At 41.9% G+C, this 144,179-nt stretch overlaps 1 protein-coding gene across 1 annotated transcript; it reads right to left on the minus strand.

The window, feature by feature from the left end:
* Window positions 1-894: 894 nt before the first annotated feature.
* On the minus strand, window positions 895-98,743 carry FAM53B (family with sequence similarity 53 member B). Its single transcript, XM_056849822.1, has 4 exons — window positions 98,534-98,743; window positions 96,891-96,945; window positions 79,492-80,270; window positions 895-1,704 (listed from the first exon to the last, which is right to left on the minus strand). The coding sequence occupies exons 1-4, from the start codon at window positions 98,618-98,620 to the stop codon at window positions 1,336-1,338; spliced, it is 1,290 nt and encodes a 429-aa protein (XP_056705800.1). The 5' UTR covers window positions 98,621-98,743; the 3' UTR covers window positions 895-1,335.
* Window positions 98,744-144,179: the final 45,436 nt, after the last annotated feature.

Consider the following 144,179-nt stretch of genomic DNA (forward strand, 5'->3'; position numbering starts at 1 on the left):
GAGATGGGAATGATATCAACAATATGTCGTGCATGCAAAATAAGGAGTCACCCTTAGTCCTTCCTGGTGATGAATGTGGTTTGCTAGATGTCTGCTGCCAGATGGGAGTGACGGGCTGTACAAAATGCAGCGAGGAGACCATATGCTCTCTTCTCCAGAGAGAAACAATGTATTTAGGATCCTTTTCAGATTTCAAGCACTAATCTTAAGAACCTCCATTACTGACTAACCCCTTTGTTATTCCAATGCATTTCTGTCTCACACTATGTAACCCAAACATGTTTAGCCTTATGGATATAGCACTGCCATTTATTTTTAATTTTTAGATGCACTAATGTATTGGATCCCCCATCCCCCAACTGGGTCAATGGCCTTGATCCTGCTCTAGTTGCATACAATTATTTGCACAATAAAGAGGCCTCGAATTGTGTGTGTGTGTGTGTGTGTGTGTGCACATATCCATCTGCATTGGCATGTTCAACCAGTTCAGTGCATCCTGGAACAGCGATGATGCAAATGCACATCTAGTTATGCGCCTATATCCACATTAGCTATAAGCGCGCAAGCCTCCTTATGCTTATAGCTCTTATACTTGGCCACAGCAAATGCACTGTGCTTTCTTTTCATGTCACTACGGATGGTTGCAGAACTAGCAGGCTATTATGACTGAGAATTTTGACTTTACAGTCTAGGACTGCAAAGCCTGGTTTGTGAGACCTGGATGCAATCTGAAAAAACAATCAAATAGAAAATTAATTCAGATAAAATTGATCATCTGCACCTTTCTTCCCTTGGCTAAGGATACCTGAGATGCAGTTTTAGAACTGAAATCAGCCCCCTCCCATTCCAGAAGGAAAGAAAAATCTTGACTTTCCAAGTCAAAAGCCAAAGGGGATCAGGATTCTAATGAGACAGAGGGTGGCCCAGCTGCCTCTCCTAGAAGATTTGTTACCTAATTTTGTGAATGATAACCAGCATTTAATGATCTGGCCATTCCTTTTTCCTTAAGACCTGTTCCAAACACAAATCCTGTTGCTCTCATTCCAACGTCCCACAATTTCAAGTTTTGATACATCTGCAAAGCTTCTTTTTTTTAAAAATGTGCTGATGTAATTTGGATGCATTCTCTAAAGCTTGTTTACAAAACCTCCTGGGCTACAGTAGTTCTAAAAAGTTTCAAGGTTTAACGCGATACCTGACAAATGTTTGGCAAAGGTCCTCTCCTACCTGCCAAGGAGATGGAGAATGTGGATTTTCTTCTCTGCCTACATTAACGTCTGTGAAATTTTCCCACTCCTAAAACTCTGATGCAGACAGATAATCCATTTTGCGTTCTCAGTTGTTTTCTATTTGCTCAATGTCTAATTCACCATCCAAAGGAAAGACATTATCCCCTCCTGTCCCACTGTTCCTCCATGAGGAGTTTTCATCTTCTTTCCTACTGCTCTCATCTTCTGTGGCACAATATTCAGACTCCTCATAGGAGAAATCGTCTTCTTTGCTAGCTTTACATTCTTCTGCATTTGAGTGAGGCTCTGGCACGGGGGTACAGGCTGGTGTCCTGCCTGGCATGACATCCAAGGTGCAAAGAGATGTTGTCTTCCATGATTTGGTGCTGCTGATGCCAGGAGAGAACTGATTTTGCTGAGAGCAGTCATCCACTGTGGTGCTAAGGCAGCTAAGGCTGTTAAAAGTTTGACAATTCTGTAAAAAAAGAAAGAAAACCATTGCAATTAGGATACAAATATTGTGGTTCACGTCAACTACCAATCACAGTTCCATGGACTCAAGGGGAGGGGTGATTTTTGCCTATCTCCCCCCACCCCCCGGCTGCAGCAGCCCTCTGCTCCTCCTTGCAGTTCTCCTGTTCCCCAAGAGCAGCATTTTGAGAGAAGCATTTCAGGCTGCAACAGGAGTGGGGAAGAAGAAGAAGAGTTGGTTTTTATATGATGACTTTCTCTACCACTTAAGGAAGAATCAAACCAGCTTACAATCACCTTTCCCTCCACACAACAGACACCCTGTGAGGTAGGTGGGGCTGAGAGAGCTGTGACTAGCCCAAGGTCACCCAGCTGGCTTCATGTGTAGGAGTGGAGAAACCAACCCAGTTCTCCAGATCAGACTCCACCGCTCCAAACCACCGCTCTTAACCACTACACCACACAAGCAGGGAAGTTGTGCTTCCACGCATGGAGCTTATACAAAATCCAACCCATTATTTCTTTCTTAACACTTTGCTACAATGAAAGTGTGCTCCATCGTGTTGATTTCAACTGAAATAAGACAATATGGGACTCAATAAGCAAAGCCAATCTTTAGAACACCCACATGACTTGGAAAACGCAACTCGTTATTTTCCCTTAAAATACAACACATCCTTAGGAAAACCCCATTTTGAAAAGGAAATGTCAGGACAATGATTCAATGGTAAAACTGCCTCAGCCAAAAACTCCAGGGGATTGCACGCCTGTCTTTTTTTTCCCTCCTCCCAAATGTACTCGTGCTAATTAGTTGTCCGTAGCAAAGCAGTTACAGAACCTAAAAAAAACGGCAAGGAATAAAAAGCTGTTGTTGCTTTCCTTTTCATTGGTTCCTGCATTTCTTGTAACCACTGGTAGCTCCACAAGGGGTGCTGCTTGAGGGGTGCTGCTCCCCGCCATCCCTCCTGGGTGCCTTCATCCTCCCCACCCAGGAACCAGAGAAGATAATGCGCCTTCCCTATTTTCCCCCTGAGTATCATTAAGCATAGCATTGCCAACGGGACTTTCCTAACTCTTATGCCTGGAAGAGTTTGGGAAGCTCTACTGGGAAAGGACCTCTTGGGGCACTCTGCTTAAAAATGCCCAAAGAAAGAGGAGGAAGCAATGTTAGGTGCTCTGGCTGCTGGGTGGGAGGGTGATGGTGGTGGTGCCAATGTGGTGCCAAGGACAAAAGCAAAGTCTGCCACCAATATGCCAAATCTACCACCCAAGGTTACCACAATAACTTATCTCAGCTACAACGGGCCATGCTTCAAATATCCTTCGGGTGAGGCTGTACCTATTTTCTTCTGGATATATTTCCAAATTCTGCCACACGATCAATGCATATAGGACTTAACTATTAATTGCAACACTTAACCCAAGGGTTAATTAATTCCAACACTCAACTGTTTTAGCATCTAATACTATGAAGTGGAGGCAGCAGTAACTACAGTTCAGAACTCAAAACTCTAGACCTTCTTCCCCCTGACATTAGTTAATAGATAAGCCATTAGAGGACCATTGAAAAAGTTACACTACATTAAACCAGCATCCTACCAGCTTACTGCAAGTCTAAGCTCACCATTTGGACCTGCATTAATTAGATCAGCTAAAACATTTCTTTATGTTGTTACACAGAAACAAACATTTGCCCAGGAATTGTGCATTTGCTTGGGACATTGAATAATAAAGTGATCAAATGGTCCAATTCTCGTCCTTTATATTATGCACCTTAATAGCCAAGGTTTTCAAAGGCTTTTCACAAACTATAATTAATGTCCTCCAAAGCAGTGTAGATAGGTATGAATAGAAGGTGATCAGTGGGATCAAGTAAACTTCTGCAGATAGCGAAGACATTTCATAGAAGACATTGTTACCATTCTAATCAGCTTTGAAATTTGCAACGCAAATCAGAACAAAAATCTTGTTTAAGCAGATTATCAAAGATTGTGCACCTTATTTTGAAACTGTAAAATAAACTAATATTTTCCATGAAGTAGGATTTAATTATTAAATTAAATAGTTAATACTTCAGTATAAATCCACCTTCCTACAAATATTTTAAATACTAATAGCTAAAGGGGGGAAGGATACATTTAATAATTTCTTTCCACATAGAATAACATGTTAAGCATGTTTTCTTATAATTATTTTTTTCAATAACCATAAACCTTTAGCCATTCAAATCTAACCCTTTACGTTTCTATGAATATACAGTTTTCCTCACAGTATTCAAACAATATGGCAGCAAACTGAAATATTTTCATTTGCTGATAATTGACATTGTGGGTAAAATGCAATGACCCACTCATTTTACAAGATGGAATGATTTCACAAAATTGGCACATGGTCATAAACAGAGTTGTCAACTGCTAGGTGGTGGCTGGAGATCTCCCTCTATTACAACTCATCTCCAGGTGACAGAGATCAGTTCCCCTAAAGAAAATGGCCCCTTTGGCAATTGGACTCGATGCCATTGAAGTCCCTCCCCTCTCTAAACCCCGCCTTCCTCAGGCCCCACCCCAAAATCTCCAAGTAATTCCCAACCTAGAGCTGACAATCCTACTCATAAAATATCCATCAAGACCAGGTTGGAGCTGAACTGGTATCTAGACTTGGAGAGTGCATTTTCCAGTTCACCTCTGAATGTCTCTTGCCTTGAAAACCCTACAGGGTCACCATAAGTCAGCTGTGACTTGATGGGGGGGGAGAGATTAAATGTACAGGGCATTTTTCTCCAGGCCTGTTGGCAACCCTAGAAATTCACCAGATAGGAGGCAGTACTCTGTTGATCAGACAAGGCCAAAAGACCAGTTACATGGTATTCATGAGTCATCCGGCCAATCCCAATGCTTCTTCTGTCCTACTAATCAAACCTATTCCCTGTTGCGCTTAATAAAAAGCTCTAAGGACTTAGTACACATAATCACTGAGATTTCTGGTTCAAGCCCTTTGAGTTCTGGACAGTTATGGACAGGAGTTTCATGTGCACATTCTCTGGAGTCCCAGGCTGAGGTCGCAATATATACATCTTAATGAAAGTATCTATACACATTCTTCTTCAATGAGCCATGAGAAATGCAGAGATGACACATGTAGAGATGAGTCAGGCAAAAGTTGTGACTTGTAGTGCCAAAAGGCAATGCAATCAGAGCAAACTTGTCTAGATGCCTAGCAAAAAGGGATGTGTTCCCCTCCCATTCATAGAGAAGTTAATGGGAGTATTTTATTTGCACTCAGAGATGTCATCAAGCAGTCAAACTTGATTGGCTATATAGCACTGTGACAGTATGTTCATTATGTGATCCCCAATTGGCTAAGACCACATAATATAAATGTTTTTTAAAAGCTATTTAAAAAAAAAATTAGCAGCAGGATTTTTTTGTGAACCTTTTTCGCTTTCCTTTCCAAACAGCCTTCACATTAAAAACTGAAGCCCATGAAAATTCAGGAGAGAATTCGTTCTCTTCTTACACACACTACTCAATAACAGTGGTAATTCACTTGGGTACAAGTCAGTGAGTGATGCTTTGCCAAGCAACAGGTATGTGCATAGGTGAATCAAAAAACATACCTGTATTTGTTGGAAGTATCTACAATGTGGTATGGGGAGCTACAGACTCACAATGCTGCCCTAATGAGGGCAGAACAGCAGGGTATAAATTGTGTAAATAAATTAATGCTGTTTTCTTCTACTGACAGTCTATACACAGCTCCCTAAATGGCAAGTGGCAAATTTTATACTAGATTTATTTATAAGATGTCAACCACACTGAGGACATCCGAGACACCCTCTCCCCCGTTTGCCAAAACACTGTTCCCAGGAAACGGGGGACCGTATCCAACTACCCTTGCCTTCTGTTCAGGCAGCTGCCGTTTCTATGGATCTGGGGCCCCCTGTCAGATGAACACATGAAGCTGCCTTATACTGAATCAGACACTTGGTCCATCAAAGTCAGTACTGTCTACTCAGACCGGCAGCGGCTCTCCAGGGTCTCAGGCAGAGGTCTTTCACATCATCTACTTGCCTAGTCCCTTTAACTGGAGATGCCGGGGATTGAACCTGGGACCTTCTGCATGCCCCTCCCCTGGCTGATGAAACGAAGCATGTCCGCTTTCAACTTTTTAAGTGACAGGACATCCGTAAGCTTCCTTTCCCAATTTCAGATTCTGAAAGCAAATGTTCACATGCACCAAGTTTCCACAAGATCTCCCAAACCTTCACTGCAAAGTTCCACAGCGCTGGAGAAAATATGGCCCTTTGACAATTCATGTGTTAGGCAAGTGTCATGATGTTGCTGTACATGTCAGCTTTAAGAGGAACAGGAATCTTTGCTAATCCTGATGCTGGAGTTTGGCAGGGTTCTCTGGTCTTTAGTTTCCCGGTAACCAATGAGGAGCATTCAGTTTGCAAACAGTGTTGTGTATGAAGTGGCCAAGTTCTCTGAATTCCACCTTTCAGCCTTCCATGCTTGGAGGCAACTGTGTCAATACTGCTGTTCTCTGTGCTCTGGGATTAAAGGTGTATACCACCGGGTGTTCAAAAGGATCTTTCAACTTTTCACAATCTCTAGAACAAATGAGCTGTTTGTCTAGCCCTGCATTGTAGAACCACTCCAAATGCAACCTTCGTTTCTCTCCTCTTAACGTGAATAGAAATCTTCTTATTGCAAAAGTACACGCACCGTTCCAAAACATACATCTTGCCTGAAGCCAAGCCAAAACTAATATCTGAATCAGATTACAATATTCTTCCCAATATACACTGCTGCAGCTAGGGGACTGAGAGCAGACACTGAACAGGGCTTCATTCTGGTTCCTCCAGAGACATGCCATGGAGTTGCCTTGGTTACTGCAGATGGAACCAGCTTGAACCAGTGCGCCACTGCACTGAGGGCTTTGGGGAATGCTCAAAAGCTTAGAATGGCAAAAAGGAGACTCTTCCACAGAGCCATGCAGAACTCAAAGTGGCAAGAAATTGACTTCTGTACAGGTGTGGCCCTGGGATGCGAAACTCAGAGCTAAACCTCAGGCACAAGTGAGAACTCTTCATGGTTTTTACTTTCATGATCCACAGCGAGTCGAAGTGGCACAAGCCAAGTTTATTTTGAGATGGCACAAGTGGGCTACAAACCAAAGGACATTGACAAGTGAGACTGCAGAAGCCAAATCAAGCGCAGTACTAGCGACAAATGGGCAAGCCCCACTCGAACCCGAAGAGAGCTGAAGAAAGCTATGGGGATGGCTGCAGCAATAACTGTCTCACTCAGGCCCCCGTTGAAAGACTACCACGCTGCTGGTTGAGAACATCTGCAGTAGTGCTTCGAAGCTTGGTGGGTGGGTCCCCTTCTTGGCACTTCTCCTCATCTATTGCTGCAAGCTTAAAAGATGAGCAGATGGCGGAAATCCAACACCAGCACCTCACCTCAGCCTGGGCCACCATTTTTCCCAGAGCTGGTGGGAAACAGGTAGATCCAAGAGGAGCAGGAGAGGGAATCGAGAAGATCCTATAGTAAAGTGAAGGAATGGATAGCTTTCAAAAAGTTCCCCCAGACAGCACAGGGCGGAGAATTGTACAAACTGTGAAGAGGCATCCAGCGTGGAGGCTGAAGGAGCCATGAAGGCATGATACAAGCAGAGATAGAGTAAAGGTTGGAAATGGAAATGACAGAAGCACTAAAGGGACTGGAAAAATACAGATCAAATGAGAGACAGACAGGCAGGCAAGGAGATTTTAGGCTTAGCACGAAAACTCTAACTTGAAGGACTCTGTGCCTATTCCATGGCAGCAAGAAATAGGAGACCCGTGTTTGAGAAAGAACAGGGTGGCACTGGGCTGAGCCAATTCTACGTTACCCAAGCTTACAACAGCTATAAAATCTGTTCAGGGATCACTAGCCTAACTCCTTCCTATTCACAGCCAGTTTGGTACAGTGGTTAAGAGAAATGGACTGGGGGAAAGAAGGGTTCAAATCTCCATGAAGTTTCCTGCATGACCCTTGAACTTGGCTGATCTTACAGGCTACTGTGAGAATAAAAAGAAAATTAAAAAACAACAGCCATCTTTCAGAAAAGACAGACAGAATACAATCAAGGCACAATGATAAGGTCATAATAATACTGCAGGGACTCCAGCTTTCCCTGCAAGCAGTTGTGGAATTAACTTGGAGCTATTTCCAGAAAAACTGTACTGCAGGTGATATGAAAAGCCACTACTTGAGACAATATGGTCTGACTCAGTGTAAAGCACTTCATTTATTGAAAGACTACTGGAAGAGAAATTGGAGGCTGGCACCCAACCATTTAGCCATTCCCATACAATTTGTCACATTTCTTGACAACTTCCACCACTTAGTCTTAATGTTTTTCTTTGTTACACATAGAGAGCAATCTTCTCCCTCCCAATTTAGGAAAAGGAAGAAGAAGAGGAGGAGGAGGAGGAAGAGGAGGAGGAGGAAGAAGAAGAAGAGTTGGCTTTTATATGCCAAATTTCTCTACCACTTAAGGAAGAATCAAACTGGCTTACAATTACCTTCCCTTCCCCTCCCCACAACACACACGCTGTGAGGTAGGTGGGGCTGAGAGAGTGTGACTAGTCCAAGGTCACCCAGCTGGCTTCATGTGTAGGAGCAGGAAAACAAATCCAGTTCACCAGATTAGCCTCCGTAGCTTATGTGTAGGAGTGGGGAATCAAACCCAGTTCTCCAGATCAGACTCCACCGCTCCAAATCACCACTCTTAACCACTACACCATGCTGGCTCTCTTCAGATGTCTTAAAACCCAGGCTTTCATTTTTGCCATATTGAGGAAAGCTCAATATGGCAACATTTTCTTTTGCACATGGCTTTGTATTACACAAATGGAAGATGTTGCTGTAGAGCTCATAGGTTATGCCTTACAGTTTTCCTAGCAGCTGCACTGACTTGCATGAAAGTGGACATTTGGGCTGTGATCTGAAATGCTATTTTAGGTAAGTCAAAGGACTTGCTCAAAGCCAGTGAGAATTTGGTCTGAATAGCAGCCTGTCATGCCACATCACAAGCTGCTCTTAAAACTCCCCTCAGCTCTACAGAAACCAGAGTCCCCCACCTCCAGATGTCTTAAAACCCAGGCTTTCATTAAAGAAAAAAGAATTTCAAGCTCTCACAATTTCACAGAAAAAGTGAAAAGATCTAGTTAATGCTTCAAAAGGTGAAGCAGAGTTCTTTTTTTAATTTTTTTATTGATTTTATAAGACATACAAAAAATAAATTAATAATAATAATAAAATCATAATCCAATACATCAACAACAAAAAAGAAACATAAAATACACAAAAACATATACAGAGCACTAATACGCTACTAATACATTATTTACTAACTTTTCTTTTTATAAAAGCCTATAGTGCCCTAAACCTTAAACCCTACCACCCACCACAGTGCCCTTCACCATTGGACTTCCGGCGAGGTGTTATGACAGTATATAAAAACCTATTATTATAATAATTAATTAAAAATCACATTGAACTATAATTCATTAACTATACCTTTAAAATCCGTTTTTGCCAATTTATCCCAATATGCGGCGGCCTTTGACCATGTATGTTTAAATTCATCCATATCTTTACCATGTAAAAAATCTGTAATTTTGGCCATCCGCATATATATCCAAAGTTTTTCTCTCCACTCTATAATTGAAGGTTTATTTATTTGCTTCCATTTTTTGGCAATTATAATTCTTGCTGCAGCAAAGCTGTATTGACATATGACTTAGTTACCTTTATCTAAATCTTTTTTAGGAATACCCAATAAACAAAAAGCGGGATCTTTTTTATTTTTGATTTAATCAAATTATTAGTTTCATTCAAAACTAATCTCCAGAACCTCCTATTTTTTTTACAAAACCACCATGCATAAATGTACCTATATCTGTACCGCATTTCCAACAAAGAGCCTTGTCATCTTTTTTCATTTTACTTAATAGTACTGGGGTTATGTGCCATCTATAAAACATTTTATATAAATTTTCTCTTATTTCATTGGTAATAGTAAATTTAAACTCCTTTTCCCACAAATTTTCCCATATCTCCAAATCTATATTGTAACCTAGATCCCTCATCCATTTCACCATCACTGGTTTAATCCTTTCCTGTTCTAAATTCATTTCTATAAATGCTTTATAAATCCTTCCTATCAATCCTTTATTACCCTTAGATAATATAATCTCAAAGTTAGATTTGGTTTGATTAAAACCCAACCTATTATCTTTACTAAATACATCCCTTAATTTATAGTACATAAACCAATCTTTAATTTGAAGTTCTTCTCGAGATTTCAGCACCCATATCCCGTCTTTATATTCTATCATTTCTCTGTAATTATCACAATCCAAATTTAAATGTACACCTCTTCTCATAAATGCTTCTATGGGGTTAATCCAACCAGGAGTTTTGCTTTCAAAAAAACCTTTATATTTATTCCACGTTTGTAATAAATTTTTCCTAACAATATGGGAATAAGCAGAGTTCTATAGGTGTCTCTACACATGATGTGCTCCAGTCCTTTCCCATGGCCCACAGTCCTTCTGCCTCGTTTAACCTATTAGCCCTACTCTAGCGCATCCAGAGACAGACATCTTCCCTAGCTGTAGCAAAATACTGCATCCAAATTCTGTAGAAAATTCTACCAGGCACTGTATACTTAGCCAGATCCGGCACTTGTGGGTCTAAGGATTGTTAGGACAGCAAGTATAATAACAGTTAAGCATGATGCAGTTTTAAATGACGTGAGGAGGAGAAGGAGAAGAAGTAGAAGTAGTAGTAATAGTAGTTCATTTGGGTTGGTTGTTTCCTCTGGATTAATCTCAAAAGAACCAGATAACCTCTATTTATAGTTAATGAGTGGAAAAGCATCAGATAGTTAAGAAGAACAGTTGGATTTTATATGCCGACTTTCTTTACCTTTTAAGGAGAATCAAACTGGCTTACAATCTCATAAGAACATAAGAAAGGCCCTGCTGGATCAGACCAAGGCCTGTCAAGTCCAGCAGTCTGTTCACACAGTGGCCAACCAGGTGCCTCTAGGAAGCCACAAACAAGACGACTGCAAGGCACCAACATCTCCTTCCCTTCCTCTCCCCACCACAGACACCATGTGAGGTAGGTGGGGTTGAGAGAGTTCTAAGAGAACTATGACTAGCCAAAGGTCACCCACCAGGCTTCATGTGCAAGAGTGGGGAAACCCACCTGATTCACCAGCTTACCGCCCACCGCTCATGTGGAGGAGTGGGGAATCAAACCTGGTTCTCCAGATTAGAGTCCACCGCTCTTAACCACTACACCACGCTGGCTCTTGACTTGCACTAATTTACAAAAATCCAAATCTAAGCCAAAATGAGCCATTAAAACAAAAGCATTTAAATTAAGCAAATATTTCTAACTGTATTGGACTGTAAGTCTTTAATAAAAATGCCATAGTCTGAGAATGAGACCTTACTTGCTGAGTTACCTGGGACTCTGGGTATTGTCTTTAGATGTGAAGAAAATAGCACTGCTTACCTACGGAGGGGCCATGGCTCAGTGGTACAGTATCTGCTTGGCATGCAGAAAGTCCAAGGTTCCATCTCAGAGAACCAGGTGCACTCTTTCAGCAAATGATACATTATTTTCATTGGGCTTACTTCCCGTTAATTAGCATGAAGATGGCAGCTTTTATGCAAAGCTGCTGGAAGGGTCCCTCTTATCAAATAGATCCCATGTGAGAAAACACAATGGAGAGTTGGAACAGGTGGACGATCAAAGCTGGAAATGTTAGAGCACAAGGGCAGAGAGCAACATGGCACAGATAAAAGGAGAGGGCTGGGAACAAAGGAGGATGACAGGTTGGTGGTGCTTAATGTGCTGCAATGCAAAAAGAAGAGCAAGACATATATAAGTCCAGAATTTCACCTGAGGGTCATGCATGCTGTTTATTAGACAGCACTCGGTCTGTTCATGTGTTTGTATTGGCATTGGTCCATAGCCATATCTGCCTTCTGCTGTTCTTTTTAACTGTTACAAGACTGTTTATACTAGACGTCACAATGAAGTAATTTTTTTTATCTAATGTCATAAAAAACCCATACAGATGTTTTCCCTGTATCAGTACAGAAACTCCCTGGAAATAAATGAATGGTGTTCAAAACCATACTGCCTCTTGCAAGCAAATTGCTTGTTTTGCTAGTTCACTGCTGGACACTGAGTCAGGTCCTGGTTTAATGCCACACAAGTGCACCTGTTATTGTCATATTTCCAACATTTTAGGACATTTTTTGTCTAACTGAGTGTCCAATCTCAGTTAGGGACTACGCTTAGGGACTACGGCTTAGTTTTCTATGTTCTGGTTGGCTCTGAAATTTGAATATCCTCCCCTCTTTTCTCGCCAATGCCAGTAGTGTGGGAAGCAATGGAAACGCTTCTCTTTACACTTGATATACTACTGTAGCACTTTTGGGGAAGCATCTATAGAGGGCTGATTGCATCATTTGGAATTGTCAGAGATGGTATGACTTTGGTACAGCAGAGGCACTTCAAAAAGTAGTGGTAGCAACAGCTAGCGGTACAGTTAGCTTATTATATGCCCTTTCCCCCTTCACCACAAGATCTTACTAATTTGAAAGCTCAGGATAAAGTTTGTACTTCTTTGGTTTGGTGTAAGTTTCCCAGCTGCCAAATTTCTCTCTGGCATGAATACAAAATCCAAACCAGAAAAGAATTCTCCCTTCTACACCCATCTTCTACTGTTGATGAGGGAAAAAGTGAGAGACAGCCAAGAAGAGAGAACATTCTTGCAAGTGGGGGCATCCTTGCATCTTTCTTACTCATTTCCTCTCTCTTCCCCCACATCATTCTGGGAGTTGTAGTTCACAGAATGCCTGACATTTAACTACCTGGTGTTCTGGGAATGACATTCTCAGATAGCCCCTCTTCTTTCCCAAGTGCATTCTGGGAATTGTAGTTAATGCCAAACATTCTAGGAACTGCGAGTTCTGAAGGAAGTGGGGGAATAAATGAAGATGGTGGTGGGAGCCAGCTTGCACATCTCTATCTACAGGGAAAAGTTTGGGAGGGGGTGCTGCTAAGCCTTGGTGGCTGGGGCCCTGAACTTTCACCCCAAAGTCTGGTCCTAATGCTGCCTCTAAATACAGCTTGAACCCCTCCACTTTAAAGAACAAGGCAGTTTTGACAGTAACTAAATCTTTTTCACCAGAGCCTATAAATTGAAAACAGTGGTCTCTCCTCATTGGATGAGCATGTGTTTTGCACATGTAACATCCAAACTTCAGTCCTCAAGGTCTCATGATAAAAGAACTCTGGTTAAAGGAACTAGGGTTCCTAAAATGGGACTTGAGAGAAAAGGGAACCCACCCCAACAGCCATGGCTAGTGAAGGTAAGATAGATCATTGATGGTCAAATGGATTGACTTTGTCTAGAGAGCCAGCATGGAGTAGTGGTTAAAAGCAGTGGTTTGGAGAGGTGAACTCTAATCTGGAGAACTGGGTTTGATTCCCCACTCCACATGAGCAGCGGACGCTAATCTGGTGAACTGGGTTGGTTTCCCCACTCCTACACATGAAGCCAGCTGGGTGACCTTGGGCTAGTCACAACTCTCTTAGAGCTCTCTCAGCCCCACCTACATCACAAGGTGTCTGTTGTGGGGAGAGGAAGGGAAGGAGATTGTAAGCCGGTTTGATTCTCCCTTAAGTGGTAGAGAAAGTCAGCGTATAAAAACCAACTCTTCTTCTTGTTCTACTTCTACACACCACTAGCTGCACCTAACAAAGAAAAGACCCTGAGACCCTGGAGAGCCGCTACCGGTTTGAGTAGACAATACTGACTTTGATGGACCAAGGGTCTGATTCAGTATAAGGCAGCTTCATGTGTTCATGGCATGCCAACATCCTGTCACTACCAGTTCTGATGACAGAAAGAAGAATGTGGTATGGGGATGTCATTTTTCTGCCACGATGTGTCATTTAGCTCTTCAGTTTAGAGCCATGAGAAGAAAACCCTTTGGAAGGGAAGGGGGTGGGTGGGGAAAATGAGGTGTTTAAACATCATCTATCATAATTAATCTCTGTAGATAGATCTGAATTTCATGGGATTGTTTGCATTGCGAGGCATTCCTTGCATTCCCCAGCTGCTTTCTTTCTCAGCTGACCACTTGCCAATAGGCACTGACAAACATCACAAACAAGCTTGGTGTTCTGCAAACATGCCTAGACATGCCCATTCTAGCCTTATCTTAGCACCTCCCTGGTGTCCTTAGTTTGAACAAGGCTGGGAATGTTATTTTAACAGAACATTTTCTGTTTATGTACAGTAGCTTTGTTACAGTATCTACTCTTCCCCCCCCCCCATGTCCTGCCATCGGGGATTTGAATGGTACTTAATAACTGGGAAGGCTGTCACTTTGGGAGAATGATACTTTGTCCTCCAGCCAAATTCTCATTTGTTTGCCCACATTAATACCAATAATATCAAAGTGAACCACAACCAAAATGGACGTCTCCTTTCAGTTTGTTTCAGCATAATAACGCCTTCCAGTATGCACAACTGTAGAACTTTCTTGGATATGGAATGGTACAGTATAGCCCGATCTCGTCAGATCTTGGAAGCTAAGCAGGATTAGTATTTGGATGGGAGACCACCAAGGAAGACTCTGCAGAGGGAGGCAATGGCAAACCACCTCTGCTTCTCGCTTGCCTTGAAAGCCCCTCCCTGGGGTCCCCATAAGTCAGCTGCGACTTGACCCAAGTCAAGTCTTGGTAGAAGAGGGTCTCAATTCAACAACAACAACAACAAATGCAGTGTTGCCTGTAGTTTTGTTTTGCTCAACCTTAACTGACTCATCCTAAACCCACTTTATTTATTTCTTCACATGAACATACATGAAGCTGACTTATATTGAGTCACACTGCTGGTCTACCAAGTTGAGTATTGTTTAACTGGCAGTGGCTCTCCATGCAAAACAGATGCTCCGCTACTGAGCCACAGGTGCTCCTTCAATATGTCTGATGACCCACCCCATTATCTCCGTCAACTACTTCTCCTGCATCAAGTTCATCCCTGGCCTGATTTACATATAACTTGTGCAGTAAGAGTCATATGTTAGTGGTCATTTCCAAATGAGCAGCAAAGATAAATTGCCAAACATGGAATTTAAAATCTTAGTGCAGAAATACAGTACTGTTATTTTTAATCTCCAGAAGCTAGCTAATTTCCAAAGGTTTGGGTTGTTCAAATGATATGAGAGGCAACTTGATAGCATACCACTGATCAGAAGAGTTTTAAAACTACTGAAGTTATCAATTCCTACCTCTGCTTGCATTAGCAAACTGTCAGTTTTACTTAGGAAAACAGGAGAAAACTCTTCAAATAACAAGCCACATTATCTCTCTAACTAAATGGTCCTGGGCTGAAAATCATATCCAGGATTATGTGCATTCCTGTTTAAAATGGGGACTTCTGCAACAAGGCAATCTAGATCCTGAGTTCTGTAACCTGCACAAATTATAAATTAGTTTGCATACTTTTTTAAAAAATTGCATCATATATTCTGGGTTTAGTAATCACAAGGATGAGCAAGGAGCTATGCAAGATGCTGAAGTCTCACCCCTAACCACAGGAAATTTTGTTTCTGCCGTCTTAAGATTTCAGCAGGCATTGCTCATACTTGCAAAAGCCTGTTTTAATAATCACAAGGGCTAATAAAAGTGTCATGGGTACAGTACAAAATAGACACACCTGTGCTTAAACTAAAAATTACAAGAGCTAGGGAAAATTCAGAAAGTGTAATTAAGCACACTCTACCTATGCTCTTCTTGATTTGTAGCCTAGCTCCTCCAGCATTACTTCAGATCACTGTAGCAAACTGACCAAAAGTGAAAGCAGCCTGTTGACTCTCAGTGTTTCAATTGCTGCAAAACTGCCATAAAGTAAACTGCAGAAATGCAACTGAAAGTTGGGGAAACTGAGATTCTTGGAAAACTGAAATCTGGATGGATCATAACATTTGGGTGGTTTTCTGCACTCCTGTGGAACTGCAACATAATGCAGCCCTGACGGTATCTCCATTTCAGGAAAGAACAGAAAGCAGTATTAATAGGGTTGCCAATCTCCAGGTACTAGCTGGGGATCTCCTGCTATTGCATAAAGTTCACTAGTACACTACACACAAAACCGGCTCTATTTGCAAAGCAGAGAAAAAAGAACAAGCCAGCATTATGAGACAGAACCAACCCCTGGAGGTACCCTGTTTCAACTGTTGTTACTGAAACCACACAAACCAAAGCATGTTCACTTCAGAGTGGACGGGTACAAAACATGTACAGTAATGGCAGGGCCTTGCCGCTTTATTATGCTTCTCTTTAAATTTGCAAGCCAGATGCCTATCTGCTGCGAAGATGGGGCAGAGTGCAGTCACAATTCGAGGAGATATGAAAAGAGACGCCAGGGATTTCAGAACCCTTCCAACTTCCATTTTGTGTGGCTGGCCTGTATCTAAACAGCTAGAACAGCATTACCCAACCCGTGGGTCTGGGCCCCAAAGTGGGTTGCAAATAGGGTTGGCCAACCTCCAGGTGGTGGCTGGAGATCTCCAGGCGACAAAGATCAGTTCCCCTGGAGACAATGGCCGCTTTGGCAATGGAACTTTATGGCATTGAAGTCCCTCCCCTCCCCAAACCCCGCCCTCCTCAGGCTCTGCCCCAAAAACATCCCGCCAGTGGTGAAGAGGCACCTGGCAACCCTAAGAATTAACTTTGTATATGCTGATAGATAGGGAAACTTCATTCCTTCCAAAATTATATATACATTTGAAAACACAGTGTTCTTATCTAGGAGCTTTCATTTCCTAGCCTTGCATTTCAAGGCCACCAGCCAGATAACTAAATGTTGCTCTTATCTGTTGTGTGTCCATCCCAAGATCCAGCCTTGATTGTACATACGTTGTGCTGAGCAGCAGGGACACGTTAGAAATCCTGCTGGTTTACTCTCCACCTAATGGAGGTGGTCTTGGAACTGTTGCTGAGGATGACAGCCATGCCTCCTCCAATGAAGGGTTGATGAAGGACCACATACCCAGGTGGAGTTAATTGGGACAAGCCTACCACATCATTTTATTTAAACCAGGGTTCAGTTATTCAAGCCAGGCCAATGTCATCTTCCTCCAACAGTGTAGAAAGGAGTTCCGTTTTGCCCTTTACAGGTCTGGTATTGTTCAATGTTAAAAAGAAGGTGGAAGGAACAGAGTCTCTTGCATCAGGATCACTTGGGATGCTACAGAGGTTTAATAAGCAGTGCCTAGTGGTGGCCGTCTCTGAAAATTCCCACCCCACCCCCATATCTAACAGCTCCCATCTGCACTGAAATAGCACGTTCATCAACCATATTGCCCCAGGCACAAATTGGCATCAGAACCACTATGAACTCCCCCCCCCCCCAGGCCACCATTTGGTATGCATCCTTCCAGACACCAAAAAGCTAATTTCTAGATACATTATAGATATGAATATTTTAGTTGTCCAAGAGGTGTTGTTTTGTCCACTATCAGCACTGGTCCCAGTTATAAAACTGGCCTCCCTCTCTCCTGTTGCTGGTGGAATTTCTTTCAATATTATTTGGCTTTCCATAACAAATCCTAAAAGTTCAGATAACAGAAATCTAGCTTGATCTCGTCAGATCTCAGAAGCTAAGCAGGGTCAGCCCTGGTTAGTATTTGGATGGGAGACCACCAAGGAATACCAGGGTTGCTGTGCAGAGGAAGGCACTGGCAAACCACCTCTGTTAGTCTCTTGCCATTAAAAACCCCAACAAAGGGGTCGCCATAAGTCGGCTGCGACTTGATGGCACTTTACTCATACACACACACAGAATTCCTAGCTTCCATATTACATTCAGCAGTTACCTGCATTTACAAAATCTATGCAAGCTTTAAAACATTACCTCTCACACGAAAAGTAAACTATCCCTTTTTAGGCCACTGAAATTCCAAAAATGTCTCGGTCTGAAGAAAGGAATCCCCAAGCAACTATGCTAAAACTAATACTAACAAAGTTTCAGTGCCCAAAATGAAACACCAAATGGGCTCAGCACAAACGCTCCCCCCCCCCCCGCTCTGATATTGCGGCAATTTTCTTGTTGAAGGTGTTGTGGTACAAGCTGTCAACCATGCCGGTTTTACCTCCTAAACTATCATCGCCTGCCATTTAGCACACTGTGCTACAATTGTTTATCCACAGAGCAGAAAATAAGTGTCTGTGAAATGAAAACTGTGAAGTGAGTTTTAACTGAGGAGAAATAAAGTGGTCCACCGTCCCTTAAAGAGCAGGTTCTTTGTTCCACAGCAGACATTTAAAAAAATATTCAAGTGGGGTTCATTCCCAACTTTTGCTAAGTTATAAACTTTGCTGCTGATTTTAGTATTTTAACTTATTTACTGCTGCCTTTCATTCTTGTTGGTTTTTACCAAATAATTATTGAATTTCTCTCATGTGGTACACACAGCATGTATCTTTCAGTAAAATGCCTCTGGAACTTCGGAAGAGGAGTGATCTAGAAATACTTGACACAAACTAATATGCCTCTGTTTGAACAGTGCAATGAGAGAGCTGTGATCTCACAGATGACATTCATAGCAATCTCCATGATCTATGGCACTAAACAAGTACATCCAAGAACGTAGAAGGTCTTACTGAGAACTTCACCATCTGTTCCCGTAAAATACTGGCCAGGACAATGAAAGCTATTCTGAGGAGTAAATAATCTCTTTGAGATTTCTATGGGAGCATCATAAGCCACAGGAGGGCTGAGATCTCTAACAATTCAGATAATTAATTTGCTTTATTCCATTGCTAAATCACAGATATTTTAGCCATGGGTCTCCCACCCCTAAACTGGAAATTCTACAATGAATGAACAGAGAAAACATCTCTAAGTGTTTACATTAAAACTGGTTTCCTCTGGCAGCAACAATTAGTGAAAAAATAAGGAACTGATTTGTGTGATTAACTGCTTACTTCAATAATCACAGATTATTGATAATTTGTATTAAGTCACAACTGTCTGCCACAAAAGGATACATTATATTGATATGCACAGATGGCTCACAACCATGCCATCTGTTTATTCGATACAATGTAACTAATAAACATTTTTGTCTCTTTCCACTGTTGTTTTTATTAACTATCTTCAAGGTTTGAGATGTAATGATACAAGTACTTCATTAATTCAGTTAAAATCTGGTTAATTGATTAGAGCAAATTAAAGCATTTTGTTGAGAACAATAACGTATCCTCAGAGCTCATGATAGCTCCGTGGCAACGCAAAAAACAAACAACAAAAACTTTAGGAGGTTGGTCCATGTCAATTTTCATCTTTTAGCCCACAGCAATAAAGAAATTTTCAAGTAAAACGGTATGTAATGTTTAACCTTAATGGCATTTCAGGAAAACCAAGCTCTGAAATGAAATACACTAGTGCATTGACTCTCCATGTGAAAATCAACGTAGAAACCTAATCATTCTAAATCCTGGTGGATTTTTAATGTGCGCCCTGACTGTGAGCTTTGGAGCCCAGCTCCCAAGGATGCTGAAAGATGTGGCTGTCTTGCTTCTCTCAGCAGCGATTAGCCAGCTTTGCCAGTATATATACTAGAGAAGTGAGGGAAAGACCAAGGAATTCCAAGATCAACAGTCATCCTGGAGAAAAGGAGGCACATATTATACTGATATCCCACCCCACCGGCTTGAACTTTAAAGTGATAAATGAAGTGTCAGTAAAATATATGACAGAAATGCTCAGGGGGGAAAAATATACAGAGGGTAGTTATAAAATACATGAAATACAAACAGAATACTATATGTCTGGCAGGAGTCTGAGCTGGGTTATACGTTAAGGAAACAAGATCCCGCAGATACTGCCAACGAGTTCTAACACATACAGGTTGTTTCATGTATAATAATAGCCTGTTCTTCTTTAGGAGGCTGTTCTTCTTTAGGAGGGCATCTTGACCATCATCTGGGCATGGAGTAGGGGTTACTGGGGATGTGGGGGGAGGTAGTTGTGAATTTTCTGCATTGTGCAGGGGGTTGGACTAGATGACCCTGGTGGTCCCTTCCAACTCTATGATTCTATTATTTACTTCTTGTTGCTGCAAAGGACTGCAGCTTACACTTCCTTTCATGGGTCAGAATAACTGTGGTCTATAAACTTGGGTGAGGTATTTTATGAAGTCTTTTCAATCTGCAATGCAAGATACATGTCACCCAGCTAGTGTGGTGCAGTGGTAAGACTGCTGGACAGGAGTCGCCAATGTTGCTGATCATCTGGGCACGCTTGGAATTTTGAAAACAGGTAGTGGGCACCATCACAAAATGGCTGCTATAATGGATGGGACCAATCACACAATTCAATGCCAAGTGTCCTACGATCTAGGCAGCTTTTTCCAAATGGAGCTCTGGGCAGACATAAAAGTTATGCCTCCTGGGCTGCTCTGAAGCACTTTCTTCTCCAACGAGGTAGAGGAAAGCCAGATTTGCTCTTTGCTTTGTAGAACAGATGTTCTGAGGAAGAAGGAAGTTAGCATCAGGAACCACATTGGAGGGCACCATGGTGCCTTCAGGTACCATGTTGAGGCTCTCTGGACCTTGAAAACCCAGGTTCAAGTCTCCATTCAGCCAGTCAGTGGGTGACCTTGGGCCAGTCACTCTATCTCAACCTAGCCTACTTTGTACTGTTGTCTGAGATACAAATGACTGAGTGGAAAGAACCATGTGTTGTATCATGAGATATTTGGAAGAAGAGGGAAGTAAAAATATACTAAACAAATAACATGACAGGAATGTTACTACAGCAGCTACTTGGCTGTATACAGACACATGACCACATATTTCCTTCCCTCGTTTAAGTGTGAGCCACCAAGATTAAGTCCAAGCATCACAGCTTAAAACTACACAACAACTTATATTCAGAGGATGGATTTAACAATAACTAGTATTGCATCCCTCATGAACTCAAGCAGTATACCTCTGAACACTGGATTCCTGGGACAAACAAGGTGAACATCACCTCCTTGCCCTGCTTGTAAATGCCCATGAAAGGATACTCAATTAGACAGAAATTGGCCAGTCGCAGAAAATCAATGAGAGGCAATACCATTTCTGAAAACTAATTTAACTTCTCGCTAGGGCAAACTAACATTTTACATTTACCTTCCCAGTATAACTACTATTTACATTTTATTTATTTATTTATATTCACATTTATAGCCCGCCCTCTTTTCCAGTCAGATAGGGTTGCCAGGTGCCCACTGGTGGCGGGCAAACCCCCGGTAAAGTGACCCTCTGCCTGTCGACCAGCTGAGGGTCAGTGGGCAATCGTGCACATGCAGGCCAACGCACGCCAGCGGGAACCCTGTTTTAAACTGCTGCAGCCTCCCGCGCCAGCGGAACCCTCCCCTCGCCCTCCCCGGGGCGAGCAGGCCGCCTGCAGCAGCCGCACATGGCAGGCGACCCTTCTGGTTTACATGCGTGAGCGCACCCCCACACACACACAACAGAAACCTCCCACCAAAGATAAGTGGGAACCTGGCAACCCTACTGTTAGACCAGGCTCAGGGTGGATTAAAGGTAAAGGGCCCCTGTAGCAAGCACCGGGTCATTTCTGACATGAACACATGAAGCTGCCTTATACTGAATCAGACTCTCAGTCCATCAAAGTCAGTATTGTCTGCTCAGACTGGCAGCGGCTCTCCAGGGTCTCAGGCTGAGGTCTTTCACATCACCTACCTGCCTAGTCCCTTTAACTGGAGATGCCAGGGATTGAACCCGGGACCTTCTGCGTGCCAAGCAGATGCTCTACCACTGAGCCACAGCCCCTCCCCATCCCGACGTTTTCTAGGCAGACTTTGTTTACGGCGTGGTTTGCCAGTGCCTTCCCCATCAGGGCGGGTTACAACCTCTAAAATCAACACAAACCATAAAACATTAACAGATCAATAATTAAAACACAACAATTTAAAACAGTTTAAAACAAGTCGGCACTGAGGTAGTAGAAATTGCTGTGGACCAGACAGCAGGATAACCCCCACACATGACAGGTGGAGGGAAAAGGGATGGGGAGGCCAGAACAACAGATAGCTTAGGGTAGCTAGTAGCCACCCTCATAGGCCTGGCGGAACAGCGCCACTTTGCAGGCCCTGCAGAACTCTTTCAGGTCCCATAGGGTCCTGATGTTCCTAGGGAGACTATTCCACCAGGCTGGGGCCAGGGCTGAAAAAGCGCTGACCCTCTTTGAGGACAGCCGCACATGCTTTGGGCCAGGGATCACCGTTTTGTGAATTATTGAATGTTTGTTGCAATGAGCAATCACATCCATATCATTTTTTCTATTAAATATAAAGGTTTCTTTCTTTTAACAAAAGCTCATTACACAGTCTATCTCATCTGTTCGTCAAAAGTAATCGTTTGGCCACATTTTATACTAGCAATACTCATTGCTATTTGCAATGCATTGCTAACAATTGGAAGGTGCTACTGACTCCATTTCCTCTTAACAGACCTTGTTGCCATCATTATGCATGCAGCCTATCAGTATTTTGGTAATTCTACACTAAAGAACTTGCTTCGGCGCTGAAAATTATTCAGAAAACCAGACCTACAGTCTAGATTCCTAATAGTTTGTAAATAATGTGGTATTTGGAAACTGCCTACCCTCCCTTCTCTATACTCCCAGCTTCTAATTCCCCCACCCTTCTCCCTCTGCTTCTCCCCAGAAGTGGCCTCTACATCAGAGACAACTCCTTGGGATGGATTTTTCTCAACCAGGGTGGATAAAAATCAACGATTAAAAAAATTATTTTTTAAAATTTAAATTGGATTTTTAGATTTTTAAAAAATAAAATATTTTTGAAGAAAAATCTATCTAAAGATAGTTTTCTATTTAAGATACATTATAATCCAAAGGTTATTCATCGTGAAATAAGGATTAGTTTTTAATTATGTAGCATATTCGTGCAATGTTTAACTTTTTTGGTAAAGGAACTCCATTAATCCATTCACAATGTCATGCTCTTCCAGAGGTTTGTGTAAGATTATTTTGGGCCATTTTTCTATCTAGAAGACATTATTACAGATGCTTGATTTTGCAGTTCTCAAAACTGTGAATTTGTCTCTGCAGAGATAATGTGCCTCTTCTTCACAGAAAACATGTTATAAAATGAACAACCAGAGTTGAGAAAAAGACCTTAATCCTCTGCAAATCTATGTACACAGAATCAACCCCTTAAGTGCTAAGTTTCAAGAAGATTGTTTGGAGTGGGATAGATCTGCACAAGGTGCGAGGAGAGAGGGGCAAGCAGTAAAAATGTTAGTGAAACCTTTTGAGCAGAATTCTCTACAAGTCTTGGGATCTTTGTGTATATAGCCTATTTATCATATTACTCTCTCCCTGGAGGAGAAACCCTATAATGGCATTAAGCCGTAAAAAAGATGCAGTTTGGGAATATTTCAATGAAGTTACTCTGCCTATGGGTAAGGGAGGCATATGTGCAAAATGCAAACAATGCAACAAAGAAATGCAAGGCCTGGTGAACCAAATGAAACAAGTACAAGTTGCCAGCTCCAGGTTGAGAAATACCTGGAGATTTTGGGGATGGACCCTGAGAAGGACAGGGTTTGGAGAGGGGAGGGACTTCAATGCACATACACCAATTTCATGTTGTACCATACCTAGTGGTGTGTGAAAGTACTACCTCTGATACTGCTATTCATTGAGACATCACTAGTTCCTACTCTGACGTCACTGGATCCCACTGATGACTTAATCAGGCCCCATCTAGTGAGATTCAGGGTTTGGCACCTGGCAACACATCCCCCTACCCTCAGTATTGCCTTATACCCCATCACCATAACATTTCTGGCTACAAGCATGCTCTTCATTTGGTATTGTCTCCTGTACTTTTTGGACTACAGCACTGAATCAGACAATGAGCATGCAAAGCGGCCATTTTCTCCAAGGGGAACTGATTCTGTCACCTGGAGATCAGCTGTAATAGTGGGAGATCTCCAGCCACCACCTGGAGGTTGGCAACCCTAATGAGAAGTGATTTAAATCCTGATTTAAATTGACTTGATTTAAATCAAATCCACCCTGTTCTCAACCACAGCTGTCACAGGCATAAAAGAGCATGGCAGGTCACCCATGCCCCCCAGGGCCTTCCCTGGCCCAGTGAGACATCCAGGGTCTCACTGCTTAGCAGTGGTACCTCGTTTGACTGGCAGATCTTGTCACGATCCCTGCCCCAGGTGCCAGCCCACATTTAGTTCAGGCTGACATCCAGGCAATGGCAGCACCTTACCTGAATCAGCTCCGTGGCATCTTGGACCCCTGAAGTGAGGGGCCTCTTTCCTATTCCTCTGTGCCCCCCACAGATCCGCCTCACAACCACTTTTATTCTTAGAAACATTCAAAAGAAAGGTCACCTTGTAGAATAAAGCAAAAGATAACTCTCCTGTACAAGTACATACTTTTCCAGACAAAGCTCCTCTGTAATTCTAGATATACGAGCTCTGATGCTGTTTGTCTAATGCCATGCAAGAGGGATAAGGAACTAGATATAGAACATAAGAAGAGCCATGCTGGACCAGACCAAGGCCCATCAAGCCCAGTAGTCCGTCCACGCAGTGGCCAACCAGGTGCCTCTACAAAGCCCACAAACAAGACGACTGCAGCAGCATTATCCTGCCTGGGTTCCAAAGCACCTAATATAATAGGCATGCTCCTCTGTTCCTGGAGAGAATAGGTGTGCATCATGACTAATATTCATTTTGACTATGTGCACTCCCCTGTTAAAGCCTTCCAAGTTGGCAGCCATCACCACATCGTGGGGCAGGGAGTTCTACAAAGTAACTATGTGCTGTGTGAAGAAATACTTCCTTTTATCTGTTGTGAATCTCTCACCCTCCAGCTTCAGCAGATGGAGATTTCCTATGCAACAGTTGCCATATTGCATGGACCGGATTCTGCGCTAAAGAAATCAATATTCTACATCCAGGCAATCCAAATGCTGCACCAAGAAAAGCTGAATTTGGTGACCTGCATGAATGATGTAAATTGAACAAGCTTGCACGATTACTCTTATTTTGCACCAGTTGTCCTGGCTTTGCTAATTATAGGGAGAGGTAAGGAGCTAAAAGGGCCCTGTGGCGCAGAGTGGTAAGCTGCAGTACTGCAGTCCTAAGCTCTGGTCACGACCTGAGTTCGATCCCAACGGAAGTCAGTTTCAGGTAGCCGGCTCAAGGTTGACTCAGCCTTCCAACCTTCTGAGGTTGGTGAAATGAGTACCCAGCTTGCTAGGGGTAAAGGGAAGATGACTGGGGAAAGCACTGGCAAACCACCCTGTAAACAAAGTCTGCCTAGTAAACATCGGGATTTGACGTCACCCCATGGGTCAGGAATGACCCGGTGTTTGTACAGGGGACCTTTACCTTTTTAAGGAGCTATGCAGGACATTCCTATCCTGCTTCCAATCACTAGAAATCTTAGCTTTTGCAGTTCCAGCAGGCATCGCCCAAACTTTCAAACATGTCTTTGCAGCCCTAAGAGCTGAAAGGAAGCTTGCTTTACTTAAAACAGAAAAAAGCTGAAATTCGCAGGAAACTGAATATGACATACTGAACTTTTTTTTCTGTGCTTCCAGTGAATCACACACAGCCCTGTACTATGGGTCAAGTCATCTGAAAGAGTACACAGGCTTAGTAATCTGCTGCTGGGCCTAACCAGTAGTCGATTGTTATCCCCCGAGAGCAAAAGGCAAACAAGGAAACAACTATATCGCTCAGATATGAGTAGGGCCAACCTAATTAGTTGGCAAAAGCTCATTTCGTTTCAATAGCTGCCAATAAATAATCGCTGTCCTGCATAAAGTTCACTAGTACACTACACACAAAACCAGCTCTATTTGCAAAGCAGAGAAAAAAGAACAAGCCAGCATTATGAGACGGAACCAACCCCTGGAGGTACCATGTTTCAGCTGTCGTTACTGAAACCACACAAACCAAAGCATGTTCACTTCAAAGCGGATGGGTACAAAACATGTACAGTAACTGCAGGGCCTTGCCGCTTTATTATGCTTCTCTTTAAATTTGCAAGCCAGATTCCTATCTGCTGCAAAGATGGGGAGGCTCTGCCAAAGAGCAACGCACAACGATTACTTAACACCTCTGCTGCAGAGTGCAGTCACAATTCGAGGAGATATGAAAAGAGACGCCAGGGATTTCAGAACCCTTCCAACTTCCATTTTCTGTGGCTGGCCTGTATCTAAATGGCTGGAACAGCATTACCCAACCTGTGGGTCTGGGCCCCAAAGTGGGTTGCAAATAGGGTTGCCAACCTCCAGGTGGTGGCTGGAGATCTCCAGGCGACAGAGATCAGTTCCCCTGGAGAAAATGGCCGCTTTGGCAATGGGACTCTATGGCATTGAAGTCCTTCCCCTCCCCAGGCTCCACCCCTAAAATCTCCAGGTATTTCCCAACCCAGAGCCGGCAACCCTAATTGCAAAGCATGTGGAAGTGGGCCCCAGGCTTCTGCAGCTTAATTGATTTGTGCATGCTGCTTTTTTTTTTTAAGTGGGTCACCAAACCAAGTGGATTGGACATGTGGGTCACATACCAAAAAACGTTATAAGCTACTGGACTAGAATACTTTTCCACAAGGACAAAAAAAAAAGGCCACATTTACTAAGAAACCGTATAGACAGCTTAAGTTCCTTTCTTCTTCTAAACAAAGCTACATCAAGCTATCCTAGGGATAGCAGAGGCAATTAGCAAGTCAACAATGCATACAACATTTTGTGGTCTTTGGCTCTGAACCCACAAAGCAGCAAAACCAGTTTCCTCTGCAGGTTTCCCAGCAACTATGGGCAGGCCTTTGAATCAAACACATCTGTGTACTTGATGCAAAATGTGGGATCAGAAAAGTAGCAAAAGAATTTGCTGCCTTCATTTTATTTGTTAAATTTAAACCCTACCTTCTAGCCCTCATGGTGACTTCCAAATAAAGCAGTTAGCGTACAAAACAAATCAAAATTCATACTCAATACAATAAGATAAAACAATGCATTATGCCACTGGTCTATCAAGGTCAGTATTTGTTTACTTTGGCCGTTCCTGCACCATCTGTTTGTAACGTTTCAAGAAACGTTTGAATCATTTGTGTCCACTCTGTTTGGGGTTGGAAACGTTTTGCAATTGTTTAATCTGCGTGTTCTTAACAAACGCTTATACGTTGATGTTTCTCTTTACTCCGTTGCAAGGACAACTTCCCCTGAGGTGCAGACATGTTTGAATCATTATTCATTTCTCTGCTCCTCCGTTGTCAACACCCACTGTGTAGGACATGCCCCATCCCCTCTCCTCCCGGCAGCCATTTTCTGTGCTCTTAAATTATTATTTTTAATACACTAGGACTACCAAAGGATTGTTGGAGCATTGAATAAAACTTCTCCCCTTCCCTTTCCTCTTTCTTCAGGGTGGCTTACAATCAGCCACAGGGGTCTTACTTGGGTTGGGCAGCAAGGATAGGTAGATCTCTCGCTGAGATCCAAGACTGCAGGGCTTTCCCCTGCATTTTGAAGAAGGTATAGCAAAGGCACATAACCAGGTGTGGAAAGCGGGAAGCAGACGGGTTGCTGCAGCAAATCCGTGGATTGTGTGGGGTGCTGTGCTGGTTTAATTTTGTTGTACTGTGTTTTTTGTTAAACTTGTTCTGGAAATCGCCCCTTCTCAGCCAGACCCTCCCCTGGGAAGCACCCTGGACCTGTCAAATGCACCCCAATGTTGCTGATTTAATTAGCATTTCTGAAAGGGGCACTGAAGGCAGGAAGCAGGCAGGCAAAGAGCAATGGAGGAGTCGATACTGCAGGGCTGAAGGAAGTTGCAGAGAACGGCAGCCAATCAAAGTGCACCATTGCACCAACGCTGGTGCGCATGCGTAAAAACAAAAAAGGAGGAAAAGACGGGGGAACATCTTGACATCACGAATGACGCGACACTCCCCCAGGGGAACATGGCATGTTTTTGTGAAGGAGCGGACAGGATGAAACAGAAGGACTACAACGGCGAAAGAGGCTGCATGAGGACAAAAACTTTGCATTCGATGCCAAATCTTAAAGCTCAAACACAAGGATACTCTGTAGTAAGTTAATGGTGCGGTAACGGCCTCTGACTGGCAGCAGCTCTCCAAGGTCCCAGGATGAGGTTGCTCACATCACCAACTTCCTGATTCTGGGGATTGAACCTGGGACTTTCTGCAAGCAAAGCAGAGGCTCTACTACTGAGCCATGGCCCCCTCCCCAAATAAAGAACAAATAAAACAGCTAAAGGCAGCAAAATGCAATTCATAACACAGCAGTATGCTGCAACCATCTCTCGCCTACCTTTCCATAGGCTTTAAGACATAGCCAAAGTCTAAACTGACCCTCTAAAAGCTATGGATCTGGAAGACATTCTAAAACAAGAGCATCACCATCAAGAAGGCATCTCTCCTTATTGCCACATGCAGCAAGTCCAAACTCAGATGCCCTCACAGGAAAGCCCAAGAAACTCAAAAGGTGTCTCCCATCACTGCAGTACCATGTTGGAAAATGATGTAGCTGATAGAGTTACGCTATTGTACTACTGTACTAAATCAGGCAACCTTAATGACAGGCACTGCTCAAAACCTCATGATAACTTGTTAGTTAGCGTCTATGATTGTTACAGTACCCATAATGGTGGCTTTTGTTTTATTGTAATGTGACTCCAATGGACTTGTGTGGCTTGTAGAGTTTTGTCTCCTGTACAGTCCCATACTTTTCCAGACAAAGCCTCTCTGTAATTCTAGATATATGAGCTCTGATGCTGTTTGTCTAATGCCATGAAAGAGGAATAAGGAACCAGATATAGAACATAAGAAAAGCCATGCTGGATCAGACCAAGGCCCATCAAGTCCAGCAGTCTGTTCACACAGTGGCCAACCAGGTGCCTCTACAAAGCCCACTGCAAGACAACAAGACAACTGAAGCAGCATTGTCCTGCCTGTGTTCCATAGCACCTAATATAATGGGCATGCTCCTCTGATCATGGAGAGAATAGGGATGCATCATGACTAGTATTCATTCTGACTAACAGCCATGGATAGCCCTAGCCTCCATGAACATGTCCACTTAAAGCCTTCCAATGTTTCTGCCTTTGGGGAGTGGTATTTCGGTCCTTTCCAACTGTCTGGTTCTGTGAAAGAGGTGGAGAGGTACTGGCAGGTATAGCGGATGGGAAAGCTCATCTATAGTGCCTGTAGGATAAGGTTAAAGATGTAGGTCTATGCTGGAAATACAGACAAGTAAAAGGCCTAGGTTAGCATAAAGTGGGATTTTAAAATGAAGTTTTGGGGCTGAGGCCAGTCTTCACCTGTGCAGTTGCATTTTTTTAAATCACCTTGGGGATTTGTTTATTTATTATGGAGAACTTATGTGGGTAAAATCCCACAATGGCTTATATTCTCTGAAAAACCACAGACTTTACTTGGGTTTGCACAGTATGTTCAATCTTCCTAGTGTTTGGGCAATTCCACAGAGCTGGGATTTAGCATCACCACACACTGGGAAAGTTAGTCTAATCTGTAGAAAAGCAGTGCCAAGTTTGCTGAACGTGCTCCAGAATAAGCAGATTCCAGTGGGTCTTGAAAGCAACACAGTGTGAGTAGGAAGACCTTCAGTCAGCTCTAAGGAAGAGAAGCAGATGTGCAATTATCTACAAAAACAGGCAAGAGAGAAGGTTACCCAGGCATGTTGTTTGATAAAAAGCAAGGCAAGTGAAGTCTGGTTCGCAAGAGCAAGCCGTCCATTCGACAATCCCTCCTATACACTTCCAAGGGTATATTTGTATGAAAGAATATACTGTGCATACTTTCAATGAATCATATGCTCTGTGACATTTCCTTAATAATGGCAGAATTTTGAGGAGGCACCTCAAATACAGAATTTGAAGCACAGTGCATACATGTGTCAGCATGTTCCCACATGATCATACATCTGCAGATTATTAGAAGCAATGGAGAATTAAAAAAACACTTGGCTTGAATGTATGAACTTGCCCCTTGATAATGTGTTTCACTTTTTTCCTATTCAGGTCATACATAAAAGAAAGCTGTGGAAACAGCACTTCAGAAAACACCCTGAAAACCCAGAGTTACCATGCTGCCTCAATTAAAGCACATTTAGAATCAGAACAACTATAAAGTGTGCCGTCAGTTTGGTACCTGGCAGGGATTACATAGCCTCACCTGCTATTCTTAGAAAAATTCCCCTCATATTCTAGTCTCTAGAGGCCTGATTACTCTATTTATTCTGCAACGATTTCCAGTGATAAAATACAAGTAACTTTAAAATGGTATAGGACCATAAGGAAAAGCCAAAGCCATCTGCAGAATAAATTGTTCTGGAAATACTTGGCTAAACACTACCAACTAGACCTGTTCAGCCACGGTCATAAGAAAACAAGGTTAAGTGTGAGAAGAGCAAAATCACAGTCTGAAATAAGGAACACTTGGGTTGAGAGTGTTAACTCAGTTTGGTTAGGAGCTATCATAAGTACCCTTATCACAATCATGTTCATGTATCTGTATTCATTCTGTGTTACACAGGGTTACCATGCATGGCCTGGCAACCAGGGGGAGTCCAGGGATGCAGGGACATGGGGGGGGGGATTGGTGATGGCATGACATCACACCTCTTTAGGAATCAGTGGAAACTCTATGGTAAATCCAAGCAGCAGCAGTAGGAAGAGAGGATTGCTGGTGGAAGGTCTCCCACCATAGTGGGAGCCCCAGCAATCCTATTGTTACAACATAATAGGAACAGTGATATGCAACAGATGGAACACCGGTTAGCATTTGAGAGGCCTATGTCAAATCTCTGCTTCATCAGAAAATCCCATGGGATGCTCTGGTCAAGCCGCTCTCACCCTACTGCCTCTCACTATCTCAAGCTGTACTCCTGACGAGTTGGCATAAAAATCTCCTAAATAAATTCTCCTTCTAAAAGGATTGGGGTGAGGATGCATATGAAATAAGAAATGAACATTGCAAGAGAAACACTTTGTAAACACATACACACACAAAAATGCTTCAACACTAAATAATAGTGTGGAAACTCTTCTGGGAACCCTAAGAACTCTGGGAAAGATACAGGAAGAAGGACTACCTAACACATGAACACATGAAGTTGCCTTACACTGAATCAGACCCTTGGCCCATCAAAGTCAGTACTGTCTACTCAGACCAGCAGCGGCTCTCTAGGGTCTCAGGTTGATGTCTTTCCCATCACCTACTTGCTTAGTCCCTTTAATGGGAGATGCTGGGGATTGAACCTGGGACCTTCTGCATGCCAAGCAGATGCTCTACCACTGAGCCATAGCCCCTCCCCCCACCTACTCCTATACAAAACTTCAACTGCTAAGGCCCTTCTTTGGGTGCCCCTGAAGGTTTCGGCAGAGATTAGGCAGGTGACAACCCAAGAGAGGCCCCTCTCAGCTGTGCACCAAAAATATGGAAGCCACTCTAGGGATACTGGTCTGTTCCCTTCTGCCACTGTCTTCCACCAGCAGGTGAAGACTTTATGGTTTCATCTGATGTTCTCTCAATTATCCCTCCTTCTTGCGCAATGTTTTAATTACTTTTAATTAGTTTAATTCAGTATTAATTTAAAACAATTAATTATAATTATTTTAATTAATTATAATTATTAATCAATTAGTATTAATTAGTTTTGATTAATTGTGTATTTTAGTCCACGCTTTACATTTTCCTAATTGGCTCTTTACAAGCCACAAGCCTTTCCTTTTAGTGGAATTGTCTGCCATTCTTTGGACCACTTCACCACAGGAGTGGACATCCTATGACAAGAGTCACCTTTTATCTATATAAGGAAGACTCAGGTCTCCTGGCAAGTGCAATTTTCTCTCTGTCTAGTGAAGCTCTCTTCCTTAAGTTTCAGTGAAGTGCAGGACTTTTCATGTCAGGCTGCAGGTGAAGTTTGTGTGTGAACCCTCTAACCCAGGGGTGTCAAACTTAACACCCGAGGACTGGATCCGCCCCCTTGAGAGCTCTTATCTGGCCTGCAAGCCAGACCCCCCCCCCCACTCTTGAACTGGGCTGGCAAGGCAGGGCCCCACCCGACCAAGTGACATTTATGTCATATCCGGCCCTTGTAACAATTGAGTTCGACACCCCTGCTCTAACCCATGCAAAAAGCTGCTTTTGCAAACAGGGAAAAGGGTTAAGAGTAGCCTTTTCCCTTCAGTGCGAGTGTTCTATACACAAGTTGTTTTTAAACACGGGAAAAGACTTAAACTTGTGACCTGCAATCTGGAGTGATATAATGCAGAATGAAATCATGTGCTTATTTTTTCTTTTGCATTTTTCAAGTCAGCGTACAGTAAAAGGTTCCAGAAACTCAGCATTTAGGATAGGAGAAAAGTAAGATAAACGATAGAGATAATCACGTTCCCAAAATGCAGAATCATTCTGTGCAGCTACAAAGAGGAAAAACAAGAAGCAGATTTGAAAGACAGCAGCAGATTTAGGCTGAATATTAAGAAAAAATCTATAGATACAGAAATGTTTGGACAATAGCACAAGTTTGACAGTCAGGAAAAATCCATTGCTGGAAGTTCCTATGAGGAGACTGGTGAAGAATCTGTCAGAAATACTTTTAAGACTTCCTGCCTCAGGACTCTCAGATGGACTAAACAATCTGTACTGTTCTTTCCAACTCTGTGATTTTAAGCGGCAGGTTCTCCCTTTTTTAAGGTTAATCTTTGTCATATGGACAAGTATGGAAAACAGTAAACTAAGACTGAATCAGACCATGATGAGGGTGTGTGAAACAGGACAGCGATTTAACAGGAAGTGCCCAAAGGTCAGGAGCAGTCAGTGGTAGATCCTGATAGACTGGTGAGGAAGTGGCTGGTATTCAGGACAGCCACTGAGGTGCCTGGAAGCCTGAGTGGTGGGGAGGGGCCTACATGTACATGGACCATAGGGAACCTGTGTCAGTATGCACCAATAAATCCGGTGTGGTTTGAGCAACTAGTGGCTTTGGGCAAAAATGGAATTAGATCTTTAAGTGAGGGTGTGTGAAGCAATAATGATTGTTTCTGCCCCAACCACAACATTCTTGAGTTTCCTTGATGAGTTCATAGAATCATAGAGTTGGAAGGGACCACCAGTCCAACCCCCTGCACAATGCAGGAAATTCACAACCACCTCCCACAAACACCCCCAGTGACATCTACTCCATGCCCAGAAGGTGGCCAAGATGCCCTCTCTCTCACATGAACTGCCTAAAGTCATAGAATCAGCACTGCTGACAGATGGCCATCTATCCTCTGCTTAAAAACCTCCAGGGAAGGAGCACTTACCACCTCTCAAGGAAGTCTGTAATAGAATCATAGAGTTGCAAGCGGCCATACAGGCCATCTAGTCCAACTCCTTGCACAATGCAGCATCAGCCTAAAGCATCCCTGACAAGTGTTCATCCAGCCGCTGACTGAAGACTGCCAGTGAGGGGTAGCTCACCACCTCCCTAGGCCGCTGACTCCTACTGAACTACTCTTACTGTAAAAAACATTTCCCCTAATATCCAGCCGGTACCTTTGCACCCATAATTTATACCCATTAATGTGAGTCTTATCCTCTGCTGCCAACAGGAACAGCTCCCTACTCTCCTCTAAGTGACAGCCTTTCAAATACCTAAAGAGAGTAATCATGTCTTCCCTCAACTTCCTCTTTTCCAGACTGAACATTCTCAATTCCCTCAGCCTTTCCTCATAGGGCTTGGTCTCCAGGCCCCTAATGATCCTGAACGCTCTGCATCTGCTCCATTTTGTCCACATCCTTTTTGAAGTAGGTCTCTGATCTGCACAAAGTACTTCAGTTGTGACCTGACCAATGTGGTGCAAAGCAGGACTATGACATCTTGCAATTTGGATTTTATGCCTGTGTTGTTACACCCCAAGACCGCATTAGCCTTTTTTGCCACTGCATCACACTGACTAGCCATACTTAGTATACAGTCCACCCATACCCTAAGATCTTGTTCACACATACTGCTACCCAGAAGTGTAGCCACCATCCAGTATGCGTCCTTCTCATTTTTGTTAGCCAGATGTAGAATTTAATGCAAATTTAATGAGTAGTCCCTCAACACCCTCATCCAGATCATTTACAAAAATATTGAAAAGTACCAGGGTCCAGAATCGAGCCCTGTGGCACGCCACTGGACACCTTCCTCCAATCAGATGAAATGCCACTGACAACTACTCTTTGGGGAAGTTCTCCAACCAGTTCCCTATCCACCTAGCTGGCCTAGAGTCTAGTCTGCACTGCTTCAGTTTATCCATCAGAACATCATGGGGAACCCTGTCAAACGTTTTACTGAAATCCAGGTATACAATGTTGACGGTGTTCCCACAATCCAGTAAGTTCGTCACTCGATCAATGAAGGAAACGAGGTTGGTATGGCAGGACCTGTTGGGGACAAATCCATGCTGACTTCCCCGCACCACCAAGTTGTCCTTCAGATGCTTGCAGAATGACCCTTTAAAATGTGCTCCAGTATCTTCCCTGGGACAGATGTCAGACTGAATGGCCTGGAGTTTCCTGGGTCATCTCTCCTCCCTTTTTTGAAGATTGGGATAACATTTGCCCTCCTCCAGTCTTGTGGCACATTTCCTGTCCTGCAAGAGGTCTTGGAGATGATGAACAAAGGCTCTGCAAGCTCTCTAGAAAGTTCTTTGAACACCCTTGGATACATTCCATCTGGCCCGGGGGATTGGTACTCTTCCAATTCAGCCAGCTGCCTCTCAACAACCTCTCTGTCCATTCAACCAGCAGCCTGGACACCGTGCCTTGCCTACTACCATCTCTAGATGAGCCTGTTCTCCTCTTCAGGGGAAAAAACCAAGGCAAAATAAGCATCGAGCCTTTCTGCTTTCTCTCTGTCCTTTGTCAGAGTTTCTCCGTTTTTACCCAACAGTGGGCCTATTGCCTCTTTTACCTAGTGTTTACTCCTCACATACCTGAAGAAGCTTTTCTTATTGTAGCAAGCCTCCCTGACCAGCCACAGATCACTCTGAGCCCTGGTCTTTCTGATGGCTGACCAAAAGTGCCTAGCAACCCTTAGATACTCTGCTTTAGAGGTAACTTTATCACATGAACTTAGTGTAAGGTGACTTACACTAATTCAGACCATGGGTTAATCAAGGTCAGTATAATCTAATTTGATTGACATGGCTTTCCAGGATCTCAGATCCTACTCAATCCTTTTAACTGGAGGTGACAGAGATTGAAGCTTGGACCTTCTGCATGCTCTACCAAATAGCCACGGACCTCTCTTTCACTTACAGCTACCAAAAAGTAAATAGGAACCTTGCATAATGGGATTTGTATTTTTCGTGAATATATTGTTTGTGGTACTATATTCAACTTTTGTTTAAAGAAGGCAATATTAGAACAGGGCTTTAGGCATTACTGATGCTTTAAAGCTTTAAGCTTGGGGGAGAAAATATATTTTTGTAACGCTTTCAGAAACTGATCCTAAACAATATTCACTTAAGTACTTTTTGAACCAGAGGTAAAACTTCAACATGAGAAATGTTTTTTAGAAAAAGAAAATACTATTTGCCCAAGAGAACTAGGTAACATTTTCTTGTGCCCAAAGGAACCGTTACAACAGCTGTGCTGAAATTGGCTGTAGATCCCAATTCTTCCTTTAATGCCTTTCCATGTGTGTTCCCTGGACACTCTCTTTGTTTTGGACAGGGTTCCCCCCCCCCCACACACACACACTTAAATTATTCTCTTCTATAGCCACAGACACAATTATCAAAACATGCTAGAGGGAAAGGGGGGGGAAATCAAACTACTGTTTAGAGCATATGGCTTTGAGATGCTGGTGAGTATTTCAAGCCAAGAGAACAGCCAAAAGATCTCTTGAAGATTTCTTAAGCCATCATGAACAAATGCTTCTGGCTGCCACTTTACTGTATGTCAGTATGTCAGGAATCTGGCAGCAGCTATCAAGAAAGGGCCACACGGCCTGACCTTGATGCCAAGCCAGCAAAGCGAATAAACTCAGCTTAAAATAGAGGGCAGCTGGCAGACAAAGTCCATTTTCATTTGTGCATTTCAGTTTGCCTTCTGGAGAATCTGCTTTTTCTCTCCACCACAGCAGCAACCGAGGGCTGAGAGAAGAAACTTGCATGTCTGAATTTTGCCATTACAAAATCCGACTGGCTGTTTTTAAGGAAGCGTGAACCCTTTCCCCTCCCGCCCCGGGCTTTTATATAACAACATTTAAAGCTATCGTCTTGATTTCCGGCGATGGTCAAGCCTTTATTTATTTTTTAAAAAATAATTCTATTGCCATGTGCTTGGAACAATTTGACCCAGATGGCTGTCAGACCTGGCTCCTGCCAAGTCAGATCCTTGGGAGTTAGGCAAAGCTATCCAAAGCAGAAGCGAGGCACAGAGTGGCAAGGCGAAGCAAGAATAGGGGTTGCCTTTGGCAGGAAATTGCCACAAGCTCAGTTGAGTCAGCTTGCTCGTTCAGACCCATAAACTCTTCTTTGGCCTCATCGTGACTTGGACTGGTCTGATAAACTAATTTTCAAGAGCCTTCTGAAAGATCTAGTTCCCTCCTTTAGCTACCACAGCTACCCATCTACTATCTGTCAGGTTCATGATCTGTGGCAGCAATGGCATGATACCATAAACTTCTCAGCTCATCTGTTTGTTTCTACTATTCCATCCTTGAAAAAAAATAAATCAGTAATACAGCACTAGATACATAAGCACGTTTCTTTTTGAATTTTTTTTTAACCAAGCCCTTCTTCCAAAGAGCTCCAGGTGGCAAACATGGTTTTCTGGCCTCTCATTTTATCCTCACAACAACCCTGTGAAGCAGGTTAGGCTGGGAGAGTGTGACTGGCCCAAGGTCCCTCAGCTGGTTTCATGGCAAAAGAGGAGTTGAATCCCAGTCCTTGCCACCACAGATTGGATGAACCAAGAAAATAACTCTTACTTGGTTTATGTGGCGGAGGGGGACACATAAAACCAATCAGATCTTTTATCAGCTTTTTCTCGCTTAAACATTAACAATGTCATTGTGGAACAAGATTTCATAAGCCACAGACACTTCATTTAGGGTTGCCAACCTCCAGGTAGTAGCTGGAGATCTCCTGCTATTACAACTGATCTCCAGCTGATAGAGACCCGTTCACCTGGAGAAAATGGCTGCTTTGGCAACTGGACTCTATGGCATGAAGTTCCTCCCCTCCCCAAACCCCGCCCTCTTCAGGTTCTGCTCCCAAAACCTCCCGCTGGAGGCGAAGAGGGACCTGGCAACCCTACGTTCATTGGATGCACGAAAGGCCTTTCAAACTTGAAAACAACACACAAACAAATCTGTTTCCATAGTCATACATTAATAAAAGCCAGCCAAACACACTGAGTTCTATAACACTGAGGGGGGGAAGCTCCTTAGGAGCCAGCATAGCCCCACGTGCCAGCGAAAGGGGCGTTCCCAGGACATTCCCGGGGGACGAGCTGCCTTCCACGGCCCTTTCACCCTGGGAACACCTGCTCCAGTGGCAGCAGGGCTGCGCCACCTTTTTCAGTAGCCCCGTTTTTTAATTCTTGAAAAAGGCTTTTTTCACCTCTATGGTGCCTGGGAAGTCTCAGAGGAGGTGGAAGGGGTGTGCCACTCCCGGCTACCACAGATCTGCCCCCACTTCAGGATTGAGCCGCACGTCTGGAGGTAGTACTAAAATCAAGAAGACCTGGAACTTTTAAGGCTTCCATCCTCAAAGCAAAAGCTGGATTTGATCACGAACTATTAGCAATAAAGTTCTAGCATTTTCTCAAGGTAGCTGGAATATATTGCATAGGGGCTTCAAAACACTGGCATCTTGACAAAACAGACACTTGCATGATTTTAAACATGACTGTGAAAACCTGTGTACTACTTCTCAATAGAAAAATGCTAAAAAATATTTCTAAAAAGCATAAAGAGTTGGGGTTTGCATTTCCTTTGATTTTATACTGAAAGCTTATTTGTAGTCTTTCTTGGTTATTAGTAGAAGAGTCTGATCTACTCATCAAGGGAAATCAAAGGGGGTTAGATGTGTTGCTTGCCATACTTCATCATGCACTATATGCAACAGAAGCTGGCATGGTGTAGTGGTTAAGAGCGGTGGACTCTAATCTGGAGAACCGGGTTTGATTCCCCACTCCTCCACATGAGTGGCGGATTCTAATCTGGTGAACTGGTTTGGTTTCCCCACTCCTACACACGAAGCCTGCTGGGTGACCTTGGGCTAGTCACAGCTCTCTTAGAGCTCTCTCAGCCCCACCTACCTCACAGGGTGTCTGTTGTGGGGGGGGAAGGCGATTGTAAGCCACTTTGATTCTTCCTTAAGTGATAGCGAAAGTCGGCATATAAAAACCAACTCTTTTTCTTCTTCTTAACTATCTGATACTTTCCCACTCATTAACTATAAATAGAGCTTATCCGGTTCTTTTGAGATTAATCCAGAGAAAACAACCAACCCAAATTAACTTCTATGAATCCTGTCCTGTTAGACATATGTACACAGCCTTTTAATGAGTTACATATGCATCTAGTTATATCAATGGCAGTTTTCTGACATTGAATCTAACAGTGGAGTTCCTCTTAGAACATTCAGATCAGGAAGTCCCATCCAAAACTTAAATCAAGGCCATGCATTGAGATTTTATGAGCCAGACTTCCTCCATAAATCACTTTGCCTCACAGTTTGTTTTGAAAAACACTTTTGTAACCTTGAGTTCATCAAGGTCACAAGTGACCTGCTAGTCTAACAAAATTAAAGGACATTCTTATACTACCTTGCTTCCTAAATAATTTATTTAGATATACTTATATATTTGCTTTTTAGAGTTTGATCAACAGGCATTCGAATCAGACTAAATACCTGGTAACAATATAGCAAACTATCAAAGAGGTTGTTCAGCTTGTTTTCAATACATAATAATTAATATCCTACAAAAATACTGTAATTATATGAGACTATGTTTCTTTAGAGGCCCAAGTTACCTAACAGAGGAATGGTACATTCATAAGTGCCATGACATTGCAAATGGCTTATGGCTAACCCAGCAAGAGGCTTTCAAGACAAGTGAGAAGCAGAGGTGGTGTGCCATTGCCTTCTTCTGCAGAGTCTTCCTTGGTGGTCTCCCATCCAAGTACCAACCCAACTTAGCTTCCAAGATCTGACGAGATTGGGATATGCCATGCCATTTTCCCTCCCAAGAGAGGAATGAAACTTGAGATAAAATCAGTATATTTGTTTACAAAAAAGCCTTGTGAACACCTGGACCTCCCACCTTTAAGAATATTAAACTAGTATTATAAACTAGATATGCAAATAGTCAGGCACTAAATTAACTCGAGCAATTTAAATCTTTATCTGGGAAGCAAGTTCTTATACATCTGAAGAAGCTTTTAATTTGTTTAATAAGCCTCGTTGCAAATGTGATTTTTTCCCTCCATATGTGGTTTCAGTATGGGCCTGCAAAATCTCAAAAGAAGTAATAACTGTAACTAGCCAATTAAAATGCCCACAATGTAGGGGCCAGCTTTTAATGATGAGAATGTATGAACTGCCCATCAAGATAATTTGATAGTGGTCACAACACATACTCACTAGTTATGGTTAAAATATTTACAAAAAGGTTGTAACCATTATCCACATTTGCACAAGGAAAACCGTAAAAACCCACATTTTAAATGTATGTTTGTTGTTTGTTTAAATGTTTTAATAGGCATGGGACACTCCCAAAATTCTCACAGCAACTGACAAAGAAGTATAAAATTTGCCAATGATACCTGCAACAGGCTCTAAACAATAAAAAATAATTTTAAAATCTAAAGAGAAGTTTAGGATTTATTAACCAGCTACAGTTGTTTTGTCTGCCTCCCCGGCCACGCACCGGCATCAATGGGGGCATTCCTGGGGGGCGGAGCTGATGACAGTCAGCTCCCAAAGGTACTTACGCCTGCAAGATAGTTGGCGTAGCCCTGTGAAACTCAATGGATGAATTTCACAGGGTTTTGTGCGGATCGCCGCTTTTCTTTTTTATTTCAGGGCAGGAAGCCTTTCAGGAGGTGGCGCGGCTGCGCCATCCCCGGGCATCCCCTAACTACCCACCCCTCCACACTCAGGATTTCTCTGCCCAGCTGCCTGGGAAAGTGTCCTTGAGGCAGGGTTATTATCTCAAAACGCACTCTGCACCTATTACCGATGCCGAAATAAGCCAGAAACTATTATTTGAGACAAACCCAGAGTTTATATTGAATTGTGCTAGATTTTTAGCTATAGCCCTTAAAATTCGCAAAGATAGTGGTGATATAAATGAAGGGCTACCTAGTGAAGATGACTTTATTTAGGTGATTTGTTGGGCTTTATATGTGTATTTTATATTTATAGTCAGCTTTAAATTTTATTGTGGGTTGTTGTATCCCATCCATTGCATTTGGATGGAGGGTTAGATATACCTGTGTATTAGACTTTTTGCAACTCTGCTGGTTATGTACCGAATAAAGACTTTAATGAATGAATGAATGAATGTACTGCACTCTGCACCTGTGAGAGGCAAAATAATAGAACAGGCTGGAAAATTCCTCCAAGATGGATGCTCTCTTGACAGAGGCAATACATTAAAATAATCTTCGTTATTCCTTTAAATTCAAGCCATTATTTTTCTTAATTTTTGGTCTTCCAGGGCCTTTCCAGGACTTATCGGTATCCTGGGACCTTTTATGTATACCACTTCTGTCAAATATTTCAACCTGTTTTCCAGTATCCATCAATAATTTTTTGTATTTTCAGACACAGAAACACATATTCCCATTCAAGCATTAGTCTGGGTGAATGAATTTTATAAAACTTTTAAATATGTAGCAATTTTTAAATAATGATTTTCTGAAAACATACCCAAAACATCGCTTAATATTTGTCATCTGGTTACCAGAATTTTTATTATTACTCTAAATTTCCCCTCAATTTTTCATCTTAACCCCCAATTTTTTACAATAAAAACCCGGCTAACCTTTCAAAAAATTATTTGAGAAGCAAGATCTGATAGATAAACACATGTTCTAATGCGGACGTGCCACTTTTAACATTTAATGGAATCAAAAGTCTTAAAAGAAGATTAAATGTTCTCTTCTGAATAATGCTTTTTATAGGGCAGAGTAGGGGCCACCGGGATGAGTTTATGGAACGAAGGGGAAGAGGACAGGGGTGAGAATCCTCCCCCAACCCCAATATGAAATGCGTGAGGAACACTTCCAAGGCGAGCTTAGCTTCAAACTCATTTGGTTGGTCCGTTGGCAAGTCAGGTCACTGGCTGTTAATATATGTAAGGCATCCTCAGCTGCTCTAACAATCAAAGAAAGTCATGAGATGATTAGCTCTTTCAGATGCATCTGGAATGTGCACCTACTTTACAAAGAGATACTATGCATCTTTGTTTTGCCTTCTCTCATGTGAGCCTCAGCAAGGGCAAAACATTTGAGGCACTGTTGTCTCTCAAAGACAAATGCTGAACAAATATCTTTGCTTCAGTTAGATGTCATGAGCACAAGTATAGATGTAAATGAAACGTTAATACTGTGTTTGTTGTACTAGTTAAAGTACAGTCTGCAAAGTGAAGAATCTGGAGGCTGGCAAGGAAATTCAGGACAGTCTTACGCCAGCCAATGAGATCTGTCCATTTTGGGAAGAATAGTGTGAAACTAGACATACAGTGCAATCCTAAGAAGAGTTATACCCTCCTAAACCCAATCAAGTAAAAGGGCTTAAAAGGGTATAAATCTGCTAGGGATTGCTCCATCAGAGAAGCGTACAAACAGTATTTCAGTGGTCAGAAATATTCTTTAGATCAAATCAGACAATTTTCCAGAGTGAAAAGCTACATTACATTTTTAAAATATATTGTACCAGTCAGAAACCACACATCAATGCCATTCACTATTTCAGGCATACATAATGGTGAATTCACGTAAGCTACTAACAGCTAATTCATGAGGTGAAAGTCTTAATTGTATTTTGGAGTTTTCCTCCTGCTGATATGTAACTTCTGTTAAGAAATAAAGGGACTGACTTGCATTGAATTACCATGTGATGAATGTTTCAAACAGGCAGGCTGGTAACCACAGCATTGTGTGAGAGTGGAGCTACAGGTTACGTATAATTCTGAGATTATTTTAAAAGAGAGCTTCCCCCCCTTTTTGAAATGCAGCCATCAGGGCTGGTATTTCAAAAGGGAACACACCACAGGAGGAGAGGGTTCTTTTTAACCCTTTCATCTCATGCTGTTTCCCCACAAAACAATGCCATTCCCAATGTACTTTTATTCCCACTGCAGGGAAGCTCTGGACAACAGGACTAACTGAATCAACCAAATAGTACTAGGATTCCAGTAATACTTTCAGACACAGAAATAAATATGATGAATTTATTTAAAAAAGAGTCGGCGGGAAAACTCCAACAGCCACATCATGTAAGTGACCTAAATCAGTCCATAGGATCACCAATCCACAGTTCAATCGAGCTCAGGCAACCTGATCTTGTCAGATCTCAGAAGCTAATCAGGGTTGGCCCTGGTTAGTACTTAGAAGGGAGACCTCCAAGGAAGTCCAGGGTTGCTCCACAGAGGGAGGCAATGGCAAACCACCTCTGAACATCTCTTGCCTTCAAAACCCTACAGGGTCACTATCAGTTGGCTGTGACTTGACAGAACTTTCCATCTTCATGCGTCAGGCCCCAAAGAACGACTTTTTGAATGGGCCAGTGTGACCTAACGGCTGAAACATCAGAGTTCAAATTCCTATTCAGCCAAAGAACTCAATGGGTAGTCCTAAACAAGGTTCAGTCTCAGTTCTGTATCTGTAAAATGGAATTTATAATTACTTATTTCACTGGGTTGCAAAGAGCAAAAATGGCAACAACATAAAAAGACTACAATTCTCTGTACAGTAGCTCAGAACAAAGTCCCACTGAACGAAGCAGGGTTCCTTCTTAGTAAACATGCATAGGATCAGGCTATATGTTTTCTATATTGATTTAATAATTTTTTCCAATAATCTGTATCTCCACATACAAACGTAAGTAACATTCTGTCTATTTGAGGGTGCATGTGAGGGGTCCCCAGTCCCCCAGCAAGCTTCCATGGCAGAGTGGGATTTGAAGCTGGGTTCCCAAATCCTACTCTGACACGCATCCCGCTACAGGGGAGAAGGTCATCTAGAAGTGAGACTCGGGGGACAAAATTTCAGCTGGGGGCAGGGGGGGGGGAGAGTCACAGACCCATGAAGCAGGACAAATTATATAATTTCCTTTCCTATGAAATGTAGAGGAGCCCCATGGCGCAGAGTGTTAAGCTGCAGTACTGCAGTCAAAAGCTCTGCTCATGACCTGAGTTCGATCCCGACGGAAGTCGGTTTCAGGTTGCCGGCTCAAGGTTGACTCAGCCTTCCATCTTTCCGAGGTCGGTAAAATGAGTACCCAGCTTGCTGGGGGTAAAGGGAAAGATGACTAGGGAAGGCACTGGCAAACCACCCCGTAAACAAAGTCTGCCTTGGAAACGTCAGGATGTGACATCACCCCATGTGTCAGGAATGACCCGGTGCTTGCACAGGGGACCTTTACCTTATGAAATGTAGGTCATGTCTTAGGGCACTTTTACACAGCCCAAATAATGCACTTTCAATCCACTTTCAGTGCACCTTAACGATCGTTTGCAATTGGTTTTTGCCTGTTCGCACAGTAAAATCCACCTTCAAAGTGCATTGAAAGTGGATTGAAAGTGCATTATTTGGGCTGTGTTAAAGTGCCTTTAGTGTGTGTGCGGGGGAATCTCTGTCAGGGGTCCACAGGAGTTTCTGGACGCACTGCATGGGACTACCAAATCCTCTCTTTGAAAATCCAAATGCTGGGAACAACTGTGTATAAGCCTAAGTAAAGAATTTTGACAGTGTTACCACACACAACCATCTGTAGGGTGGGAAATGACAGCAAAGTTGTGCAACTAATACCAACAAACAGAATTTTGGGGAAACTTGCTGTTTTCATGTGACGAGAGAGAGCTGATTTACACAACCCATTGGAATGGTAATTATCAACTGAAGCACTTCATTGTATCCTCCTGTCACAGACAGCAATTTCACACAGTCCAACTGTCACTCGATAGCTGCCATAATCACAGGAGAAACACGGCAGGGTGAACTGTCCCTCGGAAAGGAACAAAGCAGTTACTTGATTAAGATTTTTATCAGGCCACTGTGATTCTGACATTCTCTTCTCCATTAAAAAAAAGTGCTCGGAGTTTTCTATAACTTCCTAACATATTCAAAGACTCACATCTCATTCGAGTACAATGAGGACAATCCACAGACCTTCTTTAGGTAACCCCAACCCCCCCCCCTTTGGAAGTTTCAAATGAACCTTGCTATGTAGCAAGGAAGGGAGTGGGGGAAGGCTGCAGTTTGCAAAGGGAAGGACAAGAATCCTTTTTTTTTTTTTTTTTTAGAGTTCTTCATGTAACGAGTCTGTCGCTATTTCCTTTACAAGCTATGGCACATTCACTGTTTGAGGTGCTACAATTTGCAAATCCTGAAACGTTACAATAAGCTAATTTCTATGGGTTTGCCCACAGCTGGAAGCACTCCGGTAACATCACAGCAAAGCCTGCACAATGCTTGACAGATGTTACTGTGGTAAATAGGGGCAGGCAGAAAAGGAAGAATCTGGAACTAGAGTAGGGTTACACTAGAAAAACAGGGAACCCACAAGGGCTTACAGGGGTCACCTCTTTTTCTCCTGTATCCCATTTCCCACACGACATCCTTTTTCTCTCCTCCTGGCAGCCTGTGCCAGGCCCTGACATAATCATGTGAACATGTGCAGAAATAATTCCATATAGAGCTTAAACACATCATGCAAACTGAGCCATTACAGAGGTTTGTGTAATGTATAATGAAAGTCTGTGTCATGCTGACAGGCTAGCTCTGTGTCAGGCTGACAGACTACTCTCAAGGTTAGCTCTATCAAAGCTAACTACTAAAGTTACTCTGGCTTTGTCCTTGAAGGGGTAGCGCAGGGTACCTTCACTTATCTGTCCATAAAGTGTGCAAAAGTCACCTTTCTGACTCAGCTGCCAGATGTCAGAATCTCAAAGAATACCAAAGGCAGAATACTTGTCCTTTTCAAGGTCTTAAGATATCTTAATGTACTAAGAGTGCATTAATAGCTGAAATTGTGCTTATTATAGCTTAAAGGCATTAACGTTCTCTCAAAGATATGAGTAACAAGCTTACTTGCTCTTCTGTAATCTGCCCAAGGCTGTCAGTTACTAAAAGATGTTACAAAGTGACAAATGTAAACAATAATTGTGTTTCATGAGTTATATAGTTAAACGTTGTGCTACAGATTTCTAAGTAGTCTCATTTAATGCGTATAGTCCTAACGAAGAGGATGGTATAGAAATTAAATATGTAATGTGATCATGTAACTCAGAAATGAGTATTTATACTTTAAGCACAGAGGAGTGAAAGGGAAGGAAGTCCATATTTGGACAATAAGATATCAGAGGACATGAGCAGTTGCCCACTAAGCCAGTTCAACACTGCTCCTGACATCTGATAAGAGAGAATAAAGGCACCCCTCTGGAAGGATAAGAAGGAGGGGATAAAGGAGCTTTCTTCACTCTTAATGAGTCTAGAAACAGCATAAATACAGCTGCAGAACAGCTAGCACTTTAGAGTGCTATGACTGGCAGACTGCAGCTGTCTGATGTAGCACTTCTCCATCTCAAAAGGCTTGAGATGTAAAACATTGAAACTCTGATCCTTGCGTAGGACAGAAGTTCTCTAAGGTATCTTGAAGTATCAGGATCTGGATATTTCAACATATCTTACTTACAGTCTTCTTGTGAGACTGCTCTATTCCTAGAAGAGGATAGAGACCCTTAGAATTCCTATTCTTTGAATGGGAATCTAAGTGCAGTGATCTTTCCATGTATTGGAACACTGAGAGTCCATCAGATTTATGGATTCTTACAAACTAAACCTATTTGGCTTACCAATGCTAAAGAGCATCCTGAATACAGGGCTAATAGCTAGACCTCTGGGATTGTGTCAGAACGTCCTCTACTTAACAGAGGGACTTCTGAACCTCCTCAGAGCAAGAGACCAGAAATGTTCCTGAAGGGAAAGGAGACTCTCTGTACTCTGTGAGATATGCACAATGCACATACACAGATTGGCACAGTCAAAGAGACTGTAAACAGCTTTAAGCTAACACATAGTATTTATATATTCAGCATTGCTGTCTAAAACTAGAAAGAGCATGCATAGCATGTACATACACAATGCCTGATCTTAATGATGATCAGTTAAGAATATTAATAGAAGTCTTTAAAGGATTCAAGACTTAGCAAATACAGATGCTCTGGGATAACTTCATATGTTCTCATAGAGCTTAGACTCTTAAAGGACTCCAGATGACACAGATGACACACCAAGGTATAGTGTGTCTTCTGTACAGAAATGTTATGATGTTTTGAATGATTTAAGTTAGGATGCTTCTAACCAAATCTTTCTCCAAAGAATTAACCATATTTTGACAGGATTTCTGTAACCTTATATTCTGAATGAAGGTGCATTGCACTAAGGATACTTTATGAGTATATTCTGACTAAAATACTCCTTTATGGAGGCATAGAAAATGTGAATGATTACTTGCTACATAAACATGTTTAAGACTATCCTTATATGATATTTTAAGGCTTTGCAACCAAAAAGCATATATTGTATAATGTAAATAAATGTGTTTTTAATATACTTCTACTCTTGTCCCTTCTGTGTGGTTTGGAAGCGGCCAGCGGGGCCTGCCTGCGCTCAGGCAGGGCCCCGCCGCCGCCCCCGCCGCCGGCCTGCGCGCTCTCTGGGCGGCCTGGAAGCGGCCAGCGGAGTCTGCCTGCTCGCAGGCAGGGCCCCGCCGCCGGCTCGCGCACCCTCTGGGCGGCCTGGAAGTGGCCAGCGGGGCCTGCCTGCGCGCAGGCAGGGCCCCGCCGCCACCGGCTCCAGCGCTGGAAGGGCTCCGCTGCCGCCTCCAGCTGATCAGCGGGCCTCCTCCTCCCACCTCTCCCGGTAAGTTGGGGGTTCAGGGGCTCTTCCCCCTCCCCCCCCAGGGTGGCGCTGGGGTCGGGGTGGGTCTGGAGGGCCCGGGAGGGGGTGGCACTGGGGTCGGTCTGGAGGGCCCGGGAGGCCGGGCGGAAGGGCGACCCGTTGTATAAGCCGACCCTCGGCTTATACGCGGGTGCCTAATTTTCCCCCATTTTTGGGGTGAAATTAGGCACCTCGGCTTATATGCGGGTCGGCTTATACACGAGTATATACGGTAGGCATCCTACTAGATTCAAGTATGCTCTCAGGGATTTTAGGATCCCAAATACATACTCTGTTGAGACTGAAGTGGAGTTTGGAATGTGAAGCTCCTTGAAGCTATAGACAAGGTTTCCCCTCATCAACCTCTCTTGCCCTTGAGGCATAACCCAGCCCTGTGGTTTACCATGAATCTGGGTGACCTGAAGAGGGCTGGGAGACATCCAGGACAATGCTGGTGAAGAACTCGTACTGAATCTGAAAGATCATGCTTCAGAGCCCATTAGAAGGCCCATGGAGTGGTGATGCCAGTGGCAAAGAAATGTGACTTCTCTGTTACTACTGCATCAGCTAGTTCATGACCATCCCGATTGTTCAAGGTAGCTCAGTGTCTGCTGATTCAATTCAAAACTTGGGATGTTGTCCCTGGCACTAGCTAATAGTTGACTATGGCAATTACATCAAAATGTGCATGTATCTTTATTTTATTTATGTTATTTATAGTCCACCTTTCTCTCAGGGACTCAAGGCGGATTATACATAAGTGAGCCAGTATACTCACAAAAATGGGACATTCAATAACCAGTGCATTAGGAACAACCAGAAAGAACTGAAGCATAGCATAAGTTGGGTCTTGTAGGTTATCCGGGCTGTGTGACCGTGATCTTGGTATTTTCTTTCCTGACGTTTCGCCAGCAGCTGTGGCAGGCATCTTCAGAGGAGTAACACTGAAGGACAGTGTCCTTCAGTGTTACTCCTTCAGTGTTACTCCTCTGAAGATGCCTGCCACAGCTGCTACCGAAACGGTCACACAGCCCGGATAACCTACAAGAACCAATGAACTCTGACCGTGAAAGCCTTCGACAATACATAGCATAAGTATTCACGTGGCACATAAAGCAGTACATAAATTACACAGATAGGATCCTACTTACAATAATCTTATTGATCTTATGCCAGGTGAGTTAAAGCCATTGTTGGGAAGGCAGCTGGATTCATAAAAAGCGCAAGCTTTAGGGAAACTTTAGAGATGACTGCCGGTGGAGGCAGGTTCAAAATAGCTGTGAAGAGACCTAAATTTAGAAGCGGTACAAGTTACTGCAGGAATGTGTGTGTGTGTGTGTGTGTAAAGTGCCGTCAAGTCACAGCCGACTTATGGCCACCCCTTTTGGGGGGGTTTCATGGCAAGAGACTAACAGAGGTGGTTTGCCACTGCCTTCCTCTGCACAGCAACACTGGGCTTCCTTGGTGGTCTCCCATCCAAATACTAACCAGGGCCGTCCCTGCTTAGCTTCTGAGATCTGATGAGATCAGGCTAGCCTGGGCCATCCAGGTCAGGGCATAGATAAATGTATATTGAGCTGAGCAGAGAGGCAGTTTCCCAGATGACTCTGACAACTTCATATGGATACAGGAGGGACTCCCAACCATCACGGAATCCCCAAAACTAAATTTAAACGTTTAATTTAAGGCTGGAGTTAGCTTAAAGGACTTGCCATACTGAAAAGTTGCTCTTCCCTTTTAAATATAAACAGCTCCTCTTAAATACATACGCACACACTCACAATAAATTCAGAAAATCTGTATTAGATAATGTGAAATGATCTGAGATTTTACAAACAGCATATTAAGTAATTATTGATATAAACCCAATTTAAATAACTCTTTTCTATCATTGGTCAGTTGTTAAAGTCTGGTCATTTTCATGGCAATTAAGCTGCCTCTGATATCGATTTGCCAGGTGCTTTAACGGTGGTAGTATAGCACATAAACCAAGGAATCCTTGGTTTGAATCTTGTGCGTGCCTCAAATGCAATAGTTGCCTTTACACAAGCCACTCTCTTTCAGTGGCGGCACTCTTTCTGCCATATAAAGATAATACTGACCTACCTTAGAATTTTGTTGCGATGATGTACACGAAATAGTCTGAACACTCAAAACGGCTACATACACATCAACGATTTTTGTATGTAATCAGGGCATTTCTAATCCTTTCTGTTATGTCAGGGGTGGCTGCCATAAAATAGCTGACGCAGGAGGCGGAGCCAGCCACAAAATGGCCGCTGCAGCCTACCTTCAGTCACACAGTGACCATCCTTGTGCTGTGGTGGCAGCTGCTGCCAAAGCAATATTTCTTTAAAAAATCTGCACACTCAATCAAATCTCCAGTAGCCCATCAGAAGCCCTGTAGGGCAAAAGCCCTACCTGGCCTGTCTCGCTTTCTAAAAGCACTTGGCGGGCACAACTGAAAGGTGTTGGCGGGTGCCATGGGGCCCATGGGCTCCACGGCCACCATGGCAGGGACCCCTGTGTTATGTTATAATAACCAAAGTAGCTAAGAGTAATGTTTACAAATCACATAAGTAGGATCATTGAGTAAAAGGAAATCCCATTCCCCACATCGGTCCCCCTACTTTCTATCCTCTTTTTTGCCCCCAAACCTCTGACTGCTGTTTTCTTCCTTATGCCTTTTTTTTTAAAAAAATGTCTGGCTGCATGGGCTTACTACCCCATAATGCCAACCACGATCTCACAAGATCTAAGTCAGCATTTGTACGTTCAGGCACACACAGTGATTCTCAAGTTGTGTCTTTTTTAAATCAAACCAACCATGTCCTCAATTTTTGTCTTACTTTTGGAAAAGAAGTATACATTTCCCCTTATATTCAGCAGACAGGCTCCGCTTTCACACACAAGATTTAGATCACCACATTTGGAGCCAGGCATCCTTCTCAGGTCACTGGCTGGAGACCCATGGGGATATCTTATATTTCTGCAGCAACATGTGGTATGGTTAGTGGTCTTGGGCCATCTGGATTGTTTTTAATAGCTCCTATCCTTTACCCTGTACTTTAGCCTCTCACAGGTCACCTTCACCCTCACTAGTCCATACTTGTAGAAGTCTAATAAGGAGAAACGATATGGACTATTCCAAGAGGAGTGTTGACTGACAAAAGGGAGCAATCCTCAGCAGGTCTACTCAGAGGTTAGTCGCATTCTATTCAATGGGGCTTACTCCTAGGAAAGTGTTCTTAGGGTTGCATGTCAACAGCTCCTGCTTCAAAGCAGAAGGTCAGGTGATCCTCATGACACATTTTATTCAGTGCCACAAGGCAATCCTATACATGCAAGACATGCATTTTCTGAATGGCCGTCAAGACATTAGGAAGAATTTTCTAACAGTTAGAGTGGTTCCTCAGTGCAACAGGCTTCCTCGGGTGGTGGTAAGCTCTCCATCCCTGGAGGTTTTAAAGCAGAGGCTGATTCTATGACCTTAGGCAGATTATGAGAGGGAGGGCATCTTGGCAATCTTCTGGGCATGGAGTAGGGGTCACTGGGGGTGTGGGAGGGGAGGTAGTTGTGAATTTCCTGCACTGTGCAGGGGGTTGGACTTGATGACCCTGGTGGTCCCTTCCAATTCTATGATTCTATTCTAAGAATATTCCTAGGGAAAGCTATAAAAAGGCCAGGCTAGTCCTATGCATGTTTATCCACAAGTATGCTTTAGTGAGTTCAACAGGACTTACCCAAGTACATTATATATAAGCATAACACCGGATAAACTAAAAAAAAAAAAACTGCAGCTAAGAAACAATGAAATTTTATTATTCTAATTTGCAAGGGTGAAAAAATACCGCCACCAAATGGGCCAAGACTTTGGCGACTGCTTTCAGATTTCCATAATAATCCAATTACGGTGCAAGCAGGCCTGTAAGTTTTTCTGAATGACCTATCACCTCAAACTGTCTAGACGGCTCAACAGTTCTGAAACCAGCCTTTGCGCTGCTCTGACATCTGCACTGGGGTGTTGTTACATGAGATTTAAATAGGTGTCTCAGGTTCAGGCATAAATCAAGCAGGCAGACAGGTTTGTCATTCATTAGGAGCAGTACTGCTGCAATAAGTACCATAGTGCAACACTTTTTATGGTAAGGCCATGGTGGGAGAGGCTGGGCAACATCCAGAATTTCAACTGCATGAAGAGAAGGAGGAGGTCTTAGCTGGAGAAAGATTTCCATTTCATTTATGCTCTAGTACAGATGAAGAAGGCTATTTCCCCAGTTCTTACATCATCTATGTTAGTCCAGTAGTATCAGTTGTACTTTTATACTGCACAGTTCTTGAATCCTTTTAACACTGGAATGTGCATTCTGGATCCCTCATGTTTTAAAATAAGCAGAAATCTTGTGCAATCCAGTACAAACGGTCACAGCTGACTAGATTAAGTATTTTTAAAATATTATCTTAGATTGCCAGGGACTGAAGGGTTCTACAGGGGTGCATCAGTCTATCTCAGAATGAAAGCAAGCCATCCAAACTTGAGGCAAAGGCAACAACATGCCCCATCCTATTCCTGTTGGAAATGTGAGATACCCTGAGTGCCACTCATTTCCCCCCCCCCAATTCCCAGTATAGTTTCTTGTAGGGTTGCCCACCTCCAGGTACTAGCTGGAGATCTACTATTACAACTGCTCTCCAGCCGATAGTGGTTAGTTCACCTGGAGAAAATGACAGCATTGGCAATTGGACTCTGTAGCATTGAAATCCCTCCCCTCCCCAAACCCCACCCTCCTCAGGCTCCGCCCCCAAAATCTCCAGGTATTTCCCAACCCGGAGCTAGCAACCCTGGTTTCTTGTGTAATGGCTTTAACTTATAATTAATGCATTATGTAAATTTCCCCCTATAGCAGTCCTGGGGCCTTGTATTGCTTTCAGTTTTGTGCAAACAGTATGTAAGCCTGACTCTTGCCAGTTCACTGCTGTTTTCCTATAGAAGGAACAGTGAGTGGCTGCACAATACACTGAATTGCAACGCACTTGTGTCCTTTATATCTGCCTACTTGGAGATATTTCCCCCTCCCCCCAAAAAAGTAAACACATTTTTATTTTAGCAGCTTATTTCGGTAAATAAGCAGCAGGTACCTGCTTTAGTTTCTGTACGTTGAAGATTTCTGAAAAGAAACTAGCCCTACCTAGTTAATGTTACTATATTGTTTAGGGAAAGGAAAGGAGTATTAGTACTGATGTATATACTGGCTACAAAAATCAAAAAGCCCCACTGGTACAGCACAATAAAGATTGCAGCAATAAAGTTATTAAACATCCACAGAGAGTCTGAAATGAAGCAAAGAACTAAATCTATTAAAATCCTATTAAAATCCACTTTTGTCTCTTTCTCAAGTATGTAATGGATGTAATATTGCTTTCAGTGTTACTTGTCTCCATAGTTCACGCTGGTATGTTTTCAGGTAACAAACAAGAAAGTTCATGCATTCCCTCACATGTCCCCTCCTCCAGTGCTTGGAATCTATTGGTGTAATGTAATGACTTCTGGTGTAATGTAAACTACAGTTTTCTGTTACATCTGAACCAACAAATGAGGACGTGCCCTTTCCCTCCAAACCATAACAGTAAATCATGGATTTATTCTAGTTTTGAAGGGGAATTGGATTCTGGTTTGGATGTAATGGCAAACTATGGTTTGTGCACAAGCAGATGTTATCAGTGGACTCCACCTGGAGAAGGGAAGAAGGGAAGGGATGAGGGAGCATATGAGTGCAGGGACTGTTAACATATGCCAAACCATGGTTTGGTGTTATGGCTAAACCATAACATTGTATAGCCTGGCTAATGTAGCCTTTTCTACAAAAACAAATCCTTGTTTCCTGTGAACAGAAAGACTGCGGATAGGACACTGCACAGTAGTAGAGCAGACACAGGGAAGGTGCTATTGAATCGGTTGTATATTATGGTCCCATACATTGTAGAAAAAAGAAGATAAAAATTAGAAATTGGCAAACAGCAAAATACTTTTTATACAATCACATTTTATCATTCTTCGCATTTATATCCCATCCTACTTTCAAGGAACAACAAACTGTGTTTTCCCATTATATCCATCTATCAGATAGCTAGGCTGAGCTGAGTGGTAGTATCTAACCAAAAGTCACACAAAGAGCTCAACAGACAACTGTCTGTCAAAGTTCAGCATTCTCTCTCTCTCTCTCTACGTATGTGTTTGTGCGTGTGTATGAATGAATGGATTATTATGGTCAAAGACCAACTTGAAAGTTTGTGTGTGTATGTGCTGCATTAAGTCCATTCAATGCCATTTTAATTTTAGTAAGAAGTGAAATGTACAATTCATAAACCCTGTTCACATGTTACCGTGAATGCACATAGATCCTGCCTGCGTGTGTGCCCATCTGTTTGTAAGAAAGAGTCAGCATACGTTCACTTTATAAATGAAACTGGGAACCTGCACTTGGATAAATGTGTAGTTTCAATCACAGTTGTAAATGCATTGAATTTAACATGAGAATTACTCAATGCACATATAAAGAACACAATCAACTTTACACTGTAAGCTGATTGTACATGCATTCACAGTAACTTGTGAACAGGACTACAGTGATATCGTCAGTGACATTATAAACCCATTGACTTCAAGGTATAACTCTGCTTAGAATGACACTGTCAACCCCCTCAAAAACATTTTTTTTAAATAAACAAAATAAAAGGCTGGTCCATTTCAAGGCCCATTGGCAAAAGTCTTCAAGCAATGCAAGCCATAAATTCAGATAACCATGTCTAAAATCACACCCCACAAACGTAAATCCAGCATAACAAATGCTGATCTTGGTTTCCCCTATTTTTATCAGAATAAATTTAGCCACAATGCAAACACCACATACCATCTAGTGTCCTGTTTGTTTACTGTTTTTAACATGATTAAATACGCCACTGAAGCAAGCTGTGGAGCCAGTTTAGAAAATGTGGAAGGTAGCCCAGGAGTTCAGTACAATCCAGATTCAGATAATTCAGATTTTTGTTCACCCTATCTAAACTTTGCTCTTGCATTTAATGTTTTATCTCTGCTTCTCATTACCAAATCAGAGAGTTAGGGGGCCAGTCTAAGTGGTACTTGTTTTTTTCCACCACAGCCCAAACACTAAGAGGTCAGTTATTCCCTGATCCCCTTTGCTTGTAAGATTCAGTCCAGCATTCCTTTCATATCCAAATTTCCCATTTGTAGGAAAATCAGCTGCACCAAAATCAAGAATGATGAACCCAACTTGTCTAATCTTGCTATGTTTCTCTGTGCCAGTTAATATATTATTCTCCCACAGTGAGGCAATTTGACTTTTGCATTAGCTCTGGCAAAGCTAATTTTTCCCAAAGAAACATAACCATAACAATAAAAATTCCTGTTAAGTTTTTGAGATATTTATAGCGTCAGTTCTGCTTGCGCTCATGTCAATGACAAACCTTTTAATAGTCATGCGGAATAAATTACACCCTATTGTTCGCTCTACCTTTTTGATGTGTGCAAGTTATATTTAATGAGGGGCAATCTCCCCCACTTGAAATTAAGTTTGACAAACAATCCTATTCTTACAAAATGGAAAAACAGCTCATTTTTTCCCCAAGCGGTTCTGGAATTAAGAAATTCCATTATGACAGCTAGATTCGAGTCCAGTAGCACTTTAGAAACCAGCAAGATTTTTGAGGTATAAGCTTTTTAGAGTCAAAGCTCCCTTCGTCAGATGGTATCTGATAAAAGGAACTTTAACTCTCAGAAGTTTATACCCCGAAAATCTTGTTGGTGTCTGAAATGCTACTGGATTCGAATCTAGATGTTTTACTGCAGACCAGCATGGCTACCCTCTGAATCCATCATGACAGTTGTTCTCAAATCTCTTAAGTGTTCCCAAATCTCCTCCCATGAAATTATTATTTGTTAATACCATTTTAAACAAACTTGGCTGTGAGGGACATCAGCCACTGCCTCTACCATACACTCAATGTTTGGAGCTCAGACACGGAGAAGAAGGGATATTTCTGTCCTCTTCTATAAGGACCTTCACAATGGCATGGCACGCACCTCAGTGACTGCACGAAGTGTGATGGACCCTTGGAGATCATAAATGGGAGAGAATGGAAAGAACAACACTAAAGAATGAGCCACTAAGGAAAGGAGTCTCTAAATATTATTGGGTGCTATTTGCAAAAAGGAAAGCACAGTGAAGTAAACAAGTTGTATCATCTGGTGCAACTGAGATTATATCCAAAGAGAAAAATTAAATTGACCTGAGTTTGCTAAACAACTGGGAGTGTTTGAGATTGGACGAAGATATTACTCAATTACTGAGACAACTAACATTATTTGATTGGGGATAGTGGACTGAATTAATTTACTTTAGATGAACTAGTTATACAAGAACTAAGTTGACTATTCTAATCATTTGCAGCTGAGCTGATACAGTCTGATAAGAAATGCATTAAATTAATTATCTGGGCACATTTGACGAATTGCACGTAGAGCTTGTTGAGTTCCTGAGAATTAAGACGCTGATTAATAATGCACTGAGAAATGTAAATGAACTTTAATTGAATCTTTTTCTTTGTTTTAAAGTAAGAGGCTGAATTATTTGTGAACATGCTGATTAAATTATTAGCTTGCTGAGCAATTTGATAAGAATTAAGCAGAAGTGACTCCTCTTTTGTTATATTACTGAATCACTTGTTAACGACCTGATGCTATGAATTTCAGTGTGTCAGTCAGGAACCTGGAACGGGCTCAGGATGAGGGACAAGAAGCAAGGTCAAGGTCAGGCTGAGGGTCAAGAATCCAAATGAAAATCCAAACAGCAAGGGTAAGAGTCAAGAACCTTAATCTGAGGCGGGCAAGGTCACATTCTAAGAAGTCATACTAGCTTAAACAACTTGCAATGAATTGTTCAGGTTGAAGAGGCAGCCGGCAAATCCAGGATGTATAGACCACGAGGCTATGTAATTAGCCCCTTGAGTCTTGTGCATCATCCAGTTGCATCATCCCAAACCAAGTGGGAAGGTGCCATCCAGGAGGCATTTTTATATGCAGTCTGCAGTTGCTGCCCATCTGGCAGTTCAACTTAGGAGATGGGTGGGAGCATTAGATTTGGAGTTGTAAAAATTAACATGAAATTGAGAAATTCCAGAAGAAGTAAACAAGACAGAACCTGATAGGATATCTCGAAGACAAATAACATATTCTAAAACCTAGATACAGGTTGTGCTGTAAACTCTGACACAGGGTAGAGAAATACAAGTGGTGGACCTGAAAGGAATTGAAGGGAAAATTTCATTTTCCTTGGTATCTTCTCCCCTACTATTTCAATCTTTCCCTTCCCTGGCAGCCCTTACAGCTTCTCCCCTTTTCCTGCTTCCTTCTGTCCTTTCCACCCACCAGCCAACATACCTTTACCTACCCCCTCCCAATTACAACTTTCTCTCCTTCCCTCCTAACAGTCTCTCCCCAGGAAAAACATGGCTGAATTATGCAGTGGCCACCATTGCCAGGCTGGGCCTGGTTCCATGGTGGCCATTCCCAGGCTTGTCCCCAGTGGAGGACATAGCAGGGGAGGGAGACAGGACTTTTTTTAGGGCTGCTTTGGCTTTCAAGTTACAGAAACCAAGGCTTTGAAAGCTCAGTAATATTGTTGTGGTTGCCTAGCAACCTCCAAAACGATATTCTTTTCTTAAAGCTACAGATATTGTTTCTATTATTTTGGGGAGTTTTCATCTGATTTTTTTTTAAGATTTCAGATTTTTCTGCAAACCTGGGACTTCCTTTAGGTTTACAGAGAAATCCCCCCATTTGTCCCTAGATCCATTCTGTGGATCTATCATTATGACACAATTCAGAATTAGATATATGATACCAAGAAATATGTTGAGATATATATAAGTGATAGAACAAAGGAAGCAATTATGAGAAAAAATACTGAATCAGCACCCATTACCAATAGAGGAAAACAATCTATAAGTGATTTAGCATAGCTGGGACAAATATTTTCACTGCTTTCCTAGATAATAATTGCATTTGTATACATTAATAGAAATATAAAGCAGGGGCTGCATTTACATTACCGTTAGATCAGTTTTTGTTACGTGATGATAGTATAAAAGACGGTGTAGAATATACTGAGAAACACCTTTCAAAATGATGGGAAATGCTGGTTTAGGATTGGTTTGGTGAACATATAGGAAACAAATATATTGGGGAACAATTTATGGGAACAGGAACATATTCAGAAATGGGGAAGAAGCAGAGAACAGCTGGAAGTAATCCACAAAGTGAACAAGATAAACATTTAAAACCCCTGCTCAAAAGTGGATTAAATAATCAATTAGAATTAGAAAAGTTTGAACTTTACTTTCAATCCTGTTTTGGAAGGCGAGCAGAAACTCTGATACTTCAGATGTAGTAAACTATGGTGGGTGGGTGGTGATAGTTACCCAATGAGCTTCGGCGGACTGGGGATTTAAACCTGGGCCTCCCAGATCCTAGTCCAACACTCTAACCATAGACATAATCGAGAAATCATAATACAAATCCCCAAGCTTTATTTGTATAAAATGAGTAAAGGCTCAAAACTGCCCTGTTACTTGCTTTGGCAGCAGAACCTTTAGGGATGTGTAAGAAGTTCCAAAGAAACTGCAAGAAAAGAGAGAAGGAACATTTTACACAGACAATGTTAATTGTGAAGATCCAGAAACTTCACTGAACAGTTTAAGAACAGTTAGAAATTCAGGGTAATGTCATAACGTAAAATTAACAGAATTAGTCAAAATTGATTTGTCTCTATTTTGTTGAGATACTTTCTATTTCATACAAAAACATTATTCTGATTAAGTTAATCTTTAAAAAGGTGAAAGAGGATTATAAATTAATCTCTCTCAGAAGAGGAAGCTGTTGATCAAATATGTCACATTTTATAGGGGGCAAAGATGGCTATTTAATACATTGTACACTTCCAAATATTTCTTTTCGTTACGAAGCAACACAACTGATGTAGACATCATCATGGGCAATGATTCGCTGTAGTAAGCCGTATTTTATGAGTCAGTCTCACTATGTGTCTTGCAATAATCAGATAAAAGCTGGAAAATCATTTAAAGAGTAAAGGTTGCAGCTAGTAAAATTCTGATAATGTGGGAAATCGTTTAAAGGAAAACAAGTTATTATATATTCAGGGCCCAAGGATCCTTTTTCTGGATTCAGTAAAAACTTGTAACATGGCTGTCTTTTCCTCCTCCCCTTTACATATAATCATGTCCTATATCTCATGAGGCATGGAAGGAAAAAAATATTTCTGAAATGATCCTAACTGACCACATGGTGGTAATGAGGTTTGACCCTCCCTTCCCAAAAACTGGCAAAGAGTCCCCAAATGCTTTGGCCATAGATATATTCCCCTTGCTTTTTAACTTTTATGACATTTTTGAAGTTTGTTCTGAGCTTGGAAAAAACAGGCTAGATTTATGGTTATGTAAGATCCGATGGGTCAGTAATGACCCAGTGCTCACACAGGAGACTACCTTTACCTTTAAGTAAACAATGTGATCAAATACAAATGAAGCTGTAAAAGATGAATAAACAAGATAGAGCTTTGAGAAAAGTGTCAGGTTTGCAGAAAAATCTGAAATCTAAAAAAAAAAAAAACATAGTAGAAGCAGTGCCTAGAGCTTTAAGAAACAAATAGCCTTTCAGTGGCCATTGTGAGGGTTGCTAGACAACCAGAAGTATTGCCAGCCTTCAAGCCTTGGTTTCTGTCAGTAAAAGGTAGGGGGAGAGGGTACTATGCTGCAGAAGTTCACTAGGTGACTTTGGGCCAGTTACGCATTCTCCACATTCTTAGCTTCACAGGGTTGTTGTGAGGATAAAATGGAGGAGAGAATGAATAAGCTGCTTTGGGTCCCCCACTGTGGAGAAAAACATTATAAATAATAAATATAGCTAGATGTGTGGCAGACAAAAGGTAGGTTGGTGGGTGAGTGGGAAGAGACCAAAGTAGGGAAGGGTGAGGATAGGAGGCTGCTAGGAGGAGGGAAACAGGAAATAAGGTGGGGTGGGGATACAGGGGAAAGTGAGGTGCCCCTAGCAAGTCCTCGAGGTTTTCCCACTGTGCAACTTGACCCAGCAGCCAGAACAGAGCAACTGGGCCATCATATTCCTTGGGAGGGGCTGTCATGAGAAGCAAAGGAAGGAAAGCTGAAGATGAGGGGCAGATAAAGTGGGCTGGCTGGTGGGTGGAAACAAAAGAGTAAGTAGGACAAGGGGAGAGGCTATGGTGGCTTTCAGTGAAGGGAAAGAGGAAATAGTGGGGGTGGGGAATGACCCCCCCCCCCAAAAAACCTTGCTGGTCTCCTGCTTGTTTAAGAGTAAAGAACCATAAGTGGTAATATTAGCATTACAAGATTTTTTTAAAAAAAGATGACAGGTGATTTGTTATTAGTGGATGAAGACAATATTTTTTTCCTAAGAAAAAAGGAAAAGGTTTTCTTGAATCACATGGAGTCTAGTAAGAGGCAGCCAAATCTTTCTGCATTTTGGTTTCTGGCAATAGGTTTCCATCCTTAGCTAGATATAGTGGAAACCCTTTTTTTAGCTGAAATGTCCAAAATAATCCTCTGAGGATAATTGTCAAAAAATACATATACGTACAACACACTGAATGGTTTGCTTTTGCATCCTGTCCCCGGAATAGCAACATTTCAAGAGAAGTTATTTCCCTTTTAAAAGAAGAAGCGTGCATTCATACCAGTTTCCAGGTTTTGTTACCTCAAAGGCAAACGAGTTGTACGTGTCTGCAAATCATATTCCTTTTCACAATACATTGATAAATTCATTTCCTCTCCCAGTATGTAGTTTCCCCCATCCGGTCTTCTTTTGGAGAGAATGGTAATGGGTGAGCAAGTAAAACACGGTTTTGGATGCTCTTGGAGTAAGTGAAAGTTCTGGGAAGGTGGCCTGTTATCCCTGCTAGGACACCGGAAATCATAGGGGATCCTTACCACTACTCAATATCACCCAAGATGTTCAGGTGGCATGGAGGGGAGATCCTTTTAGGCATATTTGTTGGAATAAATATCAAAGTTATTGATTAAAATAAATATTATAAAGCAAAACAAAAACAAAACTCAAGCTCCAGAAAAGATGTGTTCAGTTTAAACATTTTACTTTAAAAGCATTACTTTTGTGATAAATATTCATATGAAACACTTAGGATAAGATTTAGGTGACAAAAAATGAAACTCGGCATCATCTAATTCTGGCATTCCCAAATAGGACCACTAATATAAGTGCTAGGATGCTAAAGTTTCAGCCATAAGACTGTATGAATTCTGTTTCTCATTATTCCGTTATTTCATCCTCAGGTGCCCAAAACAGCAGCACAGGCACAACAATTTGGAGAGACACTGTCCTTCGGTGTTACTCCTCTGAAGATGCCTGCCACAGCTGCTGGCGAAATGTCAGGAAAGAAAATACCAAGACCACGGTTACACAGCCCAGATAACCTACAAGAACCAATGAACTCTGACCGTGAAAGCCTTCGACAATAATTTGGAGATCTGTCTAGTATTGAGTACACCTACAATGCTGTTTGAACAAAAGGGAGTCATCCTAAGCAGGTACAATTACAAGTAAGTCCCATGTTATTCAATAGGCCTTACTTCCAGGGAAGTGTTCTTCCGATTTTAGCCTAAGGCATATTTATTTCTACTTTTCATAAATATGCCAAATAGTACGATTTTATATATTAATAAATGTAGCAACGACACATTTTACTTTCTTAAAGCAGTACAAGAGGCTCAGATTTGATACGAAAGTGTTGCATATTTTTCAACTTCTCCCAAAATTTCTGGGATTTCCCCCCAAAAAAGGGTTTGTGCAGGGCAAGACAAGTGTGAAAGAATTTGGAGAAGATGAGGAAACGCTGGTGTTTGCTGCATTTTGGGGGAGGGGAGAGAATAGACTGAGCACATATGTTATTTTTAATTTGCTCTTTACACTGATGTTGGATAATCAGCATATACTTCAAAAGCTTGCACGATTTTAAATTATTAGTTGAGGCAAAGATAGATATTGTTACCCTCACTCTGTTTCTCATTCATTAGGGTTATTCTGCCAATATTCTGGCCTGAATTAACCAATGAATTTTTGACGGACCTTGCAATCAATATCTTCTCTTGCTTAAAGGTTCACCAAGAACTTTTAATTGTCGGAAGCACACACATAAGGTAAGACTCAATGGGAATATAAAAGAGTAAAAAAATTTCAAAGATCATTTTTTGAAGAAAAAACCACCCTGCTGACTGTGAAATGAAATACAGCATCAGATCAATGTAGGGCAAAATGTGAGCAATAAATAGAACCACGTCCAGAGTGTATAAAACTACAGAAGACCATTCAGGCTGCTGAAGCCTAGGAAGGAAGTGTCAGCACTTCCTTGGGGAGCACGCAAGCTGGGTCTCTTGGTCACTACTGCTTTGCTGACCTGAAACTCCTATTCTAAGAATATGACTATTCAGCTTAGCTATTTCCATCATGGAGAGACTTCCTTCTCTAGCCACATCTTTCACCCTATGAAAACTCATAATGGTCCAATGCTCACAACATGCAGATATAAACTGTGGCCTTTTATGAAGGGACTTTTCCCCGCAGTCACCCCACCGACTGCTCTGGGGTTTGCCTTTGATTATGCAGGTGTTTTGTGACTGTCAGAGATCGCCTCGCTCTCCCCCTGCATTTTGCCCGCATTTTCCAGATGCTGATTTAGCCCAAATATTGAAAATGCAGGGGAAACATATGGGGGAGAGCGAGGCGACCTCTGACCGTCGCAAAACGCCTGCATAATCAAAGGGGAGCCCCGAAGCAGTCGGCGGGGTGACCGTGGGGAAACGTCCCTGCATAAAAGGCCTGTCAGTTCAACATAGGATTATTCTTTCCCATCTTTCCCGTACCTTACCACTTGGTGACAGTACATGACCATACAAGGCAGCGCTTTGCAGAAGCATCTTGGGCTTGAAGGAGCAGTTAAGGAAACATGCCACCAGCTCGGAGAAACAGCTGGAATCAAAGTAAGGATTGGCAGGTGTGCAATGACAAAGAGTACAAGCAAGGATTCTGGAGGAAAGCAAGCAAGATCAATGGGCCCAGAGTCAAATATGTATGAATGAATGGTCAGGAGCAGCTTGATAGGATTTGAGGACAAGGAATTACTGAGAGATAGCAAGTTAGCTTGACACTGCTGTGAAGATTGAAGGGACAAGTACAGCCATGCTAGATGTGAACAAAAAACACAAGGCCAGATGAGAGGGGCTGTGGCTCAGTGGTAGAGCATCTTCTCGGCATGCAGAAGGTCCCAGGTTCAATCCCCAGCATTTCCAGTTAAAGGGACAAGCCAAGTAGGTGATGTGAAAGGCCTCAGCCTGAGACCCTGGAGAGCTGATGCCTGTCTGAGCAGACAAAACTGACTTTGATGGACCAAGGGTCTGATCAGTATAAGGCAGCTTCATGTATATGTGTTCATGAGATTCTCTCTAGTATCAGTGGAGCATGCCTATTATATTAAGTGCTGGGGAGCAGAGGAAGGATGCTGCTGCAGTCGTCTTGTTTGAGGGCTTCCTAGAGTCACCTGGTTGGCCACTGTGTTAACAAACTGCTGGACTTGATGGGCCTTGGTCTGATCCAGCATTGCTTTTCTTATGAGATGGGGAAGAAAGTGTGGGAAGAGGTACATTTTATTATTGTCCTAGAAGACTACATATCAGCAGGTAGGTTCTTATTCTGTGGGAAAACACAGATGACCATTTACCAAATAAGGCTACTTTCCACAGACATTACAGACATTATCTGAAATGTCTCCCCTCGTACCTCCCTGCTTCCTTAGGTTTTCCTCCCCACGCAGGCATCTTGATGCAGATGACTGGCTTAGCAACTGAACCCATGCATACTTTTGCAAATAAATGCACATAAATAGCTGCCTGTATCCATTGTGCACCATCAGCATGGCAACAAACAAACTAGTCTTTCCAAAGCCTGCCGTTCAGTGTTCAGATCCATCTGGGGCTGTTAAGGCTTGCTAGTTTCTATGGCCTATTGTACACAAAGGATGCTGCTGTCAGTATCCCAGTCAACCACCTGTGACTTTGCCACATCCCAATGGATCAGGTATCCACTGAAAGTGAGTAGGCTGGAGTAGACTATCCAGCACGAGAATTTAGCCAGACACAAACAGCCAGCTTTTGCACAAAAATAAAACACAAAACCAAAAAAATAAATAAATGCTTCAACGACTTGGCAAAGCACCCCTAGGTTTAACCATACCATGTGTACTGAACTATTACAGCTGCACCTCTGCTGATGACAATTAACTTCATGTCATTTCAGATTACATCTAGTATTTCTTGCCAAAAAGTTAACGCTACATAATCCACATCACAGCTGTTGAAATTCTGTTACCAAATACGTTTTCTGTGTTGACACATGGTTGTTTTTAGCACTCCTTGCTATCTTGTTGTTGCTTTAAAAAACTTGTTTTCTATGCCACTCAGCCTCTCTGCTGCAGTTTCCTTTTTCTGTTTTGTCTTCTGCTGGCGTTTTGTTCAAGCAACTCGTTTCTAATTCACATGCTAAGGAAGTTATGAAGGTTTATTTGGCCTACTACGGGGATGGGTCCTTTCAGACAAAACCTCTGTGGCGTCCCATTCATTCTTTGGCGGTGAGGCCAATGAAGTTCAATAACTATTTAACAGAAAGTTCCTCATGTGTTTCACTGACCTTCATATATAGCCAAGTACACAATTTAATCCATAGCTTTAAATTAAATCATAAAGAGACTCCAAATTGAATCTACAACTGTCATCAAGATAGATATTCCCAGCCAATGGGCATATCAAAGATGTCTACTGTGCTCATGGGAAACCTTAGATACTCTAACCCCTTTAAAAAAACACAAGAAAACTGAAGGGGTTTTTCCCCCCCTCTCCCCTCTTCCTGCTGTCACCAAATTTTAAGATGGAAAATAAGCTTTAGATTCCAAAGGCAAATAGTGCCAGGTTTCTACAGCATTATACCATGAAGTAAGGATCCCTCGAAAGCATTACAGAATGCACAATAGAGCATATTTGCTAGGTTTGTGGCATGTGTAACATTCCCCTTGGGGGAATCAAAGGGTAATCATGAAGCAAACAGCTGTTTTGACTAGGGACATGTGAAATCTTTTCTATTATTTTGTGGATATTTCCACATTACCATGAAGTGACATTGTGTATTTGAGGAATTTCGTTACAACAAACGGATATTCAATTATCATGAGGGAAAGATCTTCCTGTTGTTAGTTTATACGGCCTTTGGCATGTTAGTTTGGATGCCAGCATTACGGCATATTAGTCTTCATTCATTTAATGGCACAAAGGTACATATGTGCATATTTCCCCCCTCCCCTTAAAAACATTTTCTTATATGGGTAAATCCTATACAGAACTACACCCTTCTGAGCTCACTGGCCTGAGCTCTGCTAAGGATTACACTGTAAACTATACACAGATTCCATTAAAAATATTAATTGGCTTGATATTGTTCATATAATTTTTCATCCAAATCCATGGACCAATCAGCTTCAGATTATTGCTCAACCAGCCAAAAATTGGGCCAATCGTAACTGCTCAGGTACCGTTGCTCTATTTACGGCACTTACCAGCAGTTATACATTTGTGAATATTGCTGCTGAAAATTAAGATGTTATATGTTCTTTGCATCCTTAATTCTGACCCCAAATCAATTTCCTATGAGCACATTCTGATCTTCCCCGTCCAGTTTCCACGGAACTGAGGACTCAGTCAAAAACATGGACCTCAACCACGCCATGCTTTGACAACAATTAAATCATAGCTTACTTGGTACAAAATCCCCATGTACTTCTGTAATGAGTTCACAAGAAAACAAAGGGAAGTATGCATTCAACTAACCAAGTGCTGTCTGAGATCACTGCCTGTTGAGGCTATGTGAAAAATAACGAACATTTGTGAGTTTGCAGAGCACTTGCTTGCTGCGGCACTACACCTGCCCAGTCTTTACAAACACCAATTATAATCAGAGCATCTGGCCATCTTGCTCTGTGCTCAAACCGTGGACTCAGAAGATGTCTTAGTGGCACAATGAAATAACTACCCAGTTTGGCAGGTCTGAATCTGGCCTTTTAAAACTCAAGCAGTTAAGTATCAATAGCTGTGAACAATTAGGGTTTTAGAGCAATGTATAATCCACTTTCCAGAATCCTGAGAAACTTGGAAGATATCTTCACTACAGATTTACACTGCTTTAACAATCTTATGCTCTCCCCAGAGCGCCCTGGTAAGTGTAGGTTTGTGAGATGGAGGAATACAGTTCTCTAACAAAGAGTTCTCATGACCCGCAGCAACTACCATTCCTAGGCTTTTTCAGGAGAAGCCATGACAGTTAAATTAGTATAAAACAATATAAAACAATATGAAGTCTGTGGAGTAGACACACCTTCAGTTTTATTAATAAAGACTCACCATGGGAAAGAGAAGCTTCTCTTGAAATACAAGAACCTGGGCAAATTGTTTCTCTACCAGAGATCAGACTAGATTTGAATAGGGGTTATGATACACATCTGATAGGACTTCTAGACACTTTTCCTGGCCTATAATCCGCCAGTGGATTTCACATGTGGCTCCGTTGTAATTACCGTATTTTTCGCTCCATAGCACACACCTGACCATAACACGCCCCCGCCCCCAGCTGGCCGTCAGGCCAGGGAAAGCCGGCTCGCGCTGGAATGACGCCGGGAAAGCCGGCTCGCTGTTCCAGTGTGCCCAGCCGGCTCTGTGCATCCCGGCGGGGCGCACAGAGCCGACTTGGCGCGCTGGAACGGGGCGCACAGAGCCAGCTCGCGTCGTTCCAGCGCGCCCAGCCGGCTCTGTGCGCACATTCGCTCCATAACACACACAGACATTTCCCCTCACTTTTGAGGAGGAAAAAAGTGCGTGTTATGGAGCGAAAAATACGGTACTGAACAAATACACGTATGGCCATATAGCCACATTTTAGAATTGCACTTACTCCCCAGGGCAGTCACAGAATGTAACTTTGCTTCTCTATGCCTGTTTTACCCATTAGGATGTAACTTGGATAATTCCACCTCGAAGTAAACAATGCCTACATATTCCATGCTTAGTTGTCTAATACGTGCAAGGTGGGTTTTTTTCAAAGATTGCTGAGAAAATCATGGGAGCTGAAAATCAATGGGCCGGATCAAATGACGTGTTGGCACAAACTGCAGATCTTTCTGCGTTCATATCCCCCTGGCTGTTCCTTTTGGCTCTGGAAAAGTTGATTCCAGGTTGTAGGACTTGTGTGGACTAGTAGTCACGCCGGTCTGTGGGCTGCAGTTAGGAAAAGGGAAAAATTGCCCTCCTGCCTTTTACATCAGCAGAGCTGGCACCTGGAGGAGGAGGAGGAGGAGGAGGAGGGAGTGATTCCATCCCTTTCTCCTTCCTTTCAACAGCCACCCATCCTACCGCCGACAGCTTGCAACTGACGAAGTAAGCTCTAACTCATGAAAGCTTATTCAAAAATACATTTTGATAGTTTGAACGATGCCACGGACTTCTGTGGTAGCTCGCGTCTTGTTCACAAGCAGTAATCCACTCTACCAAACCTGCCACTATCCGTCTCTTGCCTTCACTTCTGATGTTGTCCTGGCGTCCCCTAAGAGGGCTGCAAACCCCACTGGTTCAGCAGAGACAATGGGATCTAGGCACCCAGAGCCTACACAGATTCTACACAGCCCTGATTTTTTTTCTTGATTTATCTGAGCAGCTACCAATGCACAGCTAGCCAAATTAAGCTGTGTTAGATGTTGAATAATTATCTTCAAAAGTTCAGAACTAGAGTTCGTCTTCTTCTTTCCTTCTATCACCAGGAGAAGTTAATGCAATTCTATTATACTACATTACAATTCTGTCCTGCCTCCCCAATGAGAGAAAAGCATGTCAAGGGCAATACTAGAACAAATTGAGCTTTTGTGTCCCCCCTTTTAAGTGTTGTGGTTTGATTGATGTCAGGGATTAAAACAGTGCTAAAAAAAAAACAGAAAGGGGAAAGGAAGCTCTAGGAGCAGCTGTTCTGCTATTGCATGAACAAAAAGGAACAAACACAAAACCCCACTTACAGTTACTCAAATGCCAAAGTGAAGCGTTATATACACTGGAGGTTTTGAATACCTCAACTTGCCTGGGTACAGCGGTTTTTCACACACGTATTTCTAAGCTGAAAGCTGTTCAGTGTTTAAAGGACATGGCAGCCCTTCCTTTCTCCTTCTCCATAGGGGGCAATAGGGGAGGATATCCCTATAGGAGCTGTAGATAACTTACACAATTCCCCCTCTAGCTGCAATGAACAAAATTCCTTTCCAAGTAGCAATGGCATGAAAAGCCAGTTGTATAATATATATTTGGGGGGGGGAAATCACAGGATAGTTTTTTAAAGCAAGCCCGTGCACATATTTATTTTTCAAAATGAGTTAGTTATTCACATCTGCACATCTTTGAGTCGATGGATCAAATGGAGTATTCCGACAGCTGTTTCTCTGGGTCCCTGGTAGACTTGTAACTATCAGTTTTTCCAAATGGAATTGTCAGACTCTTGTTTCAGCACCCGAACAAAATGCAACACCAACTTAAAAGTAATCTCTATTATGCCTGTACAAGTCACATCGGTATTTTGAAGGAGCCAACACTGGAACAGCCAAGTAATTTAAAAACAGAATTAAAAAAAACACACACCACAACTTTTCCAGGCTTTTTTAGTAGCAGGCAACATGGCCAATGCCGCTACTCTAAGAAAGTAAGGGATTAACAAAATCAGTACAGACAACAAAACCAAGACAATAATTGCAGTTCTACCCCTCCCCCGAACACACACCTTTCTTGAAATATCTTTCCCTTGCCCCATATTTCTCTCTGAATTATTCATGGAGGAGTCACTTTCCCTAGATTTCCTCAGTGGCTGCAGATCACAGATTTGATTATGGAATTGTGTGACCTGTATGACCAGTTCTGATAGAAACTTCCTATGACTGAAAATACTTGTCTGTGTGTCATATATGATCAAATTGCTTCTTAGTTAGTATTGCTTTTTTATTTGTTTTTAGGAAATTTTGACTCTGAATCAAATTCTGTCAAACCCCTTTTTACTCTCCAAAATTAGACAGTTCATGACTAAACTTTTGTAATGTGGTTACCACTACCAGCCTCCTCTCCTACAATGGACCCTGTATCACATGGATAATGTATCAATTTTTTGATCATATGGCTAACTCAGGTTATAGAGACAGGTGTCAACAATACCCTGCCCTCTACCTAGCTTGCTGAAGCTGGCAAGGAACGCCTTCATTTGACTGAATATCAACATGTTACCAGTGTGAAGTGGGAACCAGACACTGGGGAGCCACTCTGTGGTGGCAACCACACTGCAAAGACAACCCAAACAAGAAATGTAAATGAGAGATAAGTGCTTGTCAAGGCTAATCAGTAGATGGCACCTTATTGTAAGCACATCTCCTGGATCTCAAATTGTACACTGCACAGTTACACGTTCATGGGATCAATTATTTTTCTTACTCTACCCCGATGCCTTTTCCCAACCAGCAAGCATTTCTGCTGTAGCCATTTATGTGCGGCAGAAAAGGAGTATAGCAGCAGAGCTTCTATACTCCTTAAAGTTGTAATTTTTAAGGATTCTGAGGATTTGCTAGAAGAGAGTCACATCATACTTAAAGATCTTTAATTCTAAGAGTTCTAAACGAGAGGGGGAGTCCTACTACTGAAAATGATTTTAAACTTGCAGCCTTTATGTTCAGGTAGCCTATTTCGCTATCAATTTATTAAAGAGTAAAGGTGACATCTCAGAAGTTCTCCCTAAATAACTTGCCCTCAGATGAGCCTCAATCCCATGTCTGCAGACTCTTCCTGGGCCGTGAATTACATGGGAAAATAAAATCTATATTATTTGTAAACCTGTGCCTGTTTTCTTACTTATCTCAGTGCTAATAAAATATACTTTTGTGTTGTAGAATGCAAATGAATGGAAACCGTTTAATTTAGGCAAATATTTCCTCTTACAACGAAGAATGCAAACTTTAATTGGCCGTTAGTGAAAGAGATGCTTCTCACCTGTCTGTGCTGCATTTTCTCCCACAACTTAGCGATGAAATTATCAGTCATTAAACCATCAAGAAATACAAGTACCCTCCATAAAAATGTTTTGTTGGCATTATCAAAGACAGTTCAAATATTTTATTAATGTGAGATCAAACCTTGCTGTGACCATGACCTTATGAAAAATAGATTATGGAAGGGATAACCATGCTGATACCCAAAAGCAAGGCAGATAAAAAGGATAGCACACTGAAGAGGAGAGACAGAGTTCTCAGCTCAGTAGCTCATTTTGATCTACCTATATAGCTCAAATACTTCAATGCTGCACAGAAAAACCCCAGATATGAAGTCTTGACTCTATTATCACCCATGGCTACAGCCAAAATAGTCCAGTAGGGTGAAGTAGGGTGAAGCCCCTATTCAGTCCCAGTTCTCAAGATGCATCCGTCTATGACTATCCCATGTAAAATCAATGACACATACACAAATACATTTAGGGGTTTGCCCTTTTTCATTTCCGCAATTATTATGTGTGATTATTCTTTAGGAATACACAAGACAAAGCAATGCAGATACAGGAATTTATATGATATTCACAACTGCTCCTCAGGTCATAAGCTCTAGAAATATTCTATGCAGAACCCCGGAAGACCTGAACAACTAACAACTTGAGCTTTCAAAGTTTTCCTGGTGCAAGTGGTGAAAAATGAACCACAGATTACATGGCGGGGGGGCCACAGAGAACAGAGCCCCTTCTGAACTGGAGAAATTACCACAGAACTGAAGCCTCCATTGCAAGGAATGTGCCTTTCCTGCTGTATGTGCTAGAGACACCTTTAAAAATCAGCATTGCCTTTAATATTTTGTTTGAACTATTGAGTACAAAGGTTAGTTTTTAGGAATATCACTGAACTTTACAAACATCAACATGCTCAACTCACAGCAACTCTTTGAGGAGCAGAAAAGCAGAGTGAGTTTCCTCTGGTCACATAGAAAAGTCTAAGAACAGAGAACAAGAGCTCTAGTCTCCTAAATTAGTCCGCTGCCTTAGGCAAAATTCTACTTTTCACTAGCAATTGAAAATGGCTCCATTGTGCTGCTACCAGAATACATTTTAAATAAAAGTTCATTCGTGTGTGATCTTTTGCTGAACAAACTTCTTTCTGAAGTTCTTGCAGGGTGATGCAGTTCAGCAGTGATAGTAATAGCCCCGTAGTGTCTGGGCGATATCAAAACTAAAAATCTCTATGATATAAGAGAAATCTACCAAATTGGTTATATCTTGTAGAGAACATGTTGGACCACTTTGAGGATGCAATGCCCAGCCAATCAGGGATGAAGCTGTGAATGTGATGATATCATAACACTAAACATTCAATCAGATTCGGCATTATAATATGGAGAACAAGTGACTATGTTGAGTGAAGGAAATGCTTCCAGCACCTTAATACTTAGGTCAATCATGCCAATGTACTAACCTGGCCATCCTGTTTGTTTGTTTATAAGATCGATATCCGGCTTTTCTATTAGTATATTCAGGGCAGCAAACAACTCAAAAGTTCACAAACAAATCATATTTAAATATCAGCACAATGCAAAGCTGAGAAAACGACTGCTCTTTTTGCCGATGGAAACTTATTGTGAATTTTCACACAGCGGACAGCAAATGAAGGTGGTTCCTAGTTACTGTTTTTTAATCTGTTCTGGAAGTGGGTGCTTTAAGTACTGACAAGACAAGATGGAGTAGTCTATGGCCCCTCCCTCTGCTACTGGCAATTGGTCTTCGGGCTAGTAGAGTCACAGAGTTGGAAGGGGTCTTATAAGCCATCTAGTCCAACTTCTTCTCAATGCAGGAAAACCAAAAGGTTGTCCTGAGTTTGTCTGAACACCTCCATCAAGGCTGTCTGCTCCCCCTCAACAGGTAGGTACTCTAACCTCTTCTAAATGCAAGAATGATAGTATTTAGCATCTATACAGTACCTTAGAGCATCCAGAACACCTCGTATGCCCAATCTGTTTATAATACAACCATCATATAAATTACCAGAGAATTCCCATATTGTGAAGAATGAAAGACTATGGACTGGTTAAACTTGGGGTGAGAGATTAAATTTTCCCTAAAGCTACCTAGGAAGTTTACAGCCAACGTTAAGATTTGAATAGGGACTTCTGACCTGTATATCAGACAGTTAGCCCTGACTCTACACCAGCCCTCAGCTATAGCAATTAGCAGTGGCAACTTCCAGAGGCAAAGGACCATGTACCAAAATTAATAGTTTTAACCCCACTGTTGATTACATTCCACAGGTACTGTTTAGTTTTAGCGTTTTCACAAAAAAGTAAACAATTGTTTCTTTTTCATTCCCCTCCCTCCAATCCATTCACATCTCGTATGCCCTCTTAAGCGAACACTTTCCTAGTTTCGTTTTAAGCTGTCGCCGAATAAAACTGGTTTTCGGATTTTCCCTAAGGTAGTGTTAAGACAAACTAGCTTTTAGCACAAATCAGAAGCATGTGACTGATTCTTTGTATTTCATTAAAAGCAGCTTCATTTGATGAAAACGCCTGATCGTAATTACGACATGGAACCCTGTGCTGCATGAATGCCTCCTTGTAGTATTTCATCACGTTGGGCTTTTTAGGACTCTGATCTAGCATTTGGGGCTCATTTATTTAGCCCCTCCATCCAGATGGCAAGATCACACAAGGCCCCACACGAGAGGGACTGTGCACTAACAAAGATGCGGCAGAGAAGATTTCATATTGTCTTGCACAGCGGGAACCCTGCTGTACAGCAGATCGCACTGCTCTTCATCACTGTCAGACACGGTGAACCATCAGTGTTCAAAGACACCGTCAAATGCAAAGTCTATTTAGAGGATGAAGGGTGCACTTAGAATACAGTTGTTAAATATATCCCAACACTAGCATGGCACACAGTACTTTCCACCTGTCTGGCAGTTTTCGAGGACAGTGTGGGAATAATATCTAAGAGGTCAGACCATCTAGGCACTCAAATGATTAGGGAACAGAAAGGTAATTTGAGCAATATCGAGGAGACAAAGCTGGAAAGATCTTGCTAGCTCGTTCGCAGCCCCTGAATATCACCTAGGCTGTTTGCAGGAGCCCTTAGGATTTTAGCCCCGCGGCCTGACACCCGGGGTCTGTGTTAGGCGGTTCAGGGAATTAGGGACTTCTCCAGGATGTGTTCGTTTCCTTTCCTTTAATTTGTTTTGTTTAATTAAATTGTATTTACATTGGTTATTTGGGTTTTTTTTCTCCAGTGGAAAAGATATTCTTTCCCCTGTTACTAGGAAAAGACTTGGGAGGAGACAGTATTTATTGGAACAACCGGTTGGCACCGTTAAGAATCCCCCTCCATTCAAATGCATTCCTCTCTGTAGCTGAATTTCATTAAAATACACACACACACATCTGTTGGGAAATTTCCCACAAATCTCTTGTGCAATGTCTAGTTTTGCTTCATTAAGGCTACAATCCTAAAAACACTTACTGGGGAGTAGACATGCTTAGGTCTGCACTGTAAGAGTACAATGTATGACCTGGCCCATAGCATTTGAACTATGTTAAACATACGAATCATGGCAAAGCAAAACGGTCAAGTTAATATCAGCTTGCCCTTTCATTTTGGTGGTGCAAAGTGCCATCAAGTCATAGCTGACCTATGGAGACCCCAAAGGGTTTTCAGGGCAAGAGACATTGGGAGGTGGTTTGCCATTGCCCACCTCCTGAGAGTGGTGTGTGGCCTGAGAGTTCTGAGAGAACTGTGACTGGTCAAAAATCACCCAACAGACTTTGTGTGGAGGAGTGGGGAATTGAACCTGGTTCTCCAGATTAGAAGAAGAAGAAGAAGGGTTGGTTTTTATACCCCACTTTTCTCTACCTTTAAGGAGTCTCAAAGCAGCTTACAATCGCTTCCCCTCCCCCCCCCCACAACAGATACCTTGTGAGGTAGGTGGGGCTGAGAGAGTTCTGATGGAACTGTGACTAGCCCAAGGTCACCAAGCAGGCTTCATGTGTAGGAGTGGGAAAACAAACCCGGTTCTCCAGATTAGAGTCTGCTACTCTTAACCACTACACCATGCTGGCTGTTACTCTTTCAGGATGAACAAAAACATTTTGGCCTGGCACCTGAAAGAAACGTAGGTGGCAGGCAAGCCTCAAGGGGAAAGGCATTCCAGACATGAGGTGCCCATACTGAAAAGCCCTGCCTCACCTCCAAAGGCAAGGGTACAGACAGCAAAACTTGTAAGGCAGATCTTAACCAGCAGGCTGAACAGTATGAGAGCAGGCAGTCCTTCAAGAACTCTTGCCCCAAGCCATTTAGGACTTTAAAAGGTAAGAGCCTGCACTCTGAATTGTGCCCAGAAACAAATGGTCAGGCAATGCAGATCTTTCAATTCTGGGATGATAAAATCCCTATATCCTGCCCCTGACAATAGACTGGCTGCTGCATTTTGGACCAGCCAAAGTTTCTGAACCATTTTTAAAGAGAGCCCCATGTGAGGCACATTACAGTCATCTAACATGGATGTAATCAGAACATGGATCACTGTGGTCAGATCACACTTTTGAAGAAACTCCTGTAGATTGCAGATCAGCCAAAGCTGATAAAAAGCACTATGGGCTACAGAGGAGATCTGGGCCTCCCACTGTAGACCAGGATCCAGCAATATCTTCAAGAACTTGCTCCTTCAGTGGGAGTGCAACCCCACCCTAGGACAGGCTGACTCCTCAGTCCTCAAACAGCTTTGTTATTGACCAGCAGCTCCTCAGCCTTGTCTGGACTGAGCTTCAGTTTATTGGCCCTCATCCATTCTATTAACATCTTCAGACAGCTGTCCAGGACTTCCACAGAACCATCTGACTCAACTGTTAAGGAAAAGTAGAGCTAGGTGTCATCCACATATTGATGGCACTTTACTCCAAATCCCTACTGATCTCTCCCAGTGGTTTTATGTAGCTGTTACACAACATGTGGGACTCCATAGCAAAAAATGCCACGGGGTCAAGCAACAGTCCCTCAGCACCTCCTTCTGGAACTGACCAGTCCAGAAGAGCAGAACCACTAAAGGACAGTAACCCCCACTCACAAGTCCACCAGCCTCTCCAGAAGGATACCATGGCTGATGATATCAAATGCCACAAAGAGGTTCAGGAGAATCAACAGAGACACGCTCTCCTGTCACTCTTGTGGCAAAGATCATCCATCAGGACAACCAACACCATTTCCATCCCAAACCCAGGCCTGAATCTGGATTGAAATTAGTCTAGATAATCCTTCTCCTCCAAGACCGCCTGATACTGCATGGCTACCACCCGCTTAAGCACCTTGCCCCGAAATGGAATGTTGGCCACCAGGCAAGAGTTGCTCAGGTTAGCGGGGGCCAGAGATGCATTCTTCAGGTGGGGGCACACAGCTGCGACTTTCCGCCTGCAGAGAGGCGTTTATTACCTCCCGGACCCATTCTACCAACCCAGCCCACCTCAATACCAACCGCCACAAAGGTTAAGGGTCAAATCTAGATGTGGTGGCCCATACAGCTTGTCCCCACCAGCCTCACCGACTGAAAGTCATCCCATACAACTAGGATCAGGCTGTGCTCCCGTGGCATTCTGAGACTAAACCCTTTTGTTTGGGGAAAGGAAGTAACCCCAGCAGGGTATAATGCCATAGACTACCCTCCACAGCAGCCATTTTCTCCAGGGGAACTGATATATGTGATCTGGAGAACTGTTATAATTCTGGGTGGTCTCTAGCCCCCACCTGGAGGTTGGCAACCCAGGTTCCCATGGAGGATATGGCTGCTTTGGAGGGTGGAGTCTACGGCATTATACCCTGCTGGGGTTTCTTCCCTCCCCAAACCTCGCCTTCCCAAGGCTCCTTTGCATCATGTAGTGAATGTTCGCCCAGTCTGGCACCACGTAGTGAACGTGATGATGTCACAATACCAAAAATCCTGTTGGATCTGGCATTGCAACATCGTAAAAGGCCAATGTCCCCGTTCCCAGCCACGTCAATTACCACTTTGGCCACAGCAACTCCAGGAGGCATGCATGTTTACAGAATCATGCACCTTTGCACAAGTTTCAGAGCACCTTATGCTTCTACAGCAATTAGGAGCCTCCCACGTCCTGCTTTGATCGATGTTTGATGTACCTGGAGCCTTGCTGATGAAAAGTTAAGCCAGCCACAGAGGTTTGTTTCTCTCAGAGGTGCCTTTTACATTTTCTACTACAAACCTCTGCTGCTTCCTTGGATAAGAGCCTGGAGCAAATGAAATAGCCTAAATATATACCTAGGTACAAACATGCATTACTATATATTTTAAACTGTTTCCACAAGTACAAGAAATGAAAAGGCCTTCAGTGATGCTGGGTGATTTCGACTTGGGACTCATAAAGTATAATAAGGTTGTTTTTACTACCTATCCAAGTTTATTAGCTAATAAAAGCAACTTAGCATATTAAATTTCACTGACACACATTTTCAAAGTGGGACTGTAGAGCAGTGTAAAGGTACTGTGTTTTCCCCTGAAGTTACCCAAGCATGTTATTTCTTTACCCTTTTTATCTTCCAAACTTCTCTAGAGAAGGGGAAAAAGCATTCTCTCAAACACAAGAGAAAATGAACATATCCAATCACCCATTCAGCCATAAAGTATTGTAAAGTATCACATTCTTAAAGCAGGTACATAAATGAGTTTCCTCTATCAAAAGTCATTATGCTGAGGCAAGGGGAAATGAAGTACAAGTGCAGCTTCACTAATCAGCTGTTCCTGCTTAGGAAAAGCACCTTTTTATTATCCTGTACATTTAATTTGGCATCCTTTATTGAAGAGGATCCTAAGGGACCTAATACAATTCTAGTCAGTGCAAACAATGCAAAGGAGTCGTATTTTCAAAAGTGGGAACCCGCAAGGACTTGCGGGAGTCATCTCGTTTCCCCTTCTCCCACCGTTTCCTCCTTTCCTTTCCTGAAAGGCCCTCCCCTTTTCCTGCTTCCTTCTCTCCTTCTGGGGATGCCAACCTCCAGGTTGCGCTTGAGATCTCCTGGAATCACAACAGACCTTCCAACTACAGACATCAGTCCCCCTACCCCTTAAGGTTGCCAGCTCCAGGTTGGGAAATTCCTGGAGATTTGGGGGTGGAGCCTTGGGAGGGTGAGGAATGGGGAAGGAAGGAACCCCAGCAGGGTATAATGCTATAGACTCTACCCTCCAAAGCAGCCATTTTCTCCAGGGGAACTGATATATCCAGTTGTAATTCTGGGTGATCCCCAGCCCTTACCTGGAGGTTGGCAACCCTAGTTCCTATGGAGGATATGGCTGCTTTGGAGGGTGGAGTCTATGGCATTATATCCTTCTGGGGTTCCTCCCCTCCTCAAACCCTACCTTTCCCAGGTATTTCCTAACCTGGAGTTGGCAACCCTATATCCTTCCCACCAAACAGCCAGCCTACCTTTATCTGTCCCTGTTTAAGTCCCGCCCCAGCCTCTGCCTAGGAAAACTGTGGTCCAGTTGTGTTGTGCTAGCCACTGGGCCAGACCCATTTGCATCGGAGGGAACTCTCAAGGACTTGGGGAGGACCTCACTTTCCCCTGTGTCTCCCTTCTCCACACTATTTCCACTTGCCCTCTCTCTGGCAATCCCCATATCCTCTCGCCTCCCTCTGCCTCATTCTCTGGTTCTCAGCCATTCACCAAGCTATCTTTTATCTACCTCCCATCTTAAGCTATATTTATTATTTATTCAATTCTTTTTTACCCCACCTTTCTCCATAGTGGGGACCAAAGCAGCTCACGTTATTCTCCTCACCTACTTTTTATCCGCACAACAACCCTGTGAGGTAGGTAAGGCTGAAAGTATGTGACTGGTCCAAAATCACCCAGTGAGTTTCCACAGCAAAGGTGGCATGGATCCATGGGCTGCAGCAGCTCAGGGCCCTCAGCTAGGAGCAGCCAAGAAGTTCAGCTGCCCAGCATCCTCCAACTCCTCCCCACACCTAGACCCTACTCTAAGCTCTAATGGCTACATTACACCAACTTTCATAGGGTGGCTGCTGTAGAACAGCAGCAAGCAGCTAGGCCTAGTTGAGTCATGCAAGGCAGGTGGTATCAAGTCACCTAGAGGTTGCTTCCACTCCTAGGGTTGTCAGCCTCCAAGTGGGACCTAGAGATATCCCAGAATGACAACTGAACAGATGACAAAGATCTGTCCCCCTGGAGAAAATGGCTGCTCTAGAGGGTGGACTCTATGGCATTATATTCAGCTGAGGCCTCTCCCCTCCCCAAACCCTGCCCTCCTCAGACTCCACCACAAAATCTCCAGGAATTTCCCAAACGGGAGCTGGCAACCCTAATTAGACCTGGCCCCAATGAGTCTTCCTTCATAGGCCAAAATAGGCCTGGAATGGCCACTACCCCCTCCTCCTGCCTTTTACTGACAGAATCAAGCCTGAAATCTGTTGTTACCTTGCAATGGCCACTGTGGAAATCCATTGCTTAAAGTTACAGGCATTCCTTTTATCATTTTTGGTAGTTGTTTTTTTTTTTAATCCATTGTGTGTGTTTTTTAGATTTCACATTTTTGTGCAAACCTGGGGCCCTTTTAAGGCTTGTGGAAAGATCTGTCTTGTCCATTCACAGCTCAAGTCATCGGATTTACATATTCAAAGATTTGGCCAACTTCGCAATTCGAATATAAGATAGAGATGCAGCAGCTGGTTTAAGAGCCCTTGGCCAGCTGTGCAAACTATGTACAGTGTGGGGGGGTGGTGGAAGTTTTTTTGATATGTAGAGGGGCAATTAATTAAAACTGGAATTAGGCCAGGAAAACAAGTTTAATACCCTAATTCCATGGAGGGAGGAAGCTATCAGATCTTTAAACTCAATTTATCTCTGTCCCACACAAAGGTGGCATTAAGCTATCTAGCATATGCTTGTAAATTATTGACAGTAAAATATGCTGACTCATAAGAAGATGAAGCTGGTTTGGGGTACTGCTCTTTCAAGAATCCTTGCAGTTTAGTTATGAGTGTCACACTTTACAAAGCCACCAATCTCCCGAACAGGTATGGGAAGTTTAAGAGTTTATGGAACCAAATCATCCCTTTTGATACACACTTCAGATCTCTTATCTGCTCACACTTTGGATTCCTGACTGAAGAGGAAAATTTTGCCCTTTGGTTTGCAACTGAAAATGAAATATGATAACGAAATGGAAAACTACAGAAGTCAACTGCTGGTTGAAGTCTGTGTTCTGCATAGTCCCCAGTTTGGATTCAAACAGAAATACAATGAGCACTAAGAACTACTGAGGTTTCCCCTGCTTTCCACAGCTCGTATTCAGAAGCACACCTTCTGCAGTTTCATACATGAGTTTAGGTTTTTCAGACAAACCCTGCTAGCTTAAACATATTTCGCTATCTAGAAAAAACACAATTTAATTTTAATAACGTTCATCGTTGTGAAATGATTAAGTTATTTGAATCTTAGATAGTGGGTTGAATCCAACCAGGTTTTTCTGCTGGTAAAAATGGGAGGACCACCAAAAAGGCTGTGCTGTGGATCATGGGACTGCATGAACAAAGGCCATGTAAGACTGGGTCTGTAGTAAGGTGAGGGAGAGGGAGAGGGAAGGAGAGAGGGAGAGAGGGAGAGAGGAAGGAGGAAGGAAGGAAGGAAGGAAGGAAGGAAGGAAGGAAGGAAGGAAGGAAGGAAGGAAGGAAGGAAGGAAGGAAGGAAGGAAGGAAGGAAGGAAGGAAGGAAGGAAGGAAGGAAGGAAGGAAGGAAGGAAGGAAGGAAGGAAGGATCCAACCCTTTGACTAGGAAGATGGTTTCAGAAAACAAATCTTCTTGAAAGGGATTATGCCATCTGGGTTTTGCAAGTGAAAACAGGATGAGGAAGATATGGCGTCATTAATGTCATGTCTGTTAGAATATGAATCAGTCTCCAGCTGCAAAAGGAAGCAGCAAACAGTACTTCTAATAAAATATAGAATTCAATGTGGTAAACAAATCATTGGGGTTTGTGGTTCTATTAGTACTGCACATCCCTATTATGCCAAGCTTTTGTTCAGAGTGTATGCACTGCCTGTATGAAAATAAATGCCTCGTGGTGGGTTTTGTCTGGCCTAGCCATGAGACTCATCTGTGATGTAATCATCCCTTACCTGGGTCATCTTGGCAAGGTCCAGGGAAGGCCTTTGTTCCTTTACCTCTTCGGGCCGCCGTCGTTTAACTCCAACTTTCTTATCATTAAGGACACATGGCTGAGACCGGCTTCGGGAAAGCCCATTGGAGCGCCTTGTCATCTCTGGCGTCGAGGCAGGTGTGCTGTTTGCTGAGGGCAGACAATATTCCGAAAAGGATATCTGATCATGGGAACAGGAGAGCGACCGCTGAATGTCAACCCGGCCACTCTCTACAGAACTGTGATCGTTGCCCCAGATATCACTCGTCTGTCCGTAAGTGGCTGACCTCCTCATTCCTTGGCATGGCTGATATCCAAATCTGTTGCTAAATCCAGACTGGTCATAGGACGAGGAAAGAGCGTTTGACCTGGAAGGAAGGCTAAAGCTTGAACTCCTTTGCATGGTTGAGAATCCATTGGAGTAGCGCTGGACACTTCCCCCGCTATAACACCGTCTCTTTTCTACAGGAGTCCAGACCTTCGATCCCATAGGCCTCCATGAAGCCCTGCAGCTAGACATCTCATCGGAAAAAGAGAGTGACCTACATTGGCGTTTGCTGGGCGGTGCTGACGGGTTGCCATTCCGGTCACTGAGACTGAGGTCTTTGATCAAGTTGGTCACCGAGCATGTGCTAGCTGCTTGCTTCTGCCATATGGGGCTTTCCTCGCTTTTGTCAGGAAGGCAATCCCAAATGTTGGTGCTTTGCTGCTCGATTTGAAGGGGACATTTCCTGCTGAGGTCTCTCCATCTGTCATTTTCTGGTTGGGAAATGATAGAATGACATACATTCATTAGCACCGGTTAATGTATAGTTCACTTGCCATATCATTAATGTGTTGTTGTTTTTTAAATCTCATGGGAGACCACAATACATTAGTGAATCCTTATAATCTGCATTGACAAGAAATTGATTTAGAATGGAGGTAGAGACAACTTGAGTTATCTGCCCAACAGGAGTGGCAGCCGTTATTAAAAAGCAAATAGAAATAAGCTGTAGCATGGGAGACTTGATCTTATTTTATTGTGTGTGTGTGTGTGTGTGTGTGTATATATATATATATATAATTTTAAATTACGAAGACTGTCAGTAATTCTGCTTTTTTTAGTTGTTGTTATTGTCACTGGTTTTTTTCCAATAAAATTAAAAAATTAATAAATAAAAAGCAAATAATATTTGCATTTACATCTTTGCATTTACCAATAAATTAAGTAACCAGGTGTGTGTGTTTTTAAAAAAGACAGACCTCAACAGCACTACTATCTGAGAACCTTTCAGAAAAATTAAAATGCTAAACTGTAATGCAAATACAAAAGTTTAGCAAGGATACCAAAAAGAGAACTGGCGCAGCATTGTTGATAAATAAATGTTAAATAGTGACAGTCAATTACACGTTAAAGCTATTTGACCTATACAAATGGATGCAGAACATCTGTTTGATAGTGAACAGTTGCAGTTTACAGTTGCAGCTCTCTCAAATGATGAAAAAATCCCAAGCATTTTTGTCTGTGGGACAGCTTTTCTTATTCCCTACTCAGGCCTGCTTGCTACACACTGCAGGTGAAGAGTAATACAGCAGTTTACAGTCCAATCCTAACCAGAGTTATGCAGTTCTAAATCAGTGAATGGACTTAGAAGGGTGTAACCTTGCCTAGGATTGCATTCTTAAGCTCCAGGCTATTGCTAAGGTGTCCTACCTGATTCTGCATCTATACAGAATGCAGGATGTCCTGGAAACGGATGAGATTAGTAGCTGCCCATATCCAAGAATCCTTTGTTATGGCCTCCACCTGGTACAACAACCTGCCTGACCAGGTCAGGAAGTTCCTGCACTAGTGTCATTAGACAGAATGTGCAAAATAGAACTTTTCAGTAGGGCACTACTAATGACTGGGATATTTTGTTGTAGTTTAGATGTAGTTTACTGTCTTTTGAAAGTTTGTAAATGGTTATTTATAGTTATTGTCGGCTTTTAATTTTTCTAATCCATTTTGAGTGTTCTATGAGAAAGATAAACTATCATCGAAGTAAATAAATGATAAAATAAATTATAGGAAACAAAAGTAACTACATTGCATTCCTATATGAAAGAAGAAGGAGAAGAAAAGTTGGTTTTTATATGCCAATTTAAAGAAGAATCAAACCGGCTTACAATCATCCTCCCTTCCCCTCCCCACAACAGACACTCTGCGAGGTAGGTGAGGCTGAGCGAGCTCTAAGAGAGTTGTGACTAGCCCAAGGTCACCCAGCTGGCTTCATGTGTAGGAGTAGGGAAACCAACCCAGTTCACCAAATTAGAGTCCACCGTTCATGTGGAGGAGTGGGGAATCAAACCCGGTTCTCCAGATTAGAGTCCACTGCTCTTAACCACTATACTATACCATGAGGGCTCACAAACAGAAGGATGAATTGTTAATATCACGTTGAGTCCATACCAACACAATGATGATAGCAGAGTAAAAGCCTCCTGAAATTCTGAACGAAAAGAAGACGCAGGCCTGAAACATTTAGAGAATCGGCACGCGATAGTTACTAGGTGTGTATACTGACATATTTATACTCAGCTATGTAAGCAAGAAAATAATATTCTATCACAGGCAGCTATTTATTTATCACTTGAGTTGCAAACAGACAAATATTGTATATTTGACTGTGGCTATTATATTTTTTCAAGGGAAGGTGGCATCGTATAGCCCAATCTCACCAGACCTTGGAAGCTAAGCAGGGTCAGTACTTGGATGGGAGACCACCAAGGAAGACTCAGAAGGCAGGCAATGGCAAACCACTTCTGCTTCTCACTTGCCAAAGCCCCTTGCTGGGGTCACCATAAGTCAGCTGTGACTTGACGGCACGTTACACACACACATTAGATTTTCATGTGATCGGGTTCAAACTGATGAAGACAAGTAGCTATTGACGTTGGAAAACAAGCAGACTATTCATCAGAACAAACCTTAGAGGAGCACGGTACAACTAACAGAGAATAAATGGTAAAATACTTCCAAGTAATAATATTAAATGTGCAGATTTAGGTAGTTCTCATTATGGGCTCCAATTGCCCTTAACTGCAGACGTGCCTCTCACTGGCTTCTTTAACTGACATCTGCAAAGAGTTTTGCCACTGCCAGTCAACAATCGAAACACTGGAGTCAGTGGAAAGATGCAGCTATCCATTTTTGTTTTGAGTGACTTTCTTCTCACAATGCTAAGCAAGAATTACAGCATTAACTATGACCTCTATATTTAGATGTTGCTTATTTCCCCACCATATGAACTACAGCCATCAGAGCATTCTCAGGTCAGAGCACCAGACAAAAGGAACAGAAATAGAAGCTAATTTTTAATGGCAAGCTGCCACGACCCTCAGGGTCCAGACGTCAAATTTTACAAAAGGCCCTGCTAAGCCCGTGCAGGAGGATATAGGATACCTCTCCATTTCAACATTACTTTACACAAACAACCATCAATCTTCAGAAGTGAAAAGTATTTCAAAACAGAATTGTCATGAGAAACGCTTATATTATTTACTACTTTCTCTTGTTGTTCTCTGCAAAGTTAACTGCAGGTCAGCATACAACATGTATTTTATTGCCTTTATTTTACAGAAAATGCCCTATGTGTGACCATACCCCTGGCTGCATAACATCATTGACATCAACAATTCAATAGTCCAACAAAAATTGTGGGATTCTCTTTGCTGATCTGTCCCAGACTTTTATCAAGGTGTGTCCCATACAAATGAGGAATAAAGATTAAGGAATACTGACTCCCAGAACCAAAGATGGGCTACTGGGCGTTATTAATTTATTTGGACATGCAACCAACACAATCCCAAAGGATCATGGTAGGTAACTATATTAAAGTGTGTAAAACCAACTATTAGATTATATTGATGAAGCGTAACCACAGCTTCCCTATGTGCATAACCCTGACCACTAAAAGCTACCTCAGACTCAAGGCCTTCCTGAACAATCCAATTATATATGTGAAGTCTCAGCTACATTTTTATCCTAATTTTTTAAAATGGAAAATGCGACTTTACAGTGGTCTTATTACAATCAACGCACATTCAGTAAGGCATCCAAGTAGCATTCTCTCAGAGCTGGCCTACAGGTCATATTTGCTATGGGGATTAATACCCTTAGGATGAATTACCTATCCATTCCCAGCCAAACCATTTAGAATTCCATATGAGTGGTGACCATTATATCACAAGTTTTGGAATATGTGGCATCAAACATTAGTGAAATGGTTTACAGATAGGTTGTTCTGAGCTCAAGAAAAGTGGGGCAAAATGTTCTAAATAAAAATTGATAGGTATTTTAAATAAATAAGTTGATATGGTCAATAATACTCAACAATACAACTGGCCAAGAGGATATCAGTCTCCATGGGCAAGCACAACGTGTAGACCAGCTGCCATTGGAGTATACCAGCATGATGGTTACTTTACACTCACTGAACCCCAATGAATGGTATGTAACATTTGTTCCATGTAACAAACATATGGAAGTTGTCTAAAAGTGTAGTGGGGACCCCAAGCTAGTATGAAGATTGGACCTTTCCCTCAAGTCATAAATATGTTAACAGTGCCGTTAATTCCATTGACCTGACAGCCAAACTACACTCTGCACTGAGGATCTGCGATCATATCTACCACCTACTTTATCTTTAAAAACCAGTCATGAGTAGATATGTAATGCTATCATTTGTATCAGGGCTACAGCACCGGGAGGGTTGTGTGTGTGTGTGTTCATCCTTGCCCCTCATAATTTCCTCAATAGCGGTCGGTTCTGTCCACTGGATCCGCAGTATACTTGTCTTCGTTTCCCTACCAAGGCTAAAAGCAGTTGGGAACGAGGCAATCTCCATCAGGAAACTAGTAGAGTGGGAAAGAATTAAAGTCCCCTTGTCCTATCAGGCCTGGGGGCCCAGGGTACCCCTGTGTCCTGGGCAGCCCAGGGTAGCCTGATCTCGTCAGATCTTGGAAGATAAGCAGGGCCGGCCCTGATAAGTACTTGGATGGGATACCGCCAAGGTAGTCCAGGGTCACTACCCAGAGGTAGGCAATGGCAAACCACTTCTGAATGTCTCTTGCCTTGAAAGCCCTATAGGGTCACCATACCTCAGCTGCAACTTGCGGCACTTTCCACCACCACCAGTCCGATCAGCTCGCTCTGCCCCTTTTAAGATTATAATACACAGACCTGATCATGGATGCCTCAATGTAATGTGTAGCTTAACCCCCAAATGTACACAGATCTAGCACTCCCAGATGCAAGAACCTGACAAGAACCAGATTTTACTGAGTCTGCCTTCCTCATATAGACTTAATTTAAAGACAAAGAAATTCTGTGGCGCATGATTACAATTTTACACTGTTTCGTAGTCTTCCCATCAAAGGAGGACTGTTGCTGAACTATGGAGGGAAGTATCATATATGCCACCTTGAGCTCCTTGAAGGAAGGGTGGAATCAACTCACTATAAATATCTAGAATACAGTCACTCTGTGGCTCAGCTGTAAAATTTGACATATGGCTATACTTCTTGTATTGGGAGGTGGGAGACTCAAATGGAGAACACTTCTATACCTACACATCCTTTCAATTATTTACTCTACATTACAATCTGTTATGTTTAATCCAATTGTTTAGTATATGCTGAACACCTGGAACAAGTGGAGGAAGATCTTAAATCTATACCTTTTCACTTTACCACCACTCGACCATACAAAAGATATACCCAGAAATAAACCTGAAGACTTTTAAACATAAATGCTCTTCAGCATTTACAAATGATAGATCTCTTTCAAATAAAAATATTTGAAAGAGCGGGCATGCTAGCCCGATCTCATCAGATCTCAGAAGCTAAGCAAGGTTGGTCCTGGTTAATACTTGGATGGGAAACTACCAAGGAAGTCCAGTTTTGCTATACAGAAGCAGGCAATGGCAAACAAACTCTGTAAGTGTCTTGCCTTGAAAATCCAACAAAGGTTTTCAAAAATTGGCTGTGACTTGATGGCACTTTCCACCATATGAACCTGAATGTTAATTTGTGAGCCAATAGTACTAAATGCTTGCCAGTTTACGTTTAATTCATGACATCTGTGGCCCTTTTTACTGGAACGAATATGGCCAAGTTGGTTACTTTTTCCATTTACAGTGGAAGTCTCCGACATGACAGATTTTGGGAAATGGTTACATTTTAGGCATAGCAGCCCAAGTACTAGAATAGGATTTTAGAGTTTTTGAAGAGCCTATGAATGGCAGCAAATATGTGTGTTGTGCACCTGTGAAAGCTTCCCAAACAACCATCTAAGGAAGACAGACTGTCTAAGATAAGGGAAGCTATTAAGCAAAATATGATGTCCCATTAGGGCTCCAAAGGGACAGGTAAAGGTTCCTATGTTTCTTACTGCTTGATATCCTTTCCTTGTTTGTAAGTAACCCTATTATCCCCCAAAGTATATTTTGGATAATGGTATTCTTGAAACGAATGCCATTTTATTACTCTGTTAAAAGACTATCTTTTATACTCTGAGCATTTATGCATGCTTATGGGTTTTCAATCTCTTTTAATTTTTGCTATTTGTCTTTTGTTGAGTTGATGGCTTTTGCATTAAAGGATAAATATCAGAAACAAAACAAAAACGGCAATTACAAATGTTATTACTATTAGATGGATTAATAACAAAGAATGCTAAAGCCAGGCCTTTCAGTGCAGCTTCATAAAACAAGTGAGAGCCCAAAACCAGGGGAGCATATCCACCACTAAGCCATTTGGATATCCTAATTAATTTAAATATATGCAAATTTAAAATTAACAATCAACAACAAACAAAAAAAGCCTAGGTTTCTTTTGGATGAGGAGAGGCAAAACAGAGGTGATGATGGTGGAGAATCTATGTGAGCTTTTTTAGTACCTCTGGTTTCATTAGTCGTAGACAGGACTTAGTTGTAGGCAGGCCAGAAACCCTGGATAATGCCAAAAAGGTCATCATGTCCTTTTAACATCACCAAAGTTACATATTATCAAATTCAGCTAACTTTTAAAATTTAACCTATAATTACTTTGTTTTTTTTCCTTTCAGATGAAAGAGCATTTGCAGTAAACATACTATAAATATATAGGGGATCCCAAGCAACCTAGGGTTGCCAACCTCCAGGTGGTGGCTGGAGATCTCCCACTATTACAACTGATCTGCAGGCGACAGAGATCAGTTCCCCTGGAGAAAATGTCTGCTTTGGCAATTGGACTCTATGGCACTGAAATCCCTCCCCTCTTCGAACCCCGCCCCTCTCAGGATCCACCCCCAAACTCTCCAGGTATATTCCCAACCCGGAGCTGGCAACCCTAAAGCAACCTGTGCATATAAAATAGTATATATGACAGCTTGAAACATCGGGTACCTCTTTCAACCCTGGCTTTGCTAGTTCTGATAGCAAACAGTGTGTCGTGATGTAACAAAAATGCTGTGAACAACGTGTGCACGTGTGGTTTCCACCCAAGCAGCGCTTCGGGCCTGTGGGCGAGAAGACACTGGGACGGCATCATCATTCACCGTGGTTGCTTATTCATTTCTATATCTCACCTTCATCTGCTGTGGTTGACAGCTATTAAGACTTACTGGCTTAAACCCGCTGACACTAGCTTTGGCAAGTACCAAACCATGACAAACTGGACGAGAAAGACGAAGGGTTCTGTGCTATTTCCATCATCAGGGAGTACTGCTTCCCCCACCCCCTCTCTCTTAGGAGACAAAAGAAACCAGAAGGTTGGAACTGAAACTGCTTATGCATGAAATATAGCTTAGCCATATCTGAAAGCCTGCTTAACATGCTATTCAGCGCAAGATAAAAATAAAGTCCAAAGAGAACAGACTTTGAGAACAGTCCCTTTAAAAAAAAAATATTACCATTATTAGTTCTACATTGTAATTACAATGTCAGAAAGCAACCCTTACGAAAGAGGCCTCTCCTAAGTGCTATCATTGCCCCTCTAGCCTCTATTAAGAACATAAGGCCATGCTGCATCAGAATAAGACCCATCAAGTCCAGCAGTCTGTTCACACAGTGGCCAACCAGGTGCCTCTAGGAAGCCCCCAAACAAGACGACTGCAGCAGCACCATCCTGCCTGTGTTCCACAGCACCTAATATAATAGGCATGCTCATCTCTCTCCTGGAGAGAATAGGTATGCATCGTGACTAGTATCCATTTTGACTAGTTGCCATGCATACCCCTCTCCTCCATGAACATGTCCACTCCCCTCTTAAAGCCTTCCAAGATGGCAGCCATCATCCTGGAGCAGGGAGTTCCACAATGCATTCAATGTGTGAAGAAATACTTCCTTTTATCTGTTTTGAATCTCACCCTCCAGCTTGAGCAGATGACCCTGAGTTCTAGTATTATGAGAGAAGGAGAAAAGCTTCTCCCTGTCCACTCTCTCTATATACGATCCATAATTTTATAGACCTCTATCATGTCTCCTCTTAACCGCCTTCTTTCCAAGCTAAACAGCCCTAACCGCTCCTCACAGGACAGTTGCTTTATTCACTTTGGGCAAAAACACATGGTCGCTTTAGCCTCCTTTATTCCCTGTTTCAGCCAGGATTCAGCCAGGATCGAACACACGTTCAGCAAAAACGCATGCATTCGATCCTGGCTGAAACAGGGAACAAAGGAGGCTAAAGTGACCATGCGTTTTCGCCCTTAAGACACCTTTAACTCAAAATCAGTTGCTGAAATTGAACCCATCGCCTTCTCCCAATTTCTACCTCTTCCTCTCAGGCTTTCAACTGATTTTTTTCCCTGAGTGGCGTAAGTCTTCCTCCTCACATCTGGTCTTCAGTATTCTTCTTTCAGCGAAGAACTATCCATAACCACTACAAACAACAATAGGCCTCTGGAGCAAAATGAGGCATGCCGGCAACTTGAAACGAAGCCAACCAGTAATTATGGCAGCAGTAGCCTCCTGCCCTTAAAAAGCCAGGTCCAGGCACGAGCAAGCAGTACTTGCTGGTGTTGTGGCCATCAGCAGTATCAGGCATACACCTACTGCCAATTCTGATGATGTAAATTATACCTTTTAACAAACAGCCCACCTTTTTTGCACTGTTAGGCAGGCCTAAACCCATTACATTCAATGAGCTTGGGCATGTCTAACTCTGCATAGGAACAGGCTACAACTCTAGGTTGGACAATGGCTGGGGAAGAGTTGCCACTCGCTGATCCTCTGCCAGCACATGCAGCTTGTGACTGCACCGATGTTTGAGAAACGAAGCCAACTCAGGTACTGTCAACAGACATGGTGGCCAAGTAGCTCAGATATTCCACTGGTAACTCCTCCAAATGGAAAATATTTTCCAGTAGCAGCTGTGAAATGTTAATTTTCAGCTGTGCCTACAGAAACCTTGGGGAAAGCAGACGACTGAGGAGACGTCCTAGCAAGCAACATTTGAACGACATTGGTTAACAGCTTCCGGGGTGCCTTCCTTTTTTTGTTTGGTGGAAAACTACTGAAGCGTTTCTGAATTACAGGCAAGGTTGAAGAAATTACAGTGCATGAAGTGGATGACAGGCCCAATTTAGATACTATCTTTCAAATCTGATCAAGTCAGATTAGTCAAGTCAGATCAAGGAACTGGTACTGGGGGGAGGGGTTTTAAATCCTTTCCTCCCATGCACCATTTCCACACACCATTTTCCATATCCAGCTCATTCCTTGCCCCTTCCAGTGCTGCTATTTCTTCTGCAGCCAAAACCATGCAGGTACCACAAAGAAACACAATACTTACTCTCCTAGCATGGCACCCTTAAGCAAACTGGAGTCCTCTTTCCATTCCTGTGGCTGCTCTGAGCATTAAAGATAAAAAACAGAAAGAAACATGGGAGACCCTGATTACGGCTTTCCCACAACCTATGAAGTTCAACTTCAGTGCCATACAAAATTAAATGGTACAGTTGCAAAGAAATCGTTCTCGCCTGAAGAACAGGCACATTTTGTTACTGTAATGTAAAGGTTTCATTTGTTAATTCCATCCCCATTCTTGAGGGTTTTTCCAAAACAACAGAAATGTTTGCACTAAAGAAGGAAAGAGATAAATGTCTCTGGTCTGCTGGAACAAAAAAAGAAAAACCTGATCCACTACAGTTATGTCCTTTATTTCCTTTATTTCTGTCCTTTATTGCTCATAGACCAACAGGTCATGAGCAGAACAAATTCAATAAAGCTCGGTAATACAAAGATAATCAAACATACAGAAATACAAAATCCAGAATATACAGTTAAAAGGAAGTATTAAAAGCCATAGACAAAAATTTTGCCACGGCGAGGGTTACATTTGGATCAGTAGCAGCCAATAACTTTGCTACTATCTCTTGCTTTAAAGCAGGTCCCCGCTTCTGAATGAATACTGTAATCCATTTATCTCTAGCAAGATCATACTTTTTACAATCGATTTAAAAAAAATGCCGAATTGTATCCAAATTACCTGATTTACAATCACAAAATCGTTTTGAAAAAGGGATCCCTGAAAACCTGGCTGCTAACTCCCCCAATGGTCGTACATTTAATCTCGCCTTGGCCACAGCAATGTCCTAGGTAGCCGTAGATAATTTCCTACTCTGCTCAGCTCTCTTGAAGTAACTGTGTGGCTCCTCTATGGAGAGAAGGCAGCCTGGAAAATTCCTGAGAAGTCATACCGACCCCTGTCATGCAGCTATTGCCGCACACAAAGAAGCAGCCTTTGAGAACAGATATAGGCAAATCTATTTGGAATGACAGGAAAAGAGCTCAAAAAGGGCAAGAGTCCAGTAGCACCTTAAAGACTAACAAAAATATTTTCTGGTAGGGTATGAGCTTTCGTGAGCCACAGCTCACTTCTTCAGAAAGCTCATACCCTACCAGAAAATATTTTTGTTAGTCTTTAAGGTGCTACTGGACTCTTGCCCTTTTTGACTACTGCAAACAGACTAACACGGCTACCCACTGAGGAAAAGAGCTGTAATTTCTGTTTCACCTTCACAGCGACAAAATTACAACTTACTGTTAAAGCTATTGCCAATATAAATGGGTTCCTTGGATGATACAGGGCACATTTTATCTAGTGTTTTAACCGCCCCCCCCCCCAAAAAAAGAGGGACTAGTAATTAAAACATGCACATAACCTTTAACTATGGATAACAGAAATGTGCACCTATATATTTTTACAGTTGGTTTTTAATACATGATCCTTCGGCTCAAGCCTCCTCTATGATCTTTGCCTCTGACATAATTCATTGCAGCAATATTTAAAAGTAATTATGGGTTATTCAATATTTTGAAACAGGGGTGGAGTAGGGGGAACGGAGTTCGTATCGCTCCTTGCCAGCGTTTTATCGTGTATCTCTTGAGCGAGGCACCTGAATTTAATTCGTTTCCTCGTGCACTGTTTGTATGCACAGAACATAAGGAAGCCAGCATTTTGTACTTTCCATTGTCCCTCTGTTTATACGAAAGATATGGCTTCTCATTGTGGAATTAATTTAATGGTGGTAATTAGCCAATAGCAATGACACAGAAACCACACCAGTGCTCCTGCTTTCCTGTTTCAGAAAGGGGGAAAAAAGATTAAGCAAATATTATTCATGTAAGGATGATTCAATAGGAAATTTAAAAAGAAAGAGAGCACATAACTTGCCTCTTCAGAATAAAACACAGCACAAGTAAATTTAGTGCTTGCATGCAAACCAGACACAATGTGTATGTGTTTTTTTAACCGATTCTTACATTTTCTCCACAGCCTTCAAGTTCTTTAATCTGCCATGCTAAAAACAGGTTCTTCCTCCCCTCACTTCAAAAGTTTTCTAGTGGAGATAAATACTGACTTTTCTTCGTGATGATATAAGGTACATGTTAGTTGGGTGTTGGCAATTGTTAAATGTGGAGCCTACAGGGTAGAACAAGTTACAGCCCTTCCAATTCAATAATAATAATTAAAATAAATATCTGGAACATGCTGAAATTTAAAGGGACTGGCAGCTTCACTGTATGCCTGGAATCACTCCACAGATATAATAGACCCTACCAAAAAAGCCATTTAAGTCTCCCGCGCACACACATACACACTCATGATCTTCAGCAATACTAGCCTCGAACATTCACTAAGTTGAAAACACTTTTCAAGGTTCAACTGACCCAGAGTTCCTGCAGGCATGCCATTCTGTCAAGCCTGAGTGCATCAGTGAACACATTTGCTTGCCAACTTCTCCTTATTACCAAAAGATATGTTGAATGGAGTGGGTTGTAGCGACTATGTCACTCCAATCTTGTTCCATCTACACTGGCTCCCAAATTTGCTCCCAGGTCCAATATGGCTTGGGACCAGCATACCGGAAGGACCGCCTACTTCCTTATGAACCTACCCAACCACTGTGGTCATCTTCAAGGGCCCTGCTTCAAGTGCCTCCGCCAGGCTAGGTGGGTGGCAACCCAAGACAGGGCCTGGCATCAGAACTCTGGAACTCTGAAACACCTTCCCCAGGGAAATTTGTCTGTCTCTCTCTATCATGGTCTTCCACTAGTGGGTAAGGACGTTTTTGTTTTGTTTGGCATTTCCTCACAAACTCTTATTAGCTCCCCTCCCTTTTTGTATTTATGTGTTTATATGTATTTATTTGTTTTATATGTGTATACACACACACACAAAGAGTTTCCTTACTCCCAGTGAAGAAAGACAATACAATATGGGTTCCTGTTTCTTTTCACCACTAAGTTTTAAAGCAGCCCTTGGTGGGTAGGGCTTTAAATTGTGAAACCATCACAGGAGAAACACACACACACACACAAAGCTGCCTTATGCTGAATAATACAATTGGTCCATCAAGGTCAGTATTGTCTACTCAGACTGGCAGCAGCTCCTCAGCTCCACCTACTACCCAGTCCTTAACTGGAGATGCTGTGGCTTGAACCTGTGACCTTCTGCATGCCGAGCAGATGCTCTTCCACTGAGTCATGGCCCCTCCTTTAACCTTCCCTAAAGCCTTGGCCCCGATCCATAGCATACTCCACAGCTGTTTTGGGGGTCAAATAACAAGTTGAGACTCAAAACAGAGTTTGAACCTCAGCTGTGAATTTAGTACTTACAGAAGTGTGAAAGATCTCACCATCGGCATGGATGCCCTTGATATTTGTACATGCATAAGAAATTTATGCTCAACTGGAAAGTAAAATACTGCCTTTTGAGAATACAGAGAAACAAACTTATCTCCACAAAAAGGTCATGTTTCTGTTATGAAAATGCTACTACGAGTTGCTCTGGTGGAATGAAGACAGTTTTTGCATCTATTGTTATCCCCCCCTTTTCCTGCTACAAATCTCATGACTATTTTTACTATATTACTATATAGAAAGGATTCTGTCTCACCAGAACTGAGGAAACAGTACCAGAAAAATTATGTATACTTCTTGACTGCAGTCTCATCAAATCCAGCTCAACTAATTCCAAGAAGCAAGCAAATATTCTGCTCAGAAACAATGTTTACAGATTCACACCCATAGAACCTGGGGCAAACTCTCTGAAGACAAATTCTCACTGACTAATTCCCAATTGAAAAATTATTATCGAAAGGTTGGGAGCTGCACTTTTAAACTTTTGTTCTTTTTTTGGTAAAGTGCTAAACTATGTTGACTTCTGATAAAGAAAAAGGGAAGATCCAGAGTTCGCTAAACAGACAGCTCCAAATTTTATATTTTTAATCTTCAGTGTGTCACATAGGCACAGAGAGTATGCCTGTCAGTTCTATTACAGTTTATTACATTTTTGCCCTATCCTTCCACCAAGGAGCTCAGGGCAGTGGACAGGTGTCATTAAAAATTTGCACCACTAAGAACAGAAGTGTCTCAGAACTGTCTAGAGTTTATAGTTTTGAAGCATCTACAGTGACTACATACAGAAGAGAACTCATAGATTAAGGCAAATGGCTCATAAATTTAGAAAGCACTTTTTAGATGACTAATTAAGATCAGGACTTTTCAAAATGATTGATTTTAGGAAAAAGTTGTTCATTTGTGCTTCATTATTCGTCCATATGTGCTCTAATCAAGCTAAGATGTGTAGCCTATGAGAACGCAAGGATGGACACCGCGCACTGGAGGACAGTATCAGAGCACTCACGGCAGTATCAGAGTCCCCACTAATTTATAGTGATTCAGTGAAGAATTCAAGGGAAGCAACAGCTTTAATAAAGCACTATGATAACATCTTGACTAATATCACTGCAGCCCTTTGATCACTCTCAGGGACTCAAATCAACTCAAGGACACAAGCTAAGCATGGCTGGTTTGATAGTGAATGCCGCAAAAAGAAATCACAATTGCGAGCTATTTGCAGACATTGTAGGGACTCAAGGGCTCTGACCCTCCTGGAGGAATACTTTAACGTAAAAACCCAGGTGATTCAACTATATAAAAGTAAACAAAAAGCTTTCTTGGAGAAGCAGTGGCAGATGATCATTTAAGCTTTCCCATGCCTCATGTTCCAGCAGCTGGACACCAATCATCATTCCCAATTTGCCTCAGTCTATGCTCTCATTGTTCAAGACTTTCTATTCCTTGGCTCCACCATCAACCAAAAGGGAGACTGCAGCCAAGAAATCAGAAGGAGATTGAGACTGGGAAGGGCAGCCATGAAGGAGCTAGAAAATATTCTGAAGTGTAAGGATGTGTCACTGGCCACCAAAACTAGATTAATTCATGCCATCTTATTCCCTATGACTATGTATGGGTGTGAAAGCTGGACAGTGAAGAAAGATGATAGGAAGAAAATAGATTCCTTTGAAATGTGGTGTTGGAGGAGAGTGTTACGGATTCCGTGGACTGCCAAAAAAACAAATCAGTGGGTTATAGATCAAATCAAGCCTGAACTGACCCTAGAAGCTAAAATGACTAAACTGAGGCTATCATATTTTGGTCACGTCATGAGACAACAAGAGTCACTGGAAAAGACAGTCATGCTAGGAAAAGTTGAGGGCAGCAGGAAAAGAGGAAGACCCAACAAGAGATAGATTGACTCAATAAAGGAAGCCACAGCCTTCAATTTGCAAGATTTGAGCAAGGCTGTCAAAGAAAGGACATTTTGGAAGACTTTCATTCATAGGGTCGCCATGAGTCGGAAGCGACTTGACGGCACTTAACACACACACACATGCTCTCATAGGTCATGGTGATTTAGGCTACTGACAATTCTGATATAATGCTAATGCCAGCCTTGCACAGTACCTTGTAAGTTATCCGGGCTGTGTGACCGTGGTCTTGGTATTTTCTTTCCTGATGTTTCGGCAGCAGCTGTGGCAGGCATCTTCAGAGGAGTAACACTGAAGGACAGTTGCCAGCAGCTGTGGCAGGCATCTTCAGAGGAGTAACACTGAAGGACACTGTCCTTCAGTGTTACTCCTCTGAAGATGCCTGCCACAGCTGCTGGCGAAACGTCAGGAAAGAAAATACCAAGACCACGGGCACACAGCCCGGATAACCTACAAGAACCAATGAACTCTGACCGTGAAAGCCTTCGACAATATTTTGCACAGTACCGTTCTCAAAACCAGGGATGACATATACCCACTTTATCAGTTCTTACATTTTCAGCTGCTATCACCAGCCAAATGAATAATTAGTTCTCAAAACACCCTGCCTCTTACCTCCATCCCCCAGATGCCTCATGTGGCATTATTTTTCTCGGCTTCCCACTGACCCAAATCCATATCCAAACCTGAAAGCTTGCATTTGCCTCAATTCTTTACGCAAGCAAGAACGCAACTATTCAATCGGAAAGACCTTGAAACTCATCATGGTTATCAGCCCTCAGCCTCCCTGGGTGAGGTCCAACAATGACTCGACTGGCTAATCTGGGTCAGCTGGAAGCCAGAGTGACGGGGAAGCATTGGGAAAGAAGCCTAAAATTACAAATCAAACCAAAAACAATGCCAATGGGGTTTACTTTTGTTGACTGGGCACAACAAAGAATGGGGGGGGGGTCCCTTGGTCATCAATTTAAGATTAGGTTCCCTTCAAAACAGGCTACCTGAGGAAATTAAGGCCAGCATGAGCATGGCTCAAATGTATGAAGTCTTGTAGAGAATTAGTAACAAATTAAGTGTATCAGGCTTGGTCCCATTTTTTTCTTTGACCAACTGATCTGGTATTTTGATGTTTCTTGAATTATTCTTCATAGGGAACATAACAAGAAAGGGCAGTTGCTCTCACTTCTTGACTTTAAAGACTATGCCATTATTTGCAGTAAAAATAAAAATTCAAAAACTTGGTCTCCCCTACCCCCCCCCACCCCATTTCAGATGACTTTATTGCCTGGAAGCTTGAGAAATGTCTCCCTCCATACAAGTGCTCAGTTCCCCATTAATGCTAATGAGGGTAATGCCAGTGAATAGTGGGAACAGATTCTTTGTTCATAAAGTACCAGCTTTTGTTACAGGATAGTTTGGCTCAAATTCTACCTAAAGTTTTAATTAGGTCTGGAGGTCATGCCCAGTAGCATAAGAAACTAATGAATATAATGCTGCATTAGGTCTTTTAGAATTGCCAGTCCTTCAAGAGCATCCAACCACACCCCAAGTATAATTTGAACAGCAAATCTCTATTCAAATGGATGGTACCCTATGTATTAGTACAGTATAAATGTCACTGTTGACAGCTGTCCAAGGATGTCAATTAAATAGTGATTGTCCTGATTATTATAATTTCCTCTGAATGCTATGGATTACAAAGCGGCATTCAATTTCACTTTATGGATAGCTGTCAGAATAAGGGAGATTCAAAAGCATTTTCAGGAAATATAATAAGGTGGGCTTCAAATACTCAGCAACATGAAATCCAAGGTTGGAGGGGTGCAATTTTCTGCAATTTCCCAAGAATGGCAGGCAAGTTTTATTTCACACCTGTGAATAACTAGAGCTTGATTACCCCGCATCATTAAATAGAAAAGCTTGACTATACCAGATGTGCATCTTAGCTTGTTTTTCAAGATGCTAGGATGCTTTGTATGGAATCTGTTCCTTGTCACTTGTCTCAATTAAGACCATGTGGTTTAGTTTGGAGTGAGGATGGATGATTTACTAGATTCTATAATACTTGAGATGAGGCAGAGGTCACATTGAGTTTGACATACAGGGCAGCCAGCTGGAAATTTATACAGGAGAGAGCTCATCAGCTGAGTGCCATATTGTATAACATAAAGCAGATCAACAGCCAACCATATGGAATTCAGAAAGAAGTGCATATGAAATTAAAAAACTTCTCAGCTTGCAAAAAAAGGCAGGGGTGCTGTACCTTCATAAAGGGCAGTTATGACTGGAAAATGAAAACCATAGAAGTTTCTCCTACTTACCCATAATTCCACAAGAGAAAAGAGTAGGTCCTTGACTCATCTTCTTTGGAGTGTGCTGAAAACAACCAGAAAAAAATATTACTAATGATTTAGGAATTATTCTGATGTCTAGGGATATATTAAAAGAACCGGATTAATGCTCACAGTGCAGGTAAGTACAATATGTTACTGTCTGGTGAACAAAGTAAGCCAAAGATGATAGCGCCAAGCTTCAATACAGGAGGCAGTTCTGTCTTTAAATTGTTCGTGCACGGTTCCCATTCATGTGAATACATTTTCTTCTAAACTCTTTTACAGGACTGTTGTGGAACCTGAACCAAGGAAGGATCAAGTAGTAATTTTGTGGATGTGACAATATCAGATAAGAGGATCTGTTGGAATTTTATTTTTTTTAAACAAAAAATTTACTGTCATTCAAATTTGACAAGACCGCTTGTTTAAAAAATGGTACATTGAAGTGACCTGCTGTGCTGCAAAATTTCCAGGTCAAGTTCAGAGGTTCTATTTTGTCAGTGGAAATGCCAATACAGTTAAACAAATACAGGAATTCCAATTCATAAATTTCTCAATGATGTTTCCCTTTGAAGTTCTCTTGTTTAAGAATGGTGACTTTCAGGTTAGAAACAGAGTAGTCTGAAACCTTTTCCAACAGGCTTCTAAATGTTGCCACTTTCATGTCAAATCTGTATCTGTTTATTCCTGTGCACAAAGACAGATCTATTTGTCCTGTTTAGTTAACAGAAGGCACTGCTGACCGATGATTGCATATATCACATTGGAGAATAAACACAACAATTTCAGCAATTTCTCAGACACTATCTAAAATTAACCTGGCACCAGAGCTCCATTCTTCTTTTCTTTAAAGAAAAGCAGGAATTCTCTGTCCAGAAGAAGAAGAAGAGTTGGTTTTTATATGCCGACTTTCTCTGCCACTTAAGGGAGAATCAAATCGGCTTACAATCACCTTCCCCTCCCCTCCCCACAACAGACACCCTGTGAGGTAGGTGGGGCTGAGAGAGAGTGACTGGCCCAAGGTCACCCAGCTGGCTTCGTGTGCAGGAGTGGGGAAACAAATCCAGTTCACCAGATTGGCCTCCGCCGCTCATGTGGAGCTATTGGGGAACTATTGGAGCTACTGGAAGTTCTCTACAGATCCGGTTGCCTAACATTTTCAAACTTCTGTCCCAATGTGAAAGAGGAAATAAAGATGTTTGAATGCTAATATGTGCTCTGGAGACAGGCACACATACTGCGCACATCACTGAATAAACAGCCCAATGGAGAGGTGATGCCCCCATCCCTTCTCTCACTTAAATAGGGCCCTCCGCTGCCAAGTATGCAATATCAGGCATGCCAGTGCAGCACCTACCTGAGCTATTGTTCCCTGGCATTTTAATTGGGCACATCCAGGTGAGGGACCCAGTTACAACACGACATGAAACGTGTGCTGTGCCACATTCTTAAGTTCTTCTTGCCCAGGCATCAAGTTTTAATCAGCAACAGACACCGTGTCACTGGAGGGGGGGGGGGATCCAATGACGCACCACTTCTTCTACCTCAAGTGAGGAGACAGCCCTGCAATCTGAAAAAATATCAACACCTCATCACGTAAACTAAGCTGTCAACGGGAAATGAACTCTTACCAGCTCAGTCCTGCATGCTAGGGAATCAGCACCTTTGTTTTCCAGAGTTGTAGCTAAGATCATCACCATGGTAACCACGTCAGGCATTGGGGTCCATTCCAGTAGAGGTAAAGGTTACAATCAGCCATATTAGGCACAGGCTTGGATTCAGTGCATTTTCCAGAAGAAAGGTTCAACAGAACCAATTCCCATCTGTTTTATACAGTGGGTTGCTTGGCAGAAATTGCTGCAAAATGTTCACCCTCTGGAAAACAAAACAAAAAGGTGAAACGTGAATAGACTGTAAATTGCTTTCGCAAAATCACTATATAAAATGCAAATTGTGTGAGCAGGTTTCTCCGGTCTCCCACAATAGATACTGGGAATCCTACCCCTTCTCATATACCTGGGAGCAACAGAGTAGTAAAAATAAAGTTTAAAGTATACCCAAGCCCTTTCCTTCCTACATTAATTGCACAGGTACTAGGTGGGAACTTATGGAGAAAGCCACTGTGAACTGGTGACAGGGGAGAAAAGAGGGTAAAAGATGTCTATGGTGAAAGAACAGGAGTGAATTCATAGCAATTCATCGGGACCCTCTAACTTCCAATTGCCTCTAAAGCACTGGTTCCCAACCAGGGGTCCATGGACCCCCAGGGGTCTGCGAGAACTAAATTAAGGTCCGCAAAACAAAGTTATAAACCCCTAATAAATTAATATTTTCAATTAAAAGTTCTCTATTATAAAAATATATATTCAAATATTATTCTAAGTTTAATGTTTAACTAACAGTTATGATTAAAGTTTATTTTCAAATTGTTGGAATCTTTATTTTGAACCTTGGGGTCCCTGCACCGAACAAAAAAGTCCTAGTGGTCCCTGGTCAAAAAAAGGTTGGGAATCACCGCTCCAAAGCAACCTGTGCTGTGCTCCATATTCTCTTGCAAGGAAGAATTCTGTGGAATTTTAATTTCCAGCCAAGCATCAAGAACAGGCCACACAAACATTTCAGCATTAGGGAGATTTCTGGTTGTTTCACTATCATGAGAACAGTGGCTCAGTGCTGTAGTACTTTAAAAAACAGTTAATCCAGGACTGACAGTAATAGAGATTTCTCTGGAATGAAACAAAGGATTCACTAAAAAAAAAATGCTGAATATATGCCTTGTAATGCAGAATACTGTTTGCATATAACCCAACCTTATCCCCAGGCAGCCTTCAAAACATTTCAGATAAAAGTTCAAAACAACTGGGAGATATTTACATGAGCTACATGGGAAGTCAGATAGCCAAGACAGATATTTTTTCCCCTTCTGGCAGACCTTGCAGCAAAACGCATACACACACACAAAAAAAATGACAGACTGAAGTTAGGATCTTATTAGAAAAAACAATTTTCCAAAGTAATGTCTATAAGGAAGTCACAGCCCTCAATTTGCAAGACCTGAGCAAGGCTGTCAAAGATAGGACATTTTGGAGGACATTGATTCATAGGGTCACCATGAATCGGAAGCGACTTGACGGCACTTAACACACACACAACGTCTATAATCCTACTCCAACATTTCACTGTCTTTTTTTTGTTGTTGTTATTGATAAAAAGAAAAGGGAGAAAAATCACCAGCTGTGAGACACCAAAGATAATGCCCTAATGTGCAATTAAAAGCAACTTCTTCTGTGTAAGGCCAATGATTTAGAATAAGCTGGTAAACACTGAAATTCACTAAGAGCCAATATTGATTCCCTTGTCAGCTTGCAAATCATATTTCTTGTTTACTTAGATTTGAACTTGCAAGTGGACAGTACTAAGAATGTTCCCTTAAAGGCCAGCTGGCTAGTAAAGAAAAATTATCTGCTATTGTTTTGTCAGAACAAGGTTCATCCAGAGTGCAAAAACCACAGAAGGAAGAAAATCAATACTTTTTTTCTTGAAGATTTACTGTCGAAAAGAGGAAGTGTGATGCAGTCTGGATATTTCTGTATGTCATACTGTTTGGTTTCAAGTACAGTTTACTGGTAGCTTCCCATTAATCTCTGCACAAAGTAATGATCTTCTAGATACCGTGAAAGCCACAAGCCCAGAAAATGAGACAAGACAAGACTAACATCCTCATCCTAAAAATTATGCATCGCTATGGGAACGCAGAGCAGTGTATCTGATTCAGCTACCACGGTACCTTGCATGAGGCAAGCCAGGCAGGCTCATTTGTCAGGCTGACAACCCCATTTGACCATGCCGCCGTCAAAAATTAAGGCCGCTTGTACTAAGGTGGCTCTCAGAGAACACAAATGCCACGCAACTGTCTTTATACTGGATTGATTTTTCGAGTACCGGCGCTAAGCTGGGGGTGACTGTCCATTTGCAAATAAATGTTCGGTGGCCGGTATCTCCTCCAGCAAGCCGGAGGGGATGAGAAAGTGACCTCTCTGAGTTCTCTGCCTTGACCTCATCCCTGCAGGCTAAAGCTGCTAAGCTAGTGACCCCAAAGAGTCCTGGCCCTTGACATCTGCCCAGTAAGCTAGAGTTACTGATTGGTGAGCTCACAAAAGCAGAAATATGCACAAACTCGAGTTACCGGGCCAGTGACCTTCCAGCGGCCTCTCCCATGACATTTTATCAGCAAGTTAAAGGGTCCTCCTGAGTCATTCAGCTCTGAGAGAGAGTCCACAACATCCATCTCGTCCTAGTCAGACAGAGGAACGCACTGAGTCATGCCATGCAAGCTTGTGCCTTGGCATCAGAACGGTCAGCTAGCAATGCGGAAGTAAAGACTCCAGTCCACGTCGACCACCGCTGTAGAGTGCACAAGCAGAATAGTATATACCAAGACGGTCGTATACCGACTGCCCCTCACATAAAAGAACTTGCATGCGATTATGAGAAAGCCAAGTTGCTCAACGCGTGTGGCAGGTACAAGGGGGAGGGGAGGGCAGCATGTAGCATCTTCAGTGATACCACACAAGTGGCTGAGACGGTTTCTTCTTCCTCTTTATATTGATGTCTGTACCACATCTAGGGTTGCCAGCTCCGGGTTGGGAAATATCTGGAGGTTTTGAGGGCAGAGCCTGAGGAAGGCGGGGTTTGGAGAGGGGAGGCACTTCAATGCCACAGAGTCCAATTGCCAAAGTGGCCATTTTCTCCAGGGGAACTGATCTCTACAGGCTGGAGATCAGTTGTAATAGGGGGAGATCCCCAGCCACCACCTGGAGATTAGAAAATCTTCTAGATACCGTGAAAGCTACAAGCCCAGAAAATGAGACAAGACATGACTAACCTCCTCATCCTAAAAAGTAATAATTCAATATCCTACGCAGGAAACTTACATGAAAGAAATCTTATAATGGATAGTTAGCTTAAAGGTTATGAATAGGGTTGCCAACCTCCAGATGGTGGCTGGAGATCTCCCACTATTACAACTGATCTCCACGTGACAGAGATCAGTTCACCTGGAGAAAATGGCCGCTTTGAAAGATGGACCATACAGCATTATACCCCCACTGAAGTCCCCCCCTCCCCAGACTCCACCCCCAAAATCTCCAGGTATTTTCCAACCCGGAGATGGCAAAGCTAGTTATGAAGCGATCAACATGATTGGCTCAAGACTTACACATTCAAATCAGGTGAATGACATACAGAGTAATGCACAAATAAGCAAATTCTTGCCTTTTTATTATTCTGTGGGCAATGTCTCCTTTCCTACAGCATTAAAACACACTAGCTACTAATTAACAGCATCTAACAACTGTGACAAAGATACAATGCATAGGGTTGCCAGCCTCCGTGTGGGGCCTAGAGATTTCCTGCTATTTCCTGCTATTACCTACAGACAATACAGATTAATTCCCCTTGGGAAAAATGGCTACTTTGGGGGAATGGTCTCTATGGCGTTGTACCTGTTGAGGTCCCTCTCCTCCCCAAACCCCTCCCTCCCCAGGCTTCACCCCCAAAATCTCCAGGTATTTCCCAACCCAGAGGTGGCAACCCTAGCCATGCATATGATGCAAAGTTTTTTTTTGTTTTTTTTTAAACAGGACCATGAAGCTGCTTAATACTAAGTCTCCCTTGGTTCATCAAGCCCAACCTCTGTTTGGACCTTCCACTTGGCAACTGCTCTCCAAAGTTTCAAGCAGAGATCTTTCACAGGCACGGCTCTACCCTCTAAATTTGAGATACTAAGGATTAAATCTGGGACTTTCCGTTTGCACTGCATGGTCTAATACCCATTTTAAAATAGCCATTTGCAGTGTAATCCTAAATAGAGTTACACCCTTCTGTGTAGGGAAGTCAAAAGGAATGTAATGTTTAGGACCACACTGTTAATCTATTTACAGACCATCATTAAACTGTGCACTAAATTGGAATAGAGAAAGGTAGCGTGGTGCCTAGAAAATTCCCCTCTGGACTATTGTACTGTAAAGACAGAATTATCTGGAATCAGGGCATTATTTCTCCACAGATAATTATTTTTCCCTAAGGTAATGATTAATGCTTTTGCAAGAAGCCCAAGAGACCTCATAACAATGATTTTGCAAGTTCAGGCAAAATACTCCTCCTTGAAAGGACATCCTGTTGTGTAGAGCAAGCCTTCCAACACAAACCTATGTAACTATGTGGGGAGAGTATAATAAGGAGGGGAGGAAAGTGATTTGTTTCTAAAAGCTTATACTGTAGTTCTACTGGGTAAATCTGCCATTTTACCTATCAGGAAGAGGAAACAGCAAACCTGATTATTCCGTTTTTATAACTACACAATGAAAGAGGATTCGAACTCCTTTGCCTCCGTCAAAGTGATGTGTAGTTTCTTACAGACATTTTTTACAGAATCTTTGCTATGAAAGAAAGACTTTCTTGCTACTTGCAACATTCCTGAGACCGCAGTCCAAAGCTTAGGCCATTTTGTTTTAAAGGAACAAAGCCAAGTCACTACAAGCAGAGAATTTTACTCAGCATTTAAAAGGTTATCACTCTGGCTTGGATCAAATGGAGGATTTCCAAGGATAGAAGCACCTTCACTAGTGCATCATGACTTTCTGGTCTTCCCCCTTCTGCTGTAGCCTGAAATGCCCCTGAAATGCTGGCCCTGATGGACAAGGGACTTCCAGGAATAGGATTTGGAAGGAATTTGGAGCTGCAATGGGGCAGGGAGGAAGGAAGAAACTGGCTCTGCTCCAGCATCCTGTTTTGAAGAGCCTGCCCATGCTTCCTTCAGCTGAATGAATGTGTAAATGCAAACATGAAGAAGAAGAATTGGTTTTTATATGCTGACTTTCTCTACCACTTAAGGGAGAATCAAACCGGCTTACAATCACCTTCCCTTCTCCTCCCCACAACAGCCACCCTGTGAGGAAGATGGGGCTGAGTGAGTGTGACTAGCCCAGGGTCACCCAGCTGGCTTCATGGGTAGGAGTGGGGAAACAAATCCAGTTCATCAGATTAGCCACCACCGCTCATGTGGAGGAGTGGGGAATCAAACCCGGTTCTCCAGATCAGAGTCCACCACTCCAAACCACCGCTCTTAACCACTAAAGCACGCTGGCTCCCAACTGGTGGGATTATAGTTTCCTTTTTAATGGAATCTGCAGGCTTTAAGATGAAGTCACAGTGGGTTTCTGAAATCTGAAACATACTAATAGAGTATTTATGGACTGCCTGAGCCATGGCTCTTCAACGTACACACAAGGGTATTTAAAAACACACATCTCTCATTCACACATTTCAAATTTGTCACAGGAAACAACACTGAAACACCGGCATACCCATGACAATCCCAGTTGCCAAGGAAGTCAGTACTTAAAAGCCATAAACTTCACACTCTTGATTTAGAAAGGAAAATCCTTAATACTAGGAACAAAACAACAACTATATAATACTGGAGAGGGATATGAATGTATATCGTTGAACGTATTACAACAGATTCTCGCCAATCGTGAGGGAGACATTCCCAGGATCACCACCACAGATGATGAAATCTGAGAGTACTGGCAGGGGAGGACTGGGAGACCAAGACAGCCTGGAAAAGGGACGAGTCATGCAACCGCCCCGTAACAAGACTGGGCCTGGGTGAGTTGTGCAGCAAAGGCTGCAACTGATTTGTGTAGCAGCGGCAGCTGATTGTGATAGCTACTGGACAAGACATCTGGGCCCAGTGGGCCCAGCAAGTCATCCAGGCTGGGCCTAGCAGCATAATCCACATGAGTCATCTGATGGCTGTTTCTCAAGACAAGGTGATCATGAGGAGGCTCTCTCTCTCTGCATGCTGACTAAGTACATACAACAATAGTTATGTGCTCAGGGCTAGCCACATCATGTGATCACGCCACAGACTGTATGTGAAATTGCAAGTTGTGATTGGCAAGAGTCCACTGTATTTTCTTTCTTTTCTTTTTTCCCCCCTTTCAATTACACCTTTTCCTCCAACTGGGACCCAAAACGTTCCCCCTTTCCTCCATTTTATCCTCAAAACAACCCTGTGAGGTAGGTTAGGCTGAGAGTGTGTGTCTGGCCCAAGGTCACCCATCACTTTTTTGCAGCAGAGTGGGGATTTGAACCTGGGTCTCTCAGATCCCAGTCCAACACTCTCACTATACGCCCCCTGGTTCTCAAACTGTGAGGCAAGCTTCCCTGAAGAGGGATTATCAGGAAGTCTCAGATCCCCCCTTCCGGACTGATTCACGTTTAGTTCTCGGTGGTGTTATAGAAGCAGGAAGCACAGCAGAGAGTAGACTTATGATGATGAAGAAGAGTTGGTTTTTATGCACCCACTTTCTCTACCATTGAAGGAAGAATCAAACCGGCTTACAATCACCTTCCCTTCCCCTCCCCACAACAGACACCCTGTGAGGTAGGTGGGGCTGAAAGAGCTCTAAGAGAGCTGTGACTAGCCCAAAGTCACCCAGATGGCTTCATGCGTAGGAGAGGGGAAACCAACCCAGTTAGCCAGATTAGAGTCCACAACTCCAAACCACCACTCTTAACAACTACACCATGCTGGCATCAGTAACTAACACGAAGCCACACCTCCTCTTCCTTACACTGCCTATTTTAAGATGCCTGACAGATGCTGTAAAATCACATGGATCTGCTCCAGCCTTAGACTTAGATTGCCATGGGACAAGCACAAGTCCTTCCAGGTACATAGTCCAACCCACACCCTTCTGTTTTAGTTTCAACTGAAAAGGCTCGGCCGCTGTGCCCTGGACATACTGTCAGCTCTTACTGCACCATCATAGCTCTGGTGTCGCAAGCAGTGGCTTGTGCTACCATCGCTACCTGGGCATCTGAAGGGACAAGGGTAAGAAGGATACACCCAGTTTTCCTTTTACACTCTTGTGTTAGCCTAGATTGGTGCAGGATAGTATTGCCGGTTAATCCTAACAGGCCCATAAAAGGTGAGCTTTCTGAAATGTGCATATTCCCAATAACCCAGCACTGTCTTCTTAAATTGTTAAATTGTGGAACTTGCTGCCCCAGGATGTGGTGATGGCTGCCAACTTGAAAGCCTTTAAGAGGGGAGTGGTCATGTTCATGGAGGAGAGGGCTATTCATGGCTACTAGTAAAAATGGTTACTAGTCATGATGCATACCTACTCTCTCCAGGATCAGAGGAGCATGCCTATTATATTAGATGCTTTGGAACACAGCAGGACAATGCTGCTGCAGTTGTCTTGTTTGTGGGCTTCCTAGAGACACCTGGTTGGCCACTGCATGGATGGACTGCTGGGCTTGATGGACCTTGGTCTGGTCCAGCGTGGCCTTTCTTTTCTGGAGAACAAACAACATCCTCTATTCCACTTTGGAGCACGTACAACCAGAACTGTGATCAAGACCCAGCACTGGTTTAGCCTCTGTCTTCAGGAGAGGAACAAGAGGCCTTAGAACAGGCCATTAATTGACTGCTACAAAAGTTGGAAGCCCTTTACTGGCTGTACCTGCATAACTTTCTTTTAAAACAACCCAATGTAAATTTCCACTATACATGTGTAAACAATCGGTGCTTATATTTAGGTTTTGATAAGTACTTTACTGCTCACACAACTTCCCACAGCTACAGATTAATTTTTCAGAGTTCTTCAAAATATGGTTTGTTATCAGAAACCTGAGACAAAAGCAAGCCCTCTTGGTTCATCGGATCCTAAATCTTCCTTTTATGCAAACTCTCATGGATGCAGTTCAATTTTTCATATCAGTTATGCCTTCCCAAAACATCCCCAGATGAATATTTTCTAAAAACCCATCACACAGTTTCTACTGCTGCATAGCAACAGCATTGCACAGATGGCTATCACAAACACTGGAAGGAATAGCCATAAAGCACACTCAATACATGGAAATTGGAAACTTTTAGCAAATAATTGTTTTTCCACATTCATGAAAACTCCCACACTAAGCTAAGGCATCCACAGCCTTTACAAAGTTGTAATAAAAAGGCACCAACATAATAGTAGATCTGCTCCCTGGAACAATATCATGTACCTTCTTAGATCATATGCCAAGGTATTGACTATTTTGCTAAAAGCGTATTCTGGTATTCAGCCACACACTGCGATTTGCATGGACGACAACCCGTTTTAATGCCCAGGATACAAATATAAAATCACTTTGTTATTCATAACTACGCAGTCCTAAACAGAGTTCTAAATCCACTGAAGTCAGTGGACTTATTAGGGTGTAACCGTTTAGGGCTGTAAGATCGGAGTGCCTTTCTACAGGAATATATACATTACCAGGGAAATAGGAGTTACCCACAGCAATTCATCTGCCTGTGTTATCAAGCCAAATTACTTTCACAGAAGCAGAATTAAGGATGCATTTCTGGCCAAAGAACTGGGGTATCCAACTGCATCTTTAAGATGCACAGCCGGGTCTGTCCTGACTCACTAGATCCAAAATACCGAATAGTATTAATCCTTGTGTTTCAATAAAACTATGCAAAGTGATACTGTTATCACCATTACTGCCGTATTGTTTTTAAATTTCTCAGTGCTTTCAAGTATCCCATTCACTCTCAATTTGTACCCTGCACTGCACAACCCTCTGCCAATCTCAAGGAGCTGGAGGGGAAGGATTCCTGGTAGAAACAAAAATGTCACAATACCTATGGAAGTGCGAGTTACTGCTTGTCCCATCGTATTTATGGTAGATTAACGGGGAAATGTAAACTGATAATCTCCCATTAAAAGCAAACTATCCCCATACCCTGTGGATTTGCAGACAGATACTAAAATTAGGAACAACCCTCTAGCTCACGACATATACCCAATGTGACCGGCAATGGTGAACAAGTTGCTTAACTTGAATAGCTGCTTCCTCGAGGATAAGACTCCAAGCTAAATTAATCTTTCAGCAGTGAGCACTAAGTAGATCTCTGAAGTGGCAATATCTTCCTCCCGCTAGGGCGAGGGAGGTCACTTATTTCAGCCTTCCAACTTTCCAAGTAAAGATATGAGGAAATGGATGAGAGGGAAACTGCCATGTCTAGAAACTAAGGCCATAACATCAGCTAAACTCCAATAAGAGTTACAGGTGCTGCCTTCCGGAAAGGATACGTTTCAGGCCAATGTACTGGGTTACACACTGTCCGATATTTGTTTTATACAAAGAAAACGAGAAAGTTTGATGCCTTCAGAGTGAGGAGAACTGAATTTTAAACCAGATCCCTAGAAAAAGGGCAGCAGAAGCAGTTTTCACAGCCCCCTTCAGACCTCCAATAATAGGGGAGCTGCAGCATTGTCGATCCTAACAGCCTCTTAATAAGGCAAGCCCTGACTGGCCAGTCATAAGATATTTATACTACTGCTGAGCAGCTGTTCAGTCCACTGTTCCTCAGCCTTGCCTGCCACTCCGTGAGTCCCCTTCTCTTGTCTGGATTAATTTAACTTATTTATTTTTATGGAAGGGAAGGAGTAAAATATTGCATAACTCTGACTTGGGGTTTTTGAAATGTTCAGCATAAATAATCATTCCATCCTAAGCAGTTACACCCTTCTAAGCTTCAATCGACTAAGAAGGGTCTAACTTGGCTTAGGACTGCAGTGTAAATGTGCATTTGTTACCCACTTGGTGTGTCGAGTCCCTCTTCTTTCCCCAGAATTGCACTTCTGCTGACAGAGTATAAGTACAAAATATGTTGTGAATTACTGGCAAGATGTGATAACCCCACAATATGCATGTTGCTATTATATGTAGGACTACATGGAATGTCAAGACACCGTTTGCAACATCTTTAGTGAAAACTAATATAAGGGCTGCACCAGTAACAGGAAATAAAAATAAGGCCAAGGCCAATGGTGCAAAATAGGTTAAAAAAAATTTTCATTGCTCAGAAGAAAAGTTCCCTGCGTGTTTCACCCAAGGGGCTTCTTCAGGGGAATTTGTAGTCATTGCAGTAGTCCTTATGAGCATCAGTTCTGTAGAATAAATTCTGTAAAATTTATGCTCATAAGGACTATTGCAATTAACTACAGATTCCCCTGAAGAAGCTCATAAGGACTACTGCAGTAACTACAGATTCCCCTAAAGAAGCCCCTTGGGTGAAACACGTAGGGAATTTTTATTTTGGGTAATATAACATTGTTAGTGACACAACTCTCCTTATCCATTCCTGAACAAGTGTGTGAATCCAATTCCTTCTTCTTTAAATTTACGTCCTCAGCAGTTATTTATTTTACAAAATTTATACCCCGCTTTTCTGCCATCATAAGGACAACCAAAGCTGCTAATCCAGTGCTACTCCAATGCTTGGTCACACATCCAATTTCATTTTTAAAAGCCGTAAGGAGCAGGAAGGAGCCCCATGGTGCAGAGTGGTAAGCTGCAGTACTGCAGTCAAAAGCTCTGCTCACGACCTGAGTTCGATCCCGACGGAAGTCGGTTTCAGGTAGCCGGCTCAAGGTTGACTCAGCCTTCCATTCTTCCGAGGTCGGTGAAATGAGTACCCAGCTTGCTGGGGGTAAAGGGAAGATGACTGGGGAAGGCACTGGCAAACCACCCCGCAAACAAAGTCTGCCTTGGAAACGTCGGGATGTGACGTCACCCCATGGGTCAGGAATTACCTGGTGCTTGCACAGGGGACCTTTACCTTAAGGAGCAGGAAGGGCTTCCCCCCTCCCATACTCCTTATCTGCACCTTTAGTTTCACTTGTTGTTCAGAGGCTCTTTATCTGCACTTGTCTATCGGTGTGCATGCCTCTTTCAATGGCAAACAATGGTAAACAGCACTACCTGCTCTGTAGCAAGACTTACCATCCCTTGCAGGCCTAGAAACCTGACACTGAGCTATTGTCGCTGTATTAGAACCTGCAAGAACATCATACTAAAAATTAAAAAACTATTACTCAGTGACCCTCACGCTTCTCCTTTGCCCTAAACTGTTATGGTATTCTGCTGTGAGCCCATCTGTGAACATTCCTGGAAAGCCCCGATATACAAGGATCCAGCCTTGAAAACAACAATTCACACCCTAGGGTCAGGAGAAACTCTAAGCGTCTGAGCACCTGGTAGGCTGAGGCTCTTCCGTTTTGTAATTTTTTAAACAGGGTGCTAATTAACTCTAAGCTTATGCTAAATTGTGATTATATGTTGCCTGAAAAGGAGATTAACAGTGCATTCTTAAGAAGAGTTGTACCGTTCTAAGTCCATTGGTATCTTATAAAGGGAGCTTTGACTCTCAGACACTAATACCCTGGAAATTTTGTTGCTCTTTAAGGTGCTACTGGGCTTGAATCTTGCCTTTCAAAGTCCACTGATTTTCCTGGAATTAGCAGGCTGTAACTCTCCTTAGGACTGCACAGGAACAAAACCACCGTCGGCTGATTAAAGAAATGAATGGCTACTTTAAAGTGAGTCAAATAACAGGGATATGATGCAACACAGGCAGGGAGGAAGAGGGAACATCTGGATTGGGAAGTAGTGCTTGAAAAAGAGGCAGAAGACTGATGGGTTTATACAACAACAAAGAGCGGACACCCACTGCTCTGTGCCAAATTCCACAGTCACATTGGCCTCTGGCATGACTATAACTTCTATGGCACTAATGCCTCTAGGTGTACGGTATGTAGGCGGAGAGCTGCTGGAGGCAGGGCATACAGAATCGGCCATCCATCACAGAACACTAGCTGGAGTCTTAGTCATTGCCTTACATGGAATGCTGGGGTATGGCCACATTTGGCTCTCCTTTCCATAAGTGGGCTCCCTTCATGCAGAGCAGCATAAATCCGGCTCACTCCTTCTGCCTCTTGTTATGCTGTCTCATATGCATTCCAAAAAGGAAAGCATTAGCACATAACAGGGCTGAGCAGCAGCAAACTTAAATACTGACCTCCCACTCACCTAGCAGATTTTTTTTTTTAAGTGGGGTTAGAAATCAGCTATCATTACGGAGGGAATCTGAACGGCTTTAGAAAGCATGAGAGGAGACGAGCGATGAAAGGCAGAATGAAGGTTATAAATAGCAAGCCATATTTCTGCCTTCTCTGAGTAATGGCACCCACACATTTACTGAAAGCACATACTATCTCTGGGTTCTGAGCAGTTGCCCACAGAAAGAGATTCTGGCAACAGCAGAGATATTAAAGGCTGCTGTAAAAAATCAGCTCTCAAGGAGACCAATCCAAGTATTTCAGAGCTACCATGATAAATAATGACAGACAGTTCTAATAATACTGATAACTAAAGGAATAAAGTTAAGATTAATGCTGTGTGTTGCATAACTGGGGCTTTGGTAATGGCATGGAGGAGTCAAGAAGGAATTGTGCCTATGGAGTAGGTAATATGAGAATAAGAATGCACATACTCTCATTGAAAAAACAAACTTATTTTATTCACTATGCAATTGGCACAACCTGTAGCCCTGAACTATTCTGAGTTTGCGCGTTACTTGTACATTCGTAATGAGAGTGGAGAGGTTTGTGCCTAATAACACCAAATGCAGCAGTATAACAATATGGAATGGTGTATGAATATTCCAACAGTATACACCACTGTAGCAAGACAGTATCCAAGTTCAATCCACTGTTCATGTTCTCAGAAAATACATGATTTGTGGGATCAGGACATTGAGGCAGATCAATTGCTGTGATAAGTGGCTATGTTTCTAGATTTTGTATTTCACTAAAAAATATCTTACTTAACCAGCCACCTCAAGCAATGACACAACTTTGAATTGTGTTAGAATTCCTTTTTGTTGTAAATGCTTCAATACTATTAATGAATAAGTAAAAAAACCTTCTAATGTATATGAAATATACCAAAATTAGATTACATGAAAAAATCTAACAAATTACTACAGATCTGAAATACAGTGAAAAAAATTACAATGAAAAATACAACAGCATTACATACCCATCACTGTGCCATGTCAGGGATAATTCTCAGACAGACAGCACGCAAGCATGCCTGGCAAAGAATTCCTTTTACAATCTCACGTCCCTTTATATACCCTTCCAGGGGTCAATTATTATGAGAACCAATGAAAATTGATTTGAGAATCAGTGAAAAGTTATTATGAGCTTGCAAAATTGTTATGAGAATTCTGTAATATTCTCAGACATCAAAAGACATAATAAGACAAAATATCCCTTAACAAACATCTTTCCCTAACCTTAATCTCATGTCAGACAAATAGGAAATAACACCCAAACATGGATATCAATATACTTTCTCAAAATAAATTCCCAGTTTTCACACTTTCATCTTCAAGGCTTATTAACCACTAAGACAAATCAGTCATTATTGGACTTGTTTATAATGCATTCATATTTGACTTAAAAGCAAGAGAAACCACAAAGAAGATATTTGTGTTTTTCTCTACATCTACTATCAGCAACCTTAACAGCTTTGTTTTGGCTACATTTCCAGATTTCAAATTTTCACCCGATGCTTGGGAACATTGAAGCTGACCTTGCTCTGTGGTCCTCCAAAGCATCCCATCTCACAAACAACGCATTCTTTCCCATGCAGGTCCAAATTTGAAGCCTAAAATCATTACTTGGAATTTAGATCAATGCTGCAGTTTGTCAATAACCATTAATATATTGAAAACCATAACACACACACACCCCACAAATTATGCAGGCGAGGCACACATCAATGCACATCTGTTTTGGTTCCAGCATCTAGAAGTGAGTAGATCATGCCCCATGTGATCATGCTCCAAGTTATTACCATTCATACCAAAAAGTTACTCTTTCTGTATGAGAATGGATATATCAAATACAGTGGCTCATGGTCATGCATATACACTTGGATTCTGACCCATAAATGAGGGAAGACATAATCCATATTCCTTATGAGTTTTTTCCATGCTGGTCCCATGATCTCCGGCCTAACATTTTTGGTGATCAAAGGGGATTCTTCATTCAGTTTTCAACCACTGAATGGAGCCAACCCACTATGCCACATTACATCCACTTTTTCAGAAAATCTCATACCACCATTTCAGTCTTTCCTTGCAAAATGTCCGATATAAATACTTCCTAATAAAGGAGGATTCAAACAGCTGCAAGTTCATCTTAATTAGTGCAAATTTGGCATACTGAACATCAAGGATACATTGCCCTGAAGCCTATAAGATTTCATATTTTCCTCAGATTCATTAAATACACTACAGTCTGTTCCCTCAAGATGGTCTCTACGTGTACTGGCTGCAAAGGAATCAGTGCTGACATCTCTAGCTGAGGTATGAATATGTAGTAGGGAGGGAATCCTCTGCCCATTTCAGATACTTCTTGGAGCAAAGAGGGAACAACCTGCATTCACTCTACTCAGTGAAGGAGCTATGAGGTTCTTGAGAAATGAAGTTTTTGAGTGGCTCATTGCTAAAAAAAAAAGCATACATTAAAACAACATCTGCACAAAGGTACCTCAACTTCATATTTTACATCACTAATTCTGTTTCTGCTAGTCAAGAGAAAAAACAAAAGAAGAAGAAGAAAAGAAGAGTAGGTTTTTATACCCCGGTTTTCTTTACCTTTAGGAGTGTCAAAGCAGCTTACAAACACATTCCCTTCCTCTCCCCACAACAGACATCTTGTGAGGTAGGTGGGGTTGAAAGAGTTCAGAGATAACTAGTCCAAGGTCACCCAGCAGGCTTCATGTGGAGGAGTGGGGAATCAAACCTGGTTCTCCAGATTAGAGTCCGTAGCTCTTAACCACTATACCACGCTAGCTATTAACTATGCAAGGCACTGATGTTTTGCCCAAGACCACTAGAAATATTATAGAGTTCCTTTATAAATTTCATAAAACATAGCCTGCAATCTTCAAGCCTTTTTCCATTGTCAAAAAACTTGCTTTAAAAAAAGAAGAAAGAAAGCTCAGGTTGTTGAGATTCTGATTTACACAACCCAAACAAAATTCTGAGTTTGTCTGGTTTTCTGCACTTTCATGAAATGATAGATTATACATAGATCAGCCCAGAGCATTCTCTTCTACAGAAAGGACTATCATGAGAAGAAATTAGGGATATGTTTATTTACTTCATTTATATCCCACTTTTCTCTCCAATGAGGACCCAAAGTGGCTTACGTTGTCCTCTTCGCCTCCATTTTATCCTCACAACAACCCTGTGGGGTAGGTTAGGCTGAGAGTGTGTGACTAGCCCAAGGTCACTCAGCAAGCTTCCATGGCAAGGTGGGGATTTGAATCTGGGTTTCCCAGGTGCTGGACTGACAGCTTAACCACTACACCATGCTGGCTCCCAAGTGTGATAGTGTAGTTTAGAGATAGTGATAGGGAATAGTATTACTTATATCTTGGGGGAGGGGCTCTAGAAATTGGTTGCACAATATCTTATGCAAGCAGAAACGCAAGTGGGGATACTGAAGCAGAACAATTGCTGCGATATGTGGCTGTTTCTAGATCTTGTATTTTACTAAAAAATATGTTATCATACTTAACCAGCCACTTCAAGCAATGACACAAGTTTGAATTGTGTTAGAATTCCTTTTTATTGTTAATGCTTCAATACTATTAATAAAAAAGTAAAAAAACACTAATATATATGGAATATATGAAAATTGGATTACATGAAAAAATCTAACAGATTCTAACAAATTATCACAGATCTGAAATACAGTAAAAATTACAATGAAAAATGCAATAAAATTACATACCCATCAATGTGTCATGCCAGGGAAAATTCTCAGACAGACAGCAAGCATACATGGCAAAGAATTTCCAACCTCTTACAATCTTAAGTCCCTTTATATACCCTTCCAGAGGTCAATTATTTTGAGAACCAATGAAAATTGCTTTGAGAATCAGTAAAAAAATTGTTATGAGAATTCTACAATATTCTCAGACATCAAAAGACAAAATATCCCTTTAACAAACATCTTTCCCTAACCTTGATCTCATGTCAGGCAAAAAGATGACATAGGAAATAACACCCAAACATAGATACAGTATACTTTCTCAAAATAAATTCCCAGTTTTCACAATTTCATCTTCAAGGCTTATTAACAACTAAGACAAAACAAGTCATTATTGGACTTGTTTATAATGCATCCATATTTGACTTGAAAGCAACCACAAAAATGTGTTTTTCTCTACAACTACTATCAGGAACCTGTTTGTCTCTATATTCCCAGACTTCAACTGATTATACAATGTCTGGGAACTGACCTTGCTCTGTGGTTTTCCAAATGCCTTCCAAACATCCTTCCAGACAAACAACTCATTCTTTCCCATGCAGGTTCTAATTTGAAGCCTAAAATCATTACTTGGAGTTTAAATCAATGCTGCAGGTTGTCAATTATCTATACTTTTAACCATAAATGTATTGAAAACCATAACAATACAAAAGTTTAAATTAGTGCAAGGATCTTTTTCTTGCACTTCCACTTGCACAAGAACTTTAGTGCAAGCAGAAATGTGTAGTGGATCTAATACATTATCTTCAAATCAAATCTATTTACATCTTTATTAACCATCCATAAGATTAAATAAATGTAATACTTAACTGAACAGGAATTGTAGAAAAAGGACATAAAGTCGCTGAACTAAATGGAAGGAAGTTTTGCATAAGCCTCATTTTTTAAAATGTATTATTCAGTGATTTCAAAGGGATTTGAACAGGAGAAATTATTTGCAGACTGGGTCCAGATTGTACAGCATACAGTGCAGTCCTAAGCAGAGCTGTACCTTTCTTAGCTGACTGACTTCCATGGACTTAGAAGGGTGAAATTCTATGTAGGATTGAACTGTATCAAAGACTCCTAACTGTTTAACCACTATAATAAAGTATCATTCAGGCTACAATGTGAACTACATTATACTCTAAAGGAGGAGAGGGGGGAAAAGGCCTTTATCCAACTCTCCTTCCAGACCATTAATTTGGTGATCGGTTAGTCCCTCTAAACAGAATACTATTAGTCTTGTTTATCCTATCATCAAAATTTGTTGGGGTCATCTTTGATACTTTGCAGGAAGGCAAAAGGATAAATCTTCAGGGGCTATTCTTTTCCCCACATGCAGGACTTGATGTGATACGGCAGCACATTTTTCCTCTCTTTCCATTACTTCCTGCTTCTCAAAACAAAGTCATATTTATCATACAAAATGGAGCTGCTCCACCTAGTGAAGTTCTGCCAAGGCTTTAACAACAGGCCTTCACATAAATATCCCCTTGCGGCCTGTGATACATACAGCTGTATTTTTAAAACCAGTTGCCTTATAGGCTCCTCTAGGCTGGAGAGCTTCTACATCACTTTACCGTTTGGGATATTGCCTCTCCTACTCATTTATGAAGTAATGTATCATCAAAAACAAAAACAAACCTGGTAACTATTATTGTTCACCACCCCGTGTTCTTTCCCCCACTTCCTAACTCATGACTTTTATGTCTCTCAGATCTTTGTTTCCCCATCTCCTTGACATCTGCTTATCTCCTTCTGGGTAACTTCTGCCTCTGTCTGCTTCTTCTCTCAGCTGTTCTTCATTCCTGCTCCAGATGTACACTTCCCTGCTCTTCTGCAGAAACAAATTCCATTTCTTATCTCTTTTATATTTTTCTAACCGATAAACACCTCTGTTTTCCACACTCCTTTACTCATGATCAACCAATAGGGTTGCCAAATAGCTGGAGATCTCCTGCTATTACAACTGATCTCCGGCCGATAGAGATCAGTTCACCTGGAGAAAATGGCTGCTTTGGCAATTGGACTCTATGGCACTGAAGTCCCTCCCTTCCCCAAACCTCGCCCTCCTCAGGCTCCACCCCAAAAACCTCCCACTGGTGGCGAAGAGGGACCTGGCAACCCTATCAACCAACCTGCATGCCTATTCTCTCCAGGATCAGAGGAGTATGCCTATTATCTTAGGTGCTTTGGGAACACAGGCAGGATGGTGTTGCAGTCATCTAGTTTGTGGCTTCCTAGAGGCACCTGGTTAGCCACTGTGTGAACAGACCGCTGGACTTGATGGGCCTTGGTTTGAACCAGCAGGGCCTTTCTTATGTTCTTATGTTTACCATGCGGGAGTGGGTATTCAGGTGTGATGCCGCATCCGATGGTCAGATGATCTCCCTGTCTAAATTTTCACCTTGGTTTAAACTGTTTAATAGGAACCATGAAAGAGCCCCCATCTACCCAAAATTTCTGCATTCAAGCTCAGAGCAGCGTTTACGTTATTAAGATTTCAGACCATGCCAACAGCCATGTTAGCTGGACGCTATGCCCAAATCCCGATGGCCTCTCATGTATGTATCTGCGGATCCTCAGAACTCGAGGACCTCCCCCATTATGTGCTGAACTGCTCTATGTACCATGAACCCAGATCTAAATTTCTTGGGTCTTTTTTACCCAAGATCAGCTGTTTTAATGATCAGGAGAAGCTCTCTTTTCTCCTGTCCGATATTGAATCTGCTGTCACAATATGTCTGTTTTTGCCCTAGCAGCCAGGAAACTTCGAGCCAGCATTGTAGTTAAACCAGACAACATTTGTATTTGATTTAAATTTATTTTTTTACTTGATTTTAACTGTTTTCTTGTTGAATCTGATTTGATTGTGTTTACTTGATTGTAATGGCCTTTGGCTATATGCAATAAATCTGTACTACTACTACTACTGTCAACATTTGATGGATCACTGGGCAGACATGTACTAGTTAATGTAAATCAATGTATAATATCAATGTGTAGAAAATATCTTACTGAATCTGAAGTGCATTTTAATGGTGCTGAATCTGGGGGAGTCTGCTGAGAAGGCAGCCAACCTAGGGCCATTGTATATGAGAGCTGAAGCAAAACTCAACTAGCCGAAAGAAATTCTTCTCTGCATGGATAGGCACCAGGGGGTGGGTGGGTTTGTTTTTAAGGTTATGGCCAATGTGTCCCTTTTATGCTCCCAGACCAGATTCTCTGCACTAAAACAGGATCGCCACCACCTTGGCTTTTCAGAGGTTAATGTATCTCAGGCAGGAATAAGCAAGATGTCAAGCCTTCTCAGAAAGAGTCTCACCTGTAGCTGAGTCTCTGGGGATACAGAGGGCTAGAAAATGCCAGCGTGTTGATGAGTAAACAGACCTATACACCTTGGCATGCAGACTGTCCAGTAAATAAAGGAGTGCACACATTACATGGGCAAGGCATACACAAGTAGGTAATCAGATCCTGAATGAGACAGTGAGCACATTTGCTTCTGGCAGAATCTATACAGCTGCTTGGTGTGTGAACAAGCCCCGCTAGCAGCTTCCTATGCTCCAAAGCAGGAGCTGCAAAAAGGGTGTTTGTTATGAGTGTTGGGAGCATCTCAGGAATAAACACTACCTTCCTGGACACCCTCATGACCACTCTGGTCAGACAGCTGCACTAGCTCCACAACCTACGTGACTCTCCATCAGTGTGTGAACTGACAGGGAGCCAGCGTGGGCTGAAGAACAGGCCTGGCCTTGGGCGATAGGAAGAAAAGGGGGAAAACCTCAAAACCTGGTGTGGAAATGAGCCTCGAGATTACAACTCATCATAGCTTAAATGAGAAACGGTTAAATCCCTTTGCCACCTATCACCCACATGCACAATGTGCGTACACACGTTCGCTAGTAACCCAATTTTCCTGTCTCCAAGTTAGAATAAAGACGAGCTGTTTACAGACAGAAAATCCATTTTCACTTTCCCTTCTCTGAAAACCCTTGCAGCCTCTCCCCATTTCCTGCTTCCTTCCTTCCCTCCTTCCCACCCACCAACCAACCTTCCTTTATCTGCCACCATATTGTCAGCTTTCTCTCCCTCCCTCTCAGAACAGCCTGGGAAAACTATGGTTCAGTTACGTAGTGCTAGCCTCAAGGCTGGGCTCAGTTGTATGGTAGGGAACCTGCAAGGACTTGTAGGGGCCATTTCATTTCCCCTGCACCCCCTTCCCCACACTATTTCCTCCCCCCCTACCTGGCAACCTCCATATCCTCACCTTCTCTTGCTTATTTCCCAACTACCTATAGGGTAGCGAGGTGACTGTTAATGGTCGGCAACTGTCCATCAATTGGCAGGCCTGCCCACTGCCCCTCAGCTGGCCAGTGGGGGAAGCCAGCCAGCTGAAGGGGGATGATTTGCCCATGTACGCAGTGGCCCGTGGAAAAAAATGTCTCTTCCAGGCTTACCCTAGAAGTGATGGGGAAGCTCTAGCACATCCCTTAAAAACTATGGAAACCATCAAGTTTTTGGAGGAATGTGCTCGAGCATCCCTGTCGCTTTCAAAGTAAACCTGGAAGGGACGTTTTGGCATGCATGAATTCCCTCCACCGAAGCTCCCGCCAGTGGCTAAGGGGGACCTGGCAACCTTATCTACCCACCTTTTGATCTGCCCCCATCTTCAGGCATATATATTTACTTCATTACCACCCAAACTTTCTCCACAATGTGGATCAAAAGCACCTTATATAATTCTCCTCTCCTCCATTTTATTCTCTCACCAACCCTGTGAGGCCATCCTAAACAGTACCATACAGTGCCATCCTAAACAGAATTACAGCCCTCTAAACCCATTAACTGCAACTGATTTAAAAGGTGTGTCTCTGCTAGGGTGGCATTAATAGATGCTTGGGCTGCAATCCTACAAATACTTTCTTTGGAATTAGCCAGACTGACTGAATAGAACAGGACTTGCTTCTGAATAGATCTGTTTAGGATTGTTATGAGGGAATTTTAAAAACATTTTAAACCCCAGCAAGAAAGGATGGCTATGGCCCTGCCTTGAGATTTTCTTTGTTATTTAGCAGTGGCAAACCTGCTAATTAAAACATGCCATTATCTCAGTAGTTGGCCTACTTCGACCATTCAGGATCCAATTAAGGTTTTCTTTGGGAACCTGTAATTCTTTCCCCTTTGCAGCAATGAATAATTTTGCTCCATTGCTCTCATACTAAAGTGGCATACATTGTTTTAGAATCTAATCTGTTAATCCCATTTCTTGTACTAAATTTAATGTCATGCATGCATTTGTTTGTTTCTACTCTGACAACTTCAACGTTCACTTTCTCAAAATAATTTTTGAATTTTGCTGCCACAATGAAATTGCAAGATTAATGAAATTTAAATGTGTACTATATGCAATATGTATTATCTGTTTATTTAAAACATGCAATTTTTGAATTGCCTTTCCAAGCAATTAAAGTGCTCAATGTAGGGCTTCCATTTTCCTGGGTGGGTGGGGAATCCCCTCCCCCAGCTCTCGTTTCCCATTGCTGCTCCTGTGGCCAATAGGGGAAAAACAATCTTTTAAAAAATCACTACCAGGTGATGATGCCAGTCCACTAGGAATCGCTGGAAATGATATGGTTTACCATACTGTTTCCTCTAATTCCTAGAGAAGCGTGAGATCACTTCCCGGTTTTCCTCAGAAGTGATGTCATGCCATCATCCAACGGCACACACACCCAGATTCCTGCTGGTTGCCAGGAATCCTAGCTCAAAACAATGTACAACAGCAACAACAACAACAACAAAATGAAACCAGCAGAAAGAAAGATAATTTGTCAACAGGGTGACGGTGAAATAACTAGCAACTCAGCAATAGCCTGTGAATGCCTGAACACATATAATGTGTTCATGCTGATAAAAAGCATCTAAGAGTAGCAACTGGAACTTGACAGGATGTTCCAGGGAGATGGGACACCAACCCGAAGGAAGTCATGTTTCAATGAAGAAACTGCCAGCTACCATAAGACTGCAGAAGTCAAGGGGAAGGCACTTTGATCTCTGTCAACAGCCAGAGGACTAAGGGCCTCCCTTAGCAGCTCCCACATAGGAAGAACACCACAGCAAGGAAAAGACCCCTCTGGCTAAAAAATGAATAGCTGGAAGGAGCATAATTCCCCCCCTTGACAAAAAGAATTGTGCTCCGCCATTTGCTATGATACTGCAGAAGCGGGAGGACTCCAGCTTTTGTCAAAAGGCAAAGTATGAAGCACTGTGAGACAGTTCCACTAGTTTCATCCAGACAAGAACACCAGTGAGGGAAGATCAGCCTGGGCCCAACCAGATATAAATTGTAGCTTAGTTTTGATTTCATAAGAGTAATCACCCTCCTTTATCTCTTTCCTCCACTACTCCTCCCTGCCCCCCACTTTCGTCTCATCTTTTTACTTTACAAGCCAGGGTCTGCCTGTCTTTATTGAGATAGATATAAATGAATGGATGAACCTGGGCCACTCAAATTAACTGTTGGCCCTGACCTGGATAGCCCAGGCTAGCCTGACCTCCTCAGATCTTGGAAGCTAAGCAAGGTCAGCCCTGGTTAGTATTTGGATGGGAGACCACCAAGGAAGCCCAGGGTCACGCTGCAGAGGCAAAAACCATCTCTGAAGGATTCTTGCCTTGAAAACCCCATGGGGTCACCATAAGTAAGCTGTGACTTGATGGCAACTCACACACACACACAAACACACACACACACACAGTGTCAAATACATCTAATTCTGATGACTTTTGTACTAATGTAAATTGGATGCAATTTCTACTGGCAGGAGTCATACATGTTGACTTGTTAGATAATATGATTTAGTGGTATAGTCATCAGTTATTGTTTGGGATCATTATTCTTCCCTTTATATCATGTAAGAAGATAATAATGTATTCTCCTAACTGTAACCAAAGTTGAACATTCATAAAATTACACAGCTTATACAATTAATGATGTTTCCTAATAAAAACACAAGGTCATACTGGAAACTCACTTTTGGCAACAGCTAAGCATGTTTTTTTATATATCACTGTGCCTAGCTTTCATAGGCAGCAAATGGATCAATACAATTATTTCAGACTTTGAGTTCCTTTCTAGGGCTTCCGGTGGTGCCGTTGGGGAGAGTGCCACGTTTCCCCAGGCTGTCCTGGGGGAAATCCAAGTTTGCATTAACCCTGGGATGCTACATGCACCCCAACCCGATCCTTGCAAGTGGGTCGGATAGCAGGAACTCCCTGCAGCCCGTAAAAGCAGTTTGACCTCCCAAATACTCTGAGGGAGCTTCTCTAAGTCCCTCGGAGTTTTGGACGCCGGTCCTGCGAGGGCACCAAGGGAAGAAATCGCCAAAACGCAACTTCGGCACAAGGCTCTACCCTCCACCACCTTATAACCACCATAAGGACTACTTTAAGATAAGAACCTCACCTCTAGATGCTCAAGTGAGTACGCAAGAACTCTTCGTCTTTTATTGATGTTACTGAATAACCGGGGGGTAGATGAAGACATTTCCAGCATCCTTGTCCCTCCCTTAATCGAACTGGATAAGTTTGACCTATAAAATCCATCAGGATTAGAGGCAGGAGCCTTATCAAGTTGATCAGCTTAAACCAAAACAAAGAGCTAGAAAGACGCCTATAAGATGGACTAAAATCTCCACCAATGAGAAATACTTTTGAGGGAAGGGGAGGGTGAACTTCTTTCTTCCGGTGGAAGAAGAAAAGGAAAAAAGGGGTCCTCCAGCCACGTTTGCAGCAAGGAACTCCTTAACCCGGAAGACCCTCTATACCACCCTCTCTATCATCTGGCTTACAACAACAGGAAGCAACTCGTAGGACCGGATACACGTCGCACTCGAGCAACATAGAAATAGTTCCTGAAGGGAACAACCATCGAGAAGAGGCGGTAGAAGGTCCACGGTGAAATCAACATCCGGAATACTTCCTGATTGATCCGACCTAGAGCGGCCGGCAAAACTCGCTGGTATTTCAAAACTTTAAAAAGCTGTTTTAAAGTGAAATAGGGGTCTTTTCAAAGCGAAAAAATTATTAAGCTGATCATTGAAACATTTTCTATCAACAACTAAACAGAGGGTCCTGATTGAGGACATGTATTTTACCAGCCTTACTTCAATGTAAATGTCTGCATCTCGACCCCGTTCTGGCTCATTACATAGCCCTGCCTATACAAAACTGAAAGAAGCGACACAAACCTTAACCATGGAAAAGAAGTTGCAAGACATGTTAGCCAAGCAAACAGAGGCAACAACTAAGCAGTTTGAACAGATGTCTACACAAATGACACAGCTGACTGCTATGATGACAAATCTTGGCCAAGCATCTCAAGCTATTAACCAAAAGCTAGATGTGGTTACAGAAGACCTTAAAGTTGTAAAGACCCAAATGAATACTATGAAGACGGATATTCAAGCAATGGATTCATCAGTCAAGAAAGTGATGGAAGAACACAAAGATACAAAGAAAAAATTAGCAAGCCAAGAGAAGCAGATTGAAACAATACAAACTAATCAGACAGCTGTTAAAGATCAGACAGCAATGATGGAGATGAGAGTTAGAGAAACCAACCTTCGTCTGCGCAATTTTCCAGATATGATGGGAGACAACAAAGAAACTGTAGTTCCAAATCTGGCTTATTTATTTCAAACAGAAGAACAAGAATTGAACCAAGCCATCAACAGAGTTTACAGAATACCATTACCTGCTAGAATGAAAAGATCTAAACCAAGAGATCTCATGATTGTTTTCTATGACACTAGGATCAAGGATAGGATCATGAAGATCCATTATGATAGTCCGGTTTCAGCAGGAGACATTCCTCTAATATTATTAAAGGACATACCAAGACATTTACTCTCACAGAGGAATAATTACAAAGAATTTGTGTCTGTCTTGAAAGCTAATGGTATCAAATATCGTTGGATTATGCCACAAGGCTTGGCTTTTACCTACAAAGAAATGAAAATGACAATCCTATCTCCATCGGATGTGGGAAAATTTCTGAGGAAATACAAGACAGAGCTTAAAGGACTAACCCTGGAACAAAAGGAAGAGGAAGAAGAAGAAGAACCACAGGGAGCAGAAGGAGGTACTGTGTTATAGACTGAATATTTTGCTTCAATAACTACTATATCATGGCAAAAATAATTTCTTGGAATGTGAATGGTTTGAATGAAAAAACCAAACGGGCTAGAATTTTTAAATATTTACAGAAATACAAATACTCCCTAATTTGTCTGCAAGAGACTCACATAGCAACAAAACACAAAAAATACCTGGATAGGCAAATGCTTGGACAAGCATTTGTTGCATCGGCTAAAACAAAAACAAAGGGAGTTGTGATATATGCTCATCCTAGCCTTAGTCCTGAACTACTGTACAAAGACAATGAAGGGAGAATTGTAATTATCAAGACCAAAATACTGGGGCAAAAGACGATTGTAGTAGGAATATATGCACCTAACGAAGGAAAAGCTAAATTCTATGGGCAACTACATGAACTGATTTCTCAGTATGCAAATGATCAGATTCTTTTGATGGGCGATTTCAATGGGGTTACTCTCCCAATCTTGGATAAAAAATCAAAAGCAAAAGACGAAAATGAAGGATGCTTACCTAAAACCTTCTTCACCATGGCTTCAGAACTGGAAATACAAGACATCTGGAGAACAATGAATACAACGGCTAAAGAATATACTTTCTATTCAGCGAGACACGATTCACACTCCAGAATAGATATGATATGGGCTAGTAAATCTATTTTTACGCAACTACGTAAAATCCAAATTGTACCAAGAACTTTTTCTGATCATAATCCAGTTACATTTGAATGGAACAATAAACAAGTATTTAGATGGCGACTAAATGATAAACTTTTAAAGGATAACAAGACTCAAAAAGAACTACAGGATTTAATTAAAGACTTTTTTGAAATTAATCTTAATGGGGAAACTTCGCTGAATACAGTTTGGGATGCATTTAAAGCTGTTCTAAGAGGATTTATGATACAGAAACACACGGCCTGGAAGAAAACTCAACTACAATTTACCAATAATATACTTTGGGATTTACAAAATTTGGAGCAAAAACTGGTTATGGCTTTACATGAAGAAGAGAAAAATGACATACAAATGAAGATTTCTGTATCTAAACACCAACTAAATTTGATAATAATGGAGGAAATGAACAAAAATTTAAAATCTGCTAAACAAAAATACTTTGAACATGCTAATAAACCTGGAAAATTTTTGGCGACCCAACTGAAAGATTCATTTCAAAAGAAGATTATAACAAAAATTCAATCCGCTAAAGGACCAGTTTATACAACTATGGATATACAAAAAGAATTTGTTTCATTCTATACTAAGTTATATCAGAAAGAAAATATCTCAAAAAAGAAAATAGACAAGTTTTTTAATTCAATACAGATGAATGTCCTTTCAAAGCCCCAACAAGAATGGATAGATGCACCAATTACAAAGGAGGAAATACAAGAAGCAATAATGAAACAAAAAACGGACAAGACACCAGGACCAGATGGAATTACTGCACTATTTTATAAAACATTTAGTGACAACTTAGTGAATTTTTTTGTATTACTTTGTAATACAATTTTGGATAAGGGAACATCCCCAGAGACTTGGTCACATGCATTTATATCATTGATACCTAAGGAAGGAAGAGATCCAGAAAAAACTTCAAATTATAGACCTATCTCGCTGTTAAATGTGGATTATAAGATTTATGCTTCGGTCTTATCGAATAGGATAAAGCATTTTATTAAGGACCTTATACATGAAGACCAAGCAGGTTTTGTTCCAGGAAGGCAAATTAAAGATAATATAAGAGTTTTATTAGATTCATTGGAATATTATGATCAGACTATTCAACAAACGGCGGCCTTTGTATTTCTGGATGCAGAGAAAGCCTTTGATATGGTCTCCTGGGACTTCATGAAAAAGATATTGGAAAAATTAAATTTTGGAGACCGTTTCTTGAGAGGTATATCGGCCATATATACATCCCAACAGGCAAAAATTTTGGTGAATGCGCAGTTGTCAGACATCGATTCAATCAAGAAAGGAACTAGACAAGGATGTCCTCTGTCTCCATTAATATTTTTGTTGGTGTTGGAATCACTATGCTGTAAGTTAAGGAGTATGGAGGACATTCGCGGATTAAAAATTAAAAAACATGAATTCAAATTGAGAGCATTCGCGGATGACCTTCTGTTAATCTTGGAGAACCCAACACAATCAATGAAGATATTGTTGGAAACTTTGGACGATTTTGGAAACATATCGGGATTTAAAGTTAACCAAGAAAAAACAAAGACAATATTTAAGAATTTATCAGAAACAGAACAACAGGAATTTATATCATATACAGGTTGGGAGAAGGCTAATAAGATCAAATATTTGGGAATCTGGATCTCTGCAAAGAATAAAGATTTGATAACCAATAACTATCTTAAACTATGGGACAAAATAAAAACTGATATGATCATTTGGTCAAATAAAAAATTGTCACTTTTGGGACGTATATCAACAGTCCAAATGAACATTTTACCAAGGATGCTTTTCTTATTCCAAAATTTGCCTATAATATCACATGTTAAATACTTTGATACCTGGAGAAAAGACGTATTAAATTTCATCTGGCAAGGGAAAAAACCGAGGATTGCTTATAAATATCTGGTGGACTCTAAAGTTAGAGGAGGTTTAGCACTACCTAACTTTCAACTTCATGCTGAAGCGGCCGCTTTAGTATGGCTAAAGGACTGGATGAACTTATCCAATTCGCGTTTGTTAGATCTTGAAGGATTTAACAATATAAGTGGATGGCATGGCTATTTATGGTATGGTAAAATTAAAATACAAGCATCATTTCGTAACCATATAATCAGGTCCTCCTTATTTCATATATGGATGAGGTATAAACATATTCTTGAACCAGTAACACCGATGTGGATATCACCTCAAGAAATGTTGACATTACGCCCACTTAGATTGGACAAATTTATTACTTACCAAGAGTTAATTAACTGGGAAGGAAAGAAAAGCTCACTAAAAGACTTTCAGTTACTTAAAGACGATTTACAATGGCTTCAATATCATCAAATTAAATCAGTATTTATACAAGATATGAAGAATGGATTTTCTAAAGAAAAATCGCCTTTTCATAGGATGCTATTAGATAACAATACTCAACTGATTTCTAAAATGTATAATCTTCTTTTAACAATTTATTGTGAGCATGAAATAATCAAACCAACAATGATTAATTGGGCTCAAACTGTGGGACATGATATTGCCCTAAACAAATGGGAAAGATTATGGGCGAAAGACCTGAAAGGAATAAATGCGCAGTCAATTCGAGAAAATATCTATAAAATGATGTATAGATGGCATTTAACGCCTAAGAAGATTGCAAAGATCTACAAAGTGACATCCCCTAAATGTTGGAAATGTAATAAAGTAGTTGGTTCTTTTTATCATATGTGGTGGACTTGTGACAAAGCTAAGGACTTTTGGGATATGATATATAACGAATTAAGACTAATAGTACAAAAAAATATACCCAAAACACCAGAAATGATGCTATTAAGTATGATACCTGACAATTTGTTAAAACAAAGGACTTTTTTGATTTACGCGACTACAGCTGCAAGACTGCTTTATGCAGCAAAATGGAAAGGGGCAGACACTCCTGGGAAAAAAGACTGGACTATGAAAATGTTTGAACTGGTGGAAATGGCAAAACTTACAGCTATTTTAAATCAAAAAGACAATGTTCAATTTATGGGGGAATGGGAGGCGTGGATGAAATATTGTGAATATGAACTAGGACTGGGGAAAATGGAAGAGTACCTTTTAATCTGATCTAGAAGACATTGTTAATATAAAGAAACGTAATCAATTATATTGATAGCATAAAGTGATTGAAACCGAATTGAGATATAAGAATAATTAAGATCAGACCATATCACGATGGGATAGAATACTTTATTAAGAGGCGGACGGAGGTGATGGGGAAGTCAATAAATTTTCCTTTATTTTTTATTTTTATTTAGCACTTAAACAATTATAACAACATTACCTATGATTTAGTTTTTAATATTACGTATATTGTTGTTTGTTAACATGGAAAATTTATATTATAAAAACCAATAAAATTTTCAAAAAAAAAAAAAGAGTTCCTTTCTAGGAGGGGGAACAAAACAAGAGGTGGATTTTTACTTTAGTTGAGCCTTTGCAATTTTCAGCAATTTGGCATTATGCTTCTATACTAAAGCAGTCATCAATAGGTCAAATGAATTTTAATCAGGTCAACATAAGGTCTGCCAGACTTAATTGATGGTTCCACATGATCTAAAGTTTGCTTCATAAAAACTGTATAAGCAATTAGTATTCACAAAAGGCTAAACAATCAGAGAAAGAAAAATAAAACCAAAGGAGCAGGATATGTGACAAATTTCCAAAAGTTCATAGTACTAGATACAACCCAAATGCATGGATCTCAGTGGGACACATCTACCTTCTGACCTTTATTTTATTTAAACTGAAAGTTAATAATTAGAAAAGTGAATGCAAAATATGCTGAGCGTACAGTCTACCCCAAGGGGAAAAGAAAGGCCAAGATACTCTTGGTTATGGTTTTTGCTTTCAGTCTGCTAACTTAGCAGGAGTATTGGGTTGCTATATTACAGTTGGTTTTAGTTACCCCATGGGTTATATAACTCCATGGCTTTATAGAATTTAAGTGCAGAGTTTATGCCTGGCAAACTTTAGTAATGTTAAGATTATGCATGCTTTAGGTTTTACAAAAAAACAGTGTGTATGGAAAAAGTCCTTTAATTGGAGTTCGCTGTGTTTGTGTAACTCTAATTCAGCTATAACTTTTTAAAATATAACATTCATCAAAAAGTAAAGTGTGGCCAGCTTTATACTTAGGCAAAGGATCAGAGGTAAGGAGTGAGAATTAACATCTACTTAACATTCTGTATCAAAGCTCTTGTCTTTGGTCTCAAGGTCATGGATAAAGGAAAATTTACTAGGTAGTGTAACTAAAAATTGTGGATCACAAGGATATAGAAGTACAAACTCATACATGACCACAATCTACAGCTAAACATATATGATTTCAAATCCTGTTTGTATTCAGAAGAATGAGAAATGATTGCAAATCCTGTTTGTATTCAGAAGAATGAGAAATGATTGCTAAGAGAATGTTGAACTTTGCCTGTATAATTATTTGAGACTTTGTGACATAGTAATTGGGAAATTATACATTAATAAGCATTCAATTCAATAAGCGTATGTTCATGGCATAAGTTAAAGGGAGGATACTTTACACACCATGCATTTCAAAAAGTCTGTTCAGAAACAAACTTGAATTTTACCACGTTTAAATGCATTTTACAATGCTTCATCATCACAACACTGGGAACTATGCCTCTGCTAGCATTTTACATGTAAGAGAATTAGAGACAGGAAGAGTGTCAGAGGCCACCAAGCAAGTCAATGTGTGTCTAAGCTCTGCTTTAAATTCAGCTCCCTCAAGACCAAGTTGAACGCCCTACCCAAATGACCACACTGTATCCATAAAACATTGTTTCAATAAGTATTAATCACCCTATAATAAATATTACCTTATGAAACACAAACTCATTAGTAGCAGACTTATAATTTAAAGCTCACTGTGGTTTTCAGCAGAGAAAACTGACCTCAAGTACTTTCCAAGCAGTCAGATGATTCATAATCTTAAAAGCCTTGAAACCTGATCTAGACATGCTTATAAGCCTCAGTGAGTTCAATAGTACTTACTGCCACAGAAAGGTGCAGCTTTACGTCCCAATCCTACATGTTTACTCAGATGGTAAACTATGCCCCACTGACTTCAACAGGGTTTACTCCCACTAAATGCACATAGTACTGAAATCTTGACTGCTTCAACTCTACTATGAATTTCTTACTGAGTGAATAGTCTTCATTTATTTATTTATTAACCGTCTTCATTTATTGAACTAGAGTTACGAGAACATAGTTTTGATACTGAGTTTGAAATTATAAAGACCCCTCAGTAATGTGCCTCCAGGTTAGGGTTGCCAGATCCAGGTTGGGAGATACCTGGAGATTTTGGGGGTGGAGCCTGAGGAGGATGGGCCATACAGTCCAATTGCCAAAGTGGCCATTTTCTCCAGGGGAACTGATCTCTGTCGTCTGGAGATGAGTTGTAATAGCAGGAGATCTCCAGCCACCACCTGGAGGTTGGTAACCCTACTCCAGGTACTGACTACCAATATCCACCCTTCTAACAGATGATGGTACAAATCACTCTAAAACAATTATTAAATATATGTATTAAAATTGTGCTATGAGTGGAATCTATAGTACCTTTGAAATGCACAGATCTCCAAGGTCCTTCAGTGACGTTCGGTTTCTTTAGTCAGCAGAGATGGCTTCTGCCATGGTCACCACCTACCTTGTAGGGAAAATTGAATGAAAAGGCAAGTCAGAACATGACAAAATAGGAAAAATACCCTTGAACACATTTACAGTTTTCACTGAAAATACATTAATTGATGACTAGCCTTTTTATACTCCTTCAGTCCCATATCACTATCAAACAAAACAAAAAATCCCAAGGTTCTTCAAGCAAATATATACAGGTAACTCCTTGCCCATACAGATGGATAAATATTATAGCAATTTTATAACAGGACTACAATGTTTTCTGCTCCATTAAATTCAAAACTTCAAAAATTGCTTCCAATTACATAGATCTTTTAGAGAATGGGAACTTCTCTGTGTAGTTGCCATAAGGTAGCATAGAGACATAACTGTAAATTGTATGTAAAAAAAAATTATCTGTGGCACAGAGACAGCAGCAGAGGCCCCATTAGAGTTGCCAGCTCTGGGTTGGGAATGCATAATCAAAACAAAGTCCCAAAGTCGTTGGAGGGGTGACTGTGAGGGAAACAGCCATGCATAAAAGGCCTTAGAGCTCATGGTGAAGTACATAGGTTTCCCATATTCTAGGGTATTGTACCATCTAGGCACAAACAGATCTAACCCATAATTGTAATTGTTTTTAAAAAAACAACACTAACACAAATGCAAAATAAAAAATCTAGCTTCAGTATCACGCACACATATATTAATGCAGTTCTGGTGGATTGCAGAACAGTCATTCATGAGCCAGTGAAAAATGTATGGAGAAAGATCACCAATGAAAAAGAAATGAATACTCAGTATAGAACAATGAGCTCCTCTTACTATACCATTCTGAACACCTCATTAGCCCTTCCACTCGCACACTTATACGAATACTCCCTCATAGCATAATAAATCATTGAGCAGCTTGGCATGGCTTGTATTTATTGAAAGCGGGTATAGAGGCATTTTCTTTCCCCCTAAATGTCAAAAACTGATGTCAGAAGCTCCTGGCAAAGTCAGGTAGGTCAGCCCATGCTGATACCTTGTGCGTTATTACTGAAGAACAAATGGTTCTTTCAAGAAAAAACATGAAAATCTGGCGCTTGAGAGGAACATGAAATGAAGCAGGATAAAAAGAAGGCAAAGGATAAAGCTGCCCCAGGAATGGAGAATTTTTAGATCCTCAGTTAGTACAAGCCAGTGTTACATTTCGCAACTTGAAAGTCCCTTTTGAACGTTTAGAAAGAAAACATTAGCATCTGGGTTGACTCTAGCTGTAGCTCCTTTTATCAACATATTGCACAGTACATTGTAGCTCAATTTTAAAATAACTTGTCTAGAAATATAGGAGTAGAGATGGGTACGCTTCCAAACCAAAAAGAGATGACCAAAGGAATCTAAAGATGCATGTGCTGGATTTATGCAAAAACAATTAACCAAGAGAGTTTGGGGACGTACCACAAAATTTAATCATTTCAGTTTGCAATAATCGAGGAGAAACGATAATGAAGTCCTATAAACTGTTATCACTTTCTGAAATCAATCAAAAACTGCACCCAGTAAAAGTAGTCTACAGGGTAAGATGATAGTGCTGTAGACCTTTAGATTAATTGCTATAAAATATTCAAGTGCTAGCTGTTTTAGCAAAAGGATGTTTCCAAACAAGTAATCCTATTTGCCCTGCAGGTCTCAGAACTAACCAGATTTTGGAACATTGCTAATCTATAATTAGGAAAAGAATTCTCAAAATATGGCTTCATTATAAAGAAATATGGAAGTGTGCCAATCTAGGGAAGATAATATTTTTAATTGATCATGATGGCTGGGTAATGAATGATGTAAACATTCTGGAAGTTTTGAAGCCATGGAAAAAATATATATGTAACTCTTTCTTATCAAATCTAAACACATTGCTCTGACATCATAACATACATCATTTATTGCTTAACTGTGTGTGTGTTAAGTGCCGTCAAGTCGCTTCCGACTCATGGCGACCTATGAATGAAAGTGCTTAATTAGCATACACAATTCTACTTTTTGTCATATTTATGAGATTTAAAAGTATAGTTGTCTTATAGTGCAGTCCTTATCAGTTACACTTTTCTAAGTCTACTGAAGTCAATGGACTTAGAAGGGTGTAACTCTTAATTTTCTACAAGCAAAACTGCAAATATATGCAATGTTGCAGATAGTAAATTGCTGTACCTTATGCTACTTTAGCATATGCATCTTAGTTTTTGCTAACTTGAAAATAGAAATTTTGTAGTAAGCATATGAAAGTGTGTTATTTGGAAAGAAGCTGTCTCATAAAGTCACAAAAGGACTACTAATATACTGAGTTAAACTTTATATCACTCAAAACACTTAACTTTTCAATAGTGCATCACCATCATACACATTATAGCAAATTAATTGCAGACAAAATCAGCCACATTGAAACAAAAACATCATTGATTTCTGTAGACATACATAGCAGATTTTTATCATCTAGTAACAGCACTTCACACACACGCTATAATTCTGTATGTAAAACAATATTTGCACTGCACATCCTGAGTTAGTAAAATCTTTTCTTAAAAGGTATTTCACTTACTCCAAAGGAGAAAATAAGTCCAAAACTTTCCACTGGAAAAACTGAAAAATTCCCTTGGGGGAAAAAATCATATCAATATGGGCAGGGTCATATCCCAAGTCTGTAGGCTCAATTCGTCATAGCCTAATACAGGGGAGTCAAACTCATTTGGTTAGAGGACCGGATATGACATATAAGTCACTTTGTCAGGCTGGACCATGTGCACCATAAAATTTAATGCCAGGTACTGGAGATACAAACAGGCAAAGCCAATTCATGATATTATTTCTTACTTTTTACTTAAAATACAAACGTGCTTAACACAAATACAGTATTTTCTTTTATTTAACAGTCTTTGATCACTGATACCTTGGGTCTGGGGGGGGCTCACCAGCCCAGATCAGGAGTGGAGGGGTGGCTGCCTCGGCTGGCTCACGGACCTCATAAGAGCTCTCAAGGGGCCAAATCAGGCCCCAGGCCATATGTTTAACACCCCTCATACACCTTAAGCGGCCTTAGGCATATAGCACTCTGGCTGCTACAAATCACCATCTAGTTTCATGTATGTTCCAGTGGGGTACAGTGTCAGACTAGGACCAAGTAGACTTGGGTTCAAACCCCCACTTAGATAAGAAGCTCACACTGGTGATCTTGGGCCTCACTGTCACCTTGGCCCAGTCATTCTCTCTTAGGCAAACACATCTCACAAGGCTGCTGTGAGGATAAAACAGGGGGAGAAAGAACCACGCTTGCCACTCTGAGCTCCTTGGAGAAAGGGCAGGATAAAAATGTACCACATCAGTCTATCAGGAAAGAGTATTGCAGGTGATCATAAGCTTGTGGCGGGCTATGGTAAATAATCCTTTCTTTATCTGTATGACGATCACCTTGCAAGTAGATTAGGTGGAGACACAGAAGTCACACCTTGCCTAAGGCCACCCAGTCAACTCCATTGCAAAAAGAAGATTTGAACCTTGATCGCCAAGTATATGAACACTGCATTACACTGCTTGATTAAAACGTTCCTCTGAATCCTGATCAGAATCACTGCTCCTTGTTGGCATTACATTCCATCCTTAAACAGTCAATGCCATTATTCTTAGATCAGGAGGAGCATATCACATATAAGAACACAACGTTGGATCCTATGAAGAGGAAGCTCAGGGCAATCTCAGAGGCAGAGTTTTCCTCATCTTTCCCCCAGAGCCCCCCCCCCAAAAAAAACTGCTGAAAAGTCAAAACTGCAAGGTTAGAGAAGCCTTGTGGACAAAATACCACAAACCACAAGGGGCTGCAGTGAGGAAGGTGAAATAGAGAACAGCAGCTCCAAGCACCTTCTCCTGAGAAAACAAGTAGAGCTCTGCAAGAGTCCATTAATGCAAGAGGGAGAAGAGTCAATTTCACCCAGTTCCCCCCTCTTCACTGCAACCACCCATGCCTTGTAGAATTTTGCCTACCAGGCATTCCCCCCACCCCCATAACTCCAATATTGGCTTGGGAGGAGATCTTAGGAGGTGGCTGGGAGAAGGGGAAAGGCCTCTGAGCACTTCACAGAAACCAACCCACACATTTTATGGCTACAGCTTAATGCTGTCATAAATATACACCCAAGTACATATTTAATGTCTTTCCCTGACTGCATGTCTGGTTATTCACTAGGCTCAGTAGCTTCTCTCCGTAGCCAAACTATGAACCGCTGCAGCCTCCCAAATGCAGAGCAGAGTTTGTACTCAAGCAGCCTATGTGCTATGCTGCCAAGACCACAGATAAACGCTCCCTCTTAAATCATCTCAGCAAAAGGCACATTTTCGCTTGATCCAAAATGGGGGCTGTGACACAGATAAGAAGTGCTCCAGATTTTACAGCTTCCTTGTCTCTGTTTCACAGAGGTAAAAAAATCTGCAAACTGTTAACCTGTCTTATCTCAAATATCAGACCTGCACAAAGTTGCGGAGCAGACATATATCAGAGTGAAACCACAGCTTGATGACAAAATCAAAAACATAGTGATTTTGCAGGGCAAGCTGTTACTTTCATCAACCCTTGTCACATGATTTCGCTTATGTATCGTCCTCCGTTAATATATGGGTCAATGAATGTTGTTAATATCTATCTGCCCGCTTTAACTAGGCTTTGTAAGAAATCATTTCTTCTAAAATCCTATACCTAGCTATCCAAGGAAGTAACATCCATTTAAGCTAGGATTAGCTGAACAACAAAAACACCTTTCTTTTTACTCATCGATAATAATCCGTCATACTATATCCGCCTTTTTAAAAAAAATCAAAATGATAAATCTGGATTTGTAGTGAATTTTAATGGAAGCAGAAGATACCTGAAAGCATGAAAAGGTACAGTTTACAGGCTGCAGCTAGGAAGTCAATGGGAGCCGTCCACTGATCAGCTACAGCAAAACCACTACCTAAATGCATAACACACACAGTACTGAAATGATGTCATTCTACATTATCCCAAAGTATGAAAGGAGGAAAAAATTCAGTTAAAGTAAAATATATAGAAGAGGGACTACATGGGATGGAGCTCTCTCTCTCTCTCTCTCTCTCTCTCTCTCTATATATATTTACACACACACACACACACACATACATATATATATATATGACACACACACATTTTTGACAATCATAATTAGGAAGAAAGCTGTAAAACACTCATGTACAACAGTACGCACTTCCAGCCTGTTTATGCGCAAACTGACTTCTTTATTTTCACCCAGGAGAGGGGTGGAGAAAGAGACATCAAGCTGGGGAGTAAACTCCTGTGTAGCTGACAAATCAATGACGTCTTGCAAAAAAATGTGACTTTACAAGAGCCTTTCAAGGGCAGAGCCTACCGCCGTGTGCAAACGCAAGAAATGCATTAATATTTTCTTAAGAATAAAAACAAATCTAATGGCGGGGGGGGGGGAGAGAGAGAAAGAATAAAAATGTTAGCCACTTTTCCAGCCGCATCTTCCAGCGGATGAGCACTGGCTACAGCCTCTCGAATCAATTAATCACCCCAACTGGCCAGCCCTCCGCTGCTCGGTATCCAACTATGCAGTTACATGCAAAGTTCAGTAAACAAAAGGATAATTCCTAAAAACTTTTCAAGAAGCGCCCCCACACATCCTCACTTCTCCGGGCTGGACTCGAGGGGTATATTCTTCCTAGTCAGTGGCAACCCAGAACGATACAGTCTGACTCCGGATTCCATGACCCATCCACCCCCCCAAAAAAAAACCCTCCATCCTTTTCTTATTGCCCATTTGCTCCTTTTCCTGGATGCCCCAGAGGAGACTTGCAGTCAAAGAAGGGGAGATTTGTCTCTGCTCGCTTTCACCGTCCTGTCATCTCCCACCCCCCACCCCCCACCCCCCAGGCTGCTTTCAGCGACACGTCCATTTATTCATGGAAGGGTTTGCCTTGGAGTTGCCACTCTTTAGATGCACTTTCCCCCCATCCATCTTCTCCAAACTCGACAATAAGCCGCCATGCAGAGTTTTGAGACTTCAGATGGGGGAAATGGGCATCGAGAGAGTGACAACTCCAATGCAAAACCTCCCATGAATAAGTGGCAAGACAACGAAGCGCATTTTGTTTTTAAAGAAGGGGAAAGGGAGGGGGGGGAATAAAAAGGAAGTTGTCGGTCGCCGGCACCTCAAGCCATCGAGCCAGCCTCTCTTTTCCTCTCTCCGTCCAAGAGGGGAATGAAAGTGTCTCCGCTCTACGAGGCTACACATTGTAACCAGATCAGCCCAGGATCAGACCAATTGGCACAGGGGGGGGGGAAGGGGACGCCAAGGCGGCGCGGGGCTGCCGGCGCGCCCCACGGAGCGGGAGGTCTTACCCCGGCCGGTGGCTTCACGGCCCCACTGCCAACGCTGCTGCCGCGGCGGCCCCGGCGGATCCCGCAGGAGGGTCCCTTGCAAAGGCGGTGCAAAGGCTCCCCCCCCCCCTGCTCCAACTGCAGTGCTGTGGACCGGTCCTCCCGGAGAGAGGAAACAGGCTTGTCACTTCCTGGATCGTTGTCTCGGCCGGCCCTCCTCCTCCTCCTCCTCGACCACCCCCCCAGACCCCCCCCGCCCCGGCATGCAAGGCCGGGCCCCTTGGTGCGGTCCCAGCTGCGAGACCAGCCGCCTGGGTTGCTCAGGGCGCGCCTGTGCAGCGTGGGCTCCTTCGGGGCAAGGCGAGGGGATTGGGGGGGGGGGACCGCTTTTGCAAGCTGGGGGCCGGGGGAGGGCGGCCCGGCAATGGGCTTCCGCGTGGCTTCGGCTAGAGGGCGGCCTGGGGTGTGTGTGCGCGCGCGCGCTCCGCAGTTGGAGTTCCTGGCATGTGCATGGAAGGGTTTTTTGCCTTGGGTTTGCTGCTCTTATCTTTTTTAAAATAAATAAATAAATATATTTTTATGGATTTTCAATAATAAATAGGGGTTTCAGAAGGGGGAAAAAAGGAAAAGGGAAAAAAACATTACATAAATATTGTTCAACATTGATATGCCTAGTACTACCCCCTTGTAGAATATAGTAATACATTAACTTAACTAGCAGAGTGGATTTGATCTCCAATTTAATCCTGATTTGGTGCTCTATCGGTGCACATTTCCCCCCATCCGAGTTCGGGATCCCTTGCCTATGCGAGGAAGGTTTTGCCATGTGCCACTTGTGCATGGGAGGCTTTGCCTTGGATTTGCTGATCTCCAGATGTGAATTTTTCCCAGCCGAATTCTCAAAACCCTGCATGGGTGCTAAGGCCATTTATGTATGGGAGGTTTTGCCTTGGGTTTGCCACTCTTTAGATGCCCATTTTCCCCATCTACATTCTCAGAGCTCAACAATAAGCCCCCATGCAGTTTTGAGAATTCGGATGGGGGAAATGGGCATCTAGAGAGCGGCAAATCCAAAGCAAAACCTCCCCTTGCATAAATGGTATTTTGAGTTTTGAGAATTCGGATGGGGAAAATGGGCATCTAGAGAGTGGCAAATCCAAGGCAAAACCTCCCGTGCATAAATGGGCTTGGATTTGCGGCTTTATAGAGGCACATTTTTCCCATCCGAATTTGGGAGTGTTGCGCCTATGCAAGGAAGGTTTGGCCTTGGATTTGCTGCTCTACGGATGCACATTTTTCCCCATTCAAATTCTCAAAAACTACATGGGGGCTTATTTTTGAGTTTGAAGAATTTGGAATGGGGGCAAATGTGCATCTAGAGAGCAGCAAGCCCAAGGCAACACCTCCCATGCATAAATGGCACAAGGGGGTCAGAGTGCCGTCGAAGCGGCTGCCTCGCCTTCCCTTCCAAGGCCTTTCTCGTTTGCATTAACTGGTGGCGATTTCCTATGGGAGGAGATGCCTGCCTGGAATCGAGCCAACCCTCGGCCCCGGCACCTCTTTTCCTGTGACAGGGAAGTAATAACAAAGACAATACGGTTTTGCGTGTCCAGAGTGCTTCTCCCTCACCGCTGCGTGGCCCCAGCCAGCTGCACAACACATGCATTCATGTATACACACTGTCTTGAATCTATCCGGAATCAGGACAAGATCTTCCAGGTCAAAGGGTAAGGCTGCCTGGCAGGATAAAGCCCTGGAATTTGACCTCTTATACATCCTTTTTAACCTTTTAGGAATTAAATACTGGTACTTGATGTTGATGGGTTTTTTAGAGTTCGATTTTTTGTTGTTGCCTCCTCAGGCAATCCAAAAGATGTATGTCACAGTCCTTTACAATGTCTCAAAGAATGCAAGGATAGAAAGTGATGACTTCTTGGGTTGTTTATGCATCCACATCTGCCTTTCCCCCCTTGACTTCCTGCAATTTAGGCCCATCTGCTTTCAGAGAAAAATATGTAGGCACAGACCCACACACTGCTACTTTTCCAATAGAAAAAAAAAGTTCTCAAAATGTTGGTGCATCTATATCAGGATAACCTATCTGGATTAGGTCAGCCCTTCAAGGACTAAAATGAAGCAGAGTATCTTGCCTTGTTGGCAGGATTCATTATATATTTCCAAAAGAAAATTAAATCAATTTCCAAAAGGCACCCAGGCAGCTCCATGCATAAAAAAAATACATAGATAACTGTTTTTAAAAGAATAACAAATCAAGTAAAACTTCAATAAAAAGCAGACAGCAGCACAGAACTAACTGTTCTCAAATGTCTTTGGAAAAGAGCATTTTTTGCCATCTACATGGGAGGAGTGTTTTCTTGGGACAGAGATCTACAAGGGGAGGAAGGTAAACCATGAAAGTGCCTGGTTCTGGTGACTTAGCCCCAGAGAAAATAATGAAATAGGTAAGATCCTGTTTAGCTTCTGGAATTCTATCTGCAATACTATGGAAAAGCTACATTCTAAAAAATCTGTTTTGCATGTGTATTTAAATGCTGTGGGAAATTGAAAATATGCTTGCTTGCTATCCTGACATGATTCTGCTTGCATGGTATGAGTCTAACCAGCTTTACAGATGACAAATGTATAGTGACTCTAACTCCAACATTTCTGGTACTATGTTCAGCACAATTCCCTGATATTTAGTTTATTTATACCTCCCCTTTCCCCCAAATGAGGACCCAAAGTGGTTTACAATATTTTTGTCTACACCAACCCTGTGAGGTAGGTTAGGCTGAGAGCGAGACTGGCCCAAGGTCTCCAGTGAGCTTCCATGGCAGAGTGGGGATTTGAACTCTCAGATCCAACACCAACCACTACACCACACTTGCTCTCACTTACTGTTCAGCATGGGACAAAACTGCATGAAATATGACAAAGTACTAGGCCACTGTGCATTAATTAACATGCATGGGAAGATTGATCTGGGCTTGTAAAACTTATTCATTGCATTTAATTGTCCAAGAAATCGTTTTTAGGAAACGTAATGAAGGTATTATCCAAATAGATACATCACAGATTTGTTATTTTTCTGAATTAAAATTCACAGTTTGGCGGTGACACCAAATCCAGTCATTTGCAGAGAAATTATTTTGCCCTAAGAATATATGTACACTAAGAATCCTGGTAAGTCGATACCTCTTAACCAAATCTTCCTCACAGGGCAGTTATGTAGCTAAAACTCAGGTCTGGGCTTCTCAGAGGAAGAGTGGCATGGAATACAATCAATAAATATGGGACAAAGAGAATTGATGAATAATCCCGGCCTGTATGATTCAATGGATTGATAGTCTTTGTAAGATCACTGTTTTTTGAGCTTTAATGCCTTACAGAGATTGTCTGTTAGCCATCTCTAAAGTGGGGATCGTAGTAACCTAAGGTTATTGTAAGGCTAAATATGATTATTTATTTAAAACTTTCTCTCTTGCAAAACTCAAAGGCGGCTTACAATATAAATAAGACAATTATTAAAAAAACACAATAAACACAACATAAATAAAACACCCATTATAAAAACTGATAAAGGTCACAATTTAAAATAAAAGATTCATTGGCCTGTTGTTCATTGAAGTGCTGTATATTCCATATCTGTATGTACTGCCGGGTACTCATGCCGAATGTCCAACTCAGAGGTTGAAAATGTGGCCATTTGCTAACAAGATAATTTTAAATTATGATGTTGCTCAAGGATGATCGTTTTGCTAAGTACAAGTGAAACATTTCTGGCTCCTGATTCATTTTTGTGATGCGCAGAAGCAAATGCCAGCTTCTGTTTGAAAACAGGTTTTTAGCCTACAGAGATATATTTGAGGGGAAAGGTTGGCAGCTAGTCACTAAATATGCCCCCTCATGGCAAAGAAGCCAGCGTTCATCATCTTGAGATTTCAGTCACATATTTAAATATTTCAAGAAGGGTCTAGAATGTAACTTACATAAGGAGTAAACAGTTTTACAGTAAGCATATCTGTATTACATGCCCAAATTAAGACTTAGCATTATATCCAAATTACGTGCCACTAAAACGTTAAAATTAGCTGCAGTTGTCAGGCTCACAATGTAGTTCCAATGCAGCCCAACAAATTGATTTAGCCCAGATCATAATCCCTCCAAGACTGATGTTATTTCAAACTCGGTATGTGAATTAATTATCTTTTAACAAGGGGAAATACGTAGAAATAAATCTAAGGATAAGCTGTCAAGAATGCTGTCTGTGTTTTTATTGGAAAGAGCCCAGATGTTCTTTAAACAGGCATTCTTACCTACAATTAACATATTCAGTACCTTTGGTTGCATAACTGACAGACTAATTTCTTTACAGGTTCTTTTGGAGGGCTAGAGTGACTCCTGCTGGCATGAATTGGTCCCCTAGCAAACATGCGGCACAATGGAAAAGCCCCAGAATGCTGCTTGCATTCCTCCATTACGATTGTAATTGCTGTAGGACGCCATATCCTGCTCTACTAAACGTTAGGCATTGCAATGCTGTGCAGAGGTACCCCTCTCTGAGCCCACAATGGGTTTAGACTGGGGTAGCTATGCATAGGATTGCACTGTGAAAGTGGTCACTTAAACAATATTGCAAGCTTTCTAGACCATTTTGCTGCCTGATATTATTCTTTTCCTATGGCAGTCCTGATTGTCTGGAACAGAAGCAACTGGTAGCATTATGGTGAACGGAGTAGCATCCTCTGAAATACAACAAAGGAGAGGTGCATCTACAATACACCCTTCAGCTGCCCAAATAGATGAAAAAGAAGAAGAGCTGGTTTTTATATGCCAACTTTCTCTACCACTTCAGGGAGACTCAAACCAGCTTACAATCACCTTCCCTTCCCCTCCCCACAACAGACACCCTGTGAGATAGGTGGGGCTGAGAGAGCTCTAAGAGAACTGTGACTAGTCCAAGGTCAACCAGCTGGCTTCATGTGTAGGAGTGGAGAATCAGATCTGGTTCACCAGATCAGCCTCTGCCACTCATATGGAGGAGTGGGGAATCAAGCCCAGTTCTCCAGATTTAGAGTCCACCGCTCCAAACCACTGCTCTTATTGCTACATGCTGACCATTTTATTTACTTCATTTATACCCCCTGCTTGCTCCCCAATGGGGACCCAAAGTGGCTCACCTCATTATCCTCGCCTCCATTTAACCCTATGAGGTAGGTTAGGCTGAGGGGGGAAAAGGTTATCTAGTAAGCTTCCAGAACAGTGGGGATTCAAACCTTGGTCTCCCAGATCCTAGTCCAACCCTTGTCTGGCCAATACACTATGTTGGCTCTTTGCTATCCTTGTGCTTAATTCGTTAGTTTATTTGTAGTTAACTCTTTACGGACTGGGCAGTCTTCTATCTAGCATGGCAACATGCTTTCTGATTTAACAAAGAAAATGGAATGCTATGCGAGCTATCCTCCCTCGCATTGCTGTACCCTGTCATCTCTACGATGTCATGGCATTTAGTCTGAGAACAACATTCATTTTACTTAATGTCTGCAAAGGCTCAGGTTCTCTTGCGATAGGAAGAATTACTGAAACAACTAAACGAATCGCTTCACAATCGTTTCTTAATTTAAGATACCCAGTAAAATGTTAGTTTTTCAAATTAGATACTGTAATACCTGGAGCTGTGACACATGTCACAGATTGAATAACTGAACATTCAGTGGGATTGAACCTTGGGTGATGTCACTGCAGTGCTTAATTTAAATATTTGTATTCTGGTGATGATTTATCTGTTTGAAATCGTTCGTCTTCTCAACTGGTTAGTTAGGCAGGTCATTGACTGCAGAGGATGTGTGTGGCTGTAACCGATCTTTTGAGTTTCCAAAAGGAAACTCTTATCCATTCCAACCTTTCACTCGTGCTATTAATGACCAATTACAGAATGTTGCTACAATGGGGAGGGAAAGAACTTGATCTGATTGATAGTTTGTGCTTTTCTCACGCTTCTTGAAATCTGCCTTTAGGCTTTATAGCTCGCCTGCTAAACAGGGAGCTGCTTGGTACCTGCCGCTTTGATGTCTGAAAGAGATTAATTTAAAATGGTTAGTTAAATTCCTTTGATCCATTGGTTTTTTGAATGATGTCCTGACCTGAAATGAGGTTACACCCCAGCTTAAAGCAGTGTACAGTAAAACCCTGTACAGGATGCCTGAAAAATATCGTGCTTAATACAAATTGGCCTGCAAATTGAGCATCTCTTGAGCACATGGATATCAGTTTTGTCTGCAAAAAAAAAAAAATCCTTTTTCCTGTGGAAAACATATGAATCTGCCCTTGAACTGCAGGGGTTAATGTTGAGATAGTAACTGCTTCCACTACCCTTCTTTAATGCGGTGATTTGGCTGCTGGGTTCAGAGCAAGAAACACCAGGCAATTAGGATGATATTCTTGAATAGCACTTCCATGAGGTTGCTGTGGCTTATGCAACTACATACCCTTGATCCTTAGCATACCCTCTTCTGACCCCAGTCTTGGAAGAGTTTAACCTCTTGCCCTGCTCCCTGGACTTAGTCCTCTGTAGGTGCTGTTGACAAGGCAAACTCTCCCATGTCCAACAGAGTCATACTTAGATGTGTACAAGTGGGAAATTAGGAAACGGGCAATTCCCACAGAATCTCTGGAAAGAGTCCCATTTCCTGTTGGTTCAGGGGAGAGGCTGTGGCTCAGTAATAGAGCACCTGCTTTGCATACAGAAGGTCCCAGATCAAATCCATAGCAAATCTATTTAAAAGGATCGTGTAGCAGGTGATGTGAAAGACCTCAGCTTGAGGCTATGGCGTCAGCTGCCTGTCAGAATAGACAATACTGACCTGACTCAGTATAAGGCAGCTTCATGTCGCCATGTGTTGGTAGAGGCATCTGACCTCTGCAACAGATTCTCTCATGCTCAAATGAGTACATGTGCTCAGCTGTGTACAGACTTGCCCCTTCTATCAGGAAATAGCAGGTCACACCAGGATCTTCTGCAGAAATCTCTTATGGGGCTAATAGGAATGCAAGCATGTTACACTGCATTTCTCCAGCATAGCCACAATTGGGGGGGGGGGATTGCAATCGAGTCTCCCACAGAAATACTGTGTCCATGTCCTATAAAAAACAAACCTTCCTAATCCAGCTCTGCATTCCCAGTCCAATTTAAGAGCCCCCCAGTGGTGCTATTTATATATGGGAGAGAGGCGGTGGGAGTAGGACTCAGGAATAGGAGACAGCTGTTAAGGTTGCCCGCCTCCCCATGGACTTTGCATGTAATTTATATTCACATATATTAACAATTACCATTGTTTACTGATCATTTATTCATATATTCATCATTACTTATCACATATTTGCATTCATTTTATGCAATTATGTATTCATCATTAAATATATTTATATATTACCCCATGTTTTCATTCATCTTGTGCTATTACACTATTCATCATTCATTCATCATTACGCATATCTCATATATTATATTTTATGCTTGTATTTCGTTAAATCTTGTCTTTATATATGATACAGAGTTTAGGTTGTCTGCCTTTAGTACGAATGCTTTAGTTTGTATCACATTTAATGTTCTACAATTTACTCATTTTATTTGATATATTTGGGG

Source organism: Euleptes europaea, chromosome 5, assembly GCF_029931775.1.
Source record: "Euleptes europaea isolate rEulEur1 chromosome 5, rEulEur1.hap1, whole genome shotgun sequence".
Classification (NCBI taxonomy): Eukaryota; Metazoa; Chordata; class Lepidosauria; order Squamata; family Sphaerodactylidae; genus Euleptes; species Euleptes europaea.

What these genes read in the sequence shown, in the direction of transcription:
- FAM53B (XM_056849822.1), bottom strand. Translation starts at nt 98,620, where the DNA reads ATGCCTGACGTGGTTACCATGGTGATGATCTTAGCTACAACTCTGGAA. An exon ending in TTTCTCTTGTGGAATTATGG is followed by an intron (nt 80,271 to 96,890) that starts GTAAGTAGGAGA and finishes TTTCCCAACCAG; the next exon opens with AAAATGACAGATGGAGAGAC. An exon ending in ACCTTGCCAAGATGACCCAG is followed by an intron (nt 1,705 to 79,491) that starts GTAAGGGATGAT and finishes CTTTTTTTACAG; the next exon opens with AATTGTCAAACTTTTAACAG.